The 115786-nt window shown below is 46.3% G+C and overlaps 2 protein-coding genes across 5 annotated transcripts; both read right to left on the reverse strand.

Moving 5' to 3' along the window:
• Positions 1-5486: 5486 nt before the first annotated feature.
• LOC106585098 (cell division cycle-associated protein 2) lies at positions 5487-18928 on the reverse strand. Of its 4 annotated transcripts, none has more exons than XM_014170931.3 (13): positions 18707-18928; positions 17935-18169; positions 17573-17703; positions 17126-17291; positions 16666-16859; positions 16230-16448; positions 14265-14382; positions 10759-11078; positions 10431-10482; positions 10018-10172; positions 9682-9759; positions 9071-9233; positions 5487-6952 (listed from the first exon to the last, which is right to left on the reverse strand). In XM_014170931.3, exons 2-13 carry the CDS (start codon positions 18107-18109, stop codon positions 5835-5837), a joined length of 2889 nt encoding a protein of 962 aa, XP_014026406.3. In that variant the 5' UTR covers positions 18110-18169; positions 18707-18928; the 3' UTR covers positions 5487-5834. The 4 variants fall into 4 exon arrangements, with proteins under 4 accessions (XP_014026406.3, XP_014026404.3, XP_014026405.3 ...); XM_014170929.3 differs by having other exon boundaries at positions 18527-18708; XM_014170930.3 differs by lacking the exon at positions 18707-18928 and adding an exon at positions 18527-18700 and having other exon boundaries at positions 17935-18189.
• Positions 18929-20989: 2061 nt separating this feature from the next.
• LOC106585097 (semaphorin-4C) lies at positions 20990-72416 on the reverse strand. Its single transcript, XM_014170926.3, has 16 exons — positions 71834-72416; positions 43208-43411; positions 36841-36995; positions 35936-35998; positions 33617-33715; positions 31846-31942; positions 31608-31727; positions 30738-30889; positions 29995-30170; positions 29484-29628; positions 29005-29218; positions 27519-27634; positions 26711-26868; positions 26310-26401; positions 23469-26090; positions 20990-22550 (listed from the first exon to the last, which is right to left on the reverse strand). Exons 2-15 carry the CDS (start codon positions 43308-43310, stop codon positions 25180-25182), a joined length of 2601 nt encoding a protein of 866 aa, XP_014026401.1. The 5' UTR covers positions 43311-43411; positions 71834-72416; the 3' UTR covers positions 20990-22550; positions 23469-25179.
• Between the last annotated feature and the right edge of the window lie 43370 nt (positions 72417-115786).

Genomic DNA, 115786 nt, shown 5'->3' on the forward strand with positions numbered 1-115786 from the left:
GGCAAGGAGGTACTGGGCTTGCCAGGCCCCCTAAGGCCCACCCATAATGTTGGCCCTGCTATAAGACCACTCCTGACCTATAAAACCAAGATCTAAAACTGACTCATACCTTAACCAAACCCTTAACCCTGAAATGAACCTAATAAGCCTACTTCTACTATTATCTCTTCAAGGGCACACAGTGCCTAGTTAGTATCATCCCTGTGGTGGGCTAGTCGTCTCTGATATGGAGCCTTGTCCAGTGTCATATGGTTCTGAACCATGATTATGTTCACTTCTTGTTTCTCCACATCTAAAACTACATCCTTTAAAGCAGGGGTCAGCAACAGGCGGCCAGCCCACAGGACAAAACCAGACCGCAAGCGATATTTTTTTAGGGGTGCCTAAAGTTTTTAATAAGATAAATAAATCACATAACATGTTTTTAAATACTGTCAAATCACCAGGAATTCAGAAAAAAAAAAAAATAATATTTGGAAATCATATGAAATTATTGTTATTTTCAAATGCTATTTCTTTTTTGCTTTAGTTGTGGTCAATTTGCATTTTACAAATTATTATAATTATGTTCCGGCCCCCAGACAATACATTCAAACAAAAATTGTCCCACAGCTGAATCTAGATGCCAATCCCTGCTTTAATGGCTCCACTGGGCAGATTGTCTCTCTCAGGGTGACTGGAATGAGCTTCCCTCAGAAACACACAGACACACAGGGGTACTGTGTTCCTCAGCATATCCCAAAGACACACCTTAACAGATTGTGCCTCATCTAGTCCAGACAGGCCCAGGAAGAAACTATCTTTCCTTATACAGTTGAAGTCGGACGTTTACATACACTTAGGTTGGAGTCATTAAAACTCGTTTTTCAACCACTCCACACATTTCTTGTTAACAAACTATAGTTTTGGCAAGTCGGTTAGGACATCTACTTGTGCATGACAAGTAATTTTGTTTACAGACAGATTAATTCACTTATAATTCACTGTATCACAATTCCAGTGGGTCAGAAGTTTACATACACTAAATTGATTGTGCCTTTAAACAGTTTGGAAAATTCCAGAAAATGATGCCATGGTTTAGAAGCTTCTAATAGGCTTATTGACATCATTTGAGTCAATTGGAGGTGTACCTGTGGATGTATTTCAAGGCCTACCTTCAAACTCAGTGCCTCTTTGCTTGACATCATGGGACAATCAAAAGTAATCAGCCAAGACCTCAGAAAAAACATTTGAGACCTCCACAAGTCTGGTTCATCCTTGGGAGCAATTTACAAATGCCTGAAGGTACCACGTTCATCTGTACAAACAATAGTACGCAAGTATAAACACCATGGGACCACGCAGCCATCATACCGCTCAGGAAGGAGACGTGTTCCGTCTCCTAGAGATTAACGTACTTTGGTGCGAAAAGTGCAAATCAATCCCAGAACAACAGCAAAGGACCATGTGAAGATACTGGAGGAAACAGGTACAAAAGTATTTATATCCACAGTAAAATAAGTCTTATATCGAAATAACCTGAAAGGCCGCTCAGCAAGGAAGAAGCCACTGCTCCAAAACCGCCATAAAAAACCCAGACTTCGGTTTGCAACTGCACATGGGGACAAAGATCGTACTTTTTGGAGAAATGTCCTCTGGTCTGATGAAACAAAAATAGAACTGTTTGGCCATAATGACCATCATTATGTTTGGAGGAAAAAGGGGGAGGCTTACAAGCCAAAGAACACCATCCCAACCGTGAAGCACAAGGGTGGGAGCATCATGTTGTGGGGGTGCTTTGCTGCAGGAGGGACTGGTGCACTTCACAAAATAGATGGCATCATGAGGCAGGAAAATTACGTAGATATATTGAAGCAACATCTCAAGACATCAATCAGGAAGTTAAAGCGTGGTCTCAAATGGGTCTTCCAAATGGACAATGACCCCAAGCATACTTCCAAAGTTGTGGCAGAATGGCTTAAGGACAACAAAGTCAAGGTATTGGAGTGGCCATCACAAAGCCCTGACCTCAATCCTTTTGAAAATGTGTGGGCAGAACTGAGAAAGCGTGTGCGAGCAAGGAGGCCTACAAACCTGACTCAGTTACACCAGCTCTGTCAGGAGGAATGGGCCAAAATTCACCCAACTTATTGTGGGAAGCATGTGGAAAGCTACCCGAAACATTTGAACCAAGTTAAACAATTTAAAGCAATGATACCAAATACTAATTGAGTGCATGTAAACTTTTGACCCACTGGGAATGTGATGAAAGAAATAAAAGCTGAAATAAATCATTCTCTCTACTATTATTCTGACATTTCACATTCTTAAAATAAAGTGGTGATCCTAACTGACCCAAAACAGGGAATTTTTACTAGGATTAAGTGTCAAAAAAGTGTGAAAACTGAGTTTAAATGTATTTGGCTAAAGTGTAAGTAAACTTCCGACTTCAACTGTAGGAGTGTTACTGCTACTGGCAATACTGTTCTTCAGTTTGTTTGTCCCTCACTCAGAGCATGTTGCATGTTAGTTGGCTTGTTATCATACCTCAAGTCACTTGTCAATCAAGTGACCAGAACAGCTCTATCCCACTTAACCTTCTATTCAAATTAGGCTTGTATTTATCTACTCATATTAGAACCCTGGGACAAGTCACCTGTCAAAGGAAAAGAGGTAGCAACCAGCTAACACCGCTACAGACATAGCAACTGGTCAGATCAGGAGAAAAACACTAATAGATTAGAGGCTGGGGCCCTTGGAGCCCTTGGTGCTGCAGTAGTCCATTCCACTCTTTGTTGCTCTCATCCTCCCGCTGTCCTTAGCTCTATAGGAAACCCATGCAGAGCTGAGGGAGAGTGACACCACAGAGCATGAATAATAGAGAGCTCAGATCCTCATCCTACAACACTAAGGTCCTGAGGAGCATATAGAAACCAAACTGTCATCCCCATTGACCTTCGAAGAGAAGGGATGTGTATAATGTATGTAACGTTACATAAATCAAGTGTGACCTTGTTATTAAGGAACGGTTTTCTTTTGTTGGAGTAGCTTTTTGCAGGACGTGTAAAAACAGATTTACTGTAAGATCTTGTAAATCACTCAAAGTATCAATGACCCCATCTGTGAATAAATGTCATTATTCCATGAACAGGAAGTAACATTTGCGTGATTTATCACTTGGTGTCACACTCACTTTATTTATCGGTAGGGCAGCCAGGCCTACACAGTATATCAAAACCGGAGATAGGTCACAAAGTGGAGCCACATGCATTCCCATTGCAACAGCTGGAAAGTGCAGTGTAACATATAGACCTCCTGCACACAGAGTGATGATTGAGAGAGGAAATGATGGAGGAAAGGTTCAAGACTACATTTTTGTAACTCTCCCTCTCCAGCTGTCAGCCCGTTCGCTATCCCATGGGGGGGGTTGCCACGGTGACAGGAGGCCACATCTTGGGGGCGTCGTTTTGGTCAAAGGACTCCATTGTTCTTGTGTTAAGCCGTCTTCTCTATGCCTGTCTGCCAGGCTCAGGGACAGGGGCTTCACACCCCGACACACACTGGCCCAATGAACCCATTAAGTAGTAGGAGGCGGCACGTTCAGACAAACACTGCAATTACAACACAAATCACCTTTATAGACAGCGAGGAGGAACGAAGGCAAAAACATTAGTCCAACTACAAGGACGGAACAAAGACAAATTGGTAAATGAATCAGATTCTATTAACGAGTTCATGTAAGAAAGACAAACTGAACAGAATGTATGTTGTAGTATTTCTTGTCTTTAAAAAAAAGAGACTATTCCACATAATAGTACAAGGGCACCATATCCAATGATGGGATTGAATATCAAGTGGTTGATTAGGTCTGATAAATTGTTTGATATGCGTATTGTCCAATTGCCTTCCCGAGATGGCAACATGTCCTCACCTGGCCAGTACGCTTATCAGCTCAACCATCCATCTTCTACAGAGAAAAAACAAGAGGGATCTTGAAATGAAATAAGACAAATCACTGCTTTACCCTTAGTTTACACTCTGTCCTGTATTGGATGCGTTAGGTATAGTCAGTTCCATCCTACTAAATTGTATTCTCTTACCATATTGTGAAAAGATAGATTTCGCCAAAGGTTTGATAATATATTAGTCCTATGATTGGTCTAGGTCTTGGGTTGTGTCTTTTTGTGCTGCTGTACCGTCTTTGGGCCTTAGTTCAGAGGGGAGAGTGACCTCTACTGGTCAACTACCAGCACCCAGAATGAAATGGCCTATCAAGGTACATGATCCTTGCAGATTGTTTTTATGGCATACATTAGTCCCCTGCCATTTGATTTATTTCTGCTTTTACCAGAACATGTATCCATATGTAGCGCAGGTTGTTTTTTCCTTTCCATTGGCTAAAACATCCACTTCACGTCTAGAAAATAGGGAGGAAGCATGGTTCAGCTCAGACTGTAATGGTCAAAAGAGCCAAGGAGAGACATCCTGCTCGAAAGGGAAATGTAGAACAGTATGACTTACTACAATGGTGACATATATGCACTCTGATTACCAGTAGATAATTGTGCTCCTCTCCGAGTATACATACATCTATCTATATATACACACATACATACACACACACAGTGGGGGAAAAAACTATTTGATTCCCTGCTGATTTTGTACGTTTGCCCACTGACAAAGAAATCAGTCTATAATTTTAATGGTAGGTTTATTTGAACAGTGAGAGACAGAATAACAACAAAGAAATCCAGAAAAACGCATGTCAAAAATGTTATAAAATGATTTACATTTTAATGAGGGAAATAAGTATTTCACCCCTCTGCAAAACATGACTTAGTACTTGGTGGTAAAACCCTTGTTGGCAATCAGGTCAGATGTTTCTTGTAGTTGGCCACCAGGTTTGCACACACCTCAGGAGGGATTTTGTCCCACTCCTCTTTGCAGATCTTCTCCAAGTCATTAAGGTTTCGAGGCTGACGTTTGGCAACTCGAACCTTGAGCTCCCTCCACAGATTTTCTATGGGATTAAGGTCTGGAGACTGGCTAGGCCACTCCAGACTGGCTAGGCCACTTCTTTGTAAGTGGGCAAACGTACAAAATCAACAGGGGATCAAATACGTTTTTCCCCCACTGTATGCATGCATGCATGTATGTATGTATGTATATAGACAAGCTTGGTTCATGAAACCAGATACAGATCAGTACAGTCTGATCTATTGTACGAAATAACCATTATTGTTTTTACTAGAACATATAGTTGTCACAGGAGGCTGCTGAGGGGAGGACAGCTCATAAATGTCTTAACGGAGCAAATGGAATGGCATCAAACTCATGAAAACCATGTGTTTGATACCATTCCACCAATTACTTCCAGCCATTACCACGAGCCTGTCCTCCCAATTAAGTTGCCACCAACTTCCTATGATATACTGTACATTTTAAAGTTTAGGCATGTTTTTATCAATGTGTATTTCAAGAGAGGCCTGTACAATGTTCAGACGATGAATGGTTTGGAAAATACCCATTTTATTTAATGGATACAGGAGGTAAACATAAAAAAAAAAAAACTAAATAACTGCCAGACAGCTCAAGGACATTAAAGACCTTATTCTATTTAGACAAGTAGTTAACGACTAAAAACAAAAAAGGTTTATAAAACTCCCAACAAACAATTAACTCAGAGAACCACATCCCATTTAGCTTCTCTAACAGTGTCAAAAAGGCAGGTGTGCATCAAATGCTACCCTATTCACTATAATATGCACTACATAGTGAAGAGGGCGCCATTTCAGACACAGTCAGTGTCCAGTAGCCGACAGGCTACGAGCGGCTCAACGGTCCATGTGGTTCACTTACTCCAGGGGAGGGGGCAGTAGAGCCTGGATTGAGCTGCGGCGGCCCCTGGTCTTCCTGCGGATAGCCCTGATGGAGTCTGGGGAGGTTTGGGGCAGCCAGGCCAGGCCGGAGCCGCTGGCCTCAAGGGTGCTGCTCTGACTCTGGTTCCTCAGGCTACGGCGGACAGACCGATGCCCCCTGCCGGGAAGAGGCCGCAGCACATCATCGATGCTGAACTCTTCCTGTGCCCAGGGGGGAAGGAGGGAGTCTCGGAAGGAGGCCTGTACTGTAATGCTACCCTGCTCCATCTCTGACCTGTGGCTGTCATTCTCCAACTCCTGTCCGCTCTCCTCCACTGCCTCTGGACCGTTTGACTGGGGTGCCTGCGCCTCCTCCCTCTCCTCTACGACTGATCTTGTGTATATAGAGCTCCTTCTACCCCTGGAGCGGCCCGGGCCCCGAGCTTCTCTCTGCTTGCCTTTGTTTGGTCTCGGTTCTACATGGCTCACTGCCTCCTGCTCTAATGAAGCCACTGTGGCGCTAATCTCGTGTGTAGGGGGGCAGGGTGTAGTGTCTACCCTAACTGGACTGTCACCACTCCTACCTGCATCTGGTAGTGTGCAAGTGCATTGATCTGTATCTACAGGGTCTGAAGTACACTGAGCATTAGGTTCACCCTCTCGGTCACCAGGTACAGTGTGCTTGGCTGGGCTGGACTCTGAAACCTCTGCCTGGTTTGTTTCTGTTGGGTCTTGCTCAGCATCAGTGTTCTCTACCTGCTCTTCACTGAGACAGTCATCAACAGGAACACTCACCTTCCTGCCTTTCCTTCTCCCTCCTCTAATAACACTCGGTTCTTTCTGCTCTTTGGTTCTGAAGGTATTTGTTGGACCTGACCGTCGTCTCCCGGCCCGTGCTGCTTTCCCAGTCCCAGAGCGGCCTGTGGTAAAGCCTACAGGGGCCTGGCGGGCTTCTGAAGGCCCAACAGAGGGCTCTGCAGCTGGGATGGGGTCTTCTGGTGAGACCCCACCGGCCGCGGGGCACAGGCGGCTTTGCCACAGGGCTGCAGCCATGACCACTCCAGTGATTGGGTCGCTGTTAATGTCATCTTCCAATAGGCTGGAGCCTCTTTTGGCTGTGGAGGGAGGACACACAGCATGGATTATTTAAGCAATAAGGCCCGAGGGTGTGGTATATGGCCAATACTCCACGGCTAAGGGCTGTTCTTGAGCACGACGCAACGCGGAGTGCCTGGATACAGCCCTTAGCCATGGTATATAGGCCATATACCACAAACCCCCAAGGTGCCTTATAGCTATTATAAACTGGTTACCAACGTAATTAGAGCAGTACAAATAAATGTTTTGTCATAACCATGGTATACAGTATGATATACCACAGCTTTCAGTCAATCGGCATTTAGGGCTTGAACCACCCAGTTTATAATACTACAGGTACTACTACAACAGACAGTTGAATGGCTGTACTTGGACATGCTCCGAGTCAGATTGAATGGCCTATGTGAGAATGTTTACACAGTAGCAGCATTCTATGATTGACTGTACTTAGTACTGTATTTCAAGTGTCAGTCAGTGAGAGTGGAGACTGCCTTGACTTGAGCTGTGCATCTTCAGCGTCTCCATGAGTGAGTGTGGGTATAGGTATTAGAGGTCGACTGATTAATTAGGGCCGATTTCAAGTTCTCATAATCGGTAATCGGCATTTTTTTGGACGCCGATTATATTGCACTCCACGAGGAGACTGCGTGGCAGGCTGACCACCTGTTACGCGAGTGCAGAAAGGAGCCACGGTAAGGTGCTAGCTAGCATTAAACTTATCTTATCAAAAAACAATCATATAAAAAACAATCAATCTTAACATAATCACTAGTTAACTACACATGGTTGATGATATTACTAGTTTATCTAACGTGTCCTGCGTTGCATATAATCGATGCGGTGCCTGTTAATTTCTCATCGAGTCACAGCCTACTTCGACAAACGGGTGATTTAACAAGAACATTCGTGGGAAAAAAAGCACTGTCATTGCACCAACGTACCTAACCATGCCTTTCTTAAAATCAATACACAAGTATATATTTTTTTAAACCTGCATATTTAGTTAAAATAAATTCATGTTAGCAGGCAATATTAACTAGGGAAAATGTGTCACTTCTCTTGCAAGCAGAGTCAGGGTATATGCAGCAGTTTGGGCCGCCTGGCTCGTTGCGAACTGTGAATACTATTTCTTCCTAACAAAGACCATAATTAATTTGCCAGAATTTTACATAATTATGACATAACATTGAAGGTTGTGCAATGTAACAACAATATTTAGACTTATGGATGCCACCCGTTTGCTAAAATACAGAACGGTTCCGTATTTCAGTGAAAGAATAAATGTTTTGATTTCCAAATGATAGGTCATTAATATGGTCAAATCCAGAAACTAAGGCTCATATTTCTGTGTGTTTATTATATTATAATTAAGTATATGATTTGATAGAGCAGTCTGACTGAGCGGTGGTAGGCAGCAGCAGGCTCGTAAGCATTAATTCAAACAGCACTTTCCTGCGTTTGCCAGCAGCTCTTCGCTGTGCTTCAAGCACTGCGCTGTTTATGACTTCAAGCATATCAACAACTTAGGCTGGCAATACCTATAGTGTCTATAAGAAATCCAATAGTCAAAGGTATATGAAATACAAATCGTATAGAGAGAAATAGTCCTATAATTCCTATAATAACTACAACCTAAAACTTCTTACCTGGGAATATTGAAGACTCATGTTAAAAGGAACCACCAGCTTTCATATGTTCCCATGTTCTGAGCAAGGAACTTAAACGTTAGCTTTCTTACATGGCACATATTGCACTTTTACTTTCTTCTCCAACACTTTGTTTTTACATTATTTAAACCAAATTGAACATGTTTCATTATTTGAGACTAAATTGATTTATATAAATCAAATAAAAGTGTTCATTCAATATTGTTGTAATTGTCATTATTACAAAAAATATAGATACATATATAAATAAAAATCTGACGATTAATCGGTATCGGCTTCGCTCGGCCCTGCAATAATCGGTATCGGCGTTAAAATCATAATCGGTTGACCTCTAGTAGGTATACAGTGAAATCAGCAGAGTGGAAGCCTTGCTCTCACCAATCCAATCATATTTGATCAATGATTAGTTCAAGGAAGGAATGTTCCTTCCTGGGTAATCAAAACAGAGCCTAACAGCGGCGTGCTTACCTGTGTGTCTGCAGGTTTGGGGGTGTTGAGGGGTGGGGGAGCAGCTGAGGGAGGACAGGTTCTCCGTGATTGGGCTGAGGTTGGGGTTCTTGGATGCATAGGATCTCTTCCCGTACAGAGAGTGGTTTACCTCCTTCTTCCCAAAGCCACGCTTTGCTAAGTTCTGGAGAAACACAAACAAACTGAATACCCAAGCTGGTTTTCCCCAGCCTTACAACCATGCACCTCTTCTCGTTTAGGTTTTGATATTGTTTTACTGTCACCTCTGAGGGACACAGTTATTACATCAATCACAGTGGACTTCCTTCTTTGGCCCCTTGAAACGCTCATTCCTTTCATGTTCAGAACTAAAGTAAATCCCACAAGTACTCAAAACACCACCTTCTTCTAAATATAGTTTGGTTCTTGCTCAAAATTTGAATCACCTAAATCCCTTGAGCACGAGGAAGGCAGATTGACTGTGGCTAAATAAAAGGAAGTTAGAACGAGGCAAGTAGCTCGGTGTATGTAATACCTCCCTGAGGCTTAGCTCACTGTACTATCCACAGCCTCAGCGTGTAATATCATAAGTCGCTAGAGAAAGTAAAGTGATGAGCAGAGCCCAGACTGACCTTCATCCTCCCACAGGCAGACTTGGCAGCCGTACGCGTCGATCTCTTCTTCACAGGCTTACTTTCCTCCTCTGGTTGCTGAACGAGCAGAGAAAAATGAGGGATATGGAGAGAGAGAGAGAGAGGTAGAAATAGGTAGAGAGAGAACGGTGGCATTAGGATAGGATCCATTTCGTTATACCCTTTAAGATCTTCCATTGAGATTAACACTAAATCATCAGATGAAGATAGTTTTAATATTATGGTAACATTAGTCCAGAGATTATCTTCTCATTGGTGTGTAAGTGGAGGGAATGAGGATATCCTGTTCTGTGAATGAGTGGTGTGTTAACTGACCTTTCTCTTTCTGCTGCGAGAGCGTGCTGTGGCGTCTGGTTCTGGTTCACGGTCCGGGGCAGCGTCAGGCACCGGGGCAGCGTCAGGCACCGGGGCAGCGTCAGGCACCGGGGCAGCGTCAGGCACCGGGGCAGCGTCAGGCACCGAGGCAGAATCTACAGCAAACAGCTCAGTTTTAAACTCTCATTTGACACCACTGTAAAATCAATGACTTGAGGCTGAGGAGGAGAGGTGCTGTTACTTAAGGAGAGAGAGAGGGTGTGGGAAGATGAAATATAATCCGTCCGAAGTTCAAATCCAGAGGTTGAGTCTCCAGCTCTGCAAATATGTACAGCAAGTAACAATGTTACGTTGTACACAGAGCTTGACTAGAAATATAGCATCCTCTCAGCCATCACTGTTCAACAACCAACCTGCATTGTCCAAGGAACTGTCAACATCATCGTCCATTGAAGGGAAAGTGATCTGAGGGCATAGAGAATTACTGCATTATTTCCATGGTGACAAACAACTAACCCACATGCTGGATTACCAAGAATAACAATTCAATGATTGTCCGTTCTCATTAGGGAACACTGTAGCTAAATGTTTTGGCAAGGTAAAACAAGAGTTCCTTACTGGACGATCAGGTAGTCCCTTCCTGTTTCAGTACATTTTCTTCTGTTTGGTGCCTAATGAATACAACCCTTACTTCATAATTTTTGCAACAGGTAAATCACTCTGTTAGTGAGTGACTTGTACCTTTCCCTGAGTGTAAGCGCTCTTCTGTTCCCCACAGCAGGGCCCACTAGTGAGGAGTGGGGATGCTCCAGTCAGAGAGGGGCTGCTGAAGTCTGGCTGGGCCAGGTTTAAAGGGGTCCTCTGGGGGGTCTTCAGCAGCGACCTCAGCTGGGACACCCCGGCAGATGTTGGGACCCTGCCTGGGGTGCCCCCCTTCCGTAGAGGGGTGCTGGGGGGCAGCTTCTTGTCAAAGAGCTCGGGGGGCAGCAGGATCCCGAAACGCACCTGCTTCTTCCTCTTCACAGTTGAGGTAACGTTACCACCAGAGGAATCAGCTTCATCTAAAAGGAAAAATGGATATTTATCATAATTTGACCCTACTCAAAACGGCTCTATTCAAACAAGTGCTTCTCTTACAGAAAAATGTGGTTCCATTTCAGTAGGTCGTTCGGTATGACATGCAATCACATTCACCTGAACTAAAAACATGCCAATGAAATGCAGAGCCCACCCTCGGAAGCGCCGCCTTCCTGGCTATAACACCTGGGCTCGGATTCACTTCCTCAATTTAGCTCGACTGAAGGAGAATGTCACAATTTCCAAGCACACAAAGACTACTGGATTCAGCTCCAACTTAGGTGTCTGTCTGTGGAGAGAGTACTCATCCCCCTAGACGTTGCTAGTTTTGGGTCTTGGTGTTTGCTAAAAGCTAACTACTTTCTGCTCTGCTTGTGTAGCTCCAAGTCTTATAATATGCCATTTAGCAGACACTTTTATCCAAAGAAACTTAGTCATGAGTGCATTCATTTTCCATATGGGTGGTCCCGGGAATTGAAGCCACTATCCTGGCATTACAAACTCCATGTTCTACCAACTGAGCCAAATAGGACCATGCTTCCTATTTGGGTAGAAATGTGGAATGCTTCCTATTTGTGTTTGCTAAAAGCCTACCACTTTGGTTTTGAACTGCCAACCATGCTCTAGTCTAGGGCATATGGTTTTACAATGAAAATGAAAGATAGTCCTGTTTGCCCGGGGTGGAAACACGCTCAAGCAGGGCCAGCTTTAGGCATAAGCGACATAAGCAATCACTTCGAGCCAATGCCCCAAAACATTTGATAGTGCCTTCAGAAAGTATTTATACCCCTAGACTTATTACACACTGTTGGACAGATTTCAAGAAGGATTAAAATGAATCAATTCTCACCCATCTACACACAAATACCCCATAATGACAAAGTGACTTATTAATTGAAAATGAAATAAAGAAATTTCTCATTTACATACATATACACACCCCTGAGTCAATACATGTTAGAATCACATTTGGCAGTGATTACAGCATTCTGGGTAAGTTTCTAAGAGTTTTGCACACGTGGATTATACAATAGATGCGCACACACACATCAGGCAAATTAGTCGTTCATCATTCCTCAAAAACCATTTAAGTCTTGCCATAGATTTCCAAGCATATTACAGTAAAAACTTACTTTGCCACTCAGGAACATTCACTGTCTTCTTGGTAAGAAACTGCAGTGTACTCAGTAATCTGTTGTATTGGATTTGCCCCAAACACAACACTTTGTAATCATGACAAAAAGGTAATTCCTTTGCCAGTTTTACTTTAGTGTCTTGTTGCAAACAGGATGCATGTTTTGGAATATTTGTATTCTGTACAGGCTTCCTTTTCACTCTGTCAATTATGTTAGTATTGTGGAGTAATTACAATGTTGTTGAGCCATCCTCAGTTTTATCCTATCACAGCCATTAAATTGTGTGACTGTTTAAAAGTCACCATTGGCCTCATGGTGAAATCCCTGAGCGGTTTCCTACCTCTCTGGCAAAGTGAGTTAGGAAGGACGCCTGTATCTTTGTAGTGACTGGGAGTATTGATACAGCATCCAAAGTGTAATAACTTCACCATACTCAAAAGGCACATTCAATGTCTGCTGCTTTATTTATTTTTACCCATCTACCAATAGGTGCCCTTCTTTGCAAGGCATTGGAAAACCTCCCTGATCTGTGTGGTTGAATCTGTTTGAAATCCACTGCTCAACTGAGAGACCGTACAGATAATTGTGTGGGGCAGTCATTCAAAACACTATTATTGCAGACAGAGTCCATGCAACTTATTATGGGGAGTTGTTCCTGAATTTATTTAGGCTTGCCATAACAAAAAGGGGTTGAGAACGTATTTACACATGACATTTCAGCTTCTCATTTGTAATTAATTTGTACATAATTCCACTATGACATTATGGAGTATTGTGTGTAAGCGCTCTTCTGTTCCCCACAGCAGGGCCCACTAGTGAGGAGTGGGGATGCTCCAGTCAGAGAGGGGCTGCTGAAGTCTGGCTGGGCCAGGTTTAAAGGGGTCCTCTGGGGGGTCTTCAGCAGCGACCTCAGCTGGGACACCCCGGCAGATGTTGGGACCCTGCCTGGGGTGCCCCCCTTCCGTAGAGGGGTGCTGGGGGGCAGCTTCTTGTCAAAGAAGCTCGGGGGTTAATCTGCTAAATTGTAATTATTCGCTCCTATGGCCTATTTATTGCCTACCTCCTCATGCATTTTGCACACACTGTATATAGACTTTCTTTTTTCTCTCTACTGTGTCATTGACTTGTTTATCGTTTACTCCATGTGTGACTCTGTGTTGTTGTCTGTGTCACACTGCTTTGCTCCATCTTGGCCAGGTCGCAGTTGTAAATGAGAACTTGTTCTCAACTAGCTTACCTGGTTAAATAAAGGTGAAATAAAAAACAATATATATTTTTTTAAACTTTGAAGAAACTCAAATAGAAAATATATTTGGTTTGTTGAATTTTTGGGGGGTTACTACATGATTCCATATGTGTTATTTCATAGTTTGTCTTCACTATTATTCTACAATGTAGAAAATAGTAAAGAAAGAAAAACCCTTGAATGAATAAATGTCCAAACTTTTGACTGGTACTGTATAAGGGTTATTTTATTTTCATGAGTGTATTCATCCATGAAATCGTCAGTTACACTAAGGCAGGGAATTGCTAGGGACCTCACGATATATTAGCACCATGATACATAGGAGCCGTTAAGATATGTATTACGAATATCACAATTCCAAAGTATTGTGATTTGAGACTGGGATTTTATTGCGATTCCATATCCCAAACATATTGCTTACCATATGTCTGCTGCAGAGGGACAAGAGAGCGTGAGAAAACTAGTTTAGATCAGTCATGGAAATAAAAGTGCTGAAAAACTAATTAGCTCTCTATTTAAAAAGATGGAGAACAAGCTATGAAGGAAAAATACTGGAGTTTTGGTGCAGGTACAGCCAAATACAGCCAGCCAGCCACACACACACACACACACAGCGATAGCCAAAACAATATACCGGCAAAAATAATATACCGAAACGCAACCGTATCTAGCCCCCCAATCACTAGGTTACACGATTATATAATTGCCATGCCAGGCCTATCTGTACTATGCTAAGCTTGCACTAGGCTTCAAAGCACAGAGAGGAGAGCAGCATATAGTGTATTTACCTGTGGGGTTCATCTCCAGAAGAGATGGAATGGCAAACAGCGGGGACAGAGTTGTCCTGTCTGGTCCTGAATGCACAACCAGAGGTTGGCTGGGGCTGTGGACTTCAAAGGAGCACTCCTGTTGAGTGAGCGGGAACCAAACAGAATTTTTGAGAGCCAGACAGGAACATGGGGTGAGAATAGCAGTCGTGTGCTCTGCAGAGCTATGAGGACTTCACAGACAGAAGAGAGGAGGCTGGGGTGTTGGGTTGTGTCCCAAACGGCACTCTATATATACTGCTCAAAAAAATAAAGGGAACACTTAAACAACACATCCTAGATCTGAATGAAAGAAATAATCTTATTAAATACTTTTTTCTTTACATAGTTGAATGTGCTGAGAACAAAAATCACACAAAAATAATCAATGGAAATCCAATTGATCAACCCATGGAGGTCTGGATTTGGAGTCACACTCAAAATTAAAGTGGAAAACCACACTACAGGCTGATCCAACTTTGATGTAATGTCCTTAAAACAAGTCAAAATGAGGCTCAGTAGTGTGTGTGGCCTCCACGTGCCTATATGACCTCCCTACAATGCCTGGGCATGCTCCTGATGAGGTTGCGGATGGTCTCCCGAGGGATCTCCTCCCAGACCTGGACTAAAGCATCCGCCAACTCCTGGACAGTCTGTGGTGCAACGTGGCGTTGGTGGATGGAGCGAGACATGATGTCCCAGATGTGCTCAATTGGATTCAGGTCTGGGGAACGGACGGGCCAGTCCATAGCATCAATGCCTTCCTCTTGCAGGAACTGCTGTCACACTTCAGCCACGCGAGGTCTAGCATTGTCTTGCATTAGGAGGAACCCAGGGCCAACCGCACCAGCATATGGTCTCACAAGGGGTCTGAGGATCTCATCTCGGTACCTAATGGCAGTCAGGCTACCTCTGGCGAGCACATGGAGGGCTGTGCGGCCCCCCAAAGAAATGCCACCCCACACCATGACTGACCCACCGCTAAGCCGGTCATGCTGGAGGATGTTGCAGGCAGCAGAACATTCTCCACGGCGTCTCCAGACTCTGTCACGTCTGTCACGTGCTCAGTGTGAACCTGCTTTCATCTGTGAAGAGCACAGGGCGCCAGTGGCGAATTTGCCAATCTTGGTGTTCTCTGGCAAATGCCAAACGTCCTGCACGGTGTTGGGCTGTAAGCACAACCCCCACCTGTGGACGTCGGGCCCTCATACCACCCTCATGGAGTCTGTTTCTGACCGTTTGAGCAGACACATGCACATTTGTGGCCTGCTGGAGGTCATTTTGCAGGGCTCTGGCAGTGCTCCTCCTTGCACAAAGGCGGAGGTAGCGGTCCTGCTGCTGGGTTGTTGCCCTCCTACGGCCTCCTCCACGTCTCCTGATGTACTGGCCTGTCTCCTGGTAGCGCCTCCATGCTCTGGACACTACGCTGACAGACACAGCAAACCTTCATGTCACAGCTCGCATTGATGTGCCATCCTGGATGAGCTGCACTACCTGAGCCACTTGTGTGGGTTGTAGACTCCGTCTCATGCTACCACTAGAGTAAAAGCACCGCCAGCATTCAAAAGTGACCAAAACATCAGCCAGGAAGCATAGGAACTGAGAAGTGGTCTGTGGTCCCCACCTGCAGAACCACTCCTTTATTGGGGGTGTCTTGCTAATTGCCTATAATTTCCACCTGTTGTCTATTCCATTTGCACAACAGCATGTGAAATGTATTGTCAATCAGTGTTGCTTCCTAAGTGGACAGTTTGATTTCACAGAAGTGTGATTGACTTGGAGTTACATTGTGTTGTTTAAGTGTTACCTTTCATTTTTTGAGCAGTGTAGTTCACTACTTTTGACCAGGGACCGGGCCCTGGTCAAAAGTAGTACAATATATAAGGAATAAGGTGCCAGTTGGGACACATATTTGGTGTGTGTAGATAAAGCCTGGTGGTGTCTTACCTGGTCCTGCTCCTCCTTGGTGGGAGTACAAATCTGCTTTAGAGGAGAGGACTGGGGCTCACCCCGTGTGACCTGGGACACAGCATTAGTATGCAGGGCTGGTGGCAGGGACACACTAGTGCGTTCTAGCTCACCACAGAGCTCAGTGTCATTCTGGGGCTGTGCGCCGGGTGTTACAGTGAGAGCTGGATGATGGTCCTTGTTCTGGACAACGGCAACCTGGGGTAGGGGGTCATGGTGGGTTTAGTGGATGTTAGAACATTGTAGCCACAGTAGAATAGTTAATAGTAAAATACATTTTGTTTAAATAAATACTTTTCAATATTTCTTACAAACCAAAGTCGCAAAAAACATCAACAGATGCTGAATGGTTGGCCAAGTTATATTTGTCATTCAACGGACAGAGAAGTGCTTGGTGAGTGTGTGGTGAGGTTACCTCATTGTTTTGTTGCTGCTTCAGTATGGTGCGTTTGAGGACAGGAGTGTTGGCCTCGCCAATTTCCTCCACACCGTTCCCCTGCAGGACTGCTGTGCAGCGCCCCTTACTGGGTGGTGGAGTTAGAAAGGGAGGCTGGCTCACTGGGGTCTTGTTCTCCTTCCCACCACTGCCATCATCACAGCTCCACCCATCTGAGAGTTAAGACAACACCCATAAACAACCACAGCCCAGAATTGAAAACCCTTATAGAAGGCACTAAAAAGGGCAATCTGTAGTATCTGGATGTTTCTCCATTCCCTCAAAGTAGTATAACAAATATATCAAAACTTCAACATTTCTTTCAAATTCGAACTAGTTGAAAACTGAAATAGTATACTCAGACAAAGCACCAATTTCAGTTCATGTAATAATAACTGATTAATAAATGATTTAGCCTTTGTGACTGAAGCAGACTAACCAACAGACAGAAAATCTCTTGTGTTGATGCATCCCCCGGTGTGAGTGTCCCGTTGTGGCAACGTTTCATTCTCATTCTCCTCCACAGCCATTATGCTCTGGAATATAGCCATCTTCTGCTTTAGAGTAGAGGGGAATCTGGGAGAGAAGGATCTGGCTTGGGTAGGCTATGAAGAGAAAGACATGGTAAACACACCGTTTCTAATTCATTGTTTCTAATTCTTGGTTTCAAACCAAGCTGTTTGACCAATTACAGAGACATTGTAGCAAGAGAGACAGCTTATAGGCCTATGTCATAAATTGAATTGACTCTGGCTGGGAGCATTGCTAACTCCAACTCAGATTAACACAAGCAGTCCTAGAGCAACTTGTATCTGCAGTGCACTTCCTACAGTATTTTTATTGCACAATCTTTCAGAGTATGATCATGCATAAGCAAACATCTCACCTGTGTGGTTGTGGGGGGAGTTTTCATCCTCTGTTGGGCTATATAGCGGATAAGGGAGTTTGTCTCCGGTGAACCCCGTACCCCAACATTGGACCTCCGCTTAACCTTCAGCTGAGCCAGGCGAGATTTTTCTGGATAAAGACAATAGATGCAGCATTTATTGGGACATTCTTAGTTCAGAAAAACTAAGATTTCATTGCATCTCTTGACAAAGCACTGTGTAGACCTATAACATAACGTCACATTGCCAAGGAAAATGTGTTTCCGGTTACAATAATGAGTCGATTAGATACAGGATAACGTCAGAGAGCAGTGGACCCAGTGGAATGATAAGCAGCTAACTTCTTCAATGTCTGAATTACCTTTGACGTTAGAAGATGGCGTGAAGCTCTGAGGGGAGATATCCAGTTGGGAGGGTGTGAGCTGGGATGATTCCAAAGGTGTTGTGATGTTGCTCAGAGGAGGACAAGAGGCCTCCTGTTCATTCAAGGTTTCAGTTCTCTCAACGTTGTCCATTTTCAGCTCTGAACTGGCCATGATCTAACTTACCTAACTACAACAGAAAGGATTCCAAGCGACTTCAGCGGGGTCTTTCACCTGAATTAGAGATCACCCAACTGCTGTTAACAGTTGATCAAATTGGATCAATAACGCATTCAAGGAAGCCAAGGCTGACAAAACAAGCAACGACTGATGATCACACACGAAAACAAGTGGTTTATTATGCGACAGGCATTTGTGGCTTACACGTTATTGAAACTATGCATGAAACAAACACATTAAAAACAGCTTACAAAGCCACTTACAACTTTTATAAACAAACTGAAGTTAGCTACAAATTCGCATTTAACTGTTTGATACGTTACAAACTGGCTAACGTTAGCTTGTTGACCAGTTAACGTCGTTAGCTAACACTAGATAGAGTTAACACTCACTTAATCGACAGCATCTTACCTTAATAAGAATGTGGTTTTTTTTTTTAGAAACGCTACAATATCCACCCTTATGAATCCAACTAGACTTAGCAAAACATACCAGCTAAATGACTACAAAAAAAACAACCGTTTTCCAACTAGCTAACATGCTTGCTAGCTAGTCCATAAAAGTGTAATTTTCAAATTTCGCACCACTCACAGTAGCTGTGGCACGGAGATCCTTCCGCGACCCAAACAAATGTTGGTTAACGTTAAAATGTCCAACGAAGTCATTACATGTACGTTAAACAAACTCAAAACCAAATTCAAAAACATTTTCGTTAAAACTTATCAAAATATGGATATAAATCGATAGTTATGGCCATTTGGGCACTATTTCGTATGTCTACAAAACGATCTCATTTCATACGAACTGGCCAATACATGTGAAAGCACATGTCACGTGTCTCTAGAACATCCAATGAATCACATCTGTTTTAGTGCTCCAAAATGAGTTCCTACGCTAGCAAAGAGGAAGAGGCTAACATAACATTATTTTCCATTTAAATTATCTTTGTAGATAATATTTTTCCTTGCGCATTGGTGTAGGAACAGCTCATCCATTCCCAAGTTTCCCAACTTCTTCCCAAAAACAAATCAAAGCTCTTCTTTGTGTTAAAACTTTGTCTCAATTTGCCTATACATTTGGTAAGATTAATTGGACCCTCTGGTAGTAGTCCGTCAGTCTGCCTTTGGGATATTCTGGTAGGCCCCTACTCGGTCTCTGCTGCTGCTACTCATACAAATACAGTTTTTTCCCCCGTTGACAATTAACCTGATAATTGCCAACATCCAATCTGTCAGACAGACAGGTTGCAGTCACCTCACAAGCATCTTTATGTACCTCCAAACAGTGAGGGGAGAGTTTGTGTGCCTAAGCTCTTAGAAAAAAAAGATGCTATCAAGAACCTAAAATTGTTCTTTGGTTGTCCCCATGGAGCCCTTTTTTTCCTAAGTGTAGCTTTGTAGTATTAGTCTGAATGCAAGACCAAGGATGTTGATGCAGGTTGAAGAAAATGTCTTCAGTAAAAAACAATGTAGGCTTACTGTGTCATTCCTCTCATTACTATCTGTCCCCAGTGGTGGAAAAAGTACCCAACGGTCATACTTGAGTAAAAGTAAAGATACCTTAATAGAAAATGACTCAAGTAAAAGTAAAAGTCACCCAGTAAAATTCTACTTGAGTAAAAGTCTAAAAGTATCTGGTTTAAAATGTACTTCAGTATCAAAACTAAATGTAATTGCTAAAATATACTTAAGTATCGAAGGTAAAAGTATAAATAATTTCATATTCCTTATATTAAGCAAACCAGACGGCACTATTTTCTTGTTTTGAAAATTTAAGGAAAGCCAGGGGCACACTCCAACATTCATATATCCTTTACAAACAAATCATGTGTTTAGTGACGTCAGATCAGAAGCAGTAGGGATGACCAGGGATGTTCGGTTGCTGCGTGAATTTGATTATTTTCCTGTCCTGCTAAGCATTCAAAATGTAAGTCTTTTTGGGTGTCAAGAAAAATGTATGGAGTAAATATACATGTCAATATGATGAGATGACATAGCCATGGTTGGTGACCTATAAAGAGAGGATTAAAGCAGTTCTCTGACCCAGCTGTGTACACCGTGACGTCACACTCCCACCCCTCCCTCCCTCCCCACAGCTGGGTCTGTCTGTCTGGCACACTGAGAGCATGTGGCCTCGCTAGCACCAGGCATACAGGCAAGCAGCAGGCACAACGTGAACAGGGAAGAGGAGACTGAATGAGCACTAGACATGGTAATGCAGGCCTTGAAACAGGAGAAAGAATAGGCCTAATACAATAGATTAATAGGCCATATGTCGGGCCTAATAAAATAGAATCAGGACTAATAGAATGTAGCCTTGGCTCCCAGGCTTCGCTCAAGGTGATGTTCAAGTCTGTGACAGAGGCTAAGTAAAATATTATAGTAATAAACTTGGGACTAATATCAGGCCTAATGTAATCTCTTTTTTTTTTAAAGGACTCCAAAAGGACAGGGCCAGTCATCCTCCTTTGAGATGTTACAAATTGTCTCTCCTTCTTTATGAAGACCTTATAACATCATTATAATTCCCCTGTGCGATAAAGAATCTTTAATGAGGTATCTTGCTTGAGTTCTTACATAATATGTTTGTGATGTTTGTGATGTTTGTTTCCTGTTAATTATATTTTACCACTGGTAAAGCTCTTCCCATAGCTACTTGTTTCAATTAGTGAGAGTATACAACTACATCCTTTGCACATTCTGCCACTAATGCACTGAATGCTCAGGCTGCAATCGCACTAATGAGTTGAAGCACACTCCGATTTTCATTTGCAGCATGTACCCTTGATTGTTGGATAACAGAGATGTTTATGCTTACACCCATACTCTTGGTTTGATTATATCCATTTGCATGAACCACCAGCAGACACATACACACTTTGGGTAGATCTCTACTTTTATTCATGTATATATACACATATAAAAAATAAGGACATATGTACAATGATAATAAATATCGACATGTTTGTACAAGCGAAATAAGTTACTTAACATCCTTTAAAAAACAAACAAAAGATTGTGAACGAACAGGTAGAGGAACCTTTGCAACTTAAAGCCAAAAAGGAAGAAATTAATAATAATGATAATATAACAATAATAATATTGAATAACAGCAGAATCAAAAGCCTTGAGAAGACTGTGGAAGGCATTGTTTTTGACAGGTATATTGTAATAACTAGCCTATCTATATCCAGAATTGTTACACACAGGCAAATATTTATTTTGGTAGCTTTAGCATTTTATTTAACCTTTATTTAACTAGGCAAGTCAGTTAAGAACAAACTCTTATTTTCAATGACAGCCTAGGAACAGTGGGTTAACTGCCTTGTTCAGGGGCAGAACGACAGATTTGTACCTTGTCGGCTCGGGGATTCGATCTTGCAACCTTTCGGGTTACTAGTCCAACGCTCTAACCACTGGGCTACCTGCCTCCCCAACATCCCTTAGTCTAACATCCCTTTTGTGAGTTTGATGGAGAACTTTCCTTTAAGACAGTTTCATGACTTATCAGACATAATGTCCATTGGTAGACAAATCAGATAAATATCTATACCAATCTTAACAGCTCCAGTAGCTGTTGATGCATAATAGATGGTTAAGTGTCTGAACCAGTGCTTGGTAACATATTAAAACTTACATATTTTCAAATTAAAGGCATCTATAAATATTTAAGATTTAGTATCAAACCTTAGATCATCAAATTATGAGTTATCATTTGGTTTTAAGGAGGTTGCTGTGCTTGGTTGGTTCTATGACGTTCAAAGTTTTGGTGATTTGTTTACCTTTTCATGAGCTAGGGAATCAGGGATATGCTTCAGTAGATTACTACTGACATGTAAACAGGATGTTGACCAGCCACAAACATTTTGCCTTCTGAAAAAAATGAAGCTCTAAATAAAATATGCAGGAAAGTTCTAGACATGAGAGTTCTTTGAAGTGAAGTTGGACGGACTGTTGAAACTTAAATATCAAAGTATCAAATTATATTAAATAATAATGTTGAGAAAAAAAAGCAACTGCAGTCTACTTTGGCTTATCCGAAGGTGAAGAGGCACGGCAAAAGAAAACGTGTTAAGAAGATGTATTCATGAAGAAGTCCTTAACAACTCTAACCATTTATTCATTTTTTTCTAGAGAACATCAGTGTAGGCAAAAGTTTGAAACATGATACACTTCTTTTACAATGATGAGCATGTTATCGGAGATGTGTACAGTACATTTGCAGAGAAGGTCATGCAACACTAGGATGAACTAACCACTGATGGCCAAGTAAGTAAGTACCTCTTCAACTCAGGGATCGTTGCAATATTCTACATCCCCTTCAGCTGTCTCTAGTCTACATTGTGGAGAGAAAGAAAGAAACGTCGTCACCCTCTTGTTCCTTTCTTTGTCTTGTGTCGTTCTCTGGTCCCTGCAGATGTGTCACACAGCCAGCCCTGGAAGACAAAGCACAGGAAGGGGAAAACGAACATGTTAGAGAGGGCACACATAGTGATAATTGTATATGCAAGGCCACTTCCATGAGAGTAGAGATGATGCAGCGTAATAAAACAACTATGTTTAATCTCAAAGGCTGTAAAACTCTTGATTGTGACACTTATTTCTCCGGCTCGGTCTTTGCGTCTCTTGAGCTAGTTCCAGAATTGTTCACGCCAAGCCATAACAGTGACATAGGAGTCGGCATGACAGCACAAACAGATCTTGGGCCTGGCTAGAATCTTTGTGTGTCTGCAGGCTTTTAGAGAGAGAGAGAGAGAGAGAGAGAGAGAGAGAGAGAGAGAGAGAGAGAGAGAGAGAGAGAGAGAGAGAGGGAAGAGAGAGAGAGAGAGAGGGAAGAGAGAGGGAAGAGAGAGAAAGAGAGAGAGAGAGAGAGAGAAAGAGAGAGAGGGAAGAGAGAGAGAGAGAGAGGGAAGAGAGAAAGAGAGAGAGAGAGAGAGAGAGAGAGGAAGAGAGAGAGAGAGAGAGAGAGAGAAGGAGAGAGAGAGAGAAAGAGAGAGAGGGAAGCGAGAGAGAGAGAGGGAAGAGAGAGAAAGAGAGAGAGAGAGAGAGAGAGAGCGAGAGAGTGAGAGAGAAGGAAAAGAGAGAGAGAGAGAGAGAGAGAGAGAGGGAAGAGAGAGAGAGAGAGAGAGAGGGAAGAGAGAAAGAGAGAGAGAGAGGAAGAGAGAGAGAGAGAGAGAGAGAGAAGGAGAGAGAGAGAGAGAGAAAGAGAGAGAGGGAAGCGAGAGAGAGAGAGGGAAGAGAGAGAAAGAGAGAGAGAGAGAGAGAGAGAGAGAGAGAGCGAGAGAGTGAGAGAGAAGGAAAAGAGAGAGAGAGAGAGAGAGAAGGAAGAGAGAGAGAGAGAGAGAGAGCCATACCTCTGATTGATGTGCCTCTGATTACTCTCTGGAGCTGTTGGTTTGTCACAGGCCATTCATCTGTCTTCCATCTGTTGTCTGCTTGTCCCTCCAACAGCACAGGGTAGTGTGTGTTTACAGTTGAGTGTCCATCCTTCTCTCTGTGTTCAGGCTTTCCACAGTGGTGCCAGGTCATTCTCTGGACGTCATTAGGTAGGTGGGTGGGGTTTAGGGAAATAAGTGGTTAAAGGGCGTGTCCAGGTACAGTGCTGCTCCGTCCCCTCCAGGACACACTAGTACATCCACCACGTTTGGCATTCAGGGCGGTGCAGGGAGGGAGGTCCTTTTGGCAGTTCAACTCGCCAGCACCCCCGCCCAGACACAAACATACTATGTAAAGCACTTGTTGAGACATCCACTGCAGTCGCAACAGTTTAGTGAGAGTTGACCTACATTCCCCCATGCCATCCCTGCTACATTACTGAAAACAATGCCTTTGTCTCATCTGAAATTCAGAATAATAAGCGAGTGTGCTATTGTAGGTTCTGTTGTGGGATTATGTCAAACAGACATGTCCATAACCATATCCCAAGGAAGTGTATAAGCATCAGAATGGGTTTAAATTCCCATCAACCACTTGTGTAAATGTGTAGTGTAGTTACTGTCAAAGTAGTGCTAAAATATATTTACTAGTGTGGAGGTTATTTGGGTAGATATCTACTTTGTGCAGGGATATGAGAAGTTTGTACGCGCTTCCATCACATTCTCATTCACAGAGAGGCGCTTTAAAGCCATTGGTCTCTATTTGTCGCTTCCGTAGTCCGTAAGACATAGAAAAAGAACACATAGAAATGTCTTAATTTAAATTGTCACAATATATCAATGTGGCAGGGGTTGAAGACTTTCTCAGAGGAAAGACTGACAACGTGAAAAAAAGTACAAATTGAGCCGAGAAAGTCTAATTATGAGTTTGTCCTTCATGTAACCCCCCCCCCATGTCTTTCAAACAAAACTCACTTTATTTTCTCTCTTTATCCCACTCTTTCCTTCCCAGGTATTACCCCCTGAGAGGGGAACGTGATTGTCGTCATGCTTTTGGGATTCATTTGCCTTTTATGTGACTCTCTCACTCTCTTTGCTCACAAATACAAAATCGACTTTCTTACTCCCATGTTAAGTGCAGCAAGCGAAAAAGTCCTCAACAGAACAGAAAAAAGGCAAGCCAGCTCCTCCATCTTTCAGTCAGTCAACTCGTGCTGCTTGCTTTATTGGTTTAGCCCTGAAGCTACAACCTTGTCATGAGTTGTTGGTCGTCTCTTATCCTGAAGGAGTTCTCTCCATTTGTTTGAGGTGTAGGCTCTCTGAGTTCAATTGTCTTTAAATACCGAATTTACACAGCTTGGGTTTTGCACAGTGAAAGCAAGTGAAACTGGTGAAGAAGGTAAAGTGTGACAGTCAGTGTGGCGTATGGAACACAATAACAGGAGAGGATGCTGAGGAACGGGTCGGTGTGTGTCACATCACATGCTGTGTGCAAAAGAAACATCTACCACCAGTCACAGAGTCAGCCAAACGAGCACTGGCGGAAAAAAGAGAGAGAGCATGGAGCGAGAGTGGAGTCGAGAGAGAGAGAGGCGTCCTCTAAAGGAGGGAGGTAGGTTAGTTGCCGTTCGTTGTCTATTTTTTCTTTTTTTTTCTTCATTACAACGGGCGTGGAGAAAGACGACTGCTGCTACACAGACGACTCTTCAGGGTTGGCGTCAGGCAGCACGCTCCTCTGCTGCAGGGTCCGACGCAGCTCCTCCTTGAAGGGGCTGGAATAGTCGTTCCCGCCCCCGCTTAGCCCCAGCCCCAGCCCTCCTCCACCAGAACCACCCCCGCTAACCCTATCCTCCCCAGCCGAGCTCAGGTTGAGGCGGATGTAGCCGTTGCTGCCGGAGCCCCTGATGTTGGTGAGGCTGAGCCGGCTGGGGGAGTGGATGGGCTGGCCGGGGATGGCGCTGGGAGACGCCGTGGGGGCGTGGTGGTGAGACTGGCTGCTGGGGCACAGGGCGTGGCCGGGAACGATCTTCAGCGAGCCGTCTGAGTAGTAGTAGTTGGCGCCCGTCTCCCAGAAGCGGTCCTCGTCGCTGGGCATCTTGCTGGGCACGAAGGTAGGTGGCTCCTTGGGCAGGGTGATGGGGTAGACTAAGGTGCTTTCCAGGGGCTTCATCTCCGTTCCTTTACCTATGGCCAGCTTCAGACGCCTCCTCAGATACAGCGCTGCCACCAGTAGTAGTAGACAAGCGGCCCCCAGGGTAATAACCAGCACCCAGAACAGACCCATGCTGCCGTCAGGGGCCCGGGCCGCCATGACCACAGGAGAACTGGCCACCACCGACACCTGGTAGCGCTCCGTCTGAAACTTGACCCCCTGCTCCTCGGAGTAGCACACGTAGCGTCCTGCGTGCACCGGCATCACGTTGGGGACCACCAGAGCCTTCAGGGCCTGGTCGAAGCGTGGCCCCCCGGTCTCCTCATCTCCTAGCTGCAGCTCCCGGTCGTTGAGGAGCCAGGAGGGCTGGGCCAGGTTGGACACCAGCTGGCAGGGCAGCACCATGTCTGATTCCACCACTACTGTCACATTCCTCAGTCGAGAGTTGTCTGGGAGAGAGAGAGGGTATGTGTTGGCCAAGATGTTTAATTCCTGAACTCAGTTCATCTCAATTCAGTTCAATTCACTTAGTCCAACTCAACTGAATTAAACTTGATTCAATTACTAAATTCTAAGCTCAAATCCATTCAATAACTATCAAAAAACTACAACTGTAGTGACCAGTTATTGCCACAAGGGGCCACCAGTCCAGTTTCTCTCCTACTCACCAGGGCTGGGGATGGCCACAGGCTTGTCAAACTTGGCTTTGCCCCTGCTGAATCTCTCCAGCATCAGATCCTGGGATAGGGAGGAGGTAGACCTGTGGAACAGAGAGCACAGAGAACAGGCATTAATAACATGTTTTTCTGCTACTGGCCTCCACTTTCTGCTACTGGCCTCCACTTTCTGCTACTGGCCTCCACTTTCTGCTACTGGCCTCCACTTTCTGCTACTGGCCTCCACTTTCTGCTACTGGTCTCCACTTTCTGCTACTGGCCTCCACTGAGCTGCTGCTAGCACAGGTGGACCCAGCCCACTGAGCAGGGGCAGAGCAGAGGAGGGGCCAAGTAGAAGAGGGGGAGGCAGAACCACTGAGCAGGGGCAGAGGGGGAGAGGCAGGCATGCTCACCCGCGGTGGAGGTCAATGCGGACACAGGCGCGACCCTCACTGTCCCAGGCACAGTAGGGGTCCCGGGACAGAAGGCAGTCTGGCTGCGACTGATAGCGGCTGCAGTTAGCCAAGGGAAGCTGGAGCACTTCTGAACGTGAGCCAATGTACAAGTACTTCTGCAGACATAGGCAGACAGAGACGGAGGGAGAGAGAGAGGGGGTTGAGAGAGAGACAGGAGGGGAAAAAGAGAGAGGGAGGAGATAGAGATAGTTGAGGAGGATGGGAGAAACAGAAAAAGAACAAGTCAGACAGAGGGCAGTGGAGATAATGGGATAATCACTCTCAATTACAATAACATTTTGTTTTCCCTCCCCTCTTCTTTCTCTGTTTGGCTAGAGAGCAAAGCTTGTTATGAAATAGCTGGCCAGGAAAAGCCTGGTTTAATTAGATAAGGATCAGCATGTGAGTGTAATGCCAGTGAAACAGAGTGGTGACACTCAGACATGTGAGGGCATAATGGTGATGAGTAGGGCCCGGAGTCTTTCCTAGTTCCGTCACATGATCAGGGAATACTCCTGGTCCAGTGATGGTCTATGTGTAAGTAAACTCAGAACGGCCCATGGGGCAGGGCCCAACCTCCTGTTTCTGTAGTGTGAGGCAGCTTGATATACAAGTACAACTTGATGGTCTATGTGTAGAGCTGGGGAAAACTCCTGACCCTAGTGATGGTCCATGATGGTGTAGGGCCAGGGAAAACTCCTGAGCCTAGTTAAATGGACCATATGTACGGATGGGGAAATCCCCTGGCCTTAGCGTTGAGTGTTACCTTGGTGTGAGAGATGGTCAGGCTATCCACTGGCTGGGGAGAATCAAACAACTGTATCTCTTCAATCACATGGGCCTCCGAGCCGAGGATCACTACCCTCTGTAACCAGCCGTCCGCTAGAGGAGAGGAGAGAAAAGAGAGTAGGAGAGATGAGGAGGGAAAAGAGAAGAGGGGATAAAGAGGAAAGCAGAAAAAAAGGTAGGTAGGATGAGAAGAGAGGTATATCATTTCAGAATGTTGTACTGTAGTTTACTCTTTGGGTAATATTGGGAGCAAGGTTACATCCCCTGCATTGAAAGGCAATTGAGCTGCTGCTGCCGGCGGTGTGACCTTGTGTGTCTGTCTGGGTGTATGGCGCTTTTATGAGCAGAGATCTGCTGTGTGTGCTGAACCTGGCCTGCCTCCTGCCCTCACCACAGTGGGACTGTCATGGATAATGTGAGGGACTGACCCTGGACCCTACGGGAGCCTGGCACAGAGCAGAGCAGAGCAACCACACACACACACACACACACACACACACACACACACACACACACACACACACACACACACACACACACACACACACACACACACACACACACACGTAAATGCTGTATCACGCATTACGTATCATGCTCCTCTCTCGCTGTGTCGAGAGCATTTCGGCTAATCCCCCAATCCCATCCTCCGTTTCTAACAGTCCTCGCCAGACTTGTTCTCTCCGCATCAGCTGTCATCCTGCTGCAGTTAATAGCTAATCAAGCCCGCAGCCCAATTGGCAGTGTGTACGTGTGCCAAGGGCCCCGTTGAGTTTGTGCTGTGAAGCAAGACAGCAGGGGGCCTGCCAAGCTACTGAGCCCATCGTCAGTCTGACAGTCATGGGCCTCCAACACACCGCAGGCACAGTCAGGGATTCACTCTACACGGCACTGCAGTGAGTGGAATTCTAAGTAGTAGGCTACTTAATTGGAAGTAGCTACTGCAGTTGGATGTACTGTATGTTGTTTATGAAAGTCATTGTCTCCCGACAGGCAGTGTCCTTCCTAGGCCACATGCAGTCTTCAACAGTCTTCAACAGTCTTCAACCGGGCCACGTAGCTGGAGTCGTCGTGCTCGCTGACGTAAGACAATCTTATGGAAGTAGGATGAAGTTGTCCTGAATCCACCTGAACACTGATCTCAGGCAAACTGTGGGTCTTGAGGGTTTTCTTAGGAGGGTTGGGGGTTAAAGTAAACTGATCCTACATCTGTGGTTAAGGGCATCTTTAGTGGGCATATGGGTTAATCTGGGACCTGTCTTGGTCCTATACTGTTATGTTGCGTATGGGAAGTTCTTACACAGTACACTGATCTCAGTCAGTATTGTGTTTCCTCCATTGTGGTTAAGCTTAGGAACGGTGGTAAGGTCACAAATATATTCGGAATCTTGCGGCAACTTCAAACTCGACCATCTTCGGTGGGTAGATTCTTAGCCCACGCTGTATGCCCTGTCAGTAGCTACCTGTGCCTAAGAAGAGCATGTTGTATGCCCGCGTGTCCAGGGCGCTGACCCGGTCCACTGCCAGGCGGGTGAAGTTGATGCCCTTGGTGAGCAGTAGGGGGCGAGCCTGAGCCTTCTCCTCCATCAGAGGGTGCTTCTTGGCAAAGTTGAGGGTGGCGTCTGGCAGCTGAAGAGAGCTGTTGTAGCCCTTCTCCCTATGCCAGCTCGTAATACACTGCGCCGTGAAGAAGAAAGGAGAGAAGAGACAGAGAGGAGAGAACAGAGAGAAGTGAGAGAGAGAGTGAGCGAGAGAGAGAGAGAGAGAGAGAGAGAGAGAGAGAGAGAGAGAGAGGGAGAAACAAGGAACATTGTTAGTTGCGGGACAGGCTGGCATTGCTTGTTGGCTCTGATCCCTCTCCAGACTCTCCCTGTCCAAGTCCCTCTATTCCTCCGCCTCTCCCTCCCTCCCTCCCTCCATCCACCCTCCCTCCATCACTCACCGCTCCAGGCCGTGGGCTGGGGACAGTGCCAGTGTATCGCCCCCATCTCTGCGACGCGTCTCTATACTCCTTATAAGGGCCATCAAACACCTTCTTCACCTCCCCTATCTGGTACTGACACACCGCTGACACATCCACATCACCCCTGGGACAGGAGAGAACAACAAAACCACGGGCTTAAGGTTATTAACTAGATGGGTTGCTTCTGTAGTCATTGTTTACATTGTCTGTTTGTATGAGAAATAGAATGATGGTTGTGCTCTACTAGGAGATAATAACAGAATTCAAAAAGGTCCATACACAGAGGAGACACGTTAGCTGACTAAAGGCCGTTAAAACTGTAATTGTGGGCATAAGATCATATTTTCAAAAGAATTGGAAAAGTTTAGATAGTGTAGGCTAAGAAGTCACACCAACCCAGTGTTAGTAAAAGTGCTAAGTTAAGTTGGAGAGAGAGAGCCTATTCTCTTTGGCGCGTCGGACCCCCTGGCGGTGTGTGATTGTGACTCACCACTGGGCGTGGAAGATGCCATAGAAGGTGGTGGTGCGCCAGTCGGTGCCTGGCAGGGTGAAGACTGCCCGCAGGTTGTTGAAGGTGACGTGTCGCTCGGGGAGAGAACACACCAGCCTGGCCTTCTGGAAGGTGGTCCACTTCTTCTGCAGGGTCCTGGTGCCCCCCAGATCACCCTGAGAGGAGAGACACACAAGAGTCAGTCAGGGGACAGGAGTCAGGAGAGGTGGCATAATGCCAGTGTGGAGGGGAAAATCAGTTCACTTGCATTATAATTTGCTGATGGCTTTTGATACCATTTTCGGATGGAATTGGGTGAGAAGAGTGGTCTGATAGACTTGGGAGGGGACAGAGGAAAGGTTAGGAGAGGTAGTCTAGGGGCAAAGGGTTTATCCTTTGACCTCACCAGGAGAAACAACAGGCTGTATGATGCAATGGTAGTGGATGGCAAACTCTGAGCTCATAACTCGCAACGTCTTCTGATAACTATTGACACCTAATGAGGATAGAACCGGGCGAGAAGAGTGACTGGAAAGAAAGAGTGAAAAGAGGGTTGGAAGTGTTTGACTCTCAGTGTAAAAAGTCAGTGAGCAGAGTAGGATTGAGTGGTGTGCTTGTGTGTGTGTTCCGGGGGCAGGGGGGGGGGTGTGTGTGTGTGTGTGTGTGTGTGTGTGTGTGTGTGTGTGTGTGGTGTGTGTGTGTGTGTGTGTGTGTGTGTGTGTGTGTGTGTGTGTGTAGCCTACCTTGCAGACGCGGGCCACCCTGGCCACATTGAGCTCCGTGTCACAGTCCAGCTCTACAGCTCTCTCGCTGAAGAAGAAGTAGATCTTGTCATCGTCCCCCTCCTTACTGCCACTGCTCTCCCTCACCAGGGCCGAGCCCACAAAGTCAGGTTCTGATGGGACAACACACACGCACACACACGATATATGAACACGCACGTGTGACTGCACAGTCACACACATGTGCACACACACTGCCACCGGAACACACACACAAGCAGACCACTCAATCCTACTCTGCTCACTGACTTTTTACACTGAGACTCAAACACTTGCAACCCTGTCACATGCGCTGCTATTTAACCCTCTAACCTCGTCTCAATTTTATACCCTCTCACTATCCCTCATCTCTCTCACCCCTCTTCCCTCACGTCCACTTCTCTAACCTCATCTCTCCACCTCTCACCCCTCCACCAGACTCTTTCACACTCTCTCTAGCCTGCTTTTTCCATCTCACCGCTTCTCTGCTCCTATTAGCTAGCCTCTAACCCAGTCCTTATCTTATCTCCTATGTCTATCCTTTATCCCTTTCTTTTTCCATCTAACCCCTCTTCCTCTCCACTTTTCCTCTCCTAACTTCCTCCATCTCCCCCTTTCTCCCATCCCCCTCTCTCCATCACTTCTCTCTCTCTATCTCTCTCTCTCAATTCAATTGCATTATTGGCATGGGAAACTCTCTCTCTCCTCTCTCTCTCTCTCTCGCTCTCTCTCTCCCAATTAAATTGCATTATTGGCATGGGAAACTCTCTCTCCTCTCTCTCTCTCGCTCTCTCCCAATTCAATTGCATTATTGGCATGGGAAACTCTCTCTCCTCTCTCTCCCTCTCTCACCGTTGAGCCAGGCCGGCAGGTATTCACTCTTCATGCTGTAGTGTTGCTGTCCCAGGTTCCTCAGGATCACAGGCTCAGTACCCAGGAAGTTGTTCAGTGTGGCTGAATACAGCTCCTTGTCTGAGCGACACAGAGACAGGCAGGATCGGCACAATTAGAGAACAGTTACACATAGAATATAATAGAACAGAATAAATAGAATAAAACAGAATAGAATAAAACAGAATAGATGACCTACCCACTATAAGGCCTGTGTGGCCCTTGGCTGGGTCGTAGGGACACTTGCCCTTCCCATCCTCAAGGGAGCCAGGGTTGAGACTAAAGTGGTCTGCATTCTGTGGAGATACAGAGGTGGTCAGTGGTCTGTGTCGACTAACACAGCTCCGGGCTCTGTCTGTCCGTGACAACATTTGTAACAGGAGCCACAGTCCTCGCTCCCTGCATCCACCACACTGTCTTATCATATCACCGTTACAAACGCATGTAGAGCCAGATACCACGGCCTCGTTGGCATTGAATACTCTTTCCGTTGACACAGAGGATTCAGCCTTAGGGAGGATGTGGTGTGGAGGCGTGGAGATAGAATATACGAGACATGACACCATGTCAGTGGTGCTGCTAGCTGTGAAGCCACCACAAGGACAGCTCAACTCTAATACAACTCTAATACAACTCTAATACAACTCTAATACAACCCTAATACAACTCTAATGCAACTCTAATACAATTCTAATACAACTCTAATACAACTCTAATACAACCCTAATACAACTCTAATACAACTCTAATACAACTCTAATACAATTCTAATACAACTCTAATACAACTCTAATACAACCCTAATACAACTCTAATACAACTCTAATACAACCCTAATACAACCCTAATACAACCCTAATACAACTCTAATGCAACTCTAATACAACCCTAATACAACTCTAATACAACTCTAATACAACCCTAATACAACTCTAATACAACCCTAATACAACTCTAATACAACCCTAATACAACTCTAATACAACTCTAATACAACTCTAATACAACTCTAATACAACTCTAATACAATTCTAATACAACTCTAATACAACTCTAATACAACCCTAATACAACTCTAATACAACCCTAATACAACTCTAATACAACTCTAATACAACCCTAATACAACTCTAATACAACCCTAATACAACCCTAATACAACTCTAATACAACCCTAATACAACTCTAATACAACTTTAATACAACTTTAATACAACCCTAATACAGCTCTAATACAACCCTAATACAACCCTAATACAACTCTAATACAACTCTAATACAACCCTAATACAATTCTAATACAACTTTAATACAACTCTAATACAACCCTAATACAGCTCTAATACAACCCTAATACAACCCTAATACAACTCTAATACAACCCTAATACAACTCTAATACAACCCTAATACAACCCTAATACAATTCTAATACAACTTTAATACAACTTTAATACAACCCTAATACAGCTCTAATACAACCCTAATACAACCCTAATACAACTCTAATACAACCCTAATACAACTCTAATACAACCCTAATACAACCCTAATACAATTCTAATACAACTTTAATACAACTTTAATACAACCCTAATACAGCTCTAATACAACCCTAATACAACCCTAATACAACTCTAATACAACCCTAATACAACTCTAATACAACCCTAATACAACTCTAACACAACCCTAATACAGCTCTAATACAACCCTAATACAACCCTAATACAACTCTAATACAACTCTAATACAACCCTAATACAACCCTAATACAACTCTAACACAACTCTAATACAACTCTAATACAATTCTAATACAACTCCAATACAACCCTAATACAACCCTAATACAACTGTAATACAACTGTAATACAACCCTTTTCCCCCTATAGTAAACTACTTTTGACAAGTAGACCACTAAGTAGGGAACAGGCTGCCATTTGGGAATCATTCATTGAAAGCCACTCACGATGTAGGTGCACTTGGGCTGGAAGGCGTAGGTTCCACAGGTGTAGAGGTGGGTGTGGTTGTAGCTCTGCAGGAAGCGGATGTAGTTGAAGCACTCCGTCTGTGGGAGGGGGAAAGATGGGGCTGAGACTGAAGGATAATATTCAACCATTTAGAGCAATAACCACCGGCTCACACAATCTAAGGTGGTACTCAGCCTAAGGTGGTACTCAGTCTAAGGTGGTACTCAGTAGAGGTCGACCGATTAATTGGAATGGCCGATTAATTAGGGCCGATTTCAAGTTTTCATAACAATCGTTAATCGGTATTTTTGGCCAACGATTTGCGTTTTTTTTTTTTTTTTTACACCTTTATTTAACTAGGCAAGTCAGATTAAGAACACATTCTTATTTTCAATGACGGCCTAGGAATGGTGGGTTAACTGCCTTGTTCAGGGGGGATTCAGGGATTCGTTTTTGCAACCTTCTGGTTACTAGTCCAACGCTCTAACCACCTGCCTTACATTGCACTCCACAAGGAGCCTGCATGGCAGGCTGACTACTTGTTACGCGAGGGCAGCAAGAAGCCAAGGTAAGTTGCTAGCTAGCATTAAACTTATCTTATAAAAAACTATCAATCTTAACATAATCACTAGTTAACTACACATGGTTGATGATATTACTAGTTTATCTAACGTGTCCTGCGTTGCATATAATCGATGCGGTGTCTGTTAATTTATCATTGAATCACAGCTTACTTCGACAAACGGGTGATGATTTAACAAGCGCATTTGCGAAAAAAGCACTGTCGTTGCATCAATGTACCTAACCATAAACATCAATGCCTTTCTTTAAAATCAATACACAAGTATATATTTTTAAACCTGCATATTTAGTTAATATTGCCTGCTAACATGAAATTGTGTCACTGCTTTTGCGTTCATTGCCTGGCTCGTTGTGAATTAATTTGCCAGAATTTTACGTAATTATGACATACCATTGAAGGTTGTGCAATGTAACAGGAATATTTAGACTTAGGGATGCCACCCATTAGATAAAATACGGACCGGTTCCGTATTTCACTAAAATAAAAAAAGTTTTGTTTTCGAGATGATAGTTTCCGGATTCGACCATACTAATGACCTAAGGCTCATATTTCTGTGTGTTTATTATATTATAATTAAGTCTATGATTTGATAGAGCAGTCTGACTGAGCGGTGGTAGGCACCAGCAGGCTCATAAGCATTCATTCAAACAGCACTTTCGTGCGTTTTGTCAGCAGCTCTTCGCAATGCATTGCGCTGTTTATGACTTCAAGCCTGTCAACTCCCAAGATTAGGCTGGTGTAACCGATGTGAAATGGCTAGCTAGTTAGTGGGTGCGTGCTAATAGCGTTTCAAACGTCACTTGCTCTGAGACTTGGAATAGTTGTTCCCCTTGCTCTACATGGGTAACGCTGCTTCGAGGGTGGCTGTTGTCGATGTGTTCCTGGTTCGAGCCCAGGTAGGAGCGAGGAGAGGGACGGAAGCTATACTGTTACACTGGCAATACTAAAGTGCCTATAAGAACATCCAATAGTCAAAGGTATATGAAATACAAATCTTATAGAGAGAAATAGTCCTATAATTCCTATAATAACTACAACCTAAAACTTCTTACCTGGGAATATTGAAGACTCATGTTAAAAGGAACCACCAGCTTTCATATGTTCCCATGTTCTGAGCAAGGCACTTAAACGTTAGCTTTCTTACATGGCACATATTGCACTTTTACTTTCTTCTCCAACACTTTGTTTTTACATTATTTAAACCAAATTGAACATGTTTCATTATTTATTTGAGGCTAAATAGATTTTATTGATGTATTATAATAAGTTAAAATAAGTGTTCATTCAGTATTGTTGTAATTGTCATTATTAAAAATAAATAAAATAATTGGCAAAAAAAAAAATTGGCCGATTAATCGGCAGCGGCTTTTTTTGGCCCTCCAATAACCGGTATCGGCGTTGAAAAATCATAATCGGTCGACCTCTAGTACTCAGTCTAAAGGGGTACTCAGTCTAAAGGGGTACTCAGTCTAAGGTGGTACTCAGTCTAAGGTGGTACTCAGTCTAAGGTGGTACTCAGTCTAAGGTGGTACTCAGTCTAAAGGGATACTCAGTCTAAAGGGGTACTCAGTCTAAAGGGGTACTCAGTCTAAAGGGGTACTCAGTCTAAAGGGATACTCAGTCTAAAGGGGTACTCAGTCTAAAGGGGTACTCAGTCTAAAGGGGTACTCAGTCTAAAGGGGTACTCAGTCTACAATGGTACTCAAATGTAAACAGAAACTTTTAGGATATGTACCTGGTTGTTCTTGCCCTTGGTGGCACACTCTCTCTTATTCTCCTTTGGTGCTGGCCAGTCAATCTGAGAGAGAGAGAGAGAGAGAGAGAAATAGAGAGAGAGAGAGAGAGAGAGAGAGAAAGGGAGAGAAAGAGAGAGAGAGAGAGCGAGAGAGAGAGAGAGAAAGGGAGAGAAAGAGAGAGAGAGAGAATTAGAGGGAGGGATGTGTTTGTGTGAGAGAGAGAGATGAGTGGACGAGACGGCAACAGTAACAGATAGAAAGAGAGTTGGATGAGAGAGAAAGAGAGACAGATAGAGGGAGATGGATTTAGAGACAGCGGGAGGAGAGAGAGACCGATAGAGAGAGATGGGATTTAGAGACAGCAGGAGGAGAGAGAGAGAGAGAGATGGATAACAGAATGAGAAGGCAGATGTTGAGATAGGTGCAGAGTGAAGACAGTGGGGCAGGTGGCATCCAGTGGCCCGATCATCCCTTTACACTTGGTAGACAGAGCAGCAGCGAACAGGTGGGCTGCGTATTACTGGGCTGCTCACAACACAGAACTGTTGCATGTTCATCGTCAGTCACACAGTAGTCCAATTCATGCTAATTAGAAAGTTTAATCAGATAACAATCCCCACAGTGCTGGTATATGTCTGAGTGGGATATGAGATGAGAGGGGACAGAGGCATCTTAAGACATTTTATCAAGCCTTTATTGTACGAGGCTAATTACACTGATTAACGTTCCCATAATCATGTAATAGCCTTGTTCCCCTCTCCACCCCTGAACAGACGGCATCGGAATCAGGAAACTTTACTGCCACGCAACAAAGTGAAGGAACGTTGCACAAGAAGCTGTCTGTAGGGTTAAGGTCGCAGCTGTCGTTGGTGCCCGCTGCGCTGAGGTGTGTGTGTGTAGTTACCTGAGGTCGTAGCTGTTTGCTGATGTCGTTAGGGTCCAGGGCGAACAGGGCCTCTCTAGCTCCTACATACAGAACCCTCTCGTGTTCTGCTAGAGTCGCCATGGTGTAGTTCCACACACCTAGAGCCCGGAACCTGGCCATGCTGTCCAGCACCTCTGTAGAGGAACACGCATACATAGACAATACTGTTAGAAACACACACGCGTCTCAGTCGACCTGATGGCAGTGCAGATCAAAGTGTTGCCCATCTTTTTGTCACAAATCAAGCGCCTTTGGAACCACATGGGAGCTCAGCACCTGTGGGAAGGTGAAGACGTTCTGTTTCGTCAAAGTGGCACACACAGAGAGACACAGAGAGACACAGAGAGACACAGAGAGACACAGAGAAACACAGAGAAACACAGGAAAAGGCCCAAGCACACATACACCCTAACCAACACACACACCAAGCTACACACCCCAACCAACACACACACCCAGCTACACACCCCAACCAACACACACACCCAGCTACACACCCCACCCAACACACACACACACCCAGCCACACATACACCCCACCCAATACACACACCCAGCTACACACCCCACCCAACACACACACCCAGCTACACACCCCAACCAACACACACACCCAGCTACACACCCCACCCAAAACACACACACCCAGCTACACACCCCACTAAACACACACACCCAGCTACACACCCCACCCAACACACACACCCAGCTACACACCCCACCCAAAACACACACACCCAGCTACACACCCCACCCAAAACACACACACCCAGCTACACACCCCACCCAAAACACACACACCCAGCTACACACCCCACCCAACACACACCCCACCCAACACACACACACACCCAGCTACACACCCCACCCAACACACACACACCCAGCTACACACCCTACCCAACACACACTCCCAGCTACACACCCCACCCAACACACACACCCAGCCACACACACACCCAGCCACACACACACCCCACCCAACACACACACCCTACTCAACACACACACCCTACCCAACACACACACCCCACCAAACACACACACCCAGCCACACATACACCCCACCAAACACACACACACCCAGCCACACACACAATGCAGTAAAAGACAAACACACAGGGAGAAACTGACAGAGCACAAATGCAGTTTAGTTTCCATTATCCACGCCTGTGTTTCCTGTCGTGTCTCTGCGTCTCGCTCTTAGCAAAGGGAAGTCATGTGCGAAACGTCAGGCAAGCCTCAGTAAAGTGATATCATGAATTGAATAATAATATTCCTGTTCCTCTAAAAATAAAACCTGAGATCCTACAGCAGGGGGAAGAGACTTCACTTCTGATTTATGGTGGGCACGTCATGTGACTTCCTTCCTGGCCTAGTTTAAGGGTATAGCAACGAACCAGAACTATAGAGGTGGTGGGGTGCAGGACAGCAAGTCAGAGAGCGAGGGAGGGGTGGGGGTGAGAGAGAGAGAGAAAGAGAGAGAGCATGGAGGTATAGAGAGACAGTATAAGGAGGAGAGGAAACTCGAGGGGGCAGACGGTGGGAGAAGGTAATACACGTGGAGCTAGAGTCATTATCTAGAGAGCAGCAGCGTATAAACATTGGAGGGTATTGGCGCGTGTGCTGGATGAGGAAAGACGAGATGAGAAGAGGAGAGAGGAGACGAGACATCCTCAAGGGAGCCCAGAGCACATCTGCTAGGTTCTACACAGACAGAAAATGTCTGGCGTTGACACGTACACACACACACACACTAGAACACACATACTCACGCACATAAACACACACACTTGCACACATGTAAACACACATCGACACGTGTGCTGACGCATAAACGGTTGCGCACTCAAACACACTCGCTCGCATACACACACGCAAACCTTCCTCCCGCCACACCTACTGGCAAACAACCCTCCTGCGTACCTGCATAGTGACAATAATGTTTGTCCACATTCACAGAAAGTTTCTCAGAGCTTGAAGGGGGTTGTTTACAATTATTAGTGGCAGTGTCATTGCTAGTTGTTATGGGAGGCTGCACTTCCCACCTGTCACCACACAGGGGCAGCCCTGAGGCCTGTCTGCGCGGTAGGGGGCCTTAAAGGAAAAATACACTCAAAAATCTTTTGGTTTTAATACAGTGGACGGAGGGGTCTTTGTCTGATTTAGCAGTTGTTATGAACAGACACCAGACATTAAAGTAACAACATAAGAGGACAGACTGTACCAGTAAGGGAAAATATAATGAAAGGGGAAGGAGGAACATGCCACAGAAATGAGCACAAAGAGAAGATCTAATGACTGCAACAGATGAGACACGCACGCACACACACACACGCACACACACACGCACACACACACACGCACCCACGCACGCACACACACACGCGCACACGCACACACACACACGCACCCATCTACCCATGCACACACACACACATACACACACACAGACCAAAGGGAAAACTGCAAGCCCATAAAATGTTGGTTGTGGGTGAGGCAGCAGAGGTCTGTGTCTCTCCACAGCTGAACTCTTGAGATGTGCCGAGGTCAGTTTTATGGGTTCTATGGTAACAAGAGCACCAGCGCTCTGTCGCCCTGTGATGTTAAGCTAGCCACTACACTGAAGGAGTTCTATACTCCCATCTCTGTGATGCCCCACTCTAGCTGTGTGTGTGTGTGTGTATCTCTGTGTGTGTGTGTGTTTCGGTGTGTGCGCCGTTTTGGGAGAGCTCAGGGTCAGTCTGGTGGAAGGAGGGAGGGAGGGAGGCCAGAGCGGCGGGCCAGGCGAGGCAGTCCAGGGAGCAGAGAGTAGGGCTCAGTCAAGACTGATTCAAGGCTAGTTTAGATCTCCTCTGATGTGCCTCCGTGTATGCTGCTGCTCCAGCCTCTCCTCTCCTCTCCTCTCTTCTCCTCTCCAGCAAGCTAACGCTCCTTCTCTTCGTTGAGTGCTTAACTATAAATACTGCCACGGTCTGCGTTACGCTGCTAACCATGGAGGAGCTCACACACTGCACTATAATTAAAGGGCTATTTTAGGACCTTTGAAGCAGCAACACAGACTAAGAAACAAGGAGACATACACACTGTATAGCCCACCGCCCTCTACAAAAGACACACATACACACACACACACACACACACACACACACACACATATGCAGGCAACACGCATAGGGACACACGCAAACACACACAGGCACACGCACACCCACACACCAACACACATGCAGGCACACGCACATACACACACACACACACACACACACACACACACACACACACACACACAATCCCTCAAGTCAGGTACCCACATGGGGATAAACGTACACACAAACATCAGCATCACGGACACACACACACACACACACACAGCCAGTTGTTGTATCAGGAGACTAGGGAAACTTCAGAGTGGATTGTATTGAATGTCAAGGCATGAGACAGAATGAGAGCAGAGAGAGAGAGAGAGATGGGAAGCACTTGTAATTGCTGTAGATTAGCAAAGGGAGTGGTGAGAGAGGAATGAAGGGAACTGGCAGAGACGGGGGAGGAGGAGTGGGAGGGCAAACATGGAAAGGAAATGTTAAAAGTGGATTAACACAACAACAGGACAAGTGGAGGAGTTGTTGATTTATTCCACAAATGACCTTTCTGAAGAAGAGTGCCACGGTTAAGACTGCCCTACTTCGACCTGGCTAAAGAGAGAGAGAATGGCGCGTGGATGGATTTATGAAAACCATAGCCGTTCTGTGACAGACCCCCTGCTGTTTACTGAACAATATGACTTAAAGCCCCTCTACTCCACTCTAGGTCACATCTGCTCCATACTATTAATCCCATTCAATCAGAGACATAGTGGAAGATGGAGGATGGAGGGATGGAGAGATGGAAGCTGGGGGGTGAGTGACACATGTCAGATAGCGTGTGGATGGATGGATGATTTATCTCTCTCTGTCTGTCCTCCCCCAATCACACAAACACACCCACCACAACTTTATCCATCTATCCCTCAATCCCTCGCAACCACTAATTACTGTAATTGGTGGGTAGAGAGAGAGAGAGAGAGAGAGAGAGAGAGAAAATGAAAAACTCCATCCCCCGTCCCTGTTCTGGATGGATCTCACTTCACATCCTCATTCTATTTCTCTCGTTCAATCAGCACCACTCATTTGCTTTGGTTTTTCCTTTTAAGTTTTAGTCTCATTCTCTGCATCAAAGCATCCTGCTGGCATTTCAAACAAACTGCCCGTCCCTCTTTCTCTCTCTGGCCACAGCTGCTGTGCTTTGTGTGGAGATGGTTTACAGGGCTCTGTCATTGGGGTTGTGCTGGGAAAGGGGAGAGGGGTGTGCCCACCCCCCAAACTGCATTTTATCTGCTCCCGACTGGGCCACAGGCGGGGCCGGTGAGTAGCGGGTAGCGGGGCTGTGTCTGTGTCCGCTAAGTGTTTGAAAATAACCAGCCAATGGATACTCCAATCAGGCGTGCCCAAATCAGGGCGCAACGAGGGTGTGTGAGAAATGAGAAAGAGAGGAGAGTGGAAAGAGAGAGCGAATGACAGAGAAGAAGAGAGATGGAAAGATGGCGGAGAGATGGAAAGATGGAGATGGAGAGAGGGAGAGAAGTAGAAGTAGAGAGAGAAGAAGCAGTTAAAAAGTGTTTGTGTTTTTTCCCCTTCGGAACCTAAATGACTATAAGCCACCCATAATTATAGAGGCGGGGCCTGGGTGGGCAGAGAGAGGGAGTAAACATTATCTCTGCTCCGATCTCTCCCCCCCCCCCCCCCCCCCCCCCCCCACCACCACCATCACCACCCACCAAACTGCCTGGGAGTACTAAATCCCTCAGACAGCCAGGCTAAGCATTATTCATACACACACTCTGGGCCTCTCTCTCTCTCTCTCTCTCTCTCTCTCTCTCTCTCTCTCTCTCTCTCTCTCTCTCCCTCTCTCTCTCTCTCTCTCTCTCTCTCTCTCTCTCTCTCTCTCTCTCGTCACGTTTGCTGACACCAAACTGCATACAAACACACACACACACATTTCTTTAACTATCCTTGTGGGGACCAAACACTTGATTCCCATTCAAAATCCTATTTTCCATAACCCCTAACCCTAAACTTAACCTTAAGCCTAAAATAAAAAATAAAATGTTTTTAGGATAGTAAAACCAACACGCACACACACTCACACCACACACACACACACCACACACAGAGTTCATGTTTATGTGATCTGCGCGTGCAGAGAGACAGCTCCACGCGACATAAAACACTTTGTAGACGTTCCGCTCCGTGTGTGTATTTGCCTTTTCCGTCTCTTTCTCACTCCGTTGCTCCTCTCGCTACTGTGAAACTATTTCCTGTCCTTTTAAGGCAGTCTGCTCCCTGCTCCTCTCCTTTTGCTCTCTCTTTCTCTCCCTCTCTGCTCTGTCTCTCTTTCTTCAACCCTATTTGTCTCTCACTCTCTTCTATTTAACTTTCTCTGATTCTCTCTCTCTGTCTCTGTCTCTCTGTCTCTCTCTGTCTCTCTGTCTCTGATTCTCTCTCTGTCTCTCTCTCTGTCTCTCTGTCTGTCTCTCTCTGTCTCTGCCTCCGTCTCTCTCTGTCTCTCTCTGTCTCTGTCTAGATGAGATAGTGATTGTGTGAGCGAGCTGCATGGCTGTTTGCATTGCCTGTTGAATGTTTACCGAGTCTGTTTATTGGTGTGGGATGAGCCTGTGGATTGACTAGAGTTGAGTGAGCAGGAGCTGTGTGTCATCGCTAGCCGTGTCTCTCAAGCTGCTATTGACTGCTTGCTCGTTGTTTCTTTTCATTGTATCCCCCGTCCACAACCCTCACCACCAACAATGACGGTTGAGTGTGAGTCAGGGTCAGGAAAAGGAGTGTGGGGAAGATGGGAATCGGAAAAGAAGACAGAAAAAAGGGGCTGCTTTTACGTAATAGCAGCCTTGCTAAGTGTAGCTGAAATGTGATCTCTTTGTGAAAATAGTACAGGCTGTTTGGTTCTTAGCAGGGCTGAAAGCAAAGAAAGGAGGGAGGTGTGGGATAAAAAGGAGAAGGAAGAGAAGGAAGTGGAGGGAAAGAAAGGACAGAATAAAGGTGTGAGGTGGTTATGTGGTATATGAGTGACAAAGAGGCCGAAGTACGCTACTTCCTCTTGTGAAATGATATACGGGTTTTTCATTGACCGCTGGACTTAAAACAGACAGTCGACAACAGAAGAACAGGAAACGGAGTGACTGTGAACAGTTAATATAGGCTACATCTGAAATAGCACCCTAATCCCTATTGGCCCTGGTCAACAGGATGCCATTTCAGACGCAGACATGGTATGGCCTGTATCTACTCACCACGGTATCTGACCGTCTTGCGTGGGACCGGGTTCCAGTTGAGACACAACGACTTCTCCCAACCAATCAGAAGAACCAACAGCAGGACCTTAGCCTCACCCATGGCTCCGATAGGACCTGCCTGGTCTCAGCAAGGCCGTTGATTCGCTGGTGGACGGATGAGCGACAGGGGAGACAGACAGCGTGGGCACAGCCTCTGGCAGCCTGACAAAGAAAGATGAAGCAGAATCAGTTAAAAGCGTACAGAACCGACTACCACGATACCTCGTTAGTGTAGCGGCCGTGCGACATGCGCAAACAACTTATCGGAGCTCCGTCAAGCCAATTCAATGACAGCTATTCAAGTGAAATGTAGCGCTATCGAAGTTAATGTGTGTTGGCAGCACGTCAACCAGACTCTGGAAATTAATGTCGAAGCAAGGACAATTCAACACGCAATCTAGTTTATGATAATTCTCCTAAATGAATATGTCACACGTCAGACTTGTTTTGTCTTTGACAGGTGAAGCTACCCGGTAGCCTGTTCAACTAATGGAGGTAAATGATACAAACATCACCGTAGACATGGCTTAAAAAATACACATATAAATGCTACAGGAATAGACTATCAAAGATATCCTGCTTTCCCGCCTGTGGAATCATCATTCCACACCTGCTGGTGTCTATCGGGAAGCCAAATCAACGCTTTGATGCTGTTTACCTATTTGAGAAGAAAGCTGTTGACTTCTAAACATGCATTAAATGTCAAATTGTGTTTACTCTCGGAGATTAAATGAGAAATATCCGTCGGTGCTGTTGCATTTTTATTGCTCAATGTCATGTGAATTTTAAATGTCCGTTTCAACAGGGAGACTTTCTGTCCTGTTTGGCATTTAGGAGACGGGGGTGTGAATTGAGATGCGGAGCCTGTACTGCACGTTCTGAACCCAATCTGACTCCTATTGATTTTTCTTTTTGGAAAGTAAGAGCAGCCGCACTGACAGAAAAAGTCCAAGATCATCGAAATGCGCTCTAAATGAGTAGGCTTAAACGGAGGGCCGGGATAAGAATATTTGATGGCTCACAGCTCACAGCTCTGACTCCAGGTTTTATTAGATCAATGAAGAGGCCTTTGGCTATCGCCTTGAGTGGAGGGAGGGGGGGAGGGGGGAGACAAGGGGAGAGAGAGTGAAGGGGAGATAGAGAGAGAGAAGGAGGGACATGGACAGAAAGGTGTGTTTAGAAACCTGGAGGGCGTCTGAAACCAGTAGCAACAGGCTTCTTGTTATCTTCCAAGCTGCTGAGAGTCCTCCAATCCTCAATAATGGCATTCTATCTTCTTTTTCTCTTTCTGCCTAGAGTTAAGGAATGGAGGGAGTGAGCATCCTGGAGGTAGGATTAAGAGGACTAGCCTGTGTAAACATACCGTAGCAGGGGAAGGTGAGGTGAAGAGAGGAGGAAGAGGCGGGGGGGCTTGTGTGTGTGGGGGGGGGGGGGTTGGATTCAGCGGGTCTAACAGGCTAGGTTAGGCAGTTAGGCGGTTAGGCAGGCAGCCAGCCAATCACGTATCCCTCCCGGCTGTATTGAATCACCTTATAATGATTGGTGGAGGGGACTTGTTTTCACTGGGCTGGCTAAGGACGTTCGACAAATGTGAAACGACGTGGCAGACTAATAATATCAGTCAGTGTTCCCGACAAACGCTAGCTAATTAGCCTGACGTTAAGAGAGAAATAAAGTACGTGTTCCGATTATGCTGTTTCGCTTGTGTGTTTGGATTCGGCTAAAGTCCCCCAGGGGAGAAAACACACTGATGTTTCTTCCGATGGGGATGGATGTCGGGAAAGGAGGTTAGGATTAGGAAAGAGGGGGGGGGGGCTAGGATAGGAAGTGAGTTGAGCGGAATATCCGTTCTTGAGTGTCGTCCATCTCTCTGTTCAACCTCTGCCCTGCTCATGCCCTCCTGTTTCCTTCCCTCGCTTCCTGTCCATCGCTTCCTCTCTCCTCCCTTCTCATCAACTGATAACGAGCCCTTGTGTCCTTTGAACCCGTGACCTTTCCAGAGGTCACAGGTGTCCAGGCAGAGAGAGTTCACTGACAGTGTCGTACCACTACACTTGATTGGAGGAGGCCATTAACACAAGCTGGACATACAGTATGTACAAAGAACCAAACCAGACCTACCTCTCCTCCCTCCTACCCCAAAACAAATACATTTATACAAGGCTCATCCTTCCTTCCTCTCGCTCCTTTCCCCCCCGCCCTTCTCACCCCCGCCCTTCTCACCCCCCCCGCCCTTCTCCCCCCCTTTATTGCAGCGGCTGTATTTGAAGAGGGCAGGATCAAACCCCCTCACACCCTCTATGTTATGTGCAAAACAGCTGGAGAAAATTTTATATGGAACATTTCCACTCACTTTAAAAGTAAGTGAAAAGACTGTCTAGGGGTAGCAGTGGTGTATCTAACTGAGCACAACTACAATCCACTAACACACACACACACACACACACACACACACACACACACACACACACACACACACACACACACACACACACACACACACACACACACACACACACACACACACACACTCCAGAGGGCTACGCTCTTAACCCTACTTTGCTCCAGGGGCGCCGTACTACTATGGCTGACCCTGTAAAACAACTCATTTCACTGCATCTATCCGGTGTATGTGACAGTACAACCGCTCCATTCGGACCTGCTAGGCTGCCATATGGACAGGCCTCCTTGACCCAGTTCTGACGCTGTTTGTCCTGCACAAAGCAGCAGCTGACGGCTGAGTGTACTTGTGCCTGAGTGTTCAAGACCTAGAGCTACCAGATAGCTCAAATGACTGGGTCCCTGTACGTGTGTGTGGATGTGTGTGTGTGTGTGTGTGTGTGTGTGTGTGTGTGTGTGTGTGTGTGTGTGTGTGTGTGTGTGTGTGTGTGTGTGTGTGTGTGTGTGTGTGTGACGTACTGGCAGATTGTGTAGTGTTTGTGTAAGAGCAGGCCTAGATGAAAGAGTGATAATCAAAGAGGGTTTGATCAGCTGCAGTGTGTGTGTGTGTGTGTGTGTGTGTGTGTGTGTCTCTCATGGGAGGCACTGAGGGAGCTCTACAGCATCCATCCCTACCAGCGACAGATACGCACACACTTCCTGCCAATCCACTGGCCTGCCAACAAGCGATCTCATTCTATCTCTCTATAGTACCTGTACACTACTATTTGATGTATAATATATAGATAACTGACCAGGGCTTGGGCCCAGACTATTTCTTATTCAGACAGTCAGTTCAGGGGATGAATTGAAATGTAATCTATTACCTGAACATTGCCCAGAATTGTTCCCTATTTTTACCAATGCAGATGTTTTTATTCATTAAATCAATCTTAATTCACTTTTAGAATTGACTGACTTGAAAGGAACCCAACCCTACTGACCACTCAACAATCTGAGAAAACCATATATGAAAGCACAACCCTGTCTCCAGCCAGACATAAAGTACCTCGCGACAGATAGAAAGCCTAGCCACTGTATTTCAGATTAGTGTCCCCAGGCCCTCATCCTTTGAATCCTCTCCCCCATCATCTCCCTGCCCGGGGGGGGGGGGGGGGGGGGGTCCTTTACTGCAGCAGACAGTCCCCTGAGAGAACCACCACTACCCAGGCCTCCAGGCCCCTCCATGCCTCAGTACTCAGCCATGATAATACTGCCTTCATCAAGGCCTTATCAGTTCCATCAGGCCAGCGGCTGGCTGTAGTTAGAGCTGAAATTGATCAAACTGCCCTGTGACCACACCACACCACACCACAGCAGAGCTCAACTCATTTCAATCACACAGGAGTTAACCAGACTACTGGAAATCCATCTGGCTCATAGTCACTCGCTCTCTGATACACAAACACACATACAATCTCTGTCTGTGTCTGTCTCGCTCACACACTATTTCTCTGGCTGCCTCTGCCTGTCTTTCACACACATTATCCCTCTGCCTCTGCCTGTCTTTCACACACAAACATTATCCCTCTGCCTGTCTTTCACACACATTATCCCTCTGCCTCTGCCTGTCTTTCACACACACATTATCCTTCTGCCTGTCTTTCACACACATTATCCCTCTGCCTCTGCCTGTCTTTCACACACACATTATCCTTCTGCCTGTCTTTCACACACATTATCCCTCTGCCTCTGCCTGTCTTTCACACAAATTATCCCTCTGCCTGTCTTTCACACACATTATCCCTCTGCCTCTGCCTGTCTTTCACACACATTATCCCTCTGCCTCTGCCTGTCTTTCACACACATTATCCCTCTGCCTCTGCCTGTCTTTCACACACATTATCCTTCTGCCTCTGCCTGTCTTTCACTCACACATTATCCCTCTGCCTGTCTTTCACACACACATTATCCCTCTGCCTGTCTTTCACACACATAATCCCTCTACCTCTGGCTGTCTTTCACACACATTATCCCTCTGCCTCTGCCTGTCTTTCACACACACATTATCCTTCTGCCTGTCTTTCACACACATTATCCCTCTGCCTCTGCCTGTCTTTCACACACATTATCCCTCTGCCTGTCTTTCACACGCATTATGCCTCTGCCTGTCTTTCACACACACATTATCCCTCTGCCTGTCTTTCACACACATTATCCTTATGCCTCTGCCTGTCTTTCACACACTGGCTCTTTCCGTCTCTCACAGAGAGCAAAACAAGGTTGAACTAAATGCTCTAAATGCTCTAAACGTTTTGACCCTATCTGAGTCTGTGTCAGGACATCTTTCTATCTCTCATACACTATTTCCATGGCTGTGTTTGGCTTCTCCCACGCACACACACTGTTTCTCTGTAGGACTCCGTCTGTCTCTGTTTCTCTCCACCTACAGATGTAGGATCTTAATTTAAGCCAGGCTGCTACAGCACAAAAACAATCCTGCAGCAACAGCAAATGTGAATTATTATGTGGTTTATAATACATTTTGTAGGGGTTGATACGTTTTACGATAGGGCAAATCAAGTCTGAAAGTGGGAAATTACCAACTTTAGAAAACTCAAATACACTATAAGTTTGCATTTCCTGCCGTGCAGGAAAATTCTAAGAAAGAATGATCCAATTAAGATCCTACATCTGTATGCTTGCTGCCTCTGGGGTAAATGTACAGTACAGGTTGAACTATCTCTCTCTCTCTGACCTTGTGCTCTCAGCCCCTTCCTGACATGTTGTTGGTGATGAGCACGCACGAGCGTGGAGAAACCTGCGGAGGCTCAATGTTCACTTTGCACCCTGCCCTGCCCCGTGCCTTAGCCCAGGGGCTGCTGGGATAACTCCCTGACTTGTCGTTGATGCGCTCTGTGTGTGTGTGTTTTCATATGTGATTTTGCCGCTCGATCGTCTTTGCTGCAGGCATCATTAACACCAGCCAGCGCAGCCACGTGTGAGACTAAGCTACACATACACACGCACACAACACTGTCTGAATTTCTCACGTGTTAGCAACCCTCACAATCACTAACCCCTCATTATGAGACAAACCAATACAGTATATGTACGCACCCACATCTGACTCGTAGGACTCGGGAACAAACTAGTCTGTTTTTTTAATTTTTTATCAGAGACATAAAAACATATTTAAACCAAATTACACTCAAAGCTACACAATTCTTTCCACCCAGTCTTTTCAGTTCATTAAAAGTTGTTTTCCCATTTTTCATTTCAGGGCCGCACCAAAACAGAATACACATGTCCTACCTAATATAAATGACTGTATCCACGCCAGGAGGCATTTGAACATTCCGTCATTTAATGGAGAGAGTGGAGATAAAACTGTTGATGTGCTCTGCTCTGTTCTTTGGCTCAATAGGAGACAGACTGCCTACCTAGCGTCTATGGGGGCTAATTGTCCTTTAGTCCCCTACTCATCCTCTCTCCTTCCCTCCCTTCGTATCCTTCCCTCCCTTCGTATCCTTCCCTCCTCCTGACTGCTAGGCCCAGGTCAGCTTGTACTGAGCCCTGAGCAGAGCCCTCTCTTTCACAGCCAGGGCCCTGGGGTCTCAGGGGAAAAGGTTAAGCCTAGCTGGGCTTCAGCTCTTTCTTTCTTTCTTTCTTTTTTTACACTAAGATATATATATATATATATATATATAGAGAGAGAGAGAGAGAGAGAGAGAGAGGGAGAAGAGGAGGGCAAGGATGTAAGGGTAAGAGGAGGAGGAGGAGGAGGAGAGAGTGTGAGAGAAGAGATAATTATAAAAGAGAGAGGGAGTGATAATGGAAAAGGAGAGAGAGAAAAATGAAAAGATGAAATAAAGAGAACAGAGAACAGAGAAGGGAGAGAGTGTGGAGACTGAGTGATGCTATCCTTCTATTGTGGCTCCTTATTGGATCTATTAAGGGGAAATGGTGCTCTGGGCTGTGAGGTTGCATCAGTGCTCTGTTTCACTCTCCCATTACTTTGCTTTACATTAAGTGAGCCTGGCCTGCTCTGTCTAACACGTTCCTCCGATCAATGAGCTGTGAGGGGGAGGAGGGGTGATGAGGAGACAGGGGGAGGCGAGGCGGCCTTACGGGAAGATAAGAGTGATCGATAAGGGTATCTGCTGCTGGCTCAGACCCACTATGGAGTAGGGAGGAATACAGTTCCGGGTTACTCTTATTACCAGGATGATAGGCTGAGTGTGTGTGTGTGTGTGTGTGTGTGTGTTCCTATCTGTCAGTCATCAAAGGCTGCTGCCTCTCTCCCTAATGTATTCCTCTCTCTCTCGAAACCCCTATGCATCCATACAGCCCTCCTCTTATCCTGTTCTTCTCCTCCTACCCCTATGCGTCTGCTCCTTATCTCTGTGCTTTACTTCTCTCCTGTCATCTCCCCCTCTTCCTTCCCTCCCCCGGCCCTCTCGGCATGCAAAAGGCATCCTGTCAGCGAATAGCTATTTATGATCAGCAACCAATATCCCCCAACTGAGAGAGAGAGACGTTGCCCAAGGCTATTTTCCCCCAGCTTATGTTGTGTATGAGTATGAGCGCTGCCACTTCCTCTTTGGTGTCTCTGTATTCTGTAGGTGGTGCTGGATACAAATGACTTGGCTTGTTTGCCTGACACTCTTATCCCCAGCAATTTGCAAAAGCCTGGGCTGTAGAATCTATCTGAGCACTTGTGTGTTCTTTCAAAGCGACAATGAGACGCTGCACAAGGAAGTAATTGAGTGGGCTTCCATCCACACTGTCTCACACTCAGACCCGAGCTCCAAACACGTAGCTCCACACAGCGGTCTCTCATCAAACACACGAATGTTCTCCCCAGGCTCTCCCTCTCGCTCTCAATTTCTTTATTTCCCCCCTCCCTCTCCCTCCTCATAGTCTGGCTACTGAAGGCTATCTTGTTGAAAGATCATTTCTTTCCAGCAGTCCCTAAAATGTAATTTCCATGTCCAATTTTGACAACCCCCCTCCCCCCCTCTATTTTATTTCCTTTCTCCTCTCCCCTTTCTTTCTTTTAATTTCTCTTATTTTCCACGCCCGCTCCATGCTTCTGTTCTTCTTCTCTTTCTTCCCCTGCTCCCTCTCTGAATCTCCTTCTCTGATTCTCCCTCTGTGATTCTTCCTCTCTGATTCTCCCTCTCCCGCTCTGATTCTCCCTCTCCCTCTCTGATTCTCCCTCTCCCTCTCTGATTCTCCCTCTCTGATTCTCCCTCTCCCTCTCTGATTCTCCCTCTCCCTCTCTGATTCTCCCTCTCCCTCTCTGATTCTCCCTCTCCCTCTCTGATTCTCCCTCTCCCTCTCTGATTCTCCCTCTCTGATTCTCCCTCTCCCTCTCTGATTCTCCCTCTCCCTCTCTGATTCTCCCTCTCCCTCTCTGATTCTCCCTCTCCCTCTCTGATTCTCCCTCTCCCTCTCTGAATCTCCTTCTCTGATTCTCCCTCTGTGATTCTTCCTCTCTGATTCTCCCTCTCCCGCTCTGATTCTCCCTCTCCCTCTCTGATTCTCCCTCTCCCTCTCTGATTCTCCCTCTCTGATTCTCCCTCTCCCTCTCTGATTCTCCCTCTCCCTCTCTGATTCTCCCTCTCCCTCTCTGATTCTCCCTCTCCCGCTCTGATTCTCCCTCTCCCTCTCTGATTCTCCCTCTCCCTCTCTGATTCTCCCTCTCTGATTCTCCCTCTCCCTCTCTGATTCTCCCTCTCCCTCTCTGATTCTCCCTCTCCCTCTCTGATTCTCCCTCTCCCTCTCTGATTCTCCCTCTCCCTCTCTGATTCTCCCTCTCTGATTCTCCCTCTCCCTCTCTGATTCTCCCTCTCCCTCTCTGATTCTTCCTCTCTGATTCTCCCTCTCTAATTATCCTTCTTCCTCTCTGATTCTCCCTCTCTGATTCTCCCTCTCCCTCTCTGATTCTCCCTCTCCCTCTCTGATTCTGCCTCTCTGTTTCTCTCTTTCTGTCTGCTCACCATTCTGTTCTCCTCCTTTCCTTCTCCCTCTCCATCTCTGATTCTCCCTCTCCATCTGATTCTCCCTCTCGGACGTGTGTTTGTAAAGGTCTGTTTCTGTAGAGAAGGCAGCAGACCAGCAGTGGCCATGGCTGTAAAAGACACAGGCTCAGTATTTTTCTTCTTCTCTGTGCTTTAAGACTTCCTGTGGGAGTGTCAGTTAGAGCCAGCCCTGCTCACTGAAGGTCACTTTGGGCTGGCAGAGGGGTGGGGTGGGTGGGTGGGGGGAAGGGGGGTTCTGCTTTCAATCAGGTTAATGTCCCTCTCAGAGGAGCCAGAGCAGCAGACACAAACACACTCATGCGTGCACACACATACACAGGCACATAATGCATAGGCACACACACACGCACCAAACACACTCGAAGCGCACACATTTTCACATGGTAAAAATCGCTCACACGTAGGCGCACAGACACGCTCACCCACCTTTTTACCCCCCGTAGACACCACACACACACACACACACACACACACACACACACACACACACACACACACACACACACACACACACACACACACACACACACACACACACACACACACACACACACACACACACACACAAAGGGATTCCGGATGAAAGCAGAGAGCTGCTAGGTCCGAATTCATTTGAGATGCTCTCTCATGGCTCTGGCTTCAAGAGCTTAGCTCAGACTCACACCGCATGTCATGTAAGTCCTAACCGCCACTGAGCCTAGTGCTACAGGCAGGATTCACATGTCAACATCAATGGCTTCATAATCATATTGAGAACTCTATACGGCTGGGTGACGGTTCAATATTGCACAGTCCGTCTACAATTACAGTGAAGTGTGCTACAAAAAGAGTACTAAACCCTTTGACACCGCAATCCTCAATAACTGCAGAACAATGGCTAATGGGAATAGAAAATGGGAGCCCAGGGAGCCACTGAAAGAATATCAATCTCCATTCTACAGCCCAAAAACAGGCAAACGCATGAAAAATACACCAACAAAAAGACATTATGGAAAAAGTAGGCCGTCGCTGATCGAGTTACTTTAATCAAATGACCTGTAAACTCAATTCGATGACTGAATCTGTGCTGTTCTCCTTCTGGGAACATTACGCATGGTGTTTCTGCTAAAGCATTTAACCCTTTCGAGCCTGGGGCGCTGCTGCTAACTAAAACCAGCGCAATGGCTTTACGATCTGCTTGGAAAATCTCTGCTGCGTACGTGAACAAATTGACGGTTTCTCACGGTGGGAAGGTGTAACGCTACTGACTGTCCTACCTACTGGAGCATTTACAAAACACAGATAGAGAGAGGCACACACACACACACACACGCGCACACATTGGCTAAAGCTAGTGGATTTTCCTAAATAAGCAGGTCATCCAAACCATTCCATTCCGTCTCTCTTCAGAAGTAAGGAGAGCCAACTCCAACTATGCTGCACTGCACACTGCATAATTACACACACACACACACACACACACACACACACACACACACACACACACACACACACACACACACACACACACACACACACACACACACACACACTCACACACACACACACACACACACACACACACACACACACACACACACACACACACGTCTTACTATACTTGTGAGGACCATTCAAAATCCTATTTTCCCTAACCCTAAATCTAATCCTTACCCTTAACGTTAACCCTAATCTTAACCCTAAACCTAACCCTTACTCCTAAGCCTAAACCTAACCACTAACCCTAACTCTAACTCTAACCCTAAAATAGCATTGTGCAAGTGAGGACTGGCAAACTCAGATGTTTTGTTGATTTACTATTATTGTGAGAACTTTTGGTACTCACAAGTATAGTAAAACGTGCCCCACACACACACACACACACACACACACACACACACACACACACACACACACACACACACACACACACACACGCACACACGCACGCACAGCCTTGTACCGCTAACCTTGTTGGGACACACAATTCAGTCCCATTCAAAATCCTATTTTCCCTAACCCCTAACCCGTAGTCTTACCCTAACCCTAACCCAAAAACCTGACCTTAAGTCTAAAACCTAACCCTAGCTCCTAACCCTAACCCTGAACCTAATTCTAACCCTAACACTAATTCTAACCTTAACCCTAAACCCTCGAGAATTAGCATTTGACCTTGTGGGGACCAACAAAATATCCCCAGTTGGTCAAATGTTTGTTTGTTTACTATTCTTGTGGGGACAGGAAGACCAAAACACGCACGCACCCACGCACGCGCGCACACACACACACACACACACACACACACACACACACACACACACACACACACACACACACACACACACACACACACACACACACACACAAACACACACCCCTCTTTCGATTTAAGTAGGCGAGAGCGAGAGAGGGGTTTCAGTAGGATTAAGTAGGAGAGAGTGAGGGAGGGGGTCGTTTAAGAGGAGAATTTATAAAACACCTGCAAACAAAACCCTACTTTCTCTGCCTCCAGCTGTTGCCCTGCTTATTCTGACAGGCTGACTGAGCAGCAACATGAAACTGAGCCAGACTCGCAAGAATTAGCTATGTGTAATACACACAGACACGCATGCATGAGCACACACACACACACAGACACACACAATGCTGTTTAAGCCTGTAGTTTTATAGGAAATTGCCCATGGAACTGTAATAAAGGAATTTTTCTATCAAGCCCAATGTGAGGGACCGGGCCGCGAATCAATTTGCACCAATTTGACACCCTCCCTCACCTGCCGAGGCCATACAGACAGGCTGAGTGAATGGTGAAATAATGACATCCGCCACATCCCCAAATGAACGTAGACAACCGTATAATGCAGAACGGCTGTGTTTCTTTTATCACTGGAGAAAGTGTCCGGAGTATGAAGAAATCAGATGCAAATCAAATGCAAGCACTATGGATGTGTGTGTGTGTGTGTGTGTGTGTGTGTGTGTGTGTGTGTGTGTGTGTGTGTGTGTGTGTGTGTGTGTGTGTGTGTGTGTGTGTGTGTGTGTGTGTGTGTGTGTGTGTGTGTGTGTGTGTGTGTGTGTCTGTGTGTGTGTGTGCGTGTGTGTGTCTCAATATGTGTGGGTGTAATGTAACAGTAATGAGAGCTGTAATCAGTGCTGTGGTTGTGAGTGTGAGGGCCTGTATTGAAAGCGACATGTGGCAATAAACCATCCAAGATGTCTCCCAGCCAGTCGTTCAGCGTTCTCCTCATCTCCTCCTAAAAGGGTCAGTGACAACCGAAGGGGGCCGAACTGGGCCCATCTGGACAAGGTCAAAACCCCTAGACTATAAATGGGCCCAGAAAAGGAGGGATGGAGCTGTTGAGCGAGCCCGGAAGACAACGATGTGTACCTCCTTTGTACTAAAGTATCCTTCAGCTCTGACCTCTCACCTCTCTGAGTGCCTCAATTATTCACAGGGTCGTGATTTATGTGCTAAGATTAGCACTCTGGGGCTGCGTCTCAAATGGCACCCTATTCCCTATTTAGTGCACTACTTTTGACCAGGGCCCTCGGGGAATAGGGTGCCATTTGCGACGCACCCTCTGCCTCTCTTCCCCAGAAATGACCATCGCTGACCCTCTGGCTGCTCTGGCTCAGATAAAAGATCCAGGGAAAAGAGCCTTAGTGATTACACGACTTCTTCTATGAATGTGCAGTTTGCGTACAAGTGGCTCCTTTCATTGCAACTAGCATCCATTCATTTGGGAAGTCGGCTGCACTGGCGGCCTAGTTAGCCACAGTGTTTCATGAATTGATATTAGCTTGGCTAGTGAAGCGAGATGCGCGGGGTGACGCGGCTCGCTAGCGGCGCTGCTCATTACTCCTCTAACTATGCCAACGTGCTCAGAAGACATAGGCATGAAATAACCGGCACCTGGTGTCACGGTTGGCACGGGCTCAGCAAGTAGCAAATGGGCCTGTCTAGGACAGACACACACACACACACACATATCAACGCACCCACACACACACTCAGCACTGAGCAGGTCTGAGAGGGTGTGTGTGTGTGTGTGTGTGTGTGTGTGTGTGTGTGTGTGTGTGTGTGTGTGTGTGTGTGTGATGGATTTGAGAATGAGAACGAGAGAATCAATGTGTATGTAAGTAAACCATAGCTCATGTACATCTGGGGCAGTGCCTATGTGTGAATGGGTTAATCGGTGCATATGCGATATCTATGTTTCTAAGTATATGCACTCAAGTGTGCGTGAGTGTGTGTATCAGAGACATTTGTGTGTGAGAGAGAATGTTGACATAAGTGGGAGGATCTCATGCTAATGCCTTGGCTTGCGAGCTAGTTTATTCACAACAAGCCCAAGGCTGTGGGAGATTTATCTGAATATTTCCCGCATTAAAAAAAAAAAAAAAGTCGAGCTTAACAAATCCCTGGTGGAGAGACTGATAAACAGCTCCTTTCTCCTGGTTTAGTTACTGAACACTACACTGGACCCAGTCAACTCAGGTCATACACTCTCTCCATCCCTCTGCCTTTCTCTCTCTCACTCTCCGTCTGTCAGTCCCTCCATTGCATCTCTTTATGACTCTCTCCGTCCCTATTTTTCCCCCCCCATCTCTCGCTCCGTCGTTCTGCCCCCCTCTCACTACCTCTAAGCCCTCCTTGCCCTCTCCATTTCTGTGTCCCTGGCTTTCTATTGCTCTCGCTCTCCATCTCGCTCCGCAGCCCCTCTCCTCACCCTTTTATATTTAGAGGAATAACCTGCTGAGATAAAAAAAAGCCTTGTAGCGTGGTACAGGCTACAAGGCTATGGACAATGAATGAGAAACAGAGCACGTCTCCCTCCAGAACTTATCCATAGTAAACAGGTGTCAGAGTAGAGGTTTTGTACTGGAGAGGATACCTGCGGTCCGAAAGCCACCGTGTTCCTTAATAGCGCACTACTTTTGACCAGGGGACACAGCCGTGCTGCTGTTAAGTGTCTAGTGCGCAGTAATCAGGACTCCTCAAAGGTCAGAGACGGCCGGTGTTCCTTCCTGCCTCACACAGAGAGACAGAGATACAGGGAGATCCTGTTTCCTTTGAGTCCCTCTCGCCTCTCTCCTGCGTGAGTCCAAAATGGCCAAACATAGAGGAGACAAAGAATACAGTCAGCTCTAGTGCACACTGCACATAGACTTGAATTGTTTTGTGAGACATTGGATCTAACAAACAGGCATATTTTGTGTGTGTGTGTGTGTGCGTGTGTGTGTGTGTACACCTCAGCAGGGGGGACTCCGGGGCAGGGCAGGGTGTTGTGTTGATGTCATGTGTTTTCTGCCTCCCGGTGCGTCCCCCTGGACAGCTGGTAAAGTGACAGAGAATACTACAGAGAGTTCAGGATAACAGGCTGCAGCAGCACAGCAGGCTAATGACTGAATACTGCTCACACCGCTTTCAGGGCCAGTCTCACTGCTACCTATATCTCGGTCTCCTCAGCTGTAATATCACTTTATCGCATTGATGGGGGAAGTAGTGAGGGGATGACAACACACACAGAGCCATGATCTAGGCATTGCTGCGACACGCGTGTATGCACGTATGCGCACGCACACAATCTCACACCTCCTCGAGTACACATACATAACTAAAAAGGGCATAAAATATGACAGACGCTGAGAGGGTTTGCCAGGCAGGGAGAGGCTGAGAGGAGGGCACACTTGAGAAAAAAAAGCGAAGAGGGAACAAAGGAGAAAGGCACACAGGGAAATGAAAGGAGCGAGAGAACGGAGGAGAGGAGAAGGGACGGGAGATGGAGAGGCAGGGCTGCACACACTCAAAGGGCTCTGGATGAGGTCATCTTTATTAATATCCCCAATAACAACAAACATCCCAACTCTCCATCCATCCCGCTCTCTCTTAATCTCTCTCTCCCTCCCTCCTCCTCCCCTCTCCGGCTGCTCCTTGAGCTCCTTGAGAGATGGCGAGGCCTTCTCTGACGCAATGGGAGGCCTGGTTGAGTACAGGGCTGCGGGCAAACACACACATACACACACATGCACACGCGCACACAGACACAAACACAGGCAGAGAGTGCTGCAGAGCGAGCAGCCAGCCCAGCCGGGAGATGTGTGGAGGTGATCTGTCAGAGGGTAACGGTGCGGCGCGGTGGGGGGTATGGTGGTAGAGCATGAGGACAGACAAGGCGGGGGCTGCAGACACACGGACAGATTTGTTCCTTCTGACAGGAGAGGAGAAGGATGGTTCCCTTCTAGCCTCGCTGCAGGGAGGAGGCGAACAGGTAGTGGTGTGTGTGTGTGTGTGTGTGTGTGTGTGTGTGTGTGTGTGTGTGTGTGTGTGTGTGTGTGTGTGTGTGTGTGTGTGTGTGTGTGTGTGTGTGTGTGTGTGTGTGTGTGTATAGTGTGTGTGTTGTTCTCCTCCATGCACGTCTAGGTCACATCTCCTGCCTGATGATGAACAGTTAAGAGTCTGACAAACAGCCTAGAACACAGCATGATACAGCCTAACAACCAGGCCTCTGGCGCTCTCTGTCTCACTCTCTCTCTTACGGGCCCCCAGTCAATAGAAACAGGCAGCCACCATCTAACATGTCCATATGGCACCCCATTCCCTTTATAGGGTGCCATTTGGGACAGACGTCCATCTAAACAGGGGCCTCAAAACGGTCTGGTGCCATTTACAATAAGGGCCTAGAGGTCGGCAGCAATGATGTTTTTCATCCTTGCTCCTCTAATCAGGGATTGATTCAGACCCGAGGCAACAGAGTGGTTTCTCTGGCCAATCAATGATATGAATCAATCAGTTCAATTAGATTCATTAAATGAATTCATTAATCAGGGGGACGAGAAAAATCAGTAACACTGTGCACCTTGAGGCCTTGATTTCTATCACGGCTCAAACCTCTTAGTCCAGGGTCATGTCCCAAATGGCACCCTATTCCCTGGTCTTCGGATGGCTTCATTCTCCTCTTCTCCCCTGGACGGAGTGCTTCAACTACATCCGCTTCCTGCAGAGCTACAACCACACCCACCTCTACACCTGTGGAACCTACGCCTTCCAGCCCAAGTGCACCTACATCGTGAGTGGCTCTCACAAACTCTCTCAATAGCCGCATCCCAAATGGCACCACTATTCTCAAGAGTTTATTTCCAATTTTTCACATTTGCAATTTTTGCATTTTTTTTTGTCTGAAATGAATGCTCATGGGTTTCTTTCAATGTGCATGACTGTTATTCACGTTTACTTTAGGCGTGCTTTAAAAAAAAATGTAAACGCGATATCCAACACACTTGTTGTTTTCCAAGATGCGCTATATGCGTAGTCCAGGTGGCTGGAAATGTTCCAGAAGGTTTTTGCAGCTGGCCCAAATGGGAGTCATTTAGCGAATCATTTCCATTATATTTGTCTCTTCAGTCGTAAGTTCGATTTTTCGAAATATTATTTCCTCTACACTTATGAACGTAATCAGAACCGTATCTTATTAATTTAGGCTGCCCCCTGGCTCAACCAGATACAGTGATAGGCATCTGTCCCCCTCAGCTGTTCACACGCTGGCTAACTGGCGTTACGATTTGAGCTTTTGAGTGTTATGGAGCACTTGGTTCTGGATCCCTTTGACTGTTTGAAGCCTGTGATATCTGTTCCTGTTGGCCAAAAGAGGAAACTTTCTGAACAAGCTCATGAAAAGTAGAGAGCCAAGATCCAGCGACAGGAAACAATAATAGACTACTAGCTGCAAAAATAATGAGGCTGAAAACAGCAGGCGGTGTCACTTCCACAATAAGAATCAATCCATCCTTGACCGGCAAATTAATTGCGACAGACTTTCAATGTCCTTATTATTCCTTAAATCCTTCCCTGAAGTTTATATAATCAAACTAAAAAAAGATTCCCTTGATTTATCCTAACAAAAAATATATATAATAATACAATTATTCCAAAAGTTGCTTAAAAGTCCAAAAAGAAAATAAATTGTATGCACTTTCACCCTTTGGATACATTGTGTTTTTAATTAATGTAAATTCATCAACATTTCTGAAAATGGATCTCATCTTATTTCTCTCTCTCTCTCTCTCTCTCTCTAGCTCTCTCTCTAGCTCTCTCTCTAGCTCTCTCACACACACACACACACACACACACACACACACACACACACACACACACACACACACACACACACACACACACACACACACACACACCACATTGGTGGAGGGCTTAGAGAACCAAGGCCCTGATAATGCACCATGTGAAATTATGTTAGAGTGTAACGGCAGCTATTAAATGGTGCTTAAGTTGCGAAGAGATCGAAAGATGCCACGTAATACCCTCAATAATGTTACGAGAATGTTCTCCTCTTTCGAAAGTCTGCAGCCTCGGATATAGGAGACAGGAGGAGGAGGACTTTGTGGCATGGATCAAACGAGAAGAAAGAAAACATTGGCTGGCCCTTTAAGTGAGAAAAAAAAACGGAGGACATTTTGTTATTGCCGCAACGGAAAAACAAAAACTGTAGGGTGGCTTACTAGAGGCAAACAGGGGGGAAATGAAACAGACAGCGATGGACAGACAATGGAAAAAATAAGTCCTAATCCGGCCTGCAGTCAGTTATAGGCAGCGCCAGGAGTTCAGACACAAAAACCCAAAAGTACTAGTAATGTACCTGTAGTGGCCATGGTGGGGAGAATGAGATAGCGACAGGGATGAAGAGGTAGATGGAGGGAGAGAGAGAGCGAGAGAGGGGGGAGATTGAGAGAGAGAGAGAGAGAGTTCAGAGCTAGCGTCCTGTAGGAGGCTAAGTGCTGCCCACCTGTGCGGTCCATTGATTGAATGAGCGATGAGAGAGAGCCCTAATGCCACATTCTCCTGCTTGCCAATAAATCAATAGACCACTTCCAATTACTGCATCTGCTACTGTTACTGCTGCTACTATATACAGCTGCTGGACTGGGCCAATACACTGAATCTCACCATCACCACGACCACTCTCCTCTGATCATGGTCTCACTGTCCATGGGCCAGGTGGGCTAGAGGACAGCAACGTGGTGTAAGTGTGTGTGTGAGTGTGTATGTGTGTGTGTGTGTGTGTGCGTGTGTGTGTGTGTGTGTGTGTGTGTGTGTGTGTGTGTGTGTGTGTGTGTGTGTGTGTGTGTGTGTGTGTGTGTGTGTGTGTGTGTGCGTGTACGCGACTCACAGAGAGCGAGATGGGAGAGAGAAAGAGAGAGAATTAGAGTGAAAGAATTAGAGAAGGCGAGAGCATTAGCGAAGGCGACGATGTAAAGAGAGTTAGATAGATAGGGGTGTGTGAGTGTACGGTCGGTCAGCACCCGCCCGCCCTGCTGCTGTCGCCATGACTCAGTCAGTCAGTGACTTTGCATCTTAATTCGCCTCCTGAAAAAAAAAGCACACAGACAGACTCATAAACCTGTTAGTAAGGCACTGTGGACTCCCCGCTGCAGTCACGATACGCACACACACACACACACACACGTGCGCACGCACACACGTAGCGGACATGAGTCGGTCCTGGTCACGTGGTGAGGTAGCCCCGCCTGCGAACTTCCAAATCAGTGTCTGCCCACAGCCCAAAAGGGAATTTCCTCTTGGTCTGATGGTCTAAGACATTGGCTGCTCTCGCGTGTCACATACACACAAAGAAATCTCAACGGAGATGAACCACACACGCTCAGTACGCAACACCATAGGAGGTTGCCGGGGAAACACTAGCGGACTGGTTTCTGACGACACGCAGCGGTTCCCCATCAGCTGATGGAGCACCAAGCCAGAGAGTGACGGAGCACCAAGCCAGAGAGTGACGGAGCACCAAGCCAGAGAGTGATGGAGCACCAAGCCAGAGAGTGACGGAGCACCAAGCCAGAGAGTGACAGAGCACCAAGCCAGAGAGTGACGGAGCACCAAGCCAGAGAGTGACGGAGCACCAAGCCAGAGAGTGACAGAGCACCAAGCCAGAGAGTGATGGAGCACCAAGCCAGAGAGTGATGGAGCACCAAGCCAGAGAGTGATGGAGCACCAAGCCAGAGAGTGACAGAGCACCAAGCCAGAGAGTGATGGAGCACCAAGCCAGAGAGTGACGGAGCACCAAGCCAGAGAGTGACAGAGCACCAAGCCAGAGAGTGACAGAGCACCAAGCCAGAGAGTGACGGAGCACCAAGCCAGAGAGTGACAGAGCACCAAGCCAGAGAGTGACGGAGCACCAAGCCAGAGAGTGACGGAGCACCAAGCCAGAGAGTGACAGAGCACCAAGCCAGAGAGTGACGGAGCACCAAGCCAGAGAGTGACAGAGCACCAAGCCAGAGAGTGATGGAGCACCAAGCCAGAGAGTGACAGAGCACCAAGCCAGAGAGTGACAGAGCACCAAGCCAGAGAGTGACAGAGCACCAAGCCAGAGAGTGACAGAGCACCAAGCCAGAGAGTGACGGAGCACCAAGCCAGAGAGTGATGGGCAACAGACACTATGTGCAGCATGGTCATACGGCATGGCTGTACGCATCTCTCTCTCTCTCTCTCTCTCTGCCTGATGACTTGCTACTCTGTGTGTCAGACAATAGTAGTGTTAAACCCAGGAGGAGCAGCAGTCAACCAGCTACACACACACACACACACACACACACGCACACACACACACACACACACACACACACACACGCACGCACACACACACACACAGCAGAACAAAGTAAAGGTCCGCACAGCATCTCACACACACAGACAACGAGTGCACACACACACACACAGACCGCACCCGTGGTGCCCCGCTGTGTGGGCGACTGCCACACACACACACACACACACACTGCAACATTTATTTTAAAAGGGGTCCCTCTCCCACAGGGAGCGAAAGACAAATTTAAGGAATTTAATCCTGGCACACAATTCACGGTACATCAGTCGATAGGCTTCAGCACAGGGGAGGCCGGAACACTGTGAATTTTAAGAGGGAAAAAAAAAACGGAATTCATTTACTTTACAGGTTGGCTCCCTTATCAGCCAGAGAGAGACAGAGGGAGGAAAGGAGGGGGGGAGACGAGGAGGGAGGGAGAGGTAGAGGAGGAAATAGAGAGGGAGGGAGAAGTAGAGAAGGACGGAGGAGCGGTAGAGGAGGAAGGAGGAGAGGTGGAGGAGGAAAGAGAGAGAAAGATAAAAAGCGGTAGTCAAACAGAGGTGGAAAGGTAACCGATTGGAGGTATCCATCTGCATCTCTGCCTCTCTCCAGCGCTTCTCGTTCCATTATTTCTCAGGCCGCTTTTAAAGAGACGCTTTATAGATTTTTTGATTCGTAGAAGCAGCGAGTTTAAGAGCTTAGCAGGAGAGGGCGCGCACAAAAGAACTCGCTCCTCCCAGCTACTACTGGGCTATGTCTCCTGACACTATGGGGCTGGGCTCAACACTGGTTAAATATCAGAATAAAACATAGTTTGCCTTTCTCTCCCCTTTTTCGGGAAAAATAAACGTTGCTTAATAGGCGAAAAAATCAGCTCCTTGATAAACTGTTCCATATGCCACGAGTCAGTGTGTTAGAGAGAGAGGTGAAGGAGGGGGGGGAGAGAGGGGAGGGAGAGAGGCCGGAGAAGAGAGGGGGGAGTGGTGAGGGAGAGAGGTGAGGGAGAGGGGGGAGAGGGAGGAGAGTGGTGAGGGAGAGAGGTGAGGGAGAGGGGGGAGAGGGAGGAGAGTGGTGAGGGAGAGAGGCGGGGGAAGAGAGGAGGGAGAGGGCGGAGAGTGGTGAGGGAGAGAGGCGGGGGAAGAGAGGAGGGAGAGGGAGGAGAGTGGTGAGGGAGAGAGGCGGGGGAAGAGAGGAGGGAGAGGGAGGAGAGTGGTGAGGGAGAGAGGCGGGGGAAGAGAGGAGGGAGAGGGAGGAGAGTGGTGAGGGAGAGAGGCGGGGGAAGAGAGGAGGGAGAGGGAGGAGAGTGGTGAGGGAGAGAGGCGGGGGAAGAGCGGGGAGAGGGAGGAGTGGTGAGGGAGAGAGGGGGGAGAGGGAGGAGAGTGGTGAGGGAGAGAGGGGGAAGAGAGAGGTGAGGGAGAGAGGGGGAAGAGAGAGGTGAGGGAGAGAGGGGGAAGAGAGAGGTGAGGGAGAGAGGGGGAAGAGAGAGGTGAGGGAGAGAGGCGGGGGAAGAGAGGAGGGAGAGGGAGGAGAGTGGTGAGGGAGAGAGGGGGAAGAGAGAGGTGAGGGAGAGAGGGGGAAGAGAGAGGTGAGGGAGAGAGGGGGGAAGAGAAAAAAAGAAAAGCGGCACGTGGAGACCGTCTAATACAAATACACAGGGCACACAGCTAGGGGATTGTGGGAGAGAGGGAGAAACAAGAGAGGAAAGCAGAGGGAGAGAGCTAGGTCTGAGATTGATGGTATAATTGTTGACTGCTGGTCCAGCCTTATCTCACTCTCTCCGAACCTACGACAAGGTATGCAGGGATTTTTCTCCGCCCTTCCTCACTCCATTTCTTTCAGTCTGACCTCCTCTCCTCTCTTCTCCAGGTCTGGGTCACCCTCTCCTCTCTTCTCCAGGTCTGGGTCACCCTCTCCTCTCTTCTCCAGGTCTGGGTCACCCTCTCCTCTCTTCTCCAGGTCTGGGTCACCCTCTCCTCTCTTCTCCAGGTCTGGGTCACCCTCTCCTCTCTTTTCCAGGTCTGGGTCACCCTCTCCTCTCTTTTCCAGGTCTGGGTCACCCTCTCCTCTCTTTTCCAGGTCTGGGTCACCCTCTCCTCTCTTCTCCAGGTCTGGGTCACCCTCTCCTCTCTTTTCCAGGTCTGGGTCACCCTCTCCTCTCTTCTCCAGGTCTGGGTCACCCTCTCCTCTCTTCTCCAGGTCTGGGTCACCCTCTCCTCTCTTCTCCAGGTCTGGGTCACCCTCTCCTCTCTTTTCCAGGTCTGGGTCACCCTCTCCTCTCTTCTCCAGGTCTGGGTCACCCTCTCCTCTCCTCTCTTCTCCAGGTCTGGGTCACCCTCTCCTCTCTTTCCAGGTCTGGGTCACCCTCTCCTCTCTTCTCCAGGTCTGGGTCACCCTCTCCTCTCCTCTCTTTTCCAGGTCTGGGTCACCCTCTCCTCTCTTTTCCAGGTCTGGGTCACCCTCTCCTCTCTTCTCCAGGTCTGGGTCACCCTCTCCTCTCTTTTCCAGGTCTGGGTCACCCTCTCCTCTCTTCTCCAGGTCTGGGTCACCCTCTCCTCTCTTCTCCAGGTCTGGGTCACCCTCTCCTCTCTTTTCCAGGTCTGGGTCACCCTCTCCTCTCTTTTCCAGGTCTGGGTCACCCTCTCCTCTCTTCTCCAGGTCTGGGTCACCCTCTCCTCTCTTCTCCAGGTCTGGGTCACCCTCTCCTCTCTTCTCCAGGTCTGGGTCACCCTCTCCTCTCTTCTCCAGGTCTGGGTCACCCTCTCCTCTCTTCTCCAGGTCTGGGTCACCCTCTCCTCTCCTCTCTTTTCCAGGTCTGGGTCACCCTCTCCTCTCTTCTCCAGGTCTGGGTCACCCTCTCCTCTCCTCTCTTTTCCAGGTCTGGGTCACCCTCTCCTCTCTTCTCCAGGTCTGGGTCACCCTCTCCTCTCCTCTCCAGGTCTGGGTCACCCTCTCCTCTCTTCTCCAGGTCTGGGTCACCCTCTCCTCTCTTCTCCAGGTCTGGGTCACCCTCTCCTCTCTTCTCCAGGTCTGGGTCACCCTCTCCTCTCTTCTCCAGGTCTGGGTCACCCTCTCCTCTCTTCTCCAGGTCTGGGTCACCCTCTCCTCTCTTTTCCAGGTCTGGGTCACCCTCTCCTCTCTTTTCCAGGTCTGGGTCACCCTCTCCTCTCTTCTCCAGGTCTGGGTCACCCTCTCCTCTCTTCTCCAGGTCTGGGTCACCCTCTCCTCTCTTCTCCAGGTCTGGGTCACCCTCTCCTCTCTTCTCCAGGTCTGGGTCACCCTCTCCTCTCTTTTCCAGGTTTGGGTCACCCTCTCCTCTCTATCTCCCTCAAATCCTCCAATTCCTCCTCTTAATTTCTCTGTCCCTTTCTCTCTTCCTACTTCCTTGTGTTGCCGCCTCACCCTCTTCGGGGTCTCTGAGTCCATCTTCCCCCTCCCTACTTCTCTTCCTCTCTCTATCCCTATCTCTCTTGCTTTCCCTCCTCACCATATCACCCCATCTCTCCATTTCTACCTCTCTTTCCTTTTTCTATATTTCACCACCTCCCCCCCTCCCTCCCTCCATCTCAGTGAGCCAGAGAGGGTGCAGCGGGCTGGAAGAGATCAGCAGGGGATCTGCAAAGTGCAGCAAGCTCAGGGTCAGAGGTCTGACTACTACAGGCTGGGAGGACAAGGGGGGAAACACAGACACCCCTCACATGCACACACCACACACCACACCCCTGTGGGGCCCCCTCGCCACAGCCACAAGCTGCCCCAACACGCCTAACAACAGCCCCATTATTGGACCTAGCTCTGGCTCTGTCTGCAGTTTACGCAGCTGGGAAAGGAGGCATTGACATTGGACTGAACTGGCATTGAGCTGCCAACAGGAGGCGCTAGGCTAGGCTAACCCCACTTGCCAACTCACCACACCCTGGGAGAAAAGCTGTCTCAGTCCAACCATGGTGGCTGAGCTCAGCTGGGGTTTGGCGGGAGCTTGGCTGGGTCTCTAAAGGGCGAGACCCAGTGATAAGCCGTGGCTCTGTGCCTCTGCCCAGCCTCCTCCTCCTCTTCTGCTCCTGCTCTCTCCTGTCGAAAAAAGGCCATCAACTCAGCTCAGCCTCACTCCTTCCTGGCTAAGCTCCTGCTCCATACCAGCTGCAGGGCACATTTTTATTGTTATTTTTGTCCAGCCACAGTTTATGTGTGTGTGTGTGTGTGTGTGTGTGTGTGTGTGTGTGTGTGTGTGTGTGTGTGTGTGTGTGTGTGTGTGTGTGTGTGTGTGTGTGTGTGTGTGTGTCTGTGTGTGTGTCTGTGTGTGTGTGTTTTAGTGTGCGTGCGTGTGTGTAACAGGCCTGCGCTCCGGGCACTTCCTGCCGCTAACGGTTCGGTGGCGCAGTCACACGGGAAGACAAGGCGAGCTGTATCGGAACAGAACAATGCCAAAAAAAGGCTCTAATAAAAACAAACTGCAATGCTCAACTGGTGTAAATAGGCTTGTCTCCTGCTGTTCATCTGCATGGATGGACCACAGTCTGCAAACACAATGCAGTGCCCACAGGCCCACAGTCAGGGAAGGCTAGGTAACACCGGGAAAAGCTTTATTCTCATTCTGTTACTACACACAACACACACACACGCTCCTACCCCCATGGACCACCATGTTTATTACACACAAGACCGCACGCGCCCGCACACACCGCATAATACACACAACTACAGACACAATGGACCCAAGCAGCCCTGGCTCATTAGCTAGAGCACAAAGGATAACAGTGACATTGATGCTAAGGAAACAGAATGGACAGTAGAAAGAGAACGGCTGCAGAAAACATCTGTTCAAGGAGAGGGGAAAACAAGATGAGTTCCAACTTCCAACCAACTCACACACATCAGTCTCCTCTCTGAGCGACATTTCCGTAAATAACATGTTGTGGGCGCCGTCCCAAATGGCACCCTATTCTACTAATACAAGTGCACTACTTTTTGACCAAGGCCCACAGGCCCCTGGTTAGAAGTGGCACACTACATAGGGAGTCGGGTGTCATTTGGGACGGACTCATACAGTACGTAGGCCTTATACAGCCCGAGCTGGTTGGCAAGCCTTTGGCACAAAGGAAATCACTGTCCAACTGTCTCTAATACAATCCAGCTTCCACCTGCTTCAGGGGAGCCCACGAGCAAATGCTGAGATGAGACAAACGGAAGTAAAAGAAAGATGGCCCCATTTCAGGCTGTTCTAAGAAGCTGTTATGAGATGGAATAACACAGAATCTACGTTGAACAAATATCATTATGCCAGGCAACACGCACATAAAATGACAGAAACATATGCAAGTAGATGCCACCCCCCCCCCCCCCCCCCCCCCCCCACCAACAGAGCGAGTTTGGAAAATCAGCATGGGAGCCTTGAGGGAGGACAGTGAAATAGCAGATCAGTGGTCAATACTAGTCAGCTGGTAAAAAAACAAGCAGGCCGTTGCTCTCTCCAGGTCCACTCTCTCTCTCATACATAACGCAGCGCTTCAGTCGGAACACTGGACTTGTTATGAACCGTGCAGAGAGAGAAGGAGAAGTTTCTCTGAAGCTCAATATCACAAACTACAGAGCCCGTCCTCTGGGGATTTTGACCCAGAAGACAGGCCGAAGTGTCTCATCTTATGTAGAGATAGAATGTTACTGTAGAACCAGAACCGGGGACAGAAATCACCAGTGTGATCTATTCACAGGACCGCTCCTAGGTTTGTGTGTTTGTGTGTGTGTGTGTGAGTTTGTTTAACCATCCTTGTGGGTACCATAAGTCCTCACAAGGAGAAGTCAAACAAGGAAAATTCAGGTTAGGAGTTTTGGTTAGGTATAGTTTTAGGGTTAGGGTTAGAGGTTTGGGGTTAAGGTTAGAGTTATGGTTAGGTTAAGGTTGGGTTAGATTTAGGGTTAGGGAAAATAGGATTTTGGATGGGAATCAATTATTTGGTCCCCACAATGATAGCAATACAAAACTGTGTGTGTGTGTGTGTGTGTGTGTGTGTGTTTTCGACTGCATACAGAATGGTGTGTTTTAAAAAGTAACAGTGTGTGGGTGTGTGTGTGTGTGGGGGTGTGTGTGTGTGTGTGTGTGTGTGTGTGTGTGTGTGTGTGTGTGTGTGTGTGTGTGTGTGTGTGTGTGTGTGTGTGTGTGTGTGTGTGTGTGTGTGTGTGTGTGTGCGTGTGTGTGTGTGCTGCAGAGAGAACCCAGGCAGCTACACTTCACAGTCCTGCGTCAATGAATGTTTCTCTCTCTGGTCCACAGCTGCACACACAGCAGCCTCTCTCCAGCACACAGAGGGCTTTGGGAGCACCATCAAAACACAGGCCTATATCAACCCCAACTACACCCAGCCCTATCCCTGATCTCCTCACCCTCCCCATGATGCCCTTAAAACACTATACCCCCCCCCCTGCACCCCGCTTCTCTAAACATCATGCTGTGTCCAGCCCCAGCCCAACCCCCCACCGTTTCCCTCCAGGCCTAACACACACACACACACACACGCGCGCGCACACGCACACACAGACAGACAGACAGACATACACAAAGCCAGATGACCCATCTGCTCCTGTTCCGAAGCCCTCTCAGCTGGCCTGCCTGCATCACACCATCACAGCCACTGGCACGGACTCTGCACTCCTTTACTCTCCACCGCTGCCGACCGACAGGCCTGCTATAGTGCTGATACAAGACTATCACACTCATTACACACCAGGATAGAGAGAGGATAGGAGGATAGAGAGAGGATGGGAGGATAGAGAGAGGATGGGAGGATAGAGAGAGGATGGGAGGATAGAGAGAGGATGGGAGGTAGAGAGAGGATGGGAGGATAGAGAGAGGATGGGAGAATAGAGAGAGGATGGGAGAATAGAGAGAGGATGGGAGGATAGAGAGAGGATGGGAGAATAGAGAGAGGATGGGAGGATAGAGAGAGGATGGGAGGATATAGAGAGGATGGGAGGATAGAGAGAGGATGGGAGGATGGAAAGAGGATGGGAGGATAGAGAGAGGATGGGAGGATAGAGAGAGAATGGGAGGATAGAGAGAGGATGGGAGGATAGAGAGGATGGGAGAATAGAGAGAGGATGGTAGGATAGAGAGAGGATGGTAGGATAGAGAGAGGATGGGAGGATAGAGAGAGGATGGGAGGATAGAGAGAGGATGGGAGAATAGAGAGAGGATGGGAGGATAGAGAGAGGATGGGAGAATAGAGAGAGGATGGGAGGATAGAGAGAGGATGGGAGAATAGAGAGAGGATGGGAGAATAGAGAGAGGATGGGAGAATAGAGAGAGGATGGGAGGATAGAGAAAGGATGAGAGGATGGGAGAATAGAGAGAGGATAGAGAGAGAATGAAAGGAGGGTGGGGGAGAGAGACAGGGCCAAATTGAGGAGAAATGGAGGCTGAGAGAGAGAAGGATCGGAGAGGAATTAACATTTGAAGATGGAGAAGGATCCAAATTCCAAAGGAGAGCAATGAATCGTGAAAAAAGGGGCTCTTTTTTAATCTCATCCCCAGATTGCTGCAGCAACACAAGGGTAAAATCAAACTGTTGCTCACTGAGCTGTGCAGTGAACCGCATGCATTCAAACAGATTAATGCTTGCGAACAAAACAGGTTGAAATCAGTTGTGCATATATATGCAGGCGTTACGGCATCACCAGCAGAGAGAAAAGAGATTGATGTAACCATGTAATTCACATGTTTGGATGGCTGTTTGCCACGTGTGGTCACTCTCTTCAATATCTGCTGCGTTTACATTTCACAAGAGGCACGGGGATGACTGAATGCACTGTAGCAGCTTAGACACAGGACATGTGTTGGTGCTCCATGTCCCAGGCATGATGCAACCGCCACACTGCTCCCAGGACAGCTAGCTTCAGCTTCACACACATGCTAGCAGAGGATAACGGAGATAAAGAGAGCCAAGTGGTTACAAATCCATCTTTCGCCACTTAACCTAAAGAACGACGGCATCACAGTATTAAAAGTGCTTTATAGGCCAGCCATGAGGCTGCCTGTGAGTGGGCTGAAGAGCAGTGGGGATTCTGGGGACTAGGAGGAGGGGCAGGCAGCAGGATGTGGGGCCCATTGTGTGGCAACAATGAAGAGATCAACCCGGCAGGAGCCAAATCGGACTCTCAATAGACGCTTTAACATCTGGGGGGGAGGGAGGGCGCTGAGTTTGCATGCTTCCACCACCATTTTCCCTGCCTGCCAAATGGACACGCACAGGCCCTGGAGAAGTGTGGTAAATATCCCTAGACACACATGGGCACACACCCTGGAAATGTCAACACACCACCGACACCACTGGCATTGTAATTTTACTGTGGCATTATTATTCGTCGTGGCGGTGGCGCGTGCGCACGCGCGCGCCACACACACACACACACACACACACACACACACACACACACACACACACACACACACACACACACACACACACACACACACACACACACACAAACTCACACACACACACACACACACACACACACACACACACACACACACACACACACACAAACTCACACACACACACACAGAGAGACTTTAAAAACTGATCGTGGACCAGTCCTTAGGAACAAAATCAGCACCACACAATCCAACGTGCGCAAACCCTGTTGTCCAGTCAGCCAGTCAGTCAGTCAGCCAGTCAGTCAGCCAGCCAGTCAGCCTGTCAGTCAGCCAGCCAGCCAGCCAGCCAGTCAGTCAGTCAGTCAGTCAGTCAGTCAGTCAGCAAAGCAGTTCAACTGTTCTGCTCACACGTTCTAGCCAATTACTATCATCAGTCAGCTGAAGCTATCATTTACTTCATTACCGTTAAAAAGAAAGCAACAGAAAAAACTGGCCGAATTAATGCGTTAAGCCACTGTGAACTGGATACTTGTAATAATGTTTAATTACGGTAAAATAGTCCTCTCCAAAAGGTCTATAGTGTGATAACAACGTAGACATATCAGACACGAATTTGATCTAATTACAGTGTCTGTTTCGCAATCCAATGTATCCAAATGTATCCAAAAACAGTTAAACTACTCTGTGCCCGATTGTGGAAAGCATACATGCTCTATTTCACTCACTACAAACGTGGCACACATACATAGAACATGTAAGTTGAGAAAATAAGGAAGCCGTCTACCCAGACGATTTCGAACAGCATCGAATAAACATGGTCTGAATCATGATTTAAATGTGGTTTTGTAGGCTAACAACAACAACAAAAAACATTTGATTCGCTTCCAACTGCTTCCCAACCGCAGTGCGCTGTTTACAGTGGACTAGTAGAGATAAAGTTGCAGCAAGAATACAATTACGTTAGGTAAAAAATATTGTCCAGTGTACATAAAACCCGGTAAAAACAGTGTAGCCCACTTGTGGCAACAGTTGGAGCCCTGCTGACTAAGCCAACGAACGGATCAGATGTTTTTCTAATTTTTTCCCTCTTATATTTGGCTACTTTAAATATTCAACATTAGGCAGTCTCACGATGTGTCCAACCTACAGGATAACGCTCAAATGATTTGAATAATGTTGTAATGATTGCAAAAAAACTTACCGTAGTATTCGTTCTCTTCTGTAAGCTTATCTGTTCAGCAGTTGTGACGATAATAATGCAAAAGGCCTACTCTCTCTGTCAGTTCTCTCCGCAGTCGCGTAAACTGACGACAGATTCCGTATCCCTTTCCTTTCCGTTATCTCGGCTTTGTTTTTGGACGATTCAGTTAGTTATAAATTATTCCACATCCCAACAAATGTCACTTGTATTTGTTTGCGTTTTTCCTTCAGATTTCTTGCGAAGCATCTGGAAATCAAGACATATGATGCTGTCAGTTTACATAGCGGAACTCGCTCTCTGCTCCGCTCACTCCCTCAATCGCCAGGCTCTGTAATACGAAACCAAGAAAGAAAGATCCACTTCCAAAGCATATAAAACCTCTCCTCGGCGCTCTCCGACAGAGAACTGCACAACTCTCGATATGAAGAAGTTTCTGCAGAAATTAAAAACAGTCAGTAGATAGAGAGAGAGGGACATCGGTTGGTCGTTGCGTTAATGAGCAGATATTCCAGTGGAATACCGGTTAAGTGTGCCTATACCGTTACGCTGCAGCGTGTGCCATACTTCTTCTGCATTACGTATCACAGTGGGGACCAAGGATGACACAAAGGCACAAACAGGTCCCCGCCCATTCCCCCTGTGCAATTCCCAGACTGGGCTATTTGATAGTCCCAAAAGTCAGGTTACAGAGGAATAGACCTTTTGATGAGTTATGGTAATTTAGGCATATATAACACATAACACACTATATAGATATGAATATGAGTTTGATTAGGAAAATGAATAGTAGATTTATATACCACCTTTGTGATTTATTTTAGGAAGTGGACTTTGTTGAGGAATAAAATATATGTCTATCTGTCTGTCTAGTGATGACAAGAAAGTAAAATAATGTATGATGATATTGTACAGGTGTCGGATCTTAATTTGACCAGTTTCTCAAAGCAGGAAAAGTATCCTGCAGCAACAGGAAATGTGAATAATTGTGTGGATTATAATGAATGGACATTTTTGTAGGGGTTGATACATTTTTAGTTAGGGACAATCAAGACGGACATTTTTTAAATTACAAACTTTAGAATTATTTTTAAACCTTGAATACACTACATTGGCTAACCGCACATTGGCTAACCGGGCTATCTGCATTGTGTCCCGCCACCCACCACCCACCACCCGCCAACCCCTCTTACGCTACTGCTACTCTCTGTTCATCATATATGCATAGTCACTTTAACCATATATACATGTACATACTACCTCAATCAGCCTGACTAACCTGTGTCTGTATGTAGCCTCGCTACTTTTATAGCCTCGCTACTGTATATAGCCTGTCTTTTTACTGTTGTTTTATTTCTTTACTTACCTATTGTTCACCTAACACCTTTTTTGCACTATTGGTTAGAGCCTGTAAGTAATCATTTCACCTTAAGGTCTACAACTGTTGTATTCGGCGCAGGTGACAAATAAACTTTGATTTGACTTGAAGTTAGCATTTCCTGCTGTGCAGGAAGTTTCCTGCAACAGAGTGATTAAATTAAGATCCTACAACTGTATAATGGAGGGGAAGAAAACAACAGATCTGAAAGAGGAAACATACAAGACATGGGATTATGATTGACAGATTAGGTGACGGGATTAGGAGGTATAGTATAGTAAAGAATCTGATAATCCCAAATACCCAAGAGATTTCATACTAATAGATTCATACAAAAGTTTGATCTTCTTTGTCTCTTGGTATGGGAATGTATGATTAATAGTCCTGTGTGAATGCATGTGTATTATATGTACAGTAAACTGTTACCACAGTAAGCTATAGGCATTATAATATGTCAATATTATGGGTTGTTATTCTAATAGACTCTGAAGAAATAATTTGCATTAAGACTATAAATCCAGTAGCCTATGCTATCACAGTGGGTTAGATATTGTAATAATGTGTTGCTTTTCTGACAGACTCAGAGGAACTAGTTGGCTCGTGTTTGAAAATTGGCCCATAGCAGTTACAGAAATATCAAAGTGAAATGACTAAGTCTCAGACATAAATCTCCAGACAGTGGAGATGTGTAGCTCCAAGCGTTTATGGCGTAGATAGAAGGTATGTAAAGGTGAAATAATGAAGAGGCCTATTCAACTTCAATCCCTAAGTTAATTTTGTTACTTCTGTTACTTTAGTTGTGTAATGTTGATGTACTATGCCTACCAATAGGAATGGTAAACAGGTGGGTATAAGCACTCCAATCCATTGCGTGCTGTTGCTGAAATTAAACATCTGTGAGCTAGAGGGGGAGCTACATTTGTTTTAGTTCAAGTGGCATCATTCATTCCTGTCAGATTTAATGTAGAGGCCTTTGCAGTTTGCACATGAAGCCTTGAAACAACCCTAAAAGCATACATTCGAGCTGCTGACAGAGGGCAAGACACAGTGCATTCGGAAAGTATTCAGACCCCTTCCTCTTTTCCACATTTTGTTACGTTACAGCCTTATTCTAAAATGGATGAAATACATGTTTTTCCTTAATCAATCGACACACAATACCCCATAATGACAAAGCGAAAACAAGTTTTTAGAAATGTACATAAGTATTCAGGCCCTTTGCTATGAGACTTGAAATTCAGCTCAGGTGCATCCTGTTTCTATTGACCATTCTTGAGATGTTTCTATAAATTGATTGGAGTCCACCTGTGGTAAATTCAATTGATTTGGAAAGGCACGCACCTGCCTATATAAGGTCCCACAGTTGACAGTGCATATCAGAGCAAAAAACCAAGCCATGAGGTCGAAGGAATTGTCTGTACAGCTCGGAGACAAGATTGTGTCGAGACACAGATCTGGGGAAGGGTACCAAAAAATGTCTGCATTATTGAAGGTCCCCAAGAACACAGTGGCCTCCATCATTCATAAACGGAAGAAGTTTGGAATCACCAACTCTTCCTAGAGCTGGCCACCCGGCCAAACTGAGCAATCGGGGGAGAAGGGCCTTGGTCAGGGAGGTGAACAAGAACCCGATGGTCACTCTGACAAAGCTCCAGAGTTCCTCTGTGGAGATGGGAGAACCTTCCAGAAGGACAACCATCTCTGCAGCACTCCACCAATTAGGTCTTTATGGTAGAGTGGCCAGACGGAAGCCACTCCTCTGTAAAAGGCACATGACAGCCCGCTTGGAGTTTGCCAAAAGGCACCTAAAGGACTCAGACCATGAGAAACAAGATTCTCTGGTCTGATGAAACCAAGATTGAACTCTTTGGACTGAATGCCAAGCGTCACGTCTGGAGGGACTGGGGGACTAGTCAGGATTTGAGGGAAAGATGAACAGAGATGAAGTACAGTGAGATCCTTGATGAAAACCTGCTCCAGAGTGCTCAGGACCTCAGACTGGGGCGATGGTTCACCTTCCAACAGGACAACGACCTTAAGTACACAGCCAAGACAACAGAGCAGTGGCTTCTGGACAAGTCTCAGAATGTCCTTGAGTGGCCCAGCCAGAGCTCAGACTTGAACCCGATCGAACATCTCTGTAGAGACCTGAAAATAGTTGTGCACCTTTGCTCCCCATCCAACCTGACAGAGCTTGAGAGGATCTGCAGAGAAGAATGGTAGAAACTCAACCTGTCACACCCTTATCTGTTTCACCTGTCTTTGTGATTGTTTCCACCCTCCTCCAGGTGTTGCCCATTTCCCCCATTATCCCCTGTGTATTTATAACGGTGTTCTCTGTTTGTCTGTTGCCAGTTCGTCTTGTTTGTCAAGTCAACCAGCGTTTTTTGGATCAGCTTTTCCCCAGTCTCTCTTTTCTCGTCCTCCTGGTTTTGATCCTTGCCTGTCCTGACCCTGAGCCTGTCCGCCTGACCACTCTGCCTGCCCCTGCCCCTGACCCTGACCCTGAGCCTGCCTGCTGTTCTGTACCTTTGCCCTGTCTCTGGATTACCAACCCCCCCAGAACGCTTCAATGGAGAGTCGAGCACCTGTCGGGGGTTTCTAGCTCAGTGTGCCCTCATTTTCGAGCTTCAGCCCTCCTCCTTCCCCCCTTCCCCTCGGCTCGCTCCAAGATAGCCTATCTCATCACGCTGATGTCCAGGAGGGCTCTCACCTGGGCTACTGCTGTATGGGAACAGCAGCCGGCCATATGTGTTAGTCTGGAGGGGTTTGTGGGAGAGGTGAATAGGTTTTTTACGCCCCATTCTCCGGGAGAGAAGCTGCCTGGGAGATAATCCAGCTTCGGCAGGACTCCTGCAGTGTGGCTGACTATGCAGTGGAATTCCTCATGTTGGCATAGGAGAGTGCTTGGAACCAGGAAGAACTGTTCAATATGTTCCTGCACAGCGTCCAGGAGGAGGTCAAGGACAAGCCTGCTGCTCGGGAGTTACCTACGGATCTGAGTAACCGTTACCCGAGCCTATGCAACTATCTTGAGCTGGGCTATCGCCACCGGAATGGCAATACAGGATCAACACGAAGAGTTGTCTGTATTGCGGGACTCTTGGTCATTTTGTGTCCTCTTGTCCTCTAAAGAGATCAGGCTCACTGGTAGGAGCGAGTTCTCTGGTGGGTCATATGGAGAACTTTCCTGCTACCCCTGTTCATGTCATTCTGCTGTGGGGAAGCCAGTCTAAATCTCTCCAGGTCCTCATTAACTCTGGGGCCGATGAGAGTTTTTTTGGACGCTACCCTGGCTTCCTAGCTGAACATCCCCACTCAGCCCCTCTCCACTTCCATGGATGTTTGAGCGCTGGACAGGTGCTCTACAGGCCTGTGTCACTCATATTACCACTCCTATCAACCTACGGGTGTCAGGGAATCACAGCGAGACTATTCAATTCCTACTCATCAAGTCTCCTCAGATTCCCATGGTATTGGGATTCTCTTGGCTCCAGCAACACAATCCCCTCATCAACTGGTCTACTGGTGCCATCATGGGCTGGAGTCCATTCTGCCATGCCCAGGATTTGAAGTCAGCACAACCTGCCCCGGGACATCTTCCTGCTTACTCGGAAGGTGCCCCGGACCTCTCCGCCATTCTCGCGGAGTACCAGGACCTTCGGGAGGTGTTCCACAAGGCCCGGGCCACTTTGCTTCCACCGCAGCGACCATATGACTGCGGGATTGACCTTCTCCATAGCGCCACTCCACCCCGGGGATGACTGTACTCGCTGTCGGGACCAGAGACCAAGGCTATGGACACCTACATTGGGGACTTCCTAGCTGCAGGATTTATACATCCTTCATCTTCTCCCGCCGGCGCAGGGTTCTTCTTTGTGGAGACGAAGGACAAGACCCTGTGCCCGTGCATCGACTACCGGGGACTCAATGACATAACGGTGAAGAAACACTACCCGCTACCACTCATATCCTCGGCCTTCGAGCCGCTCCAGGGGGTCACCGTGTTTTCTAAGCTGGATATACGGAACGCCTACCACCTGGAGCGGATACGGGCGGGGTGGAGTGGAAGACCGCCTTCAACACGGCCAGAGGCCACTACGAGTATTTGGTCATGCCATTTGGCCTCACCAACAACCCTGCCGTGTTCCAGGCTCTGGTAAATGACGTTCTCCGTGACTTGTTGAACCAGTTCGTCTTCGTCTACATTGATGACATTCTCGTCTTCTCCCACACCCCCCAAGAACATGTGCTCCACGTCCGACAGGTTCTTCAATGCCTCCTGGAGAACCAGCTGTTTGTCAAGGCAGAAAAGTGCGAGTTCCATCGCTCCACCATCCCATTTCTGGGGTACATCATCTCCGCTGGGAGTGTCCAGATGGATCCCGGGAAGGTGAGAGCGGTGGTGGATTGGCCCCAGCCTTCTTCCAGGGTGCAGCTGCAACGCTTCCTGGGTTCGCCAACTTCTATCGCCGCTTTATCTGGGGTTACAGCACCCTGGCTTCCCCCCTGTCAGCACTCACTTCTCCCAAGGTTCCGTTCACGTGGTCCCCTGCTGCTGACCGGGCGTTCCCTGGACCTCAAACACCGCTTCACCACTGCTCCCATCCTGGTTCATTCTGACCCTTCCCGTCAGTTCATGGTGGAGGCCGATGCGTCGGATGTAGGAGTGGGGGCGGTCCTGTCCTAGCGTTCTGCCCTGGACCTGAAGCTACATCCCTTCTTCTCCCATCGCCTCAACGCCACAGAGAAAAACTACGATGTGGGAAATCATGAGCTTCTCGCAGTGAATACGGCATTGGAGGAATGGAGGCACAGGCTAGAAGGGGAGGATCATCCGTTCATCCTATGGACCGACTACAAAAATCTGGAGTATCTCCGCACTGCCAAACGCCTCAACTCCAGGCAAGCTAAATGGGCCCTGCTGTTCACATGGTTCAACTTCTCCCTAATATCGGCCGGAATCCAAAAATGTCAAGCCGGATGCACTGTCTCGCCGTTATAGCCCAATGGCTATTACCCCAGAGCCTGAGACCATCCTTCCCATCTCGTGCCTGGCAACGGCACTCAGTTGCGGTATAGGGAAACAGGTCCGGGAGGCACAGCGTTCCCAGCCGAAACCCGAGGGGGGGGGGGGAGTCCGTGCCTGACGCGGGTTCCTGCCGGACCTTGGCATTTGTGCGATGACGCTTTTGGTGGCCCACCATGGTCCCTGACGTCTCCGCGTTCGTCATGGTGCAGCACATCTTCCGGATCCATGGACTGCCCGTGGACATGGTCTCCGACTGGGGTCCTCAGTTTTCATCCCAGTTCTGGAAGGCATTCTGCACCCATTGGGTTGTCGGCCAGCCTGTCCTCTGGGTTCCACCCCCAGTCGGAGCGAGCCAACCAGGACCTTGAGACAACTCTGTGCTGCCTGGTCTCCACCAACCCCACCACCTGAAGCCAGCAGCTTGTGTGGGTGGAACGCACGCCCCTGTTGCTGTAGTAAACATTGTTACTTCGACACGATCTGCATCTGGGTCTTACCTTTATCCTGATACAACCAAATCCATGTGTGCCAAGCTTGTAGAGTCATACCCAAGAAGACTCAAGGCTGTAATCGCTGCCAAAGGTGCTTCAACAAAGTACTGAGTAAAGTGTCTGAATACTTATGTAAATGTGTTATTACCGTTTTTTTTCTATTTTTTTTCTCAAAATGTCTAAAAACCAGTTTTTGCTTTGTCATTATGGGGTATTGTGTAGATTGATGAGGGGAAAAAACAATTTAATACATTTTATAATAAGTCTGTAACGTAACAAAATGTGGAAAAAGTGAAGGGGTCTGAATAGTTTCCTAATGCTCTGTAGATAGCCCAAATACACCACTCAGCATGTTGTGTAACACTTACCCAATATGTTGTTTGAGTGATGGAACAGTCAGGAAAAACAATAACAAGTCAAGTTAAATACTTACAGAAATTAGGCTACAGACAGTTTTGTTTTTTCCAAAAGTTAATTTAAAGGGATAAAATATGCAGATTTGCTTGGATAGATCCTCTGGCTTACAAGGTCTTTTTTTTTAGTAATCACTGGTTTTATAAGCCATCATAGACCTAAATGCCTTGGCATGTTCATGCTGTAAATGAAATGTAATGAATGGGAATCTATAAGCTAGCAGGGTTATGTTGCCTGCTGGAAAGAGATTCAAGGCCTGAGATACCATAGATAAACGAGAGCGACAGAGAGAGAGATTTCATGTGGTGGTGAATTGGTCTCAAACAGAAACACATATGATGCAAGCTGATCTGAGCTGAATCCGTAATGTGGCTGTGTGTAAAAAAAACATGTCAAAACATTGTGCCAGGCAGGTCAATCAAATAATAAACAGACACATGAAACCTCTAACTGTCGCTAAGTAAATCAAATGTGAAAAGATTGAAGGATGATCCGCGCGAGGCCTGCTCTGTGAAGGTAATGTAGGGCTTGGGTTGCACATCATAAACGTAGCAGAGATTACCAAAGGGGGGATTCACAAATCAGGTCAATCCTCCCGGTAACAAGAGAGAGACTTGGGCTGTTATATTGATGGGAGTTAAACCCTGTGGAGCTCCAGCTTCAAGGGGAGAAAATATCCCCAGACGTATTATAAGCGAGATAGTAGCACACTTGAAATGCTAAATCATTGTTTTGTTCAATTCTGCTTATTTTGGTCCCAGAGTAGAGCAAGCTTGTCTTTCCAAGGTTGAATGCTGCAACAAGCTCTCACAGTCTCACATCAGAATTAGCCATTCATCAATTATCCTCAAACGTCAAATTTCAAAGTTGCTCCAAAAGTCAAATTTAAAAGTGTTTAAGGTTACGTTTAGGCATTAACTCAAACTTTTTAAGGTTAGGGTTAAGTTTAGGCATTAACTCTGAAATCTTAAGGTTAGTCATTAACTCTGAATGATTAAGGTAAGAGTTACATTTTGGGATAGGCTTAAAACAAAAATCTCCTGAACAACTATCGCTGGATTCAAACACGCAACCTTTGGCACTAAAGGCAGATGCTTACACCCTTCTCCCATCTGCACCCTCATCGCCCCAGCAAAACCAAAACCTACTTGAAGTTAACAGCGCTCACTGTTGCCCGTAGTTGCCGGTTTCAACGTCATCTCCCAACATCCTCAGACAGGGATGGACGTGGACTACTGACTTGTATCACGTGTGACAAGGCTGTGAATACAACCCATCTTGAATGAATCATGAGCTGCAGTAGAAACAGTATTAGAAGAGTATTGAGCACATGGTGAGAAAAACAGCTGTAGGAAACAGGCCAGAACGGCATGAGAAGTGGGGTACAGGTTCATTATGACAAAGGTCAGGGGTCAACTCCCATGAGCCTTTGCTGTAGTGGCTGCAATCACTCAGGCTGTGTCTCAAATGACACCGTATTTCCTAAGTGGCGCACTACTTTTGACCATTTTGACCAGGGCCAATAGGGCTCTGGTCAAAAGTAGTGCACTAAAAAGTGGAAAGGGTGCCATTTGAGACGCATCCTCACTCTACCTGGTTTTTGCTCCACTGGAAATTTCCATTACGACAAGCTAGGCTCTGGTTTATAGAGGCTACGGTTTATGAGGTAAAGTTTATGGCGTTTAAAATAATAAGGTAACTATTCTGCTTTATTTAACACAGTACCCTATTTCTTAGCATGTTAGGCCTTTTAGCTACTGTACCGGTTCATTGCAATTACTGAAATGCACACCAGAGGCCACAGCTAAAACTGGACAAAGCTTACAAAGCTTAGTATTATGTATTTGTTGTATTCTACCAGGTAATTGTGGCCTAAAACCAACCTGTAGAACACAAGCTACTGTAACTGAATGCATTATTATAATTTATGCTTACTTCATCATGATTCGTAATGACTAGCTAATAAGGCAGATTGTTTAATCAAGACAAATAGGAATTACTGAGGTACGACGTAAGAAAGTAACATACAGTATTGACGTTTTGATTCTGAACACTGATTAAGGGATCTGTCCTAAATCGCTTCATAGGCCTTTTTGCAACATTAGCTTTTTGACAGCCACCATTCTCCTCAAATGCTGACCTGTCACATTTCATTACATTGCAATTTCAGGAGTAAACATTTGAGGAGAGAAACAGAGAAATAGCAACATTTCATTTTCAAATTTTTTTCTCTCCAATATTTCACTGCTGTGGCATCTACTGCAGAAAAGAATTTATATTGAGATGAGAGTTAAAACATGTCCCGATATGATAAGTTGCCCCTCTCTATTCTGGCTGAGCCAGGAAATTACTGCACAGCACTACATGATTTTATTTGAGTAGCATATTCATTAAAGGACGATCGGATTTGACACAAACGTTTTTTTAATCCTAGCACTTCCTAGACTGAAAATGAACATTTTACGAATGCCCTTCATTAATGTAACTCACACGAATCCATAGATCTTTTTCATCTAACCTACGAAGAGAAATGCGCTTTTTTAGAATCACCTCGAAAACACATTGAGTTATTAGAAGTCTCAAATGGAGAGATTTCTTCATCAAAGCCGGACAGCACCATCTGTAACGAACACCCCAGCCGTCTCACTCTTTAAATACTCCCTTAGCTACTTCTCCTAAAAGTAAAAAAAAAAAAAAACGATCAGAGATTGAGAAATAAACATAAACTCTCCTCCACTTAATTTCAGAAAGTTCCTACTTCTATAAATCTGCTTAAGTGCTTTTTAAAGTCTGGCACACAATACCCCCTCTCTGCCACGCTTTGTCACTTATGTCTCTTATGGCATAACAATATGCAAATGTTCTTGTCTTACGTAAAGAGAAAAGTTTGGGGTCTGTTTAATTCTGTTGGAAACTGTTAAAAGTGAATGTGGGCTCCGCGGCTGCTGCGGCTTGGGTCCCCAGGCGGCTGGCTGCGTTGTTCCTGTGCGCGTTCAGTCAGTCTGTGAGCTGTGGTAAAGTTGCTGAGGAAGGCAGAGCTGGGACCCAGGGGACCCCACACCTCTCAGTCACTCTGTCCCCCCCTGGCCATTGAGTCACCATAATGAGCAGCACCACCAGCCTCCCAACCCACAGCTCCCTCTCCTCCCTCTACCCTCTTCTCCCTATGGTATGCATGCTACACTGCCTGCCTTACTGCCTGCCTGCTTGAGACCTCACTTTATAATACATAGGCATACATGGGAATTTATATATAGCCTACGGGTACAGTATACGACTAGATTTTGTATTTATTTATTTTAATTTCACCTTTATTTAACCAGGTAGGCTAGTTGAGAACAAGTTCTCATTTACAACTGCGACCTGGCCAAGATAAAGCAAAGCAGTGCGACACAAACCACGACACAGAGTTACACATGGAATAAACAAGCATACAGTCAATAACACAATAGAAAAAAAAGAAAGTCTATATACAGTGTGTGCAAATGGCGTGAGGAGGTCAGGCAATAAATAGGCCATAGTAGCGGAGTAATTACAATTTAGCAAATGAACACTGGAGTGATAGATGAGCAGATGATGATGTACAAGTAGATGAGAGACCATATATAATTGTTTGGTTGAAACAGAGAGCTACTGTACGTGAGGGAAGATGGGAGGGTTATATAATGAGTTATGTTCATGTGTTGCCATTAACTTAGTACAGTAACTAGCTTTTCCAAGAAGACCTGTCTTTTTCAGATAAGACTAGAAGTTTCAAGTGAAATGTTTTGGTTTGACGTAGCCATATTAACTTCACTGTAAAAGCCGTCTTCTGCCAGAGGCTATGTGGTGATATAGCAACCCAGTAAACGGCCCTGTCCACTGAAGGAGCTGCCAAGAATCCTGAGCACGGCTCCCACCAGCTGATCTTGTGTACAAGGGCTTTATGCGTCCCAAATGGCACCCTATTCCCTATATAGTGCACTACGTTTGACCTGGGGCCCCGGTCAAAAGTAGTGGACTGTATAGGGAATAGGTTGCCGTTTGGGACTCAACCTCTGCCTCTGCCTAGAGAGGAATGTTGTTTTTGTGACTGGCTGTTGAATTTCACGTTGAAAGCCTCAACCAGCTGAACCAATTGACGGGGAACAGAAATATAATGTGAGCATAAAAACGGAATGTTGTTGAACATGGTGCAGATTGTGATGCATTTCTATTGGCTAGGCTGGGGAGGTAATGCACTCGACAACCAACCTTGTGCCAGGGGTGGGGGTGTGAGCGTGCAACTACCACACACACGTTTTGAACATGTGTGCCATCTCACATCAACATATTCTGCCCACATCTGCCCTCGTCTGATTTTACCCATCACCCCTCACTCCACCATGAACACTACATTATAAGTAATCTAATTCCGGTTGTTAGGAGTTATTGAGATGCATTCTCTGTTATTCAATTCAAGCCACTTACCTGAGACACACCACTCCCTCACTCCATGTAACAAGTATCCAATTTAAGAGGGCTAATTTTACCAGTCCATCTTGTTAGGTCTCAATAAAGGAGATATCCAGGCCTGCCAGGAGTTGATTTCGGGAGACAGCCGTTGCTCCACACCCGTGCCCATCCTACCAGGGGCATTTTCCGCTGGCATGACCCCCGGTCCCCCCAGCCCCTCTATGTATTGAGGGAGACAGTAGGTCTTCTCTCTCTCTGTGCCAAGGCCATGAAGGCTGGCTTCCAGGCTGGCACAGTGTCAACATTCCCCACAGTTTGGCCATAAGAATGCTACAGCAGAACACAGCCATATTCAGACTCCTAAAGTGCAAATCAGTCATCTGTGAAAAACACAGTAAATACTAAACACCACTTCCTATAAATGCCCATCATCACAACCAGCAATCCTTCATGCTTCTAAAACGTGGTCCCCGTTGTAACCGGGACTACCCGGTTACAAACACCAGCGTAGAGGGCTTTGTGATATATAGGGAAAAGCAAGATAAATTACTTGGCCTGGCCTTCTATATAATATGTAGATTTTTTGTCCTTTAAAGCCCTTTAGAGTGATTCAGGTCTCTTTGAGGAGCTGCTTGCTGAAGTTCGATCTCTGGCAGGAGCCTTGGATGATGTTTGAACTCCCTCCAACATTTATTCACTGACCTTTACCTAAACCTACCTAGACGGAACGGTTTTCAGAGCTTATCCTGACACATCTAGCTCCTTATGCAAAGGCCTTGTCATATTCTAGAAATCTAATATTGGACACTTTTGACCTGCCAATATTTAATTTAATCTTGAGGTAAGAAATCTCTATCGGACGCTTTTGAACTGTCATAAGAATGTTGATGGGGAAATGTACTGATATAAGGTCGTATGTGGTAATTGCGTACTTCCTGTACACTTGTCATGTCAATGGAGTGTCTGCATGATGCTGGTTTAGTAAGCAGACTGGTACCATTGGCTCTGTAACATGCAGAGTGTGGGCACAATGATAGACTTAAGCCCCGTTGTTATAGGAGTTGTTTAAATACCAACATGTCGCTAATACCCCCAACGCTGATTCACGCATAGTGGTCACACACATACACACTCACTCACTCACAAACACACGGAGCATTGTGCTCTATCTACGTACCAATGAAAACCACATTTCCAATAAGGTCTCTGTCTGTGAGTATGGGGAGGAACAGCCGGTACAGTATATGTATATAGCAGTACAGTCCTCTTTTGTACAGGGCATGAATTGTGCTTCATAACCACTTAACCCCCCCCCCTGCAATCCCAATAAAACCAGGATTATTATTATACCATAATGTATGGCTGCTGACTTTACAAGCTCACTGGAGCTCAGAGAGAGAGAGAGAGAGAGAGAGAGAGAGAGAGAGAGAGAGAGAGAGAGAGAGAGAGAGAGAGAGAGAGAGAGAGAGAGAGAGAGAGAGAGAGAGAGAGAGAGAGAGAGAGAGAGAGAGAGAGAAAGAGAGAAAGGGTCAAAACCCCTATTCCTCCTTCTAGGTAAGCATATCCAAAACCATCAATTAACCCCTTTCTGCAGGCAGGGAAAAATAAACACACTGACCAATCCCTTTTTCTCTGCAACAGTCTTTCTGCCTCGAGTCAGCTAGCTAGCTGTGCCCCCACTACACTACCGTCACTGAGCCTCTTTTCTTTGTGCTGTGTGAGTCTTTCCTCGTTCATGTGGAGGTCATCTTCAGGTGTATTTCTTCCCAGACCTTTCCTGTCTAGTGCAGTATACTGTACATCCCAGGTCCTGGACGTTTGGAGCCACCATCACAAACTCAAGCTGATGTGATTTTAGCCATGCTGGCAGCTGAGGTTTCGAACCACGCCAATTCAGCCAGTGAGAGCAGATGGAGAACAGACAGAGAAAGGGAGAGAAAGAGAGAAAGAGAGAGAGAGAAAGAGAGAGGCAAAAAGAGAAAGAGAGAGAGAGCGAGTGATTTTTGTTGATTTAAAAAAATATATTTGGGCCAAACTAACTTTACTTCATTTTAACAGACTAGAAAGTTAAAACCAAACCCCCCCCCCCCCCCCCGTCCACACACTGTCCACCGCACACAGAACCCCCCTGACGCCCCACACCACTACAAAGTCCCACAGACGGTTCACCAGCCCCCGAAAACAACATGCTCCAGTTTTAGCAGAAAAAAACAAGTCTCCTCCTCCCCACAGAAAAGACACCACTCCCCACTGATGGATCAAGGTGTGACACGTATCTGTTTGTAGCGATAGCTCCGTGAATAATCTTCCACTGTAGATCAGCAGAGATGAGAGAGAGAGAGAGAGAGAGACAGAGAGAGAGAGAGAGAGAGAGAGAGAGAGAGAGAGAGAGAGAGAGAGAGAGAGAGAGAGAGAGAGGCAGAAAGAGAGAGAGGGCCGGCACTGAGGTGGATGTAGACGTGGGGAGGGCCTGGTTCAGTGCCTGGTGAAAGTAGGTGTCCTGAGGGAGCAGATCAGAGCCGAGGGAGGGGTTGGTGCTGGCGCTGGGGCTGGGTAGGTGGGTAGGTGGGTAGGGAAGGGGGTTTGGTGGGTTGATGCTGCATCAGCATGTGTGCAGTAATGTGATAGCAGGCCTGGCCGCACAAAGAAAACACAACTGCTCAAACAGTCTCAGTATGGCCATGGGGGGGAGGGGGGGTCCAGGCAGAGCACAGTACCACTGTAGTAATTACCCTCACCCAGCCCGACCTGTACCATTAACAGGCCAGGATGGGGTGGGCAGGGGAGCTAGGGGCTAGGAGCTGCATACCAAATAGCACCCTATCCAATACATGGCACACTACCTGTGACCAAAGCCCTATGGCACATAAGGAATAGGTTGCCATTTGGGAAGCAGGCTGAGGCACGGTGGCCAGGCAGGCGGCTAGGCTTTAGTCCCTCCAGCTGTGCTGCGCTAAAGAGATTCAGGTTCAGATTCAGGCTCACACAGATGTTATTAAGTTGGCATATTACCTTAAAGGGAGGGGTTGAGAAGGATACTTTTTAGCCAACTCTGTAAATTAACCACTTCCTATTTGATTTATTCTATACACCCCCACTCCCATGGGGTAGTATCTCCCACTCTGGCCCAGGCAGAGGGTTGTCACTAGTTACCACAGCCACAAAGTAAAAATTAGCTATAACATAAAAATTCATGAAAACAGAAATTCGCTTTTTGGTCTTCATTTAAGGTTTGGGTTAGGCATAAGGTTAGCAGTGCGGTTAATGTTGGTTAAAATGTAGGTTTAAATCAGATTTTAAGAAGATACATTTTAGAAATAGGCAGCGTTTAGCCATAATTATTACTTTGTGGCTGTGGTACCTAGTGACGACCCATGCAGAGTGTCCCATGTGACACATGCATTGTGCATTTAAAAGTGAAATGCTTGAGTTAGCCCTGGCCCTGGTCCTGGTCCTGGCCCTGGTCCCCACGGAGTGCAAAGCAGAGTGAACATGGCTTAATGCAGCACATATTGGATGGATGATGTGAGTGGACGTGTGACATAACAGGCCCATGTGACTATTTCACTCTCTCACACATACAGGCACACACACATATATATATGTATATATATATATATATATATATATATATATATATATATATATATATATATATATATATATATATATATATATATATACTCTGAGTGAACAAAACATTAGGAACACCTGCTCTTTCCATGACAGACTGACTAGGTGAATGCAGTTGAAAGCTATGATCCCTTACTGATGTCACCTGTTAAAAATCCTTCGACACGGATTGTGTATGTGTGCCATTCAGAGGGTGAATGGGCAAGACAAAAGATTTAAGTGCCTTTAAACGGGGTATGGTAGTAGGTGCCAGGCGCACCGGTTTTGAGTGTGTAAAGAACTGCAAAGCAGCTGGTTTTTCATGCTCAACCGTTTCCTGTGTGTAGAAAAATGGTCCAACACCCAAAGGAGATCCAGCTAACTTGACACAACTGTGGGAACAATTGGGAATTGAGGCTGTACTGAGGGCAAAAAGGGGTGCAACTCAATATTAGGAAGGTGTTCCTAATGTTTTGTACACTCTGTGTAGCCACACACACACACACACACACACACACACACACACACACACACACACACACACACACACACACACACACACACACACACACACACACACACACACACACACACACACACACACACACACACACACACACACACACACACACACTGGGCCCATTGTGAACCAAAGCTCACGCAGAGTCCCAAACTAACTCCTCACCAGAGGCTCTCCTGTGTTTTTATTTATACCGCTCCCATTCGGAGAAAACGTTCCCTTTGAAACATGAGGCCTTTCTGAATCACCACCCCTGTGTGCTGCTGCTTTCTACTGAATAAACCAAGAACACAGAGAACACCAGACCCTGTTGTTTGTCAGCCTATTTCAGATGTTATGTTCTTAGAGGTGTCCTGACTTCTCTCTGGTTGCCTCCTAAATGGCACCCTATCCCATATATAGGGCCCTGGTAAAAAGTAGTGAACTATATAGGGTATAGGCTGCTATTTGGGATTGCAGCCTCTCTCTCCTCTTCTCCATAGAGGTGTTTTGTTGAGGACCGAGGATCATGTGTACTCACTGCTGACTAGTGAGAAGTGATACGCTGCAATGTGACTTGTAACGGTAACGTGGTGAGTAACAGTGTGACTTGTAACAGTAACGTGGTGCATGGAGCCAGGCCTGTTCTGTTTAAGTAGTTTGAGCACATCCTTGCCTGCTTCCCTGGTGTGGAATAGAAGGACCACTTGTCCACTGAGGCCTTCTCTGCTGCATATATCTATATAATGCATGCCAGCTACTAGAATTCCACTCATCTACTAGGTATTGAATTCCCTCCACTCTTAGAAGTAAAAGAGCCTGGAAGAACATTTTGGAATTCAAAAAATTGCCACACCGGGGGAACCTTTCCAGTTCAAAAAGGTACCTTCGAGGAACCCCTTTGAAAACATTCTTTGAGAAACCCTTGTGCAAAGGTTCAAACCATAACCTTTTTGTGAACCTTTTTAATAATATATTGTAGAGGTGGCAGCCTATCAGAAGATTGGAGGCGTGGCTTAATGGAGGTGTGGCTTTCAGATAGTTCCTTTTGGCCACCCGTTAGAGTAAATGTAATTCCTGTTTGTACACAGCAAATACATAATTTTTTTATGCATATTACATCATGTAATATGAATAGCATTAATATGGCTGATTACGAATATAGTAATAAAGCGGTAACAATTCCAAGTTGGGGATTTGCGTAGGCTGTGCTGTAGAGGAACTCATACACCTCTGTAAGCCTCATTAAAGCTACAAAACTGTCAGTTTTCAACCTTAACATGGGATGACAATACAACAGAACAGATGAACAGGAATGACATTTACACCCCTGGGAGGCCTAAAAATATCTATCTGAAAGCCACGCCTCCAGTCCAGCGTTTCTCCGGGAACCGTTTGCTACATTGAAACGTTAAAGGTTCCTCCAAGAACCCCTCAAATAACTAAAGCTTCAAATGGCTCTTTGAGGAATCTTCAGGGTTCGAGTCACCACTAATTCTAAGAACATCAACAATGCGAGAGAGGGAACTCAACAATGCGAGAGAGGGAACGTACGTGTGTGTGTGTGTGTGTGTGTGTGTGTGTGTGTGTGTGTGTGTGTGTGTGTGTGTGTGTGTGTGTGTGTGTGTGTGTGTGTGTGTGTGTGTGTGTGTGTGTGTGTGTGTGTGTGTGAGGGAGGGAGAGAGCGAAAAAGAGCGATGTACTATACATTTATCAATTATGATGGCGAAGAGGGTAATTGAGAGAAATCGGTTGAAATTGCTGCATTAATGATGTGAACAGAAAAGCTATTGCATTGTAGCAACAGTTGTAATGATTTTCCCCTGGCATTAAAACCATACATTACGGAGGTGATGACTTGAGACTTGACTTGATAGAAAATTAAACAACTGGAGACCTGACTTCGACATGAGGACTCAAGACTCGGGACTCAATTCAGACTTGAGACTGACGACTTGAAAGTATCTGGACAGATTTTGTAACGTTTCGTCACTCATTTTGTGGCACAGAGTCTCCGTGGATTAGGCCAGAGGCAGCATCGCACTTGCAAAAAAAAAACGTTTAATTGTCTAGTGAAACGTACACTGCGCCCTCTGATTGGACCAGCAAACTGTCAAATATAGCCTACCATTTGTATTTTATATTTATACCTTTGTTTATTCGATCTGGTTACTAATATAGACCTAAGGCATTGCACCAGATTCTTGTAATCTGTGCTTCAGAACCAAAAAGTTGCGCTTCGTGACTGTTGACCAATAACCAGTCATCAGCATTGGCTCGCAAAGGCGGGCACACATATCCAGATTAGTGACCAGAAAGCAATTGCTTAATTGTCTCCGGTTTTTCCTTGGCAAAAACAGAGTAGCCTACCTACGTTAATATTATCCAATTAAAATTCAGTTCAGCGATCTGCTACGGACTCATCTTTGCCATAACAATAAGCTGGTGATTTCATTGATCATTTTCCTATTTCGGATAGGCCTAGTTTGGGTGGGTTATAATTATATACCTCAGTGGCAGTGGAGGCTTCTGAGGGGAGGACGGCTTCTAAAAATGTCTGGAATGGAGCAAATGGAGGGGAGGAAACCTTGTGTTTCATGTATTTGATACCCTTCCTCTGATTCCGCTCCAGTCATTACCACGAGCCTGTCCTCCCCAATTAAGGTGCCACCAACCTCCTGTGCTCAGTGGTGGTACTGGCTATATGTCCAAAGATAGCTGTGACATCTCACTACCTTCTATACTTATGGGATGACGATGTAACATATTCCGGCGAATGAATTACGATATTTGCGAGGAAGAAAAAGGTTACTGACAGATCGTGCTTTCCATCCGATCCTGCAACTTCCGCTGCGTACAGGTAGGCTGTATGACCCTCCTTGCTCTGAACTCCAGAGAAGTTCAAATGTGACATGATATTCGTAGTTGATATTGACTTTGAACATGAATGACTTTCAGCTGAAAATGAATGTGTAAAATGCTGTTTATTTTTGAATCAATATGCAGCTCCCAAAAAATGTGGGCCATCAAGAATATGAACTGTTTATTTTGCATGCTCACCAGCAATGAGGTATCAAGCAACAATTACTAGGATAGGCCCACTGGTCTTTTGGTATGTCAAAATTGCTTGAAATTTGAGTTATGAAGCTTTACATAATCAAAATGGGTTGTAGATAACATAATGGAAAGGGCTGTCTGGTAGCCTCAATAAATAGACACAGATTTCGTGACCTTGGGACTATAAGGTTCTATCTGCAATAAGCATAGTTCTGAGATATTGAGCATTAGTTTTCACATCCCAGATCTCAGAACTGTTTTGTAGTGAATAATTTTTTCATAATCCATTAAGGTCCTCATCTTAAAGGTACCTTAAGTACAGAGTATCAAAATGCTGACACATTCATAATTTAATTTTTTTAGATAGAACCTTAAGGCTCTGAATGTCATTCTGGGATCAGTCTATCTGACACTTGTGAATTAGACATGTTCAGTTTTTAAGAATACTAGCTATATGAATACATAAAGGATAAAATAACACTATTTTACCAAAATTAAGAAATGTATTATGATCATTAGACAAATTACTGTCGTCGCGGAACAACGATGTGACATCATTTACCTTAAGGTTTCTGACAGCGTTGATTTTTTGTTGCTTGCGTGCCATTATTTCTGGTTAGACTAGACCATAGAGGGAGACGGCAAAGACGTGTTCTGATAGGTCTGTCTGTATTTCTTCAGGCTTGTGATTGGATTGCAGATCGAACCTTATAGCGCCAAGTTCAAGTGGGTTTATGCAGATAAAACTTTCTAGTTTATCATTTTTTTCAATTAAAATGTACTTTTTAAAAATATAACTTTACAGACAGATGAAGAACCATCTAAAGATCTATTATATGTGACTAACTCATTTTGTACAAAAATGTCAGCTAGAACCTTATAGTCCCAAGGTCTCGATTTGTAGTTGAACAAGTCATTGCATGTATAGATTTTTTTTTTACTTGACTTGAGACTTGTCTTGGGAAAACTTGTGACTTGAAGTGACTTGCTCTTAGAATGCGTGACTTGGTCTTGACTCGAGACTCGACCCGTTCGACTTGGAACTCGACTTGAGACTTGAACCTTGTGACTTGAGACTTGCTTGTGACTCTAATAATCGGAACTTGGTCCCATCTCTGATATATTACACTGTACAGTATAGCTACAGTACCTTCAGAAAGAATTCACACCCCTTGACTATTTCCCCATTTTGTTGTGTTACAGCCTGAATTTAAAATTGATTAAATTGAGATTTCCTGTCAATGGCCAACACACAATAGCTCATGTCAAAGTGGAATTGTTTTTTAAAAACATTTTTACAAATGAATAAAAAATGTAAAGCTGAAATGTCTTGAGTCAATAAGCATTCAACCCTTTTGTTATGGCATGCCTTAATAAGTTCAGGAGTAAAAATGTGCTTAACAAGTCACATAATAAGTTGCAGGGACTCACTCTGTGTGCCATAATAGTGTTTAACAGGATTTTTGAATGACTACCTCATCTCTATACCCCACACATACAATTATCTGTAAGGTCTCTCAGTCGAGCAGTGAATTTCAAGCACAGATTCAACCACAGCAAAGAGGGATGTTTTCCAACGCCTCATAAAGAATGGCACCTACTGGTAGATGGATAAAAAATATGTACATAGAGTACCAGTCAAACGTTTGGACACACCTGCTCATTCCAGAGTTTTTCTTTATTTTTACTATTTTGTACACTGTAGAATAATAGTGATGACATCAAATGAAGGCTATTCCATGCGAGAAATTGCCAAGAAACTGAAGATCTCGTACAACGCTATGTACTACTCCCTTCACAGAACAGTGCAAACTGGCTCTAACCAGAATAGAAAGAGGAGTGGGAGGCCCCGGTGCACAAATGAGCAAGAAGACAAGTACATTAGAGTGTCTAGTTTGAGAAACAGATGCTTCACAAGTCCTCAACTGGCAGCTTCATTAAATAGTACCTGCAAAACACCAGTCTCAGTGAACAGTGAACAGTCAACAGTGAAGAGGCGACTCCGGGATCCTGGCCATCTAGGCAGAGTTCCTCTGTCCAGTGTCTGTGTTCTTTTGCCCATCTTAATCTTTTATTTTTATTGGCCAGTCTGAGATATGGATTTTTCTTTGCAACTCTGCCTCTGTAGATATTCCATTAAAAATCTGCCGTTTTCAGCTACAATAGTCATTTACAACATTAGCAATGTCTACACTGTATTTCTGATCAATTTGATGTCAATTTAATGGACAAAAAACAAGGACATTGACCCAAAACTTTTGAACTGTAGTGTATATGAATGAGATATTTCTGTATTTAGATTTCAATAAATTTGCCACAATTTCTAAAAACATGTTTTCACTTTGTCATTACGGTGTAATGTGTGTAGATGGGTGAAAAAATATATAAATGCAATACAATTTTAAGTTCAGGCTGTAAAACAACAAAATGTGGAATAAGTCAAGGGGTATGATTACTTTCAGAAGGCATTGTATGTCATATAGAGTGATATGAGAGGACAGGAGTGTGTGTGTGTGCGCGCACGCACGTGTGTGTGTGTGCACGCGTGCGTGTGTGCATGTGTGTGTGTGTGCGTGTGTGCGTGTGTGCGTGTGTGTGTGCGTGCGTCCGTGTGTGAGCGTGTGTGTGTGTGGATAATATATATGGCAGACAGGGAGAGCTATCTTCTTGTCCTCCACAGGCTCTGCACCTGAGGACAGACGAGAGTGGAGAGAGGATGTTAGCCATTGCCTATAATAATAGCCAGAGGCTTATTTCCCCACATGTACAGTATCTACCTTGAGAGAGAGATATATAAAGAGAGACAGAGAGCAAGAGAGAGAGAGTGTGTGCGTGTATTCGTGTGTGTGTGTGTGTGTGTGTGTGTGTGTGTGTGTGTGTGTGTGTGTGTGTGTGTGCGTGTGCCTGCATGTGTGTTGGTGTGTGTGTGTGTGTGTGTGTGTGTGTGTGTGTGTGTGTGTGTGTGTGTGTGTGTGTGTGTGTGTGTGTCTGTATATGTGTATGTGCGTGTGCCTGCATGTGTGTTGGTGTGTGTGGGTGTGCGTGTGCCTGTGTGTGTTTGCGTGTGTCCGTATGCGTGTTGCCTGCATGTGTGTGTGTATGTGTGTGTGTGTGCCTACCTAACTACTCCAACCAACTCAGTCTGAAGCAACATGCAGCAGCAACACATTTTGATTGGAGCAAACGTTAACCTCCACCTCACTGTAGTGGAGGGGTGGTAGGAACTAATAGTCGACACACTGACACATGTTTCACAACCGTTTAATTTCAAGTGACTGCTTGAAAATAATGACCTCTATTTTTATGTATTGTCAGTGAATTACCTGCTTGAGTGCCCTCTCTCAATGACACTGTAGATGTGGGATAAAAAGTGGGTTTAGAGTTCAGACACAAAGTGAGTGGTGTGTGGGTGGGGGTGGGGGGGAGGGGGAGGGGTGGGGGTGGGGGGGAGGGGGGAGGGGGGGTCTAGACTGCATGTCCTAGTAAAAAGGGCATATTTTTATGTGGTATCAGCTCCCTCCTCAATCAGACATGAGCAGAAATAAACACCTTGTATTATGACCAGCAGACAGACACAGGAAGACATGATAGAGGAGAGGAGCATGCAAAGTGAATCTTTCTCACTGTACATTTGGGTGTGTATGTAGTACATGCCGTTTGGGTTTTCATATGCGCTCTGGTGCTCCGCTGAACTTGACTTCTACTGCATCGATATGACCAGCCGTCCTCCTGCCACGGAGGGGAGTCTGGGGGGGGGGGGGGGGGGGGGGGTTCAGGTTTCCAGAGGGTGAAACACGGCACCAGTTGCACCATTGTCCTCACCGACACAATCCCACCAGCCACCACTCCTCATCCCTCATATCATCCCGGAGTTGCCCTCTTTTCTGAGCTGTCTAGCCCCATCTGTCCTTGTCTTTCTCCGCTCTATTTCTCTCCCCTCTCTCTCTTTCTCTCTCTCTCAGCCTCTCTCCATCCCGCTCCCTCTTTGTGTTTTAACCCAGACAATGGTTGGCGTGGATAGACAATGCACAGCTGTCTTCTATGCCCCCTGTGGGATACTAAATGCTAAAACCCTCTTATCCTCTCCCCTTCTTCCCCCCTCTCCCCACACCTAACTCCGCCTCCAGAAACATCTGCTGTGTCCACTCACAATGTCCAGCGCCCGCCCAGTTGGACAGACAGACAGAGCAGAGGAGGGGAGTGCAGGAGAGGTCAAACCAATCTCAATGCAAATTCGAATGACTTCCTGTGTCCATGCTGTTGTCTTTCCTAGTGTGATTAAGAGGCTTGAATGGGACTCTGTTCTCTTCTGGTCTGATCTGGATCTGGACAGGCTGCTGTCCAGCAGTATATTACCCTCCCACATCCCCTAGTCACCGTCTGGAGCATTCCTTTAGTGTTCAGATCTGTTTGTGACACTGTAACAATGACCATAGGAGTTGGAAAAACAGCACAGTCAGATCTGGGACCAGGGTAGCCTAGTCTAGCCTAGCCTGCGGCAAATCAAATGAACACAGAGAAATAAATTAATACAAGTTACTTCTAACAATATCGCCTTGCAGATATCCTTGGCTGTATCCTCTGTAACTTCTTTAAAAAAAGAATGTATCCTGGCAGCCCCGTTATGTTATACAGCTATGCTCTCCATCCATTTGTCTGACAGGCAGAGGCAGGCTGGGTAATCACTGAGGCCATTCACATTATGGCTTCCCTCCACCACCACAACCATAGGGATTTGGAAGGGCAACCTTCTCATTACAATGGCACATCTTTAATCACTGGATCCTCTCCTCTCCACTCCTCTCCAGCTTGCTGCTTTAAAACCACACCGGACCTGGCAGGCTGGCTCTTAAGTTGCGCTCTGGGGCCAGGTTGCGTCTGGCTCTGTCTCAGATCAGTCATACATGGGGAGATGAGACGGAGGACATCATGTCACATTCTACTTAACATGGACCTGTTGGGATGTTGGGATGGGGGTACATGATAGAGCCACGGGGCGTTGTTATGCAAAGATAGAGCAGTGACAACTGAGCAGGAGTAAAACAGGATGTATTACTACTGACAGCACTTAATAATACTGCTCTGTCAAGAATCTCATTGCTGGTTTACAAACCAGCTACACTACTGTAGCATATAGTGACTCTCCATAGAACATTATTGAGCATGAGTGGAACAGTGACTATCTCTACTGACAACACTTAGTGATTCTGCTCTGTCTGACTAGAATGCTATCCTATGTATGGCTCACTACCCAATGTAGCATGTAGGATGTTGCTATTCTCAGAACATTATATTGGTTTGTGGTTGCGCTGTAGAGCAGTGTGCTGTGTCCATGGAAGACTGTATTTAAGCTGTCTGTGTGAGACCCAAAGGGTCAGGCCACCTGCGTCCCTGGCACAAAGAGTGTGTGCGTGCGTGTGCGTGCGTTTGTGTCGGTTTTTCAGTGAGTGCCTGAGCTGGGTACATGATGTGCCTATTCATTTTCTGGGGGCTGTGTTTGTTCGCATATCTCTGTGTGTGTGTGTGTGTGTGTGTGTGTGTGTGTGTGTGTGTGTGTGTGTGTGTGTGTGTGTGTGTGTGTGTGTGTGTGTGTGTGTGTGTGTGTGTGTGTGTGTGTGTGTGTTCAGCTGGATACAATGCATGCCTGAACTGCCTCTCACACACACTCCATGGCTGGTTGGCACCGTCAGGGGACGGGGGCTGTCGAGGAAGAATGACAGAACCTGCCAGGCCATCAGACACATGACTGAGTGTTTAAGTGGCTGGAGTATGTGTGTGTCTGACTGTGTGTGTGTGTGTGTGTGTCTGAATGTGTTTGAGCGTGTCTGAGTGTGTTTGTCTGAGTGTGTGTCCGAGAGAGACGGAGCCCCGTCTCTGTGTCAGAGTGGGCACTGACAGATAGAGACAGACGGAGTGGGCACTGACAGATAGCGACAGACAGGCAGACAAACTGAGAGGGGTTGTTTGCCAGCAGACGCAGAAGGAAGGGACTGGAAGGTGTCGGGGGTGGAGGGATAAACGTCTGTCTCTATAATTCCTCTCTGAAAATGTGTTGCTATTATAAAAGTTTTGGCAAAAGCCTTTACCGCCCTCCAGCCAGTAATGCCTTTGAACCGGCTAGGCAGAGGAGGGGAGAGGGTCCCTGCTATCTTATGTCCTACAAGCAGTTAAAGTGTAAAACGGGATTAGAAAATAGAAAACTAGGTTGGAGGAAGAGGACCGAATTAGAACAGGACCCTTGAGAAAGAGCTCAAGAGAGGAGAGGAGGAGGGAGCGGAGAGGAGGAGGGAGCGGAGAGGAGGAGGGAGGGAAAGGGAGGACTTAAATAGAGACAGGAAAGACACTCGGATGGAAGAGGAAAGAGAAACAGAGGAGCGCGAACAGATGGAGGCAGTGGCAGGAAGGAGAGAGCATGGGAGGTAGAGAAGAGAGGGATGAAGGGGATAGAGAGACGGAGACGTACTGTACAGTACGGAGATCGAGGCAGACTCCCTCTTGCAGCAGTAGACACAGTCAGTGAGGAGGATACACAGATCTAAGTGAATAATAGCTCCGGGACCTGATTTTAGAGAGCCGTGTGTTTGGTGTGTTTGTGTGTATGTGTGTGCGTGTGTGTGGTGTGCACGTGCGCACGTGTGTGTAGCCGGTTCATGCCCACTTTAAGGGAAGATCATAGCCTTTAGCCATTAAACCCATTAACTAAGAGGTAAAGACGAGGTCAGACTTTGATACAGTCTTACCGGTAGAGGATGAAAGGTACATGTTCATGACGATGGGCGGGGAGACATGAAAGAAAATGGTCATATTCAATCAGTGACCTTACTTATATTGTTTTCATACAGTGCCTTCGGAAAGTATTCAGCCCCCATGACTTTTTCCACATTTTGTTACGTTACAGCCTTATTTTAAAATTGATTAAACACAAAAAAACTCCTCATCAATCTACACAAAATACCCCATAATGACAAAGCGAAAACAGGTTTTTATTTCTTTAATGTTTAATTTTTGAAAAATAAAAAACAGAAATACCTTATTTACATACAGTACCAGTCAAAACTTTGGACACACCTACTCATTCAAGTTTTTATTTTATTTGACTATTTTCTACATTAACATCAAGTATGAAATAACACATATGGAATCATGTAGTAACCAAAAAAGTGTCAAACAAATCAAAATGTATTTTATATTTGAGATTCTTCAAAGTAGCCAGCCTTTGCCTTGGTGACAGCTTTGCACACTCTTGGCATTCTCTCAAACAGCTTCATGAGGTATTTACATGGAATGCATTTCAATTAACAGGTGTGCCTTGTTAAAAGTTAATTTGTGGAACTTCTTTCCTTCTTAATGCGTTTCAGCCAATCAGTTGGGTTTTGACAAGGTAGGGGTGGTATACAGAAGATAGCCCTATTTGGTAAAAGACCAAGTCCATAGTATGGCAAGAACAGCTCAAATAAGCAAAGAGAAATGACAGTCCATCATTACTTTAAGACATGAAGATCAGTCAATCCGGAAAATGTTAAGAACTTTGAAAGTATCTTCAAGTGCAGTCTCAAAAACCATCAAGTGCTATGATGAAACTGGTCTCATGAGGACCGTCACAGGAAAGGAAGACCCAGATTTACCTCTACTGTAGAGGATAAGATAATCAAAGTTACCAGCCTCAGAAAATTGCAGCCCAAATAAATGCTTCACAGAGTTAAAGTAACAGACAACTCAACATCAACCTTTCAGGGGAGATTACGTGAATCAGGCCTTCATGGTCAAAGTTCTGCAAAGAAACCACTACTAAAGTACACCAATAATAAGAAGAGACTGGCTTGTGCCAAGAAATGAGCAATGGACATTAGACCGGTGGAAATCTGTCCTTTGGTGTGATGAGTCCAAATATGAGATTTTTGGTTCCAACCGCCGTGTCTTTGTGAGAAGCAGGGTAGGTGAACGGATGATCTCTAAATGTGTGGTTCCCACCGTGAAGCATGGAGGAGGAGGTGTGGGGGTGCTTTGCTGGTGACACTGTCGGTGATTTATTTCTGATTCAAGGCACGCTTAACCAGCATGGCTACCACAGCACTCAGCAGCAATACACCATCCCATCTGGTCTACGCTTAGTGGGACTATCATTTGTTTTTCAACAGGACAATGACCCAAACACACCTCCAGGCTATGTAAGGGCTATTTGACCAAGAAGGAGAGTGATGGGAGTGCTGCATCAGATGACCTGGCCTCTACAATCACCCGACATCAACCCAATTGAGATGGTTTGGGATGACTTGCAGACTTGTTTACCTGCTGCTGTGCGTTTTGTTGCTAACGTTACTTTGCTACCTGACAACTTTACGGTTTTTACTTTCTAATTACCGTTTATATTTTTTGATTTTCTCTCATTCAACTTTTTTTCATTCAACTTTTTCACTCCAGACGCTTTATCTGGACGTGGTTCGTCAGGACCTCCACCAGCCGAAGCTAAGTAGTAACATTAACATGATGCCTTCTAATTGCAATCGCTGTACTCATAATATACAGGAGAACGATCGCCTTACGGCGAGGATAGCTGTGCTGCAAGCCCAGCTTCGGACACAATCGTTAGGCAAGGGTAATTTCAGTGTAGGAAAGGATGAAACATTGTCTGTGCCACCAGTAAGTACAGATAGTAGTATAAATCCCCTCGCACGGGCCCCGCAGCTGGACAACTTTCTCATGGCTTCTGGAGGGAAATGCTGTAGGAATGCTCAACCGGTGTCGCTCATTCAGCCGACAGAAACTTTCAACCGGTTCTCCCCATTAAGCGAGTCGGAGTCAGAGGCCGAGCCTTCTCTGGTCTCTCCTCCTCCCGTTACGGGGTCTGAGACGCCGAAGCCTCCCACCATTAGCTCTGACAAATTGAAAACCCTAGTCATTGGCGACTCCATTAACTGCAGTATTAGACTTAAAACGAATCATCCAGCGATCATACACTGTTTACCAGGGGGCAGGGCTACCGAGGTTAAGACTAATCTGAAGATGGTGCTGGCTAAAGCTAAAACTGGCGGGTGTAGAGAGTATAGGGATATTATTATCCACGTCGGCAATAACAATGTTAGGATGAAACAGTCAGAGGTCACCAAGCGCAACATAGCTTCAGCGTGTAAATCAGCTAGAAAGATGTGTCGGCATCGAGTAATTGTCTTTGGCCCCTCCCAGTTAGGGGGGAGTGATGATCTCTACAGCAGAGTCTCACAGATCAATCGCTGGTTGAAAACTGTTTTCTGCCCCTCCCAAAAGATAGAATTTGTAGATAATTGACCCTCTTTCTGGGACTCACCCACAAACAGGACCAAGCCTGGCCTGTTGAGGAGTGACAGACTCCATCCTAGCTGGAGGGGTGCTCTCATCTTATCTACGAACATACACAGGGCTCTAACTCCCCTAGCTACTATATCTCTTGACACAATGATGAAAATAATCATGGTCTCTAAACCTTCAAGCTGCATACTGGACCCTATTTCAACTAAACTACTGAAAGAGCTGCTTCCTGTGCTTGGCCCTCCTATGTTGAACATAATAATGGCTCTCTATCCACTGGATGTGTACCAAACTCACTAAAAGTGGCAGTAATAAAGCCTCTCTTGAAAAAGCCAAACCTTGACCCAGAAAATATGAAAAACTATTGGCCTATATCGAATCTCCCATTCCTCAAAAAAAAAAATGAAAAAGCTGTTGCGCAGCAACTCACTGCCTTTCTGAAGACAAACAATGTATACGAAATGCTTCAGTCTGGTTTTAGACCCCATCATAGCACTGAGACTGCACTTGTGAAGGTGGTAAATTACCTTTTAATGGTGTCAGACCGAGGCTCTGCATCTGTCCTCGTGCTCCTAGACCCTAGCGCTACTTTTGATAGCATCGATCACCACATTCTTTTGGAGAGATTGGAAACCCAAATTGGTCTACACGGACAAGTTCTGGCCTGGTTTAGATCTTATCTGTCGGAAAGATATCAGTTTGTCTCTGTGGATGATTTGTCCTCTGACAAATCAACTGTAAATTTCGGTGTTCCTCAAGGTTCCGTTTTAGGACCACTATTGTTTTCACTATATATGCTGCTCCAAAAAATAAAGGGAACACTTAAACAACACATCCTAGATCTGAATGAAAGAAATAAACGTATTAAATACTTTTTTCTTTACATAGTTGAATGTGCTGACCACAAAATCACACAAAAATAATCAATGGAAATCCAATTTATCAACCCATGGAGGTCTGGATTTGGAGTCACACTCAAAATTAAAGTGGAAAACCACACTACAGGCTGATCCAACTTTGATGTAATGTCCTTAAAACAAGTCAAAATGAGGCTCAGTAGTGTGTGTGGCCTCCACGTGCCTGTATGACCTCCCTACAACGCCTGGGCATGCTCCTGATGAGGTGGCGGATGGTCTCCTGAGGGATCTCCTCCCAGACCTGGACTAAAGCATCCGCCAACTCCTGGACAGTCTGTGGTGCAACGTGGAGTTGGTGGATGGAGCGAGACATGATGTCCCAGATGTGCTCAATTGGATTCAGGTCTGGGGAACGGGCGGGCCAGTCCATAGCATCAATGCCTTCCTCGTGCAGGAACTGCTGACACTCCAGCCACATGAGGTCTTGCATTGTCTTGCTTTAGGAGGAACCCAGGGCCAACCGCACCAGCATATGGTCTCACAAGGGGTCTGAGGACCTCATCTCGGTACATAATGGCAGTCAGGCTACCTCTGGCGAGCACATGGAGGGCTGTGTGGCCCCCCAAAGAAATGCCACCCCACACCATGACTGACCCACCGCCAAACCGGTCATGCTGGAGGATGTTGCAAGCAGCAGAACGTTCTCCACGGCGTCTCCGTTCTCTGTCACGTCTGTCACGTGCTCAGTGTGAACCTGCTTTCATCTGTGAAGAGTACAGGGCTCCAGTGGCAAATTTGCCAATCTTGGTGTTCTCTGGCAAATGCCAATCGTCCTGCACAGTGTTGGGCTGTAAGCACAACCCCCACCTGTGGATGTCGGGCCCTCATACCACCCTCATGGAGTCTGTTTCTGACCGTTTGAGCAGACACATGCACATTTGTGGCCTGCTGGAGGTCATTTTGCAGGGCTCTGGCAGTGCTTCTCCTGCTCCTCCTTGCACAAAGGCGGAGGTAGCGGTCCTGCTGCTGGGTTGTTGCCCTTCTACAGCCTCCTCCACGTCTCCTGATGTACTGGCCTGTCTCCTGGTAGCGCCTCCATGCTCTGGACACTACGCTGACAGACACAGCAAAGATTCTTGCCACAGCTCGCATTGATGTGCCATCCTGGATTAGCTGCACTACCTGAGCCCCTTGTGTCAACTTTAATGTCAACTTTCACTGCTATGCGGATGACACACAGCTGTACATTTCGATGAAACATGGTGAAGCCCCAAAATTGCCCTCGCTTGAAGCCTGTGTTTCAGACATAAGGAAGTGGATGGCTGCAAACTTTATACTTTTAAACTTTTAAAAACAGAGATGCTTGTTCTAGGTCCCAAGAAACAAAGAGATCTTCTGTTGAATCTGACAAGTAATCTTGATGGTTGTACAGTCGTCTCAAATAAAACTGTGAAGGACCTCGGCCTTACTCTGGACCCTGATCTCTCGTTTGACGAACATATCAAGACTGTTTCAAGGACAGCTTTTTTCCATCTACGTAACATTGCAAAAATCTGAAGTTTCTGTCCAAAAATGATGCAGAAAAATTAATCCATGCTTTTGTCACGTCTAGGTTTGACTACTGCAATGCTCTACTTTCCGGCAATCCGGATAAAGCACTAAATAAAATTCATTTAGTGCTAAATACGGCTGCTAGAATCCTGACTAGAACCCAAAAATGTGATCATATTACTCCAGTGCTAGCCTCCCGACACTGGCTTCCTGTTAAGGCAAGGGCTGATTTCCAGGTTTTACTGCTAACCTACAAAGCATTACATGGGCTTGCTCCTACCTATCTTTCCGATTTGGTTCTGCCGTACATACTTACATGTACGCTACGGTCACAAGACGCAGGTCTCCTAATTGTCCCTAGAAGTTCTAAGCAAACAGCTGGAGGCAGGGCTTTCTCCTATGGAGCTCCATTTTTATGGAATGGTCTGCCTCCCCATGTGAGAGACGCAGACTCTGTCTCAACCTTTAAGTCTTTATTGAAGACTCATCTCTTCAGTACTTCAGTAGTGTAGTCTGGCCCAAGAGTGTGAAGGTGAACGGAAAGGCACTTGAGCAACGAACCGCCCTTGCTGTCTCTGCCTGGCCGGTTCCCCTCTCTCCACTGGGATTCTCTGCCTCTAACCCTATTACAGGGGCTGAGTCACTGGCTTACTGGTGCTCTTCCATGCCATCCCTAGGAGGGGTGTGTCACTTGAGTAGGTTGAGTCACTGACGTGGTCTTCCTGTCTGGGTTGGCGCCCCCCCTTGGGTTGTGCCGTGGCAGAGATCTTTGTGGGTTATACTCAGCCTTGTCTCAGGATGGTAAGTTGGTGGTTGAAGATATCCCTCTAGTGGTGTGGGGGCTGTGCTTTGGCAAAGTGGGTGGGGTTATATCCTGCCTGTTTGGTCCTGTCCGGGGGTATCATCGGATGGGGCCACAGTGTCTCCTGAGTCCTCCTGTCTCAGCCTCCAGTATTTATGCTGCAGTAGTTTATGTGTCAGGGGGCAAGGGTCAGTCTGTTATATCTGGAGTATTTTTCCTGTCTTCTCCGGTGTCCTGTGTGAATCTAAGTATGCTCTCTCTAATTCTCTCTTTCTCTCTTTCTTTCTCTCTCTTGGAGGACCTGAGCCCTAGGACCATGCCTCAGGACTACCTGGCATGATGACTCCTTGCTGTCCCCAGTCCATCTGGCCATGCTGCTGCTCCAGTTTCAACTGTTCTGCCTGCGGCTATGGAACCCGCACCTGTTCCCCGGACGTGCTACCTGTCCCAGACCTGCTGTTTTCAACTCTCTAGAGACAGCTGGAGCAGTAGTGATACTCTCAATGATCGGCTATGAAAAGCCAACTGACATTTACTCCTGAGGTGCTGACCTGTTGCACCCTCGACAACTACTGTGATTATTATTATTTGACCATGCTGGTCATTTATGAACATTTGAACATCTTGGCCATGTCCTGTTATAATCTCCACCCGGCACAGACAGAAGACGACTGGCCACCCCTCACAGCCTGGTTCCTCTCTAGGTTTCTTCCTAGGTTTTGACCTTTCTAGGGAGTTTTTCCTAGCCACCGTGCTTCTACACCTGCATTGCTTTCTGTTTGGGGTTTTAGGCTGGGTTTCTGTACAGCACTTTGAGATATGGTTCCTTGGTTTCTCAAATGATTGCCTCGCCTGGTTCAGCAACTACTTCTCTGATAGAGTCCAATGTGTCAAATCGGATGTCTGTTGTCCGGGTCTCTGGTAGTCTCTATGGGGGTGCCACAGGGTTCAATTCTTGGGCCAACTCTTTTCTCTGTATACGTCAATGATGTCGCTCTTGCTGCTGGTGAGTCTCTGATCCACCTCTACGCAGACGACACCATTCTGTATACTTCTGGCCCTTCTTTGGACACTGTGTTAACAACCCTCCAGACGAGCTTCAATGCCATACAACTCTCCTTCCGTGGCCTCCAACTGCTCTTAAATACAAGTAAAACTAAATGCATGCTCTTCAACCGATCGCTGTCCGCACCTGCCCGCCCGTCCAGCATCACTACTCTAGACGGTTCTTACTTAGAATATGTGGACAACTACAAATACCTAGGTGTCTGGTTAGACTGTAAGCTCTCCTTCCAGACTCACATCAAACATCTCCAATCCAAAGTTAAATCTAGAATTGGCTTCCTATTTCGCAACAAAGCATTCTTCACTCATGCTGCCAAACATACCCTCGTAAAACTGACCATCCTACCGATCCTCGACTTCGGCGATGTCATTTACAAAATAGCCTACAATACCCTACTCAATAAACTGGATGCAGTCTATCACAGTGCCATCCATTTTGTCACCAAAGCCCCATATACTACCCACCACTGCGACCTGTACGCTCTCGTTGGCTGGCCCTCGCTTCATACTCGTCGCCAAACCCACTGGCTCCAGGTCATCTACAAGACCCTGCTAGGTAAAGTCCCCCCTTATCTCAGCTCACTGGTCACTATAGCAGCACCCATCTGTAGCACGCGCTCCAGCAGGTATATCTCTCTGGTCACCCCCAAAGTCAACTCCTCCTTCGGCCGTCTCTCCTTCCAGTTCTCTACTGCCAATGACTGGAACGACCTACAAAAATCTCTGAAACTGGAAACACTTATCTCCCTCACTAGCTTTAAGCACCAGCTGTCAGAGCAGCTCACAGATCACTGCACCTGTACATAGCCCATCTATGATTTAGCCCAAACAACTACCTCTTCCTCTACTGTATTTATTTATTTATTTTGCTCCTTTGCACCCCATTATTTATATTTCTACTTTGCACCTTCTTCCACTACAAATCTACTATTCCAGTGTTTTACTTGCTATATTGTATTTACTTCGCCACCATGGCCTTTTTTGCCTTTACCTCCCTTATCTCACCTCATTTGCTCACATTGTATATATACTTATTTTCTACTGTATTATTGACTGTATGTGTGTTTTACTCCATGTGTAACTCTGTGTTGTTGTATGTGTCAAACTGCTTTGATTTATCTTGGCCAGGTAGGAATTGTAAATGAGAACTTGTTCTCAACTTCCCTACCTGGTTAAATAAAGGTGAAATAAAAAAATAAATAAAATATCAGCTGATGTAAGAAGGGCTATACATTTGATTTGATTTGATTTGATTTGATGAGTTGGACCGCCGAGAGATGGAAAAGCAGTGCTCAGCATATGTGGGAACTCCTTCAAGACTGTTGGAAAAGCATTCCAGGTGAAGCTGGTTGAGAGAATGCCAAGAGTGTGCAAAGCTGTAATCAAGGCAAAGTGTGGCTTCTTTGAAGAATCTCAAATATAAAATATATTTAGATTTTTTTTAACACTTTTTTGCTTATTACATGATTCCATATGTGTTATTTCATAGTTTTGACGTCATCACTATTATTCTACAATGTAGAAAATAGTCCAAATAAAGAAAAACCCTGGAATGAGTAGGTGTGTCCAAACTTTTGACTGGTACTGTAAGGTTTCAGACCCTTTGCTATGAGACTCGAAATTGAGCTTAAGTGCATCCTGTTTCCATTTGTCATCCTTGAGATGTTTCCAGAACTTCATTGGAGTTCACCTGTGGTAAATTCAATTGATTGGACATGATTTGGAAAGACACACACCTGTCTATATAAGGTTCCACAGTTGACAGTGCATGTCAAAGCAAAATCCAAACCATGAGCCCAAAGGAATTCTCCGTAAAGCTTCGAGACAGGGATGTGTTGAGGCACAGATCTGGGGAATGGTACCAAAACATGTCTGCAGCATTGAATGTCCCCAAGAACACAGTGGCCTCCATCATTCTTAAGTGGAAGAAGTTTGGAACCACTAAGACTTCCTAGAGCTGGCAAGGACAGCCAAACTGAGCAATCGGGTGAGAAGGGCCTTGGTCAGGAAGAACCCAATGGTCACTCTGACAGAGCTCCAGAGTTCCTCTGTGGAGATGGGGGAACCTTCCAGAAGGACAACCATCTCTGCAGCACTCCTCCAATCAGGCCTTTGTGGTAGAGTGGCCAGACAGAAGCCATTCCTCAGTAAAAAGCACATGACAGCCCGCTTAGAGTTTGCCAAGAGGCACCTAAAGAACTCTGACCATGGGAGTGTGTGTGTGTGTGAGTGTAGAGAGAATGTGTAAGAGTACTTTGGATGTCTTTTAGATGTCATGGAGGAGAAGGGACAAAGGACAGCGAAGTCATAAAATAAAAGAGGTCTGATGAAACCAAGATTGAACTCTTTGGCCTGAATGCCAAGCGTCATGTCTAGAGGAAACCTGGCACAATCCCTAGGGTGGAGCATGATGGTGGCAGCATCATGGTGCGGGGATGTTTTTCAGCAGCAGGGACTGGGAGACTAATCAGGATCAAGAGAAAGATGAATGAAGCAAAGTAAATAGAGATCCTTGATGAAAACCTGCTCCAGAGCGCTCAGGACCTCAGACTGAGGCAAAGGTTTACCTTCCAACAGGACAACGACCCTAAGCACACAGCCAAGACAACGCAGGACTAGCTTCGGGACAAGTCTCTGAATGTCCTTGAGCGGCCCAGCCAGAGCCCGGACTTGAGCCCGATCGAACATCTCTGGAGAGACCTGAAAATAGCTGTGCAGCGAAGCTCCCCATCCAACCTGACAGAGCTTGACAGGATCTGCAGAGAAGAATGGGAGAAACTCCCCAAATACATATGTGCCAAGCTTGTAGTGTCATACCCAAGAAGACTTGAGGATGTAGTTGCTGCCAAAGGTGCTTCATCAAAGTTCTGAGTAAAGGGTCTGAATACTTATGTAAATGTAATATTTCATTTTTTCATTTTGTATCAATTTGTAAAGAAAAAAAAAAAAGGTTTTGCTTTGTCATTTTGTGTTATTGTGTGTAGATTGATGAGGAAAATATAACATTTAATCCATTTTAGAATAAGGTTGTAACGTAACAAAATGTGGAAGAAGTCAAGGGGTCTGAATACTTTCCGAATGCACTGTATATGTTAATATTCGTACCCATTAGGATGTGTACCTACTCACGTCAGCACGACATGTACCAACGGCTATGTACTGAGACCTTGTTGAATACCATTAAACTAACTGGCGCAAGGTTTGGAGCCACAATGACAGCCGAGAACGTTCAGGGCTGGTATTCACAAATAGTCTCTGAGTAGTTGATGCCTTTTAGATCATGATGACTAACATTATATGAACAGGGGGACCTTTTTGGAAGCAAACCATCCGATTTCGTCTCTGCGTTATATTGGTATCGAACATGTCACCCTCCCGAGGAGAGGGGGTGACCTTGATAATTTATTGTTAAAACGAGAGGCTGCCTGGATCTTTAATTTAAAGACCCTTGCTCCCTTCGGTCTCAATATAGACTTTGATCTGAAGCCATTCTTGTGATAATTGTGATTTTGCCATTGTAATTGTTTGTTAGATACATTTTAGACTACAAATGCTATGATCGTATGCTATCCATTTGTTTGTCTTTTTGTATGTTCTTTGTATGCCATTTTTTTAAATATTTGAGTTAACCAATGATATTAGGCCATACTTGGCCATGATTACAAACACCTGTGTGTCTCTTGACACTATATAAATGACTCATCTCGCAGTGTTTGATGATACCCTGATGAAGACAGCTTCGCTGTCGAAACGTTGGTTATTAAATTTTTGCATCTGAGCTCTTAGAGTGTGCGGCTTTCCTTTATTTTCTAGTGTTCTACTCCGCTAGCCAGCACCTCGCCTTTAAAGGTGTGCGTTTCTTTTTTCTAGATGGACCGATTTCTGTCCCTGGGTCCCAAAGTCAACACAGTCACAACATGACATGATGTTGTGGGTGTGATCCACAGCGGATGCCACACTGAGGAGGCTATCCACATCTGAAGGTGACACAACCCAGTGACCCGGGCTTGAGGAGAGTTTGCCCTCAGTCAGCACAGAATGTGGTCATTAAATTGTCCGCCGAGTCCCAAATGGCACTCTATTTCCGATATAGCGCGTTACTTTTGACAAGGGCCCGTGGGCCTCCGGTCAAAAGTAGTGCACTACATACGGAATAGGATGCCATTTGGGACACAGGATGTAATGATTAATGATTCACTCAGCTCAATGCGCTTTACATTGTATGGGCCGGGGGATCGGCCCACTCACCCACTGCCACCTTCAATGTCGTTCAGGCCAGAAAATAAGACGCTCAGTGTATGTATCTGTTAATCATTGACTTAAAGGGGAGGGGGTTGGGATCCAGTCAATAACCTAGGGATTGCTAAGCTGAAACTGCCACGTAGTGAGATCTGGGACTGGGTGATTAATGCCTCTAAACCTATGAGACATCCACAGGCTCCAGCCATACTCAACCCCTGTGTGGCAAATGATAAATACACTTTAGCTAATGTACTTCTAATTTAGACCTAGACACGCAAGGACGCACACACACAGAGCACTATGGGGCACACACATACAGTCATACAAGCAAGCATGCGCACACACACATACACACACACACACACACACACACACACACACACACACACACACACACACACGCACACACGCACACACGCACACACGTACACACGTACACACGTACACACACACACACATACAGTCATACAAGCAAGCATGTGCACACACACATACACACACACACACACACACATACGCACACACACAGACAGACAAAACAGCGGTCTGCCTTTGACAGCGTAGTTTGGCGGACATTATCTGCAGCACAATACTTTCAGTGATGAGTGAGAGTAGTGGGAGCAGAATGACGCTGCCCTCTAGAAACTAATCAAAGGTCAGTTTAACATTCGTTCCCGAATAAATTTGGGGAGCCAAAGCTGATCCTAAATCATAGAGCTGCGGGGGAAACATCTACACCCCAGATCTGGGGCGCTACAGGTAGGGGTTGCATTTAACGACAGATGTAGGATCAGATTAACCTATTCCTTCACCTAACCATAAGCATTAAGAAGATTCAACAAAATGTGACCCTAAATAAGCGGTGAGGGACAATTTCAACCTACTCCATGGGACTGAGAGTTGGAGTTACTGGCTGTGGTTGCCAGGCGATGATTGACATGTTAGTATCCTTCTCCCCTGTCTGTGCCCTGGGGGTGAGGAGCTATAGCTGAGTGTGTGGAGTACTATAATGGGTAGTGAGTGCAGTACAGTGCAGAGTACCAGCAGCAGCGTGAGCTAAAGGAGGGTATTTAGTGATCACAGGATTAGGATCACCACAGGGAGAGGACGACAGCAGAGGCGTCAGCGAATGACTTCCACTAAGCCAATTGAGGATCGGGACCATGGCCAGACAGAGAGAGAGAGAGAGAGAGAGAGAGAGAGAGGGAGAGAGAGAGAGACAGAGAGGCAGATGGGGATGAGAGAGGGACAGAGAAAAGAGGGAGCGAGGGGGAATAGGATAGAGGGGGAAAGAGACGGGGGAGATAAGATAGAGGGGGAGAGGGATAGAGTGTGTGAGAGAGAGAGAGAGAGAGAGAGAGAGAGAGAGAGAGAGAAGGAGAGAGAGAGAGAGAGAGAGGTAGATGACAGGGAGACAAGGGAGAGACAGATTGAGCTGCAACTGTATGCGTGCTTTTAAGACAATCCTGAACCTTGGATGCTCTCTGATACACTGAATTTTTTATGGCAACACGGCATCTAGAAATGCCACCACGAGCCGCCAAAACAGCTTCAATGCACCTTGACATAGATTCTACAAGTGTCTGGAACTCTACTGGAGGGATGAGATGCCATTCTTCCACTATAAATTCCATAATTTGGTGTTTTGTTGATGGTGGTGGAAAACGCTGTCTCAGTCTCCGCTCCTGAATCTCCCATAAGTGTCCAATTGAGTTGAGATCTGGTGACTGAAACACTAGCCATGGTGGCCAGAATAAAGGGCAACTGGGCATTTTTATACGACCCTAAACATGATGGGATTCCTTAATTGTCCCTCATTGACTTGTGTTTCCTTTATTTGAGCCGTTACCTGTATGTTCATGGAGTGGAGAGAAGTATGCACTCCTTTTTGAAGCGGAAATATTGACTGGGGAAGTTGCAGAGACACTCCAGCACCCATCTGTCATAGAGTAGAGAGTGGAGAGGCATCCTCAAGGACAGTCACATAGCAGCAGGCAGGAGAGTTCAAGAAAAAACACATCGCACCGAATGATGGTCTGCCGTTCGTCTGCCGCTCGCTCGCGGTTCTTTTAAGGGGCCACCCGCTGGTAGGCGTCTGCCCGCCGACATTTTCACACGCTTCTACTCGGTTTGCGCTCGGTTTGCAAAGTACGGCCGTCACTTTCTACATGTCCAAATTAGAACAAACAAATGACTTAAACGGCAAACAAACTGTTGGAGAACTTCTAGAATCTCGGGGAATGATCTTGGTCCGAGTTCGGGAAAATTTGAAGGAGCCTTATGCTAGCTTCATCATCGTCTTCTCCTTAGAATGACACAGAAGCGTTCACATCTGGACTACTCGTTTATAATAGGATGACAGCCTGCGTGCGTGTTCGTGCCTGCGTATGTGTGTGTGTGTGTGTGAGTGTGTATATGTGTGTGAACATTCAAAACATTCATTCCCCGTCCTCGTAAAGAGACAGGATGCTTTATCAATCTAGTTACTGGTAGAGTAATCGAGAATCGATGGTTGACAATCACCAAAAGCTCGTCTTGAATTGAGTCTGGTCTCGGTCTGCTCCTGCTGCAGAATCAATCACAGCAAATTGAGGAGTCAAGTAAAAAAGGATAGAAAGATAGACCAAAGCAAAATAAAACAAACTAAGGCCTCTATTCAATCTGTTTCGATGAAGCGTTACAGATTGCCTGGTAGAAAAGTAAAGGTCATTTTCAAATGAGCCGATATGTGCAGCGTTTACCACGAATGCAGACTCTGCTAACGCGGGAACATTGCCTTTAAATGTCAATTACTCTGTAACGCTGAACTTCCACGATACGGATTGAATAGAGCCCTTATCCAAGAAACGTATTGGCGTCAGAGTCATTCCTTTTTCCCCTGCTTGCCAAAAAAAGGCAGACAGACTGTGCCATTTGAAAAGGTTACTGCTGTCTGCAAGGCAGTGACACTGAAAAGAGAGTAAACAAAAACCTCAGCCTGGACACGCACGCAAAATGCACGTGCACATCAAACCACCGTTCGGCTACTTGCGCGTCCCCGCACGCTCCACCCCACACACACATCCCACTGGGCACAGATGTCAATTCAACGTCTCTTCCACGTTCATTGGAATTACGTTGATTCAACCAGTGTGTGCCCAGTGGGATACATATAGAAACACACACATACACACTCACACACATACCCACAGAATGAAAAGCTTTACAGTAGAGTACAGTCCCAGTGCTCTCCCTCCACAGGAAAACTCCCTGCATTGTTCCCTAATGGACTGACCTTTTCTTCAACTGGAACGAACCATGTGTGTGTGTGTGTGTGTGTGTGTGTGTGTGTGTGTGTGTGTGTGTGTGTGTGTGTGTGTGTGTGTGTGTGTGTGTGTGTGTGTGTGTGTGTGTGTGTGTGTGTGTGTGTGTGTGGTGTGGGTGTGGGTGTGGGTGTGTGTGTAAGCATAGAGAGAGAATGTCTAAGTGTACTTTGGATGTATTTTAGATGTCATGGAGGAGAAGGGACAGAGGACAGCCAAGACATACAATAAAAGAGAGCGAAAGAGAGAGAGAGGGAGAGGAGACAGGTATGATGATCCCGGGAGAATAGCAGAGGAGGAGAGGACTATAGGGGATGTTGAGAGCAGGGGGTTGGAGAAGAGAGTGTGTTAAAAGAGCTCCGAAATGAAAGGGTAGACCTGCAGTATGTGTCTGTCTGCAGATAGAGGAGCTGTGAGTGTTTATATAAAGACAGAGTTAAGATGAAGGAAGCACTCAGTAAGAGGCTGAGACAGGCAGTCCTTAATGGGGAGATTAAACCCAAATAAACCTGCCTGTAAATATAGGACCAATCACCCGGGAGAAGGCAGAGGAGAGCAGCAAGGAACACGCAGCTTCATGTAGTAAAATAATTCACAGCATGATTCTAATCGATACATGAGCCAAATTAAACAGAGCTCCAAAGAAAGAGGGGATTGAGAAACACAGCGATGGAGAGAGAGGGAGAGAACAAACAGAGAGAGGGGGGGACACAGAGAGAGAGAGAGAGAGAGAGAGAAAGAGAAAGGGAGTGAGAGAGAGAACACAGAGAGAGAAAGGGAGAGAACACAGAGAGCGGGAGAGAGAGAGAGAGAAAACACAGATAGAGACAGAGAGAGGGAGAGGGAGAGAACACAGAGAGAGACGGAGAGAGGGAGAGGGAGAGAACACAGAGAGAGACAGAGAGAGGGAGAGAGGGAGAGAGGGAGAGAACACAGAGAGAGAGAGAGAGAGAGAAAGAGAGAGAACACAGATAGAGACAGAGAGAGGGAGAGAGGGAGAGAACACAGAGAGGGAGGGAGAGAGAGAGGGAGAGAACAAACAGAGAGAGAGAGAGGGAGGGAGAGAACACAGAGCGAGAGAGAGAGAGAGAGAGAGAGAGAGAGAGAGAGGGAGGGAGAGAGAGAGGGAGAGAACAAACAGAGAGAGAGAGAAAGAAAGAGAGAGCAAGCGAGAGCGTGAGAGAAATGGATTAGGGAAAATTGAGTCGATGAGGACTCACGGCGGCAGACGAGCAGAGATAAACGTGAGTTGCTGACGGGAATGAGAGATGACAGTTACAGTAGTGTAGGATGCCGAGACATGGTCGGCTTAACGAGCTAGCTCCAGGTAAAACAATCGATTTCACAATAAGAGTCATGTGCAAATCTATATCTGCAGGGTACTGTAACCTGTTTAATGATTTCACACACAGTCATCTGCAATTCCTAAGTAAGTTTTATTGAAGGCGAGATGGAGCTAACTTGCCCTGATAGATTAGCTTTGACATCCTCCATTCCAATCTGTGATATCATTAATGAGCTTCACATGGGCACTTCTATTTTTCAATGGCGTGTGTATGAACTCAGAGGAATTGACAGGTCCTACTTAAGTCAAAAATGACATCTTTGAACTTGAAGTTGATTGTAAGTAATGAAGGCTGTACGTGAGACAAGAGATGAGAGAGAGAGATAAAAAGGAAAGAGAAGGTAGAGAGGGACAGGCAAGAGAAAGAGAGAGAGAGAGAGAGATTAAAAGGAAAGAGAAGGTAGAGAGGGAGATGCAAGAGAAAGAGAGAGAGAGAGATTAAAAGGAAAGTGAGGATAGAGAGGGACGGGCAAGAGAAAGAGAGAGAGAGAGATTAAAAGGAAAGAGAAGATAGAGAGGGACAGGCAAGAGAAAGAGAGATGAATAGAGGAAAAGGATCAAACACTCTCTTCCCTGTGATATGCTGACTGGCAGAAAGAGACTGCCAAGGGAGGAGGGAGGAGAAAGAAAGAGGGATGAGAAAGAGCGAGAAAAAGAGTCTCAGAGAGTAATTATGACAAGTGGTCTCTACAGCTTTCAACACGGTTTCGCCCCATGTTGTGTAAAACAGCCATATCAAGGAGGCAGGACCAGGGAGAGAGGGAATGAGAGAGGGAATGAGAAGAGAGAAAGAACAGAAAGGCTATTATACATTTTTCATTACGTTTCCAGGCACGAAGCCACATCAAAGCTTTTCCGAGAGGGACAGAGTGGGAGAGAAGGAGGGAGAGAGAGGGGAGGAGGAAGAGAGAGAGAGAGAGAGAGAGAGGGGGGGAGAGAAAGAAGTAGGCACAGGATGTTCTAATTAACTTCACAGTCATCTGCTCCCCCTACTCATCCATTCTGTGTGTGTGTCTGGCCTGCCCACTGTCTGTGTGTGCCTTGTAAATTAATCAGTGCAGTGCATCCTGGAGAGAGAGAACGGACCCAACTAACTGTACCCAGCGAGTTCTGTCCTCTTCATTGTGGCACATAGTACAGAGGGGGGCACACTCAAACGAGGGGAGGTGGGGGGGTGGGGGGGGGGGGGGGGGGGGGTGGGGGGGCGAGAGGGCAAGAGAAAGTGTGTCAGAAGGAAGAAAAAGGAAAGAGGGAGCCCTGAGGTGACGCCACGCCCCAGGAAGGAGAGAGAGAAACAAAGACCCACACTTCCTTCCTCTTTTCCATTGCCTCACACGGCTCTCCTCCCCCATTTTTCTCTTTTGCTCCCTTCATCTCGTAACTCTTGATTACCACTAGGCAGTGTGAGTCAACAGGAAGTTGAGTGCTCTCTACACATTAGAAACATGCCATACAGCTTCTGTCACCCTAATTCAGTTTCTACTACATTACTGTGTCGACAGAGAGGAGTGCTGATGTGAATGAGCTTGTTGAGAGGCTAAATTATATTGTGTGTGTGTGTGTGTGTGGTGGGGGGGACCTCTGTAGCTCAGTTGGTAGAGCATGGCGCTTGCAATGCCAGAATAGTGGGTTTGATTCTTGTGTGTGTGTGTGTGTGTGTGTGTGTGTGTGTGTGTGTGTGTGTGTGTGTGTGTGTGTGTGTGTGTGTGTGTGTGTGTGTGTGTGTGTGGGTGTGTATGTGGAGGGGTCCTCTGTAGCTCACTTTGTGTGTATGTGGGGGGGTCCTCTGTAGATCAGTTTGTGTGTATGTGGGGGGGTCCTCTGTAGCTCAGTTTGTGTGTATGTGGGGGGGGGGGGGGTCCTCTGTAGCTCAGTTTGTGTGTATGTGGAGGGGTCCTCTGTAGCTCAGTTTGTGTGTATGTGGGGGGGGGGGGGGGTCATTTACATTACATTTACATTTAAGTCATTTAGCAGACGCTCTTATCCAGAGGGTCCTCTGTAGCTCAGTTTGTGTGTATGTGGGGGGGGTCATTTACATTACATTTACATTTAAGTCATTTAGCAGACGCTCGTATCCAGACGGTCCTCTGTAGCTCAGTGTGTGTGTATGTGGGGGGGTCCTCTGTAGCTCAGTGTGTGTGTATGTGGGGGGGGGCGGGGTCCTCTGTAGCTCAGTGTGTGTGTGTATGTCGGGGGGGTCCTCTGTAGCTCAGTGTGTGTGTATGTGGGGGGGTCCTCTGTAGCTCAGTTTGTGTGTATGTGGGGGGTCCTCTGTAGCTCAGTTTGTGTGTATGTGGGGGGGGTCCTCTGTAGCTCAGTTTGTGTGTATGTGGGGGGGTCCTCTGTAGATCAGTGTGTGTGTATGTGGGGGGGGGGTCCTCTGTAGCTCAGTTTGTGTGTATGTGGGGGGGGGGGGGGGGGTCCTCTGTAGATCAGTTTGTGTGTATGTGGGGGGGGGGGGGTCCTCTGTAGCTCAGTTTGTGTGTATGTGGGGGGGTCCTCTGTAGATCAGTGTGTGTGTATGTGGGGGGGTCCTCTGTAGCTCAGTTTGTGTGTATGTGGAGGGGTCCTCTGTAGCTCAGTTTGTGTG

This window comes from Salmo salar, chromosome 24 (genome assembly GCF_965601325.2).
Source record: "Salmo salar chromosome 24, fSalSal1, whole genome shotgun sequence".
Taxonomy (NCBI): Eukaryota; Metazoa; Chordata; class Actinopteri; order Salmoniformes; family Salmonidae; genus Salmo; species Salmo salar.

Bases quoted from the DNA above. Each gene is read 5' to 3' on its own strand.
- LOC106585098 (XM_014170931.3), bottom strand. From the start codon at position 18,109: ATGGCCAGTTCAGAGCTGAAAATGGACAACGTTGAGAGAACTGAAACC. The intron at 16,449-16,665 runs GTAACCTCACCA...CCCCTACCCCAG, and splicing joins AGCAGCAACAAAACAATGAG to GTTGCCGTTGTCCAGAACAA. The intron at 9,234-9,681 runs GTCAGTCTGGGC...GTGTTTCTCCAG, and splicing joins CTGCCTGTGGGAGGATGAAG to AACTTAGCAAAGCGTGGCTT.
- LOC106585097 (XM_014170926.3), bottom strand. From the start codon at position 43,310: ATGGGTGAGGCTAAGGTCCTGCTGTTGGTTCTTCTGATTGGTTGGGAG. The intron at 33,716-35,935 runs GTACATATCCTA...CCCCTCCCACAG, and splicing joins CCAAGGGCAAGAACAACCAG to ACGGAGTGCTTCAACTACAT. The intron at 31,943-33,616 runs GTGAGTGGCTTT...GTATCTCCACAG, and splicing joins AGCCCAAGTGCACCTACATC to AATGCAGACCACTTTAGTCT.